The 144179-nt window shown below is 33.6% G+C and overlaps 6 protein-coding genes, 1 long non-coding RNA gene and 2 pseudogenes across 17 annotated transcripts; 4 read left to right on the forward strand and 5 right to left on the reverse strand.

The window, feature by feature from the left end:
• The first annotated feature begins 23893 nt into the window (after window positions 1-23893).
• Window positions 23894-52127, forward strand: DMS11 (Histidine kinase-, DNA gyrase B-, and HSP90-like ATPase family protein). 3 transcript variants are annotated; one of them, XM_028048442.2, is made up of 20 exons: window positions 23894-24007; window positions 31839-32168; window positions 32359-32433; window positions 32537-32571; window positions 32834-32912; window positions 33062-33151; window positions 33228-33303; window positions 33779-33857; window positions 35952-36080; window positions 36949-37047; window positions 37143-37244; window positions 37326-37472; window positions 39705-39803; window positions 46210-46261; window positions 46371-46482; window positions 47353-47540; window positions 47618-47727; window positions 51266-51345; window positions 51533-51575; window positions 51769-52127. In XM_028048442.2, the coding sequence occupies exons 2-20, from the start codon at window positions 31847-31849 to the stop codon at window positions 51859-51861; spliced, it is 2010 nt and encodes a 669-aa protein (XP_027904243.1). In that variant the 5' UTR covers window positions 23894-24007; window positions 31839-31846; the 3' UTR covers window positions 51862-52127. The 3 variants fall into 3 exon arrangements, with proteins under 3 accessions (XP_027904243.1, XP_027904242.1, XP_027904240.1); XM_028048441.2 differs by lacking the exon at window positions 23894-24007 and adding an exon at window positions 31036-31156; XM_028048439.2 differs by lacking the exon at window positions 23894-24007 and adding an exon at window positions 31078-31309.
• Window positions 52128-57178: 5051 nt separating this feature from the next.
• LOC146883536 (uncharacterized) lies at window positions 57179-62077 on the forward strand (annotated as a pseudogene).
• Window positions 62078-72726: 10649 nt separating this feature from the next.
• LOC114163451 (uncharacterized) lies at window positions 72727-73458 on the reverse strand. Its single transcript, XM_028047761.1, has one exon. It carries the CDS (start codon window positions 73456-73458, stop codon window positions 72727-72729), a length of 732 nt encoding a protein of 243 aa, XP_027903562.1.
• An 8320-nt stretch (window positions 73459-81778) lies between these two features.
• On the reverse strand, window positions 81779-85211 carry LOC114162147 (uncharacterized). Its single transcript, XM_028045936.2, has one exon. The coding sequence runs from the start codon at window positions 84856-84858 to the stop codon at window positions 81961-81963; it is 2898 nt and encodes a 965-aa protein (XP_027901737.1). The 5' UTR covers window positions 84859-85211; the 3' UTR covers window positions 81779-81960.
• Window positions 85212-100587: 15376 nt separating this feature from the next.
• On the reverse strand, window positions 100588-105239 carry LOC114196250 (uncharacterized). Its single transcript, XM_028086834.2, has 5 exons — window positions 104988-105239; window positions 103336-103402; window positions 102247-102639; window positions 101261-101604; window positions 100588-100996 (listed from the first exon to the last, which is right to left on the reverse strand). Exons 1-5 carry the CDS (start codon window positions 105072-105074, stop codon window positions 100781-100783), a joined length of 1107 nt encoding a protein of 368 aa, XP_027942635.1. The 5' UTR covers window positions 105075-105239; the 3' UTR covers window positions 100588-100780.
• Window positions 105240-115634: 10395 nt separating this feature from the next.
• LOC146883537 (uncharacterized) lies at window positions 115635-117037 on the forward strand (annotated as a pseudogene).
• A 612-nt stretch (window positions 117038-117649) lies between these two features.
• Window positions 117650-125535, forward strand: LOC114162314 (uncharacterized). Of its 2 annotated transcripts, XR_014984618.1 has the most exons (6): window positions 117650-117835; window positions 117916-117986; window positions 119596-119699; window positions 124598-124724; window positions 124873-124927; window positions 125140-125352. XR_014984618.1 is itself a non-coding variant. In XM_028046159.2 (5 exons), the coding sequence occupies exons 1-5, from the start codon at window positions 117761-117763 to the stop codon at window positions 125267-125269; spliced, it is 435 nt and encodes a 144-aa protein (XP_027901960.1). In that variant the 5' UTR covers window positions 117676-117760; the 3' UTR covers window positions 125270-125535. The 2 variants fall into 2 exon arrangements, 1 of the variants encoding a protein (XP_027901960.1); XM_028046159.2 differs by lacking the exon at window positions 124598-124724 and having other exon boundaries at window positions 117676-117835; window positions 125140-125535.
• A 960-nt stretch (window positions 125536-126495) lies between these two features.
• Window positions 126496-129479, reverse strand: LOC114196127 (uncharacterized). The gene is made up of 5 exons (XM_028086659.2): window positions 129279-129479; window positions 129014-129083; window positions 128377-128510; window positions 127456-127878; window positions 126496-127186 (listed from the first exon to the last, which is right to left on the reverse strand). Exons 2-5 carry the CDS (start codon window positions 129038-129040, stop codon window positions 126772-126774), a joined length of 999 nt encoding a protein of 332 aa, XP_027942460.1. The 5' UTR covers window positions 129041-129083; window positions 129279-129479; the 3' UTR covers window positions 126496-126771.
• An 8397-nt stretch (window positions 129480-137876) lies between these two features.
• Window positions 137877-140642, reverse strand: LOC114162949 (uncharacterized). Of its 8 annotated transcripts, none has more exons than XR_014984472.1 (4): window positions 140081-140640; window positions 139040-139873; window positions 138702-138939; window positions 137877-138594 (listed from the first exon to the last, which is right to left on the reverse strand). It is a non-coding gene; the product is annotated as an uncharacterized LOC114162949 (long non-coding RNA). The 8 variants fall into 8 exon arrangements; XR_003599326.2 differs by having other exon boundaries at window positions 139040-139880; XR_014984473.1 differs by having other exon boundaries at window positions 139040-139696; window positions 139832-140635.
• Window positions 140643-144179: the final 3537 nt, after the last annotated feature.

Genomic DNA, 144179 nt, shown 5'->3' on the forward strand with positions numbered 1-144179 from the left:
AGAAGTACATAGTTTACAACTTGAAGGTAAATTAATGTAAAATAACACAATTTAGGTGAAAGTAGGAAACATTACAACATCTTTGTTCACAATCATAAAATTAGACAAAATGAAGATCAGATAACATTCTTCAATCATGGATCTTCATGTTGATCATTTGTTTCTGCATTAGGAACATTTTCTTCATCAGGTACCTAATATATAAAAAATAATAATAATTACTAGCATTCAAATTATGATATAAAAAATATTAACATAATAAGATTTAAATATTACTTGCACTTGAGATTAAAGTAAAGAAGATTTAGAGTAAATTTGAGAAAGTGTGTTTGAACCCCTCTCAAGAGCTTCATATTTATAATATCTTGAGATCATCAGATATAATGAACATAAGAGAATTCTAGAGACATTTTTAGGAACTAGTTTCAACATAAAGCCCATATAGCATATGAGAATAAATCCTATTAAAGATCGTTTATTTTAACACTCTCCCTCAAGTTGGAGCATACAAATTGTATATACAAAGCTTGGAATAAATAAATTCAATTTAGGGACCTTTTAATGATTTTGTTAATACATCTACAAGTTGATCATTTGACCCAACAAACTTTGTATAGATTTCTTTGGACAACAACTTTTCTCGGATAAAATGGCAATTTATTTTAATGTGTGTTTTTATCACAGTACATTTACATTGTTTGCAAAAATCTAATTCTTATAAGAATTGTTTTACCCATATGAGCTCATAGGCAAGAGATTCCATTTCTCTATCCTCAGCTTTAGTAGATGATCGGACAACAACATTTTACTTTTTACTTTTCCAAGAGACAATCTTTCCTCCAAGCAAAACACAATATTTGTAGTAGAGCATCCATCCATAAGATCCCAATCAGCGTCACAATAGCAAAACTTTTAGCATTCCCTTTATCTTCATAAAGTAGTTCTTGTCTTGAAGCCTTTTTAAGGTATCTTAGAATACGAACGATATCATTCCAATGATCAATGCATGAATTGACTCACAACACCAACTACAAAGGACAAATATACTCTAGTAATAGTGAGATAAATAAGTTTTCCAACTAGTTTTCCATATCTTTCTGGATCAGAGAAAGTTTCTCCCTGTTCTGCCATTAATTTTAGGTTTGGATCCATGGGGCAATCTGCTATTTTACAATCCATCATACTTGTTTCTTTGAGGATGTCAAGAACATAATTCCTTTGAGAAATTACCACTTTGTCCTTTTTATTGAGCTATTTATATACCTAGAAAATATTTTAGATTTCCATGATCTTTGGTCTGGACATGATTGCATAGATGCTCCTTTAACTGGGAGATTTTAAAATGATCATTTCTTATGATAACTACATCATCAACATACACTATTAAGTATACACATTTTCAGAAGAGGTAACGCAATAGAAAACAAAATGGTCAACCTCGATGCGTTTCAGCCCAAAGGATTGAAAATTGTAGTTGAATTTCCTGAACCAAGCACGTAGAGATTGCTTGAGATCGTAAAGAGAGTGAAGCAACTTACAAACCCAACCAGACTCCCCCTGAGCAACAAACTCAGGATTTTGCTTCATGTAGACTCCTCTTCAAGATCACCATGCAAAAAAGCATTTTTAATGTCTAGTTAATGAAGGGGCCAATGAAAAATGGTTGCCATTACAAGGAAGAGTCTGACAATAGTCATTTTAATTATAGGAGAAAAAGTATCATTGTAGTCAAGGCCATAGATGTGAGTCAATAACCCATGGATTTGACCCTTTATAGATTGTGAAACGCATGTTATAGATGATTGAGTTAGGTTGTTAGATTTCATTCTCAAATATTCTTAATATTCTTCATCAGATAATTTTGACTCACAACTCTCAACTTTGGAAATATTGGTTGTCATTTCAGGAAATCCATGAAGTGAATAACAGTTCTCTTGAGTGTGGCCTATTCTTTTACAATATGCGCATTAAGGATGACCTCTACCACTACTTCCTTTTTCATGGGATGAAATCATGGCAAAAGACTCAATAGTCTCTTGGACATTTCTATGCTTAAGGGATGGAACACGGAGGAGGCGTGTTGACATGTTTTCCATGGAACAGACTTCTTGACTAGTTAGAATTTGATCTCTAATATGATCAAATTTTGGATCCATTGCTCAAAGAACCATAACCATGTAAAACTTATCAACCTTTCTTTTTTATTTCTTCTAATGAGTCCACTTATAAGAACATCTTTAATTCCTCAATGGTTGATTGAGCATTAGCCATAAAAGTCACCATGTAACTATTAGATTGCTTTAAAGAAGATAGTTGATTAGCTGAATCGTAGAGGCGTTGTATATCATTTGTAAATATATTTTGAGCCCTTTTCAAAAAAATGACATGTTTTAAAAGTCCTAAGAGTACTAAAAATATTGTGCTCTATTGATGGCTAAAATAGAGCACAAAGCTAAAAATCATTTTTTTTCATTAATAATTGATATTGTCGTCTTTTCTATTATGTTATTTTTTTTATTAGTATTTTTATTTTTATCTTTTTAAATAATTAAGAGTGTATTTAATAATTTTAGAAAATATAAGTATTTTATCTTTTATTAGATAATTTTATAAAATATAAGTATTTTATTTTTATTAGATAATTAAGATTTTATTACAAAATTTTGGAAAATATGATTATTTGGATTTTATTATTGAAATATTTTGTAGATAAATGAAAATCTCATAAGGTTGAAGAATACAACAAAGATATAAAATCGCAGAAGACTAACTAATATATATATATATATATATATATATATATATATATATATATATATATATATATATATTATCGTAATATATGTTAACTTAACATTAATAAATATCACCCTACTTCCCCATCAGGCTCTAATACCAGAGGGGATGTGCAAGAGTAGAAGGGAAAAAATGTAAAGGATCACAAAGAGCAGTAAGGCACTATTCGGAATAGTAAAGCAAGATATTAATGAAAAATAATTAATGCGGAAATGTAAAAGAAGACCAGATTTACATGGCGGTAGTCCGCACAATACTAGTCGAAGGGAGAGGAGAAAAGCATATAAATAAAATCAGACAGATTAACGGAAATAAAAGAAAACCAGAATGGCGGTAGTTCGCACTGAACTGGCTAGGGGGAGAGAGAGAAAAATAGGAAAAACATTGAAAACCTTTATTGTTTTGAGAAATACAAACAGATTTTGGAGAAAGGAAGAAAGAAAAAGCTTACAAACTCATAGGCCTTCTCTCTCTAATGTTTGAGTAAATAAAAGGTTGTCTCACAACATGGTCGAACACTCCTTTTATAACCATAAATTTTATTGTTTCAACAGTACCGGTATCATGACTGGAACTGTGGCTATAGTGTCGGTTATTAATCTTCTGCTAGATTGATTCTGAAACAGTCATCTTCATTCTGAAACATGTCATCTAAAGAGGCTGCCGAGGCTGAAGAGCTTGGTAATGATTTCTTCGAGGAGTTTCCTTCATCATCTTTTAATAGCTTGAGAATATTCTGCAGATTTTCTGCAAAACTTTCTTTAGATTTTGAAGTTGCTAAGGTAGCAGTAATTTGTGTTTTCTGGTTGAGGAACTGAGAAGTTTCTGGATCTACTAATTTCAGAAATTCTGAATGTGCTATAAACCATTTACGAACTTCTTCTGGACTTGCCTTAGAAGCATCAAATTGAACCCACCACTTTACATAGGAATTCCTTTGTAATATTGGTAGTCTGTTTGGATGTTCTTTCTTTCTAAACTTATATTGCCATGAGAATACCCATGCTAAGGAAAATTCGGAGTAGAACTTCAAATCTGCAGGAGTCATTGAATCCTGGTCGTATTTGGTTTTAAATAATTTAAATCCTTCTTTTGCTGGGGAGGGAAGGATTTCTTCGATTGGTCCACAAAAGTCCCATCATTGGAGGAACCAATTTGGAAAATTATACTTGTTATTTCTTTTGAAATAAATTAGCCATGGATGGCGATAGGTTTTATTTTGATACCAGAACACCCTGGTCCAAGCATCAATATAATCCCAATAGTTATACCCAATGGGGTCAAAATTTTCAAAATTTTTTTTTAAAAACATTTGGGTTTTTGCCATATTGGCTAGGAGTTAAAACCTTTAAAATTTGAAATGTTGAATGAGTAAAATTTGAGGAATCCTTTGGATCCTTATAATGTTTGATTGCTACAGAATTTGTATCAACCAAAACAAACTCATAAAATTGTCTGGTTTTATTGCAAACTGATGGTCTGAAATGAAAACCTTCAGGAAAGATTTTGGCAGTTATTTTGTTTGGGTTGTTATCCCAATACTCTGGTTCCAATTGGACAATTGATAAAAACTTGTTTTTTTGCTATATAATGTGTTTGATCTTTTGAAACAAGTTTTTAGGTTGATTAGGTTTGGAGTTCTTGACTCATTCTTGGGTTGCAGATTGTTTTATGGTTTTTTAGGTTTTTAATAAGGAAAGCTAGGTCAAGATTCTCTCCTTCTTGTTCTTCATCTGAGACAATGTCTGCCCAAGTTTTCTTGGGAAGTGTAGTTAGTCCTTGATCTTGAAGAGCTAACAACGTTTGGATTGTGATGGCATAATCTAGTTTGGTTTGTTTGGCTGTTTGGTTGGAAGAGGTTGGTTGGGTTGATGACCCAATGACTTCTTTTGATTTTTTTTGGATTGATGACCCAGATTGGTACACTTGCCAATATCCATAACAAGCTTTTGTTTCAATTGTTGAATTTGATCTTGTGGCATTGAGCTTTCGTTTCCTTCCAAGTGATAATGAAATCCTTGGCCAAGGAACCAAAGTAAAGGCATGCAGAGACCAAGGAAGTAATTTTTCCATTTAATTTTTCAAGTTATGGAAGCAGTTCCCAAAAAAATGGTATAGTCCCTGAAGACATGATAAGTGCAAAGTAGCAAGTGGACAATTCAAAAAGTTGTAGAACAAATAAAAAATGAAAACCACCAAGGTGTTCTAGAGAATGAAACTTAGGGTTTTATAAGAGAAAACCCTAGGAGACCCACCAAAAGAGTGTGAAACTAGAAACGAAGGATAGATATGGACTCCTGGTGCTCCGACGAGCCAGACGAAGGTTGTTTGGAAGAGGTTCGACAACTGGACGACGACAAATAGACTAACACGCCTAGGATAGCATTGACGGTGAACGACACATGGCAATGCGTGTCACAAAGAATGGAGGCGCGAACACAAGGATTGAATTGTACTCCTCAAGGCACCTTAAACCCAAGTGTTGCATGAAAAAAGTCCAACAAACGGTGGTTGGAAGAAGAACAATGATAATTTCTTTGACATAGACAAGCAAGAGTAGGATCAGCCCACTTTGATACCAACTTGAGATTAAATTAAAGAAGATTTATAGTGAATTTGAGAGTGTTTAAACCTCTCTCAAGAGTTTCATATTTATAATATCTTGAAATACATAAGATACAATGAACATAAGAGAAATCTAGAAGATAATCCTAGGAACTAAGTTATGCCAAAGCTCATAGCACCTAGGAATAAATCTTATTAACGATAATTTATTTTAACACTAGTGATGGTTGAAACATAACAATGTTAGAAGGCAAGTCTCCTTGGTAATTTTGTAACAAAAAAATAATAATTGACTTCATTTCATTGAATTGTGATGTTAATGTAGAAACCATTTTAAAATACAAAATTAATTAGTTAAATTAAATGATATATAAAAATCATGTTATTAAATAGAGAGACCATGCATTATGTAGCAATTAAGATGTGTCATTCATTTATTGTCCTCCAATACCAATATTAGCTAGTGTTCAACAAAAGTGGTCGGTCTATAACAAGATAAGACTTACATGTAACCAACCATTGACTACAAGTCTCAGTTTTAAATTAAAAAAGCTAAGGCAATATGGTCAAAACTAAAACATTTTTTTATCAGCAAAGAATATAATTATATATACAAGAGACATAATTAGGGTGCCTCAATCTACAGAAGATCCAAATTTTGTAAGCTAAAACATTTTTAACTTAGTTTTGTAATTATGAATAAGAAAGAGAACTTGAAGATACCCCCACCATAGCATTCAAGCCAACACTTTTGATGGACAAGGACCCAAACCTAGACTCCTAACACATCTACAATGTTTTTGGCTTTCGAAAGCATAAGCTAAGGGACCTTCCTTTATTAAACCAAAATTTTAAACTCACGTAACCATCTCTACTAATACATCATGGGCTCGGCAATCCCACTTTTTCTCTATAATTCTCTTTCCTCTCCTTATTACTCGGGTCCCACCTTTATTCATCCATAAAAAGTAAAATTGACCTTAACGCCAACCTTCACTTGCCATTTATTACATAAGGGACCCACATTTACTAAACTAAAATTTTAAAGTCATGTAACCTTGTGATAGCCTCCTCCTCAAGCTAGTTGGACCAAAGCTCGAATGGTGACTATGGTAGATGGTGGATTCACGAAAGCTTGGTGTTAAGAGAAAATGCCTCTTGTTTTGGTGATTTAATGGTAGGATGAAGGTTGTTTGTGGAGCTCTAAGAGAGGTTAGGCCAACTCTAGAGAAAGGGGTGCTAGAGGGACCACTTTGGATGCTCTAGCAAGTGACTAAGAGAAGACGTATGGTTTAAAAATAATTTTGGCAACATAACATTATCATTCTCAAAGTGAGAAATACATGTGGGAGACACCTCTATTTATAGAGTAAGGTGCCTCCAAAATTGACAATTGACAAAATACTCAACTCGTACGTAACTAAGGAGTCAGGAATTCCTATGTGGGAAGTTAAGTTGAACATTATGTTTCCCAGTTGCAGATATTTTTAAAACTAATTTAAATATTGTATTGAGATCTCACAATTCACCCACTTAAACAAATTTTTCATTTTTCAATCTCAATTGACTGACGTGGGTGCTTTCATACTTGACAATTGCCAAAATACTCATATCACACGTAAGCGAGGAGTGAAGCATTAATATGTGGGGAGTTAAGTAGGACATTATGTTTGGAGGTTGCAGATTTTTTGAAAACTAATTTAAATATCGTATTGGGATCACACAATTCACCTGCTTAAACAAATTTTCTATCATCCAATCTCCATTCACTAACGTGGGTGTTTTCTTACTTCACAATTGACAAAATATTCAAGTCCTACGTAAGTGGGGAGTCAGGAATTAATATGTGGGGAGTTAAGTTGAACATTATATTTTGAGGTTGCAGATTTTTATAAAACTAATTTAAATATCGTATTAGGATCACACAATTCACCGACTTAAACAAATTTTTAATCATCCAATTTCCATTCACTGATGTGGGTGCTTTCTTACTTCAAAAATGACAAAATACTCAAGTCATACGTAAGTAGGGAGTCAGAAATTAATATGTGGGGAGTTAAGTTGAACATTATGTTTCAAGGTTGTAGATTTTTATAAAACTAATTTAAATATCGTATTGAGATCACACAATTCATCGACTTAAACAAATTTTTCATCATCCAATTTCCATTCACTGACGTGGGTGCTTTCTTACTTCACAATTGACAAAATACTCAAGTCATACGTAAGTGGGGAGTCAAGTTTTAATATGTGGGGAGTTAAGTTGAACATTATGTTTCGAGGTTGTAGATTTTTATAAAACTAATTTAAATATTGTATTGAGATCACATAATTCACCAACTTAAACAAATTTTCCATCATCCAATTTCCATTCACTAACGTAGGTGTTTTCTTACTTTAGAATTGACAAAATACTCAAGTCATACGTAAGTGGGGAGTCAAGCATTAATATGTGAGGAGTTAAGTTGAACATTATGTTTTGAGGTTGCAGATTTTTATAAACCTAATTTAAATATCATATTGAGATCACACAATTCACCGACTTAGACAAATTTTCATTTATCCAATTTCCATTCACTGACGTGAATGTTTTTTACTTGACAATTGGCAAAATACTCAAGTCATACTTAAGTGGGGAGTTAGGAATTAATATGTGGGGAGTTAAATTGGACATTATGTTTCGAGGTTGCAGATTTTTTTAAAGTAAGTTAAATATTGTATTGGGATCACACAATTCACCCACTTTAAGAAATTTTTCATCATCCAATTTTCATTCATTGACGTGGTACTGGTCTTACTTGACTGTTGCCAAAATGTTGAACTCATCCATAACTGGGGAGTCAAGCTTCAATATATGGGGAGTGTTGTTGTAAATTCTGAACTACACTTGCATCTTAAAAAAATATTTTAATATGGTATTTGGATCACATAATTAACTCACTTTAACAAATTTTTCATCATCCAATTTTCATTTACTAACGTCGATGCTTGTCTTACTTGACAATTTTCAAAATCATCAACTCAACCCGTAAGTAGGGAGTTAACCATTAATATATGGGGAACAGTGTTGCAAATTTCTAATTGCTCTTACAGGTGGTTAAAAAATTAAAATATTGTAACACACATTGCATTGTCCTTCATACAATTTCAATAACCGAAATACTGCATATCCACCATAGTCTATGCTTATGTTGCTTGAAAATTGTAAAAATCCTCAACTCATCAATTAGTGGGAAGTTAAGAATTATTATGTGGGGACTAGTGTTGAAAATTTTGGACTACAATTGCATCTTTTAAAAAACTTTCAATATGGTTTTGTGATCACACAATGCATTCACTTACACACATTTTACATCATACAACTTCCATAACCTGAACATGTACATTGACTAACGTGGGTGCTTTTGGTCCATCAAAATTATAAATTACGTCAAAGCTTAAATAAGTGGGGCCTCAAGCATTAAAATGTGGGGAGTATTGTTGCAATTTCTACACTGCAGTTGCAGATTTATAAAAACTGTCAACATATAAATGAACAACAGAGTTCCAAATTAATATTCAGTAGAACTTCAACAACACCTATGTCCTTCATGTGGGCACCAATTACAATACCATATGTTTTTACTCAACAAAACAAATAACTTTACCAAAATATCACACTTCGCTCAAATTAATTGAGACCACTACAAGCACCCAAATACGGATATCCCCAAATGTGCTTTCTTCATATATTCCAAAGAGCCACAACTCTAGAAAATCATTGTAGTCTCCACAAACCCACACAGACAGTTGGAAAATCACAACGAAGTCACATTGCAGCGGTCTCGATGAATGTTATTGAATGGGAATAGTGGAAGTGGCCTCCCTGTGGACTATCAAATAGTTGTCGGCGAGCACTTCAGGTGGTCGTTGTCTCCTGTTACCCAAAGAGATGGCTGCAATGCTTCTTCCTTTGCAGCAATTCCTTCTCTCTCTCCACCACTTCCTTCTTTCTTTGTATTTCATTCTCTCTCTCTTTCATTGTGCCTGAGAAATGTTCCCGCACGTGTAAGGGTTTGTCTCATTAATGCATTTACAATAAAAAAAATGTAAATCCCTTACCACGTCAGTATTGTCAAAAACGAGTCAAAAAGTTTTGTTGAAATATCATTTTCGTAAAATCATATAGTAAAATCAGCACATGTACATAAAACTCCCATGATGCATAGTCTATGACATACTTGGGCTATTAAAATATAATAATATGAAAACAGGCTCATGTCATACTTTTTATGAAGTCAATTTGTAGTAAGAATGTTGATGTTTCTGAGACGTTGAAAATGCAAACTATCTTTGCTACTTGCTATAAAGTAAACATTTACAACTAAGTGAAACTCATCAGTGAAATATATACCAAGTAACACTTTGTAAATATGCTAAGGAATTGTTATAAATCATATACTTAGTAACTCTTCAAATCCATTTCAAATTCTTTGTTTTCCTGAATTAACAATTGGACTGACTTGATCAAAAGAGTAAAATTACACCACCAAAAAGAACCAATAAATGTCATAGCTCCTATAAATAAAGAAAATAGTTCAAGGGAAGTCACAGAAGCCTAAACTTGATATTTGATGCCTTTGAAATATGGAATACTCTTGTTGATTATGCCAGCCTCAAATCTATTAAATAACTATATAAATCTTCAATACAACCCTTTTCTATATCTATGAATAAATTCACATGCCCTCTTGTTTTTTTCTTTGGATCAATTACGAAAACCCTACCTCCTGGATCAGCTATGATTGCAACCAAAACACAATATCGTGTAGATAAATATACACTTGAAAGAGTTGATACCTACAATCATACAACAAATACATACTTCTGGGAATAAGCTCTTCACCCCTTACCCAATTGCTTACTTCTACCACCTAATCGACCAAATTATCATACTGAATGCAAGGAAATAATGGATCATGGCACTTCTCCTTGTGCAGATAAAATGCTATCAAATTGGAAAGTCTTTATTAACCTTTGAAAGTTCAAACACAATATCTTCAAGTCAAAGAACACTACAAATAATAATAATAATAATATGTTTTAAGCAAATCATAGCATAAATCACCTTCAATAAATTAATGATTTCAATTTTAACCATATAATTATACCTCATTTTCAATCCACCCAAGAACCTCTATCTCCACCAAACATGATATTTCTCATGAATACCTGTTTGGATTGTAGTTATCAAGTAAATGACTCACTAAAGAGAATACTTACCATGTTTTTTATGCACTTTCGTGAGGTTGTAAATGGCTTTGATTAAGGAACCATATTCATAGATTTCAATGATCTCATGTGTCTGTAATAAACACAAAATTCAGTCAGAAGAATATATCAAAAGGAAGAAAAAAATGTCAAACTACAAAAATATAGCAAGAAATCAACATAAAGGAGAGAAAAAATGTCAAACTACAAAAATGTAGCAAGAAATCAACATAACTGCAATTAGAGTCCCAAACTTAAACCAAAATTAACTACTGTATTCAAAACTGATATTCAACATATTAGTGTTAGTTCATTTTTAAACTCCACAATTCGTTGTCCAGAAGTTTGTGAAAGTCTTTTTACAACAATCTAATTGACACGTGCTTGTTAATGCATATAACTTCACTAGTTTCAAGTCACCTTATAAAAATGTTTTTTTAGTAATGCACTACACTGATGTTTAGTAATGCACCTTACCACATGATGAATAGTTGGACAGCACAATTATATGAGTAGGATGCACACCTCACTACATACCAGAGGGTTGCTGCTATTGAAGGCCAAATAGGGGTTGTATTTCAGTAAATTTTCCTACTCCATATAGATTTTTTAATGCAATAGAGATGCATGTTTTAAATCTTACAGTGTTGCATCTTACTTGACATCACTTCATCAACAACCTTATTTCCAATACTTAAAATATAGGTTTGTAAATATTGAAATAAGAAAAGACTATATTTAATGGTTATAGGAAGATTCATATCAGCTTCATTAAGTTTAAACTTTAAATACCAAAAATATGAAGTAAAACAACAAATACATATATATATATATATATATATATATATATATATATATATATATATACCAAGTTCACATCAATAAGAAGCTTTTTTTCTGAAAATATCGATGCCAATTTTGTGTACCTCAAAGTCATCAGAGAGCTCATACTCAAGGCATTTGATGAAATCCTCTGCAACATTTCTTGTTAGTTTTGAAATGGTGGTTTTAGCCAAGAAGGGGGATTGAATTGGCTTTATAAAACCTTTTTGAAAGCTTAAACCTCTTTTCAACTGAATCTAATAGACTGGAAAGTTTGGATGTAAATGTTGCAGTCGATTAAAAAGACAAATCAGTCGACTAAAATACTAGAGATTTATGCAGAATGCAGAATCCGCAAATTCAACTCAAACAACAATCTTTTACATAGAAGACTTGTTCCAAACAATATTTATAACAAGTACAAAACCTCATATTACACAAGAACGCATTAAATCACACCAAAGAACCAATTGCTTGGTTTTCTTGAGTTTTTAAAGAGATTCAAAGTGAGTGAGATGAGGGAGAGAGAATTGCACAATTTTTTTTATACTGGTTCACTCAATCATAGAGCTACATTGTAACATCCCGTCAGGATATTACTGATTTATAAATAAATAAAATAAATAATTTAAAACCTTGCGCATTTAATAATACCTCACTTTCCCAAAATGCGGGAAAATTTAAATCTTCATTAAACCATCGAATAAAGTCTATGAATACCAACACCATGACGTTATAAAATTACCCATCTGGGTTTACAACTATTTTCAAAAGCAATAAAGTAAACATAAGCAATTTCCCAAGTATAACCCCTCTCCACGGCTAAGCGTCACCTGAGCCACCTGCATCAACAGAATCTGCTCCCGTGTACCGCGTACACGATCATCGCCACGCACACGCAGATAGGGTGAGCTTAACAATTTAATCACATATGTAAAGTTACAGAAATATAATCATATCAACACAAGATATCGTACATAACATAAACATATCACAACACCCAGTTCTTTAATTCCTACCATCTGACCCCCAATTAGATTATTCGTGTTCTACAACGTCTAAGGATTTCTTTAAGGTGACTTGCTGTCATACCTATCGGCCACAACCGATAGAGCATGTGCGGGAAAACATGCTACGGATCATACACCGCAACGCCAGGTAGAGTTCCCATATACGAACATAGTCCGTATTCGTCCCAAGACTACCAAACTCGTCAGCCAACAACTGAGGAGGGCAATCTATCTGGACCCATCCGTACTGGCCACAACCAGCACACTCACACCGGCAACACTCGTAAACCCGAGCCACAACTCAAGGGTTCCTCGTGTTCATCCGCCATCCCGAGCCACAACTCAAGAGATGCTATTCCGAGCCACAACTCAAGGAATACCACGTGCTTAACCCCTATCTCGAGCCACAACTCAAGGGATACGTTCCGAGCCACAACTCAAGGAACACCAGCAATCTCACCCTTAAGGCATCACTAGACGCACTTTAGATCACAAATTCATAATTAAAACTCAAAGCTGCAGCAGTATAAGTCGCCTGGCGGGGGACACGTGCCGCCAGGCGCTGCCAGCTCCCAGACCGCCTGGCGGGTGTCGCGTACTGCCAGGCGCACAGCACCTCAAAATCCATCTCGCAGCAGGTACCGCCTGGCGGTATTACCCTCACCGCCAGGCGCCAGTCCCTCAGTTGCCCTCTGTTACCAGGCTATCGCCTAGCGGACCCATTCCCGCCGCCAGGCGCTGTATCAGTACAGCAGCACTCCAATTGAGTTCCCTGTCATGAGTTTTCATGGTTCACAACTTCTAGCTCCCAATGCTATTCTCACTAACTGAATCGTAACAAGTCCCTTAGACTCAACTAGTCGCAATGCCCTTGCATCAATGGAAGTACCTTACTTGAAACCATTTTCCTAATCTAGATTCACATACTCTTTTTATAATTTTAGTATAACTCACCCTTTTCTCCAAACAGTACTCATGCTCCTACCATACTTATCCTCTTTTCTTCCCCCTTTTTATAACCTACTTAAATATACAAGTTCATCTCACTATATTTTATACTTATTTCTACTACACTCGGATTATAGTACCACCGTCCAACAAGACCTCTTGAGGTCCAATATTGCCCTCACATAGTTTTATGACTCATACCAAAACCTCAATTACAATTATCCCTCGTTACTCTAATATACTCGTCCTCGCATACCCTATCCACCATTTATGTCATTTCATTCCATCAACTCCTATCCCTATGACTCCGAACTTCAACCAAGTGCACTCATTTTTTCACCAAGCTCCCACTGACACTCAACACTCGCTCAATCACGACAAGCACTCCCTCTGCACTGTCACCGACGTCGCCTGGCAGCCAGCTTCACGCCGCCAGGCGGTGCATCAGTTCTGGGTCTTCCCAGATTTTCCCAGCACACGTAGCCCAACTAGTTTTCTTCCTTTATGAACTCTCATCACACGTGATTCCAATACAATCACAGTCCCAACAATTCAATATTTAATTACAATGATCCACTATTCCTATATCCAAATTCACAGTATCCCCTTTCAAACCATAAATACCGATCTCACACATTCAACCCTAAACTCATATGCACTGTTCCATTCGTTTAAGCCCTCGATTTTGTGATTATATCCACCACTAATCATCAATATTGTTCCATAATAATTATGGTTGACCCTTATCCCAACCAGATTCAACCCAAAATGCCAAAAAACCCAAAACGAGTCAAATTGCCCCGCGCCGCCTGGCGGTTTAACCAGTCCCGCCAGGCGCTTCATCAGCAAACCCAGTAATTGGTTAAGACGCCTTGCGTCGCCTGGCGGCCGGGAATGTGCTGCCAGGCGGTTCCTCTTCCAGGAACCCAGAACACACCAATTCGCATGAGTCGCCTGGCGGTGGTTCATCACCCGCCAGGCGGTTTCTGGAAAATTCCAGAAACCTAGAATTATGAAGGCTTTAACAGTACACAAACAACCAATATACCATACAGTTACACACTTATAATCATATGCATAAAATTACGGAGTCCAGCTCCCCTAACCTGGAATTTCCTTTGCTTAAATTGAGTTGTTTGAGATATTCCAATGATCACGTCTTCCCCTTTTTGATGTGGTCACTCAAACCTCACTAGAACCTCACTCAAACCTCACCAATCTCTTTGATTTTCATGCTCTAATTTAGGTTGCTATTCCAGCTTGCCAAAACCTTCCCTATGGCCACTTTTTACCCTTTTAAACTTGGCTTTTAGTAGGGTTTAATTACCTAAAACGGAATTTACCTATTGGTACTGTTAATTATCATTTAATTGACCTTTATGATCTATTTTCCAGCTACCCAAGGCTACCTCTCAACTATCTAGGGTTCTTCCCAACCTTTCATATTCAATTCAAGGCCAAAATGCCAAAAATATAGTTTAATGTAAGTTCTCCAAGGTTCGAACCCACAACCATGTAATCACCAAGTCTATATCAAACCACTTAACCAATTCATATTTCTTGCTAGGAGTCACAATTCAATTATCATAATATACAAGAACATGTTTTCATAAATTTAAATAACAAAATCATAACATCAAAAGTTAGCATACATAAGACTCGAACCCAAGTCCTCTCGCACAATCAAAGTGCTCTCAACCACATGAGCTAGCACTTTTCCACGTCATACCAACCATAATTTAATGTCATAATTATTACCCCTCCCGTATTTATTAATTAATTATTTATTTAATTAATTAAATTCTACGGGTCTTACATACATCCAGTTTACCAGGACAACCTAAGTCTGATTTCCACTATATTCAAAAGTTTTACAAATCACACACCAAGATTACACTTTTGAACAAAGAAACTCACAAAATTCTTGACTCATACAAAAATCTAGACACACACCCTGCAATAATCACACTTATAGACCTGAAATTACATCAGGCAAACCAACCAGAGGCACAAGAACATTCAAACCTGATGGTGGTTGTCCCTAGCCAACCATACATGTGTTCTTCAAGCTACTCACAAGCCAAAATGCCTCCAAGATCAACCAAGATCTTCAAACCACGAGTTGCAACTGTGTATTGCAGAGAGAGAGTTTTCAAAAACTTAGATTCGCATCTCTGCTCTCGAAAACACAGCTTATATAGTCTGATTTAAGTGAAAATAGTTGATTGAATTTTCTGTACAGTCAACTGATTTTACTTGACTTAAGTGAAATTAGTCAATTGAAAAATAATTCAACTGATCGAATGCATTCATACCAAAAACTATATACAACAAGCCTTTTAACCCATTTTAACAAATTAAAAGAGACACACTAAGGCACATAAGACATCTAACCTATGTTATATAGCCTACCAACATGATATAACACTAAAACATTACATTTAACATGTTATTTTCATATTTAACACGCTAAAATTTAATCTTCAAGTGCATCTTCATCAATCTTATTCAAACACCTATGATCTTCATGCACAGGGCTTTATCAATTTTTTGCTTCAAGCTTGCTTGTGCCAACATTTCTATGGCCTAATATTGATATAATTTGTAACTTTTCTAAGTCATTCTTCACAACAATTACTCTAGCCCCCATTGACATTGATCCTATGTTCAACTTTAACTATGTTGAAATGGGTACTACAGGTGCACCATTTGCAACAGTTTTCTCATCAGTAAAAAAAATAGAACAATTATCATGTAGGTATTTGAAAAGGAATCAACTTGTGTAAAAGAAATCTCTTTAAAGAAATTTACTTGTATAAAATTTGAAATTACTTCATGCTGATTGATTGCCACATGTTCCTTAATCAAGTCAACTTGTTCTAAAGGATTATTATATGTTGTACACGCATAATTTCCATAGTAGCTAAATGCTTAGAGGTTTGTGGTTGTGGGCAGCTTTCATCAATAGCTGAGTAGTAAAGCTCCATCCATGATAAATGTTCCATTAAGCATAATAGCCATTAGAATATCATGTCCCTACAAAAATTGGTAAAGTTAAAATAAATATCCCACTTGTGAAAACAAACCATGCATTATATTCATTATACATAATAAAAAGTAGCCCTAAATAATAATGCAAAGTTTAAGTTTCCTTGGAAGATGGATAGAAATTCCCAAAACATAAAATTCAGATATAGGGAAATTGTGCAAAGTTTAAGTTCAAAAGGAAGATTTAAGAGGAATATGCATAAAATTTAGGAGAAATAAGTTCTCAGAACATAAATCGAAAAAAAAAATTAGGAAAAAAGGCATGTAACCTTTATACATTGAGATACTCATGAAAAATGACATTTGTCCACACTTTGAAATAAAAATAACGTAATCATTGAACTAAAGAGAAGCTAGTTTTAAAATTTTGAGTAGAAGACATTTCAATAGGCAAGAAAAAACAATAACAAAGAATACAATTATAATAAAGCATGGTAACTATAAAATGAAAATCTTAACAAACTAAATACAAATAAAAAGAACTTTAGAACCCAAATAGCTCTAAAAAGTTTAAATGCGTACAAAATTTTGGATAAATAGACTAAACCGCATACAAAATTTTTGATAAATAAACTAAACCATGTACAAATATACAGATGGATTTTGTTCTGATTATTTAAAAATATATATATATAAGATGTACAACTTAAATGGACAAAAATTAAATGATGTGATGATGAAATATGTAAGATGAAAACTTAAATTGTAAAATGAAAAAAACTAATTATAGGTCTGCAATTAAACCTACTATTTTCACAGATAAAAAACTTTAACTGGTTTTGACTTATATTAAGAGTTAATTAAACACTGACAACATAAACTAACTTGTAGATGTGTTGTCTAAATATAAGGACAAAAGATAAACTACACATAACTGCCTTTTTCAAACAACTAATATGAATCTTAAATGTTCAATCTTTACATCAACTACTTGAAAACTCGGTTTTTTTCTTTTTCAATGTGCATTTACAATTAACCTCATTCTTTAGTCTCCATCTAAAGAATCAACAATAATCACTTGTTGCTTTACATAATAATAGCCCTTCAACATCAAATCTTATAGCATATGAGAACTGAGAAATTTACCAATTAATAGTTCTTTGTGGTTTGAAGATAAAAGTATTACATCCATCCTTAATTTTTCTTATAATATATACCATAATAAACCAACCTAAAAAGTAAAAGTAAACACCATTAGATGATCTATGAATGTATGAGTTTAGCGGCTACGAGTCTTTTCAACCTTCTGTCTAGTTCACTAACCTGTTGGGAGAACATCTAGCATTAGTTGGAATAATAAGATAAAAAATTCAAAGCCAATTAATAATTTTAAATTTGATGATGAAATTGCACCAATCTTCAAAGTATCAACTTTGCCAAAGGATCACAAAATACATAACCACAATTTTCTTTATCCATCCCCTTAATAACAAAAGTTCCATCTTGTTCATATGAATTTACATCTCGTGATGCAAAACATTTGCTCTTTTTGCAGTTACTGCTTCAAGTCCTCCACAATCCTAGTAGTAGCTCTCAATTCTTCAAGTACATTAAGAGTTTTAAGTTCTTCTACAATCAAATCCTTTTCTAACATTGCTTCCTGTTCCTCCACTTGCTTTATGTCAACATCTTCAATGTTGTTCTGCTAATAATAATCTTCTTCTATATCAAAATCAGAAAGTATACTAACACACGAGACAGTTATCAAGAATGTACAAAGAACTATCCTACTTAAACCACATTATTAATCCACTAACCACACTACCAAATTTATCTACCAACTAAATAAATAAAACATTTCTTTGTTTTCTAAATTTGAGAAAAAAAAAGAATATAACTTACATGCAAAATCCTTATAAGGTTTTTTTTTCTTGTACTAAAAGCCAATTTTGGTATTCCGCATAATAAAAACTTGTTAAAACAAATACTACAATGTCCCACTATTTACTCCAAAATTTGAATCTGCATTGTAGTGTAATTATAGGTGAACTCTAACTCTGATTATTACATTCAAAAACATTCCCAAAAGTGTATTCATTATGACATTCAAGAAGAAAGAAAAATCTCACCTTTTTATTACTTTGGAAGTGACAATCTTAATAGGAAATACTAAAACTTAAATTTTTTGCATCTTGTCCTGCACCATAAAAAATCCTCATCAGAAGACTAAAACCCTTCAGAAAAGCATAAGTTTAAGAAGACCCTCCTAAAGGCATAAAATACCATAATAAACATATTAGTGGTCCAATAAAAAAGGTAAAACCCAAATCTAAAAGACACTCATGCATACATCACAGTTACATATTAGAATAAATACTTACTTGATCATGATATTTCCCATAAATATTGTTGAAAGCTTCAAATGTTGATTGAGTTGTGATAAAGCTTTTGGAGACATCTTTCAAAGAAACAAACAAAAGCCAACTCAGAAATCTTACTTGATCAAGACAAAGTAAATAAGTAACTTAACAGAACAACAAATTTTTGTCACCTAGGTTTCAGGTCTCCGGAGAAACAAATCTTCAAATAGGTAGAGCTTCATGTATGCAGCAAAATGAAACCCATGGAGATATTTTCCAAACTACTTTTCTGCAAATGAGAGACATTTGAAAGCAAAGTCCAATCATGACATGTAACGGGAAAAGCAAAATAACCAAAACCCAAGCATCAACCAAACATTTAACAAATAAAAAAAGGACAATACTATAAAATCAAGAGCATGGAAAAGGGAGACAGAAAGAAGTTAAATAGAGGGATAATTTTACAAAAAAACCTTTCAAAAGGATAAGTGTCGATAATTTAAATTGGGTTATTTGGGTAATATCTAGAGGTGTTTGTTTTCATATATTTTAGATATATATAAATGTTATAAACAAAATTAAGAAAATATAATAAAATTTTTTAAACAAAGTGGTGGGCCAAGGGTTGGGCGGTCTAAAATGGGCTAGGGTGGCCCGTTTTGCCACTTCTAGTCTTATAGGAATATATATTTTATTTATACTATATTTACCAATGTAATTTATTTGAGTTTATTGTTTAGAAATGTTAATTTTATTTGTACTAATATTTTATAATGGAATTTTATTTCAATTATATTTTAAGATTATTATTTTTTATTTGAATTCAAATTATATTTTAAAATTATTTTTTTATTTGAATCCATTTTAGGTTATATTTGTATCCCACACAAACCTCTTGATTCATTGTAACCAGATTACCTACCTTCCTTCGTTTTTTCAACCTATATCTAACTTTTTCCCATTGAATGAAAATTAATAACACTTTTATAGATATATCTTTGGTTCTTGTCTTGAGTTAATTATTGAAATGGTGAATCTATGTATCCTTTCCAATATGGAGGACAAATAGAAAAAGATTTGAAACTTTAAAAAAGAAGCATAAACTTTCATTATTTATTTCATTTGTTAAAAAATATTGTATCAAAATCTTTTCTAGGTCTACAAATGATCTTATTTTGAGTGATTATAAAACTAAGGAGGAAGATAATACTAAGGATGATGGCCTTCCAATTGAGCTTGTTCCTTGCACGGTTGAAGAGATGGATGGAATGAGCGGAACCATAAAGCTAGGATGAGTGAATGGTGGTGTTTTAGTTTGACTATGAGTGTTTTCCTAGAGGGAGGTAAGGCTAACTCCTAAGGAAGGAAGCCTAGAGTAGTCTAGAATGAGGGGACTAATCTAGAGAGACTTCATGACAAGTGACGCAAATTTGTTACCATCTCATTACTAACCTCAAAGTGCTTTTAGAAGAGGTGAAGACCTTTATTTATACACCAAGAAATCCTAGAACATGTCTAGAAAAGGAGAGGGGAAATTTGAATTTGAGCTCTAAAATTTGGAGCCATAAGATTCATGCTTCTAGGGTGACTTGCCAAGCGGCAAGGTCATGTTGTCCTTACGCACAGGCGCACAAAGGAAATGCATGTCTCTCCCTTGGGGAACAGGCTAACAAGTTTAAGGTTACTTGAGGTCCAAACTAGCCTAAGGAAACCCTAATTCGCACTTCACACAAAAATTCCAGCCCTTAGGCCCAAAACTACAAAGCCTAAAATAAGGCCCACAAACCCTACACTACTTGGCCCAAAATACAAGGCCCAAAAGAAACCTACTTTACTTATTTACAAATAACATTGACAAGTGAAAATAAGAGTTTGGGCCCACTCAGCTTAGATGAAGCCCATTCTTCTTGTATACGCTTAACCATAACTCTTGTGGTTGGTCCCTTGACTAGGGATTTGCCATCAAAGGAGGAAGCTAGATAAAGAGAAAGAATGACTTATCATAATTGATTTTTGGTAGGGGTTTCAATCCTTATTAAGAGTTCTTTTTATTTTAATTTTCTTTCAATGACTTGGTAAGGATTGATAGTTTGTAATAAGGATTGATAGTTTAAAATAAGGATTGATAGTTTGGAACAATGATTGATAGCTGGAAATATTTTTAGGAGCTTGATTGAATTTTTGGATTTGTGTGTGTATGTGCTTGTGTGTTTGTATGTCATTGTCTTTATTTTTTATTTTTTTGTCTATGAGTGTGTGTATTTCTCTATGTCTCTATATATATGTCTTTGTGTCTTTAAGTTTGTTTGTTTGTGTGTGTGTGTATGTGTGTATTTGTGTTTATGTGTGTGTGTGTGTGTGAGAGAGAGTAAAAAAATAAAATTACACAATAAGATAGGGTTGAATTGTATTTTAAAATTTTTGTAGTTTTCATTTGTATTGTTTAATGATGTATGGTCAAACAATATCTGAATGAAAATTAAAAAAAAAATATCAAACATTTTACAATGAGTTTTAACTATTTTTTGTCTTTTTGTTAATTTAACAATTCTAGCATGCAGTATAACAAATGAATGCAAGAATAAACACTCAATACTTTTACACTAGTTCATCTTATCATACAAGCTAAGTACAATTTTTCACCAATCAGTCAAGTTCCACTAAGCAGGCTAACATTATAAAGTACAATCCAATATTCTTTTAGCTCTCAACTACTTTTGGCTAACCTTGTTCAAGTATTCTTTCAACAAGTTAATCCTCACTCAACTCGAGTATTATTTCAGCTCTCAACCATAACTCATTCAAGTATTATTTTTATAAGTTAATTTTGACTAAACTAAGTATTCTTTTAGTAAATCACTTTTGACTCGAGATAAATAGAAATTTTATGTGATCTAAATATCAATATTTTTCCCTATAGAGGATAATGTCCTTTAACTTATATAAGATTTAGGATCTTCGTACTATTTTGTTAGGATAAACACAAACAATATTCTTATAAAACTTTTTTGAGTAAGGAGAAAATTTAACATAGTTTTGACACTTAAAAATGATAATTGTTATACTTCTTTTCCTTCTTCAAATAATATCTTTATATAGGTTATATGACTGATGCAATTTTTTATTTTTTGTTAGGTAACTTTGAACTCAATCATGGACATTGAAAAATATTGAATGTTCTTCATACAACTATCAATACCCAATTTCATTTGGATAATTAAAATTTATTTCTAGAAGACTTTTGTCAACACCCAATTTCGTCCGGGTGAATAAATTTATTTTAAAAAAATGATAAAAATGTTTTTTAGATGATGGTAAATAAAAAAGGGTGAAATAAAGTTTTCTTCGAAGATTTTCAAACTTTAATTTTATTAAATAAAAGAAAAAAAAAGTGAATGAAAATAAAAAAAGGAAAAAAGAATGAAGAACCCAATTTGTTATTAATTATTGCACTTCTTTTCATGAGCCCAACAACTCAACATATTTTCTACCATTTTTGTTCCTAAAAGAGAAAGTAGTGATATGGTTCTAATAATTAGAAGAAAAATTTCTTCAGATGTTCATAATCAATATTACTAATTGAGATTGATTTTTTGCTCTGATTTGTTAATGGTTAGAATCAATATTACTGATCTTGATTGATATTATGCTCTGACTTGTTGCGATTTGATTCACATAAAGTGTTGCTATCATGACCAATTTCTTCCTTCTATTGTTCATTACAATTAAGGCTGAGATTGCATTGATATTCTAAGGTGTGAGTATAAATACGCACTCTGTCATATGAAATGGGGGCGAATTGAAAAAGAAAAATTCTCCACACTTCTCTAATTCTTTCCCATCATCACTCCCACATACACATCTCCTTTTTTATCTCTCTTTAAAAATAACATATTGGAGGAGGTAGGAAAAATAAGAAGATAGTTATAATGTAGGGAACAAAAGAAGGAGATTGATAAAGAAGAGGAGGAATTGGAAAGTTTAACAGGTATGTCAGTGCCAAATTTTTTCATTTATTCATTCCCAAATTTTCACTATATTTTGTTTTAATATTATACGTTTTTTTTTTACCTACTTTGGGGCTGCTTTTTTTTTTATCTTATTCTAAAAATCATAACAAAAAATAGTTTTCCTCATTTTTTTAGAGTTTATGTAACACCAATTTTCAAAATTATTTTTTTCTTTAGAAAATAAAAAATATATATATAAAAAACTAAAATAAAAAAAATGTTTTCTTTGTTTAATTTTTAGTGTTTGTCCAACCGCTCGCGTCGCATGATACCTATTCCCAAATAATTCAAAATTCCAAAAACAAATATAAAAAAAAAGTTTTTAAAATTATAAAAAAATCAAATAAAAAAGTTTCTCAAATAGTTTTTCATAAAGAACTACGTAACTCTGATTCTCCATTCACATGGAGATACGTATGAGCGATAATTAATCCTCGTCGGGCCCTAAAAAATCAAAAAATTATATTTGTTTTTTTGTACATTCTTTTATTACTATTTTTGGGGAAAATTAAATATTTTGAAAACCATATAACTTTTGCACATTTAATTAAAGGTATCGTCTTATGACGGACGATGTGGGGTGTTAATATCTTCCCCACGCGTAACCGACTCTTGGATCCAAAATATTTTTTTTTGCATATCTTGTCTTATCTTTTTGTTTTTTTCGTAGTTTTTCAGAATAAAGTATGGTGGCGACTCCAATCTCTGTTTTTACAAATTTAATTTAGTTCGTCGTCCATCGCGATTTTAGTTGCGACAACTTTGATTAAATAAAATAACATTAATTTGAAAAAAAGCAAGAGAATTAAAATAATGAAAATTAATAAAAGAAATGTGAAAAAAATCCTTTTATATGAAAAAATAAATATTTAGTATTTAGTTTTTTATAAAAATAATTATGAAATATAAAAAGTAGTTTTCTTTATCTTAAATATATCTTTTTAAATAACATTAAAGATGATAGTATATTTATATATTGTTATATTTTAAATATAAGACAAAGTGAAAAAGGAATTTCTTGATTCGGATAAGTTTTATTTTTCTCTAGTTTTTATGTTAATATAATAAAATTGGTCTATAAAAAAAAAAAAGGTCCAGCCCATTTTAAAGGGGTAGAAGATTCTAACCTAATAGCAAGAGAGGCCACTTAAAAAGAGAAGAGGAGAAGGCAAAGAAAGAAAACAAAAGGGGAGAAGGAAGAAAGGAAGCCAAAACGCTAGAAGGAAGAAGGACCTTTTCAAGGCAAAGAAAAGCTAAGGTATTGTCCTCTGCTTTCAACACTGATCTTAGTTCATGTTTCCAAATAATTGAATACTTAATGTTGAACATCATTTTGGGTCCCGTGTAGACATTCTGCATTTTTAGTGAATGAAAATATATGGAAACTCGGTTAGTTTACTTTCAAAAGGATTCTTAAAAATAAAATCCCACGTACATAAATCAATAGTACTAAGCAAATTAATGGAGTTCTTTTCTCTAAAATACATGTGGGGAGAACTTAGGGGAAGACAAAGAGAAACAAAATCTTATGGCCATACATAAATAATGGGAGACCACTTAATCACGTGGATAAGAGATATCAATTTGAAACATGAAACATGCATTCTCAATTCACTTATAAATAAGTTTCACTACTTTTATCCACTCACTAAATGAGTGGGTTGAAAAAATCCTAACCTATTAAAGGTGAGTTAGGTTAGGGTTAAGGTGGTTTCATCCTACTACAAGACTTTAATTAATTTTTAATAACTATTCAGTAAGAGTTGAAGGTCGAGTCGATTTGGTCCAGATTAATGATTTGTGATAGCTCTTGACTCCAAATATTATATTTCATATATCCAAATTCTCAAGAACATTGAATATATATATATATATATATATATATATATATATATATATATATATATATATATATATATATATATATATATATATATATATATATCCTTCTAGACAATTTTTTAAAATAAAAATAAAATATACATAATTAAAGTCTAATAAATGCATAATTATAATAAATAAGAATAATGTCAGAAATTTTCTAAAATATGTGAACACTTCCCCTCAAGTTGGTGAATAAATGTTTTCCATTCCTAGTTTGAATATAATTATTCAAAAATTATTGTTGTTCAACCCTTTGGTGAGTATATATGCAAGTTGTCCTTGAGAAGAAGTGTAGGGTGCACAAATCATGTCATTGTCAAGCTTTTCTTTAATAAAATGTTTGTCCACTTCATTATGTTTGGTTCTATCATGTTGTACTAGATGATGGGCTATGCTAATTGTTGATTTGTTATCACAATATAGCTTTAGGGATCCATCCCTTTTTATCTTCAACTCTTCCAGTATAATTTTTTGTCACAATAGCACACATATCCCTTGAGCCATTACTATAAAACTGGATTTGGCTACCACACTTTGCTTTTTACTCTTCCAAGTTACCAAGTTTCCACCAAGGGAAGTGCAATAGCCAATAGTTGATCTTCTATCAATAATTGAACCCGCATAATCAACATCAATATATGCTTCAAGACTGACATTCTTGTTTCTTATGAACAAAATTCCTTTTCCTAAGAGCAATGCTAATAGTAGTTTGGAAATGGGCTTCCTTGGGTTATACATAAATTGACTTACTAAACTCATAACAAAAATAATATCAATTATAGTGTGAGATGAATAAATAAGTTTTCCAGCCTTTGATACATTTCATTATAAAAAATCACACCATACTTTTCATTTCTCAACTTTACATTTGGATCAACATGTGTGCATGTAGGTGTGCTTGTTGGTTTGCATGCCATTTACTTGTTTCTTACAACAAATCAATACTATACTTTTGTTGAGATATAAAAAAAACTTTTTTCTTGAATTAAACAACTTCAATTCCAAGGAAATGTTTTAATTTTCCCAAGGTCTAAATTTCAAATTTTCTAGCCAGACATTGACTCAGTCTTTGTTGTTCACGTTCCATTACAAGTCACAAAAATATCATCTACATAGACTAACAAAATTGTTACCCCTTGAATAAGAATTCTTACTAAACAAGGTGTGATCTCCTTGACTCTATCTATATTTGAGATTTATCATGACTTCAATGAACCTTTCAAACCATGCTCTAGGTGACTGTTTCAGTCATACAATGCCTTTTTAAGTTTGCATATTATGTTTTCCTCAATTTTGTCTCGTATATCCAGGTGGTACCTCCATGTATATTTCTTCTTCAAGATCTCTGTGTAGAAAAAAAAACATTTTTCACATCAATCTACAACAAATTCTAGTCATGGTTTGCTGCTAAGGATAATATAACTCTAACCGTGTTTATTTTTGCAACTAGTGTAAAAGTCTCCAAGTAATCTATTCCATATGTTTGAGTGAATCCTTTTGCCACTAGTCTAGCCTTGTACCTCGCAATGGTTCCATCAGCCTTGTATTTTAATGTATAAACTCATTTGCACCCAACATGTTTTTTTCCAAGTGGTAGAGTAACTAGCTTCCAAGTATTATTCTTCTCCAATGCCTCCATTTCCAAATCCATGGTTTGTTTCCATTTTTTGTCAATGAATGCCTTATATACAAAAGAAGGTATAGTTGTAGTTTTTAGGCTTGTGATAAGGTTTTATGTGTAGGAGAGAATTTTTCAAAGGATGGATAATTTGCTAAAGGATAAGAAGGTTTAGTCATGACTCTAGTTCCTTTTCTAAGGGCAATTGGAATATCTAAATTCTCCATAACATATCATCACAAAGTGATTCATCATTGTTAGTGGAATTGGGATTTACATGTTCAAATATATTTACCTCTTGTAATGGTAATGGATTCAACTCATAAATACGAGCAAATCTTGGAATAGCCTTTTTTTGTATGTGTGAACTTTTGACATGATTCAACTTCAGGAAGATTTTGATTTATCACTCCTTCTCAACATGTTCAATTTTCAGTTGTATTATTTTTCTTTTGAAAAACAAATTTGGAAATATAAACTCATTCATAGGCTCATCATTTTCCCTAAAATCCCTCCTTAAAGATGAAGACAGTCAAAATAGCTAACTTGCTCATTGAAAGTGACATCCCTTGAGACAAAATGTTTCTTAGAAGAATGAAAACACTTATACTCTATTTGTGTGAAATAGTACCCTAATAAAGTACATTTAGGTGCCCTTGGATAAAGTTTTCCCTTTTATTGTTCATGAATATGGACAAAAGAAACACAACCAAATATTGTAGAAGGAAGGCTATGAGAATGATTTATATTCGAGTGAAAAGAATAAAATACCTCCATAGGAGTTTTTAATTGTAAAACAATATAGGGTAACCTATTCATTAAATAAGTGACATCGAGAATGACTTCCCTCCAAAATCGTTTTGGAACATTGTTTTGAAAGAGGAGTGCTTTCGTTTATTCTAAAATATGTCTATTTTTTTGTTCAACCACCATTTTGTTGATGTGTATAAACACAAGAAGATTCATGAATAATCTTTAACATTATTAGACCTAAATTTCTTAAGAACCACCCCAAATTGATTTTTAATCAGTGCTACAAATTTCATAACATAACTAACCTCAGATTTGTTTTTAAGGAGAAAAAGCCATATTACCCTTATACAATCATTAATAAAAGTAATAGACCATTTAAGTCCTAAAATATTTAAAACATTAAAGGGACCTCACACATTAATATGGGCCTGATAAAAACATTAGAACTTATTTTATTGCAAGTCGGAGGAAATATAACAGGTTTGTTTTTTGTCAATTCACACACCTCACATTGAAGATTATGCATATTCAAATTCAAATCCTTAAACAAATAAGGAAACAAAAGTTTTCTAACACAAAATGAGGGATGTCCAAGATGATAATGATACAATTGATTTTTTTCCTGGTCGTGTATTGAAGATTTGATCATCAAAGAGTGACTCATAATAGTTGGTTCAAGTCTCCCAAATAGTAAGATCATTCCATTCTCTAAAATGTCCAACCGTCCTCTCTAGTTTCTTGTCCTGCAATATACAAGAATAACTATGAAAAAATCACATTATAAGAGAGGTCATTAGTAAGTTTTTTATTGAAATATCACAAAACAGACTGATGGGTTGAAACCTTCAACCTGACTCGTCCCTTTTAACACAGGCTGAGGGGATTGGGCCCAACCTGTTTTTCCACCCCTAATATCCAACATAGGCTCGCCCACAAGTCCACCACAGACCCAACCATAGGCTCCACCGTAAATTCCACCACAGGCTCCAAAACAAGTTCCACAATAGGCTCCAAAATAGGCTCCACAACGAACAACAACCGCCAAGACTTTAAAATCAAACATTGAGACCCTTATTCCCATCCTAGGCACCAACCACCTTAGGAGATAAAGTTGTATTTTTTTGCCAACTTTTTTCTCTCCACCAGTAATTACATTGGAATCTTGTTATAACCATTTACAATTAGATAAATCATGACTAATTATTTTACATTTAAAACAAAAAGGAGACAATGTCTCATACTCTACGTCAACAATAAACGTAAATCCTAACCTTTCCACCAAAATTTGATTAGGCGAATAAGATAACAAATCAACATCAACTAAGACATGTGCAAAGAAACCTCGAGACTTATTCTTGGTATGCTCATTTAAAGATAAGGGTTGCCAATACCAGTGTAGTTAAAAAAATCGCCTTTGACTGCCAATATTCCAAAGGAAAGCCATGTATGCACACCTAATATTGGGTTTTCGTGAGCTTCATAGAAGTTGGACTTGGACCAAAATCTTTAGTCCAAACAAAAACACAAAGGATTTCGAAAAATAAGTTCCAAACTCCAACCACCAAAACCCTTCTCATATCCTCAAGTGTAGACAAAGCAAATTCATAGAACCTTTCACCAAGACAATCCACTTTTCATCGATCCAAATATTTGCAGGTCACATCAAACTTCTTACAAAGATCTAAATGTATGAGAAATTTATCCCCTTTTATTCACAAAATACGTTTATGCAAATGACTTTTGCACTTCTCCAAACCAATAAGATAAGTAATTAAGTAATTGTGATAAAAAATATTACCAACATTATCAAGAACTCGGACAAATATATACTTTTGTGCCTACACCTTATTATTTAGGATATTGTAAATGATAATGCACTTATGTTACTAGTAACGGTGTTCCAAGTTAGTGTTCCAATTAGCCAACTTGTACATTACTCAAAAATTAAAACATAAATTAATATGTTCAATTAGAGGTATTGATCAATTAATTAAAACTTTTATAAAATATTTAGATAACTAAGTTGATTATATATATATATATATATATATATATATATATATATATATATATATATATATATATATATATATATATATATATATATATATATAACTTAAATGGTTAGTGGTTACATATTAAAAATTTATCAAATATTTAGATAACTAATTTGGTAGACTAGCTTGATAATTTATCCTTTGACTGGGAGAATAAAGATTTTTAACCTAATTTATCATAGTAGGTGAGGCCCTCCCAATATATTTTTGATGATGTAAAGACTATTCTCAACAAAATGATTTAGGTAGACCTTGTTTGTTTCTCTAATCAATAGTGTATTTGTCTATATATGTTAATTAACATTTTGATAAAATGTGATATATATGCATGCATAAGGTAAATAATGTCTTGGTACTTTACTTTCAAAATAATTTTTCTTTAAAATATTAGAGCTAAAATATTAATTGTTTAATATTTTATGTGTAACCACTAACCATTATCATTAATTGTCTACAACTTTATTCCAATTAATTTTATTTGTGCCTTGCATCCTTTTTAGAATTTTTTTTTTAATTTCAATATTTTTATAAGAATTCAAGCAGTAATGTAATAAACCATAGATATAACTTTATTCCGTGAAAAAATAATTTGTAATTGGAGATTAGTTGGTTTATAAATAATAAATAATAATAATTTATAATCTATACACCATATATATACCATATAAAAATATAATATTTTTTTTAGTGTCCACGATTTCTTTCCAGTTTTAATTTTTAAATATTTTTTTAAATTAAAATAATTATTTTATCAATTTTATTCATGATATAACTATTTCTTAAAAATTTAATTGTTGTTTTTAATTTGACTAGTTTTTTTAAAGTTAATATTTTTTAATTAAATTTTTTTATACAAAATAAATAAAATCTCTTTATAATTAAATTATGAAATAAATAGTTTTATTTTATTAATTTACTTTTCTGATGTTGATTTTTTTTAATTTAATAATTATCTAAAAATAAAATACTGCTTATAATAAAAATGATTTATTTTATATTTTTACATTTTCTTTTGTAAATTTAATAAAAAAAATTAATTTTTACTTTTTTATTATGGTGAGAGATAATTAAAAATCCATGCACTTAAGGGATTGTTTTAAAATTTCACAGGACATCAAGATTCCGACAAGAGATTCATTGGAATTTACATTTAAAATGCATTGAATTCAAAAAAAATACATTTGAAATGCATTGAATCCCAAAATAAGGAAAGTGCAGACATGTAAAAATATCAAATATTTAACCTCCACTGGAAAAATAAAATCAAAAGTTTATCCACACACAACACAACTTAAAAAAAGTTATATGTATATATATTTTAAAATTCCCATAATTTACATATATATTTTTCTAAGATTCACATAATTTACACATATATATTTTCTTAAAATTCACCATATACTATTATATAAAAGAGATTATTTGGTCTACATAATTTTTGTTTTTACTTTCATCCTTTAAATAACTATTTTTATAAATTTAATAATTACTTTACCAAATTTATCTTTTAAATAATTACTTTTCAAATGTAATATTTTTTTATATTTGACCTATTTTTTAATTTAATATTTTTAAACTAAAATAATTATAGAAATACAACTATTAAAAGCATTTGTATTTATTTTTATAATTATGATAATAATATTATTAAGAAATAGATACATGTTTGCTGGTATATAATTTTTTTTTTGTATTGTACTTATAACTTATAAAGAGAATTATTTTTAATAACTGTTTGATCATAATATTTTTAGTGTACATATTTTACTACCAATTTTTTTTATTAATATAAATTATTTTTTTCATCATGTTACTCTTAAAATTTTATATCTATTAAGAATATATTTTTATAAATTGAATAACATTTTTATTTTAATAATAATTAGAATAATTATATTTTATAAAATAACATAAAAGTTTGGTATTATTTCCCACCAGTGTAAATTAAAAATTGAACACGGTCACAAGAGGTTAGGTGTTTTTGTTAATGAATGTCTATTGGAAAGATGATAAGTAGTATTATGCATCTATGAACGCGGGAGAGACGTAATAGAAAAACAAAATCACGAAAAGGAGATCGAAATCGGAGAGAGAGGTTGGTTACTTTAATCTTGCGGCGTCGACACCCGTCGAACACTAGTTAACTTCTTTTTCCCTCTCTTCTCCTCTCACACTATTCCTTTCTGTGATAACAATCTCAATCTCCAATCTCTGTAATCCTTCCGCATTCTCCTTTTTTCTATTTCTGGTAAGCATTTGTTTGAGTTCTTTTATCAAAACGAAAACCCTAACCCCTACTCACTATATTTTCTTTTCTTCTTCTATAATTTATGGAATCGCCCTTGTTTGTGATTTTGTTCCCTGCTTTGTTTCGTTTTTCATTTTTCGTTATCTGATAATGTGTTTCAGTTTGTTACTATTGTTGCCTATTTGTTTTTTCTTTGGGAAGTAATTTTCTGTTTTCATAGTTTGATTTCTTTGACTACACTTTCTCTCCTTGAAGTTCAAATGTAACTATTGTTACAACTGAAGCTAAACCTCGAATGAAAATGACCTATGGGTTTTATAAACTTATTGTCATGCTATGTGTGGGGATTTGAGATGGTCATGATTGGTACAATGAGTTTAATTTTTTCAAGGGGTTTTTGGGAGAAACTTTTCAACTTTAATATTTAAGTGTTATTTATTGAATCTGAGCCTGCACACTTTAGTTACTTTACGTTACATTGTTGTTTTGTCATCTTAACCTGTTTTCTTATAATTTACTGTGATTATAGGGATAAATATGGGCCCTGCAGAAATTGTGGATTTATCTAGTGATGATGAAAGTGAAACAGTTGGTTTGAAAGCTGTTAAGTTGGAGGGAGATTTTGTTAAGGATAAGAGATATCAAAGTCATATAACTGGACAAGATTCTGAAGAAAACCTAAGTTCTAATGGTCCAAGTACAGGTCATAGTAACTCCAGTGTATTGGAGCAGGGACCATCACCAGTTGATGACACAGGCATTTCTTACGTGTCACCCATTGGTGCAGCACCCCTGTGCAGGCAGTTTTGGAAAGCTGGAAACTATGATGATGGGATTGGTTCTAAAGTCACAGTTCAAAGTAATCCAATATATTATTTTGGTCAGATTGATATATGTTTCAAATTTGGTTCTATGAATGTGACCCCTACACAATGTTCTGTCTACAAGTCCATATAAATATATATATTTAATTGTTGCCAAATTTCTTCCTGCCTGACTTACATGGGGACTGCAGTTCTTACCCCTTTGTTATGCTCTTTGGGTTGCAGATGCTAAAAGTTATCTACACGTGCACCCCATGTTCCTCCACTCAAATGCAACTTCCCATAAGTGGGCATTTGGTGGTATGTTCTTACCATCACTTGTGTCTTATTATAACCATTTTAATAGACCACCTTCGTTGATATTTTTCCAGGATCTGATCTTTTTCTTTTTTTCTGTTTGCAGCCATAGCGGAGCTTCTTGATAATGCAGTTGATGAGGTTATTATTCCTAATGTTTGAACTATTGAACTGCATGATATTTTAAATGTCATATTACATGTCATTTTCTTTTGTCATCTGCAGCATACTAAGCTATTGTCTATGCCTAGGGATAGTTCATTGCATGTATTATTCGTGAACATAAATGTCTGTTGCTATTATTGTTTTATGCCTTTTCCATCTTTTAAGCCTTCAATACATATTTTTATTTGATTTTTGTTCCTATTTTGTTTTGCATTGTTAACATTTATTCTTAGGATAGATCCAAAATGGGGCTACCTTTGTCATTGTAGATAAAACTTCAAATCCAAGGGATGGGAGTCCAGCGTTGTTGATTCAAGGTATATTGCTTTTGGAATTCTTTATATAGGAACGTATGTTTTTTCGTCTTTATTGTGGCTTTAAACTTGTAGCCTGAGTCTTTCATATTTGCACTGTATACTGTGATTCTAATTGTTTTTATATGATCCTAATAACACTTGGCAATTAGATGATGGTGGTGGAATGGATCCAGAGGCAATGCGGCGTTGCATGAGTTTTGGATTTTCAGATAAGAAGTCACAGTTTGCTATTGGACGATGTATGGATTTTGACTTATTTTTCTGCTATTATTTTCATATTCCCTTTCATATTTATTTTTCAATTGGGTCTTTTAGATGGAAATGGCTTCAAGACCAGTACTATGAGGCTTGGTGCAGATGTCATAGTCTTCAGTTGCCATCTAAACAATAGGTATGCATCTACTAGTGAACGTAACATTACACTAAAGTTGGTGAAGGCAATGAGTCGCCTGCTGTATTTGCAGTCACCTTATTATCTTGAAGAAAGTATAAGTATTATTATTATTTATATTTTGAAGGCCATACTCACTCAGATGTATTTGTTCATATATTTTTTAGTTGATTTTTGTTTACAGAAAAAAAAATGAATGAATTTGCCTTTATTTTCCTTTTCTTTTTATAACCTCAGAGAAATGTGAAATATAAGGTTTTTCCAAAATTGAAATAATCTGCTCTCTAATGTTAATCAATTCTATTTACGTTCATTATTATTATTGATCTTTACCTGATTCCCCTTGGCCTTTTTGACTAATTGCTGCACTTAATTTCTTGGCTGGAAGATAAGGAGGCTTTTCAGCAAGCCAACAATGTATGAGGTTAGAGGGGTAACAAATTATTATTTTTCTTACTGTTTCTGTCTTGAACAGGATTTTGACTCAAAGCATTGGACTTCTGTCATATACATATTTGACACAAACACAGCTTGACAGAATTGTAGTGCCCATGGTAATTGGTATTTTTCATTTTTAACTAGTTGAAGGTTTTGGTTTAAATGCTACTTCTACATACAATTGCAATGCAATAATGGAAGGCAACCATAAAATTAATATTAATAACTAGTCTAGAAATATAAATAACAATTAAATCAAGGGTAAAATATGCTTTCAGTACAATAAGTATTGAGACATTTCCTTTTTAGTACAATAAACAAAAGATCTTAATACAATAAGTTTAATTCCTTTAGTAGTCTGACTTGAGGACTTGATTGAGTGGAATCATGTTGCATGATGGTTGAGTCACCGGAGAAGCACCAGGAAACAAAGCAAAATTATGTATTTACATCAAACCACAAGTATATTCCTCTTTTGTCTTGTGCTGTTATCTTCCATGAACATTTCAAGTCACCATTAATAGCTTCCATGAATTATTACGATGACCTTCATTTTTCTTCAATCCTTACTTGAATGTAAACATTAGCTTCCACTAAACAATACTTAATTTGATTCGAATTTGCAAAATAAATATATAATAGTCATATACGTTAATCTTTATGTAACAAAATCATATGTATGTTGGTAAAGCAGTTTCATGTGCACATTTAACAGAATCCTTAATGGAGTTGAAAAAAACTAACAAAATTAAACTTGTATTAAATTTGTTCTTTTTTTTTTTCTTATTGTACTAAAAGGAAATGTTCCAATACTCGCTATATTGAAAGCATATTTTACTCTTAGACAAAGCAAACCCCATTATGTTCAATTTCAAGACTTCCACAAAACATATTTATCGAGTAGAAATGGAGAAAAAGGGGGATGGTGGTGCTGCAAACAAAAGATGTAAAAGAAGACTAGGGTCCTGGCTGTCTGTGTCAGGGGGACTGCGTCAGGGAAAGTGATCCATGTGTAATGAACAAACATAAAATTAACAAAATTAGGGTTCCACTATCCTTGGGTTGGATCAGGTTGCATTGACCCAGCTTTTTCTTCCTCAAGATGAGGTGCTGATCAACAATGTGATTTCTGCTATGCTGTTCCACGACGCCATGTGTGATGTCTGAAGTGGTAATGATTTGCTGCCATAAATGCCTGGTTTGCATTGCCATTGTGTGATGTCAGTTTTTAGAAAACACCGGGTGCATCCCCATTTCTCCCTATCTTTTTTATATTTCTCTAGACCTTTATGGATGTTATCACCCATTTCTTCTATAAAAGAAATCCACGTCTCTTGATAGCTAGGAGTCCTGAAACCCCTACTATATTCTCTTACAACCTTCAACACAGTGTGACAAAAAATGGATTTCTTACAGACTGAAATGGTAATGCGTTATCATTTGTGCAATTACAAATTTCTTGAATCACAACATCTCTATCTTTACAGACTGCATTCATTGTGTTTGACAGTGTTAGGTGTTCCCACCTTTCCTTTTGTTACTTCTTCCTAAGAGTTGCCATCTTTCCTCTTCTTCTTTATCCTTGAATGGCTTAACAACTATTTCCATAACATCATCTAGAACATTTACACAATCATTCACATTGCCTTTGTTCCAGCAAGATGTGTGTCATTCTCGCAACTCCACCCAACACACATTGAAGCAAAATATTCAAGATGTGTGGGGAAATACTTTCACATTACTGTCAAGTAGTGTCAACATTTTTCATTTTAGCTTGACCCATTCTTCAACATAACACAGTAGCATACAACAAACAAAGAGCAGCCAGTATTACTGACAACAACACAAATAGTAGAACATCAAAACAGCAATACAGCATCAAAAACTGGGGACCTGCTACAACAAGGGTCCAGACCTGCTCAGCCAACATCAACACCCAACATAGAAAAAGAGAGGAGACAATGGTTTAGTCACTCTTTTTACCTGACGTGCTTTGGTGTGATCTGCGTAAACTCAGATTTGCATGATCAACATTTGGATTGTGGTTCATGCAAATCTTCTACCTCATCATATCGAGTTGTGGGAATTATATTGTACATTGTCACCATGATGATTTGATGCACTGTTTATTCTATCCATCTCCTGATAAATTTTCTATGGTAAAAAGCTTCTATTAGTTGCAACTTACTCCACTAACCTATCTTTTTCAGGTGAATTATGAATTTAATACATCCACTGGATCATTGAAAGTATTAAATGGCAATGAGCATTTTATGTCTAATTTATCCTTGCTGTTGCGTTGGTCACCATATTCATCAGAGGCAGATCTGCTGAAACAAGTTAGTTTCTACATTTTCCCTTTCGCCCTGATAATTGTCTAATTTCATAGTGATTTGCTTTGTAACTTATATTGTTTGTACGAGAATGATCCCTTTGAATGTGGCTCAACTTTATACACCCTTTTGGAGTAGTATTTACATGCGATGTAGATAGTTACAACCATTAAGTTGATAAGAACCCACCAAATTTAGAAAGTTATTAGGGCTCAAAGTGATTATTTTCTCTACTTCCATGAAGAGTACATGTGGACAATGGGTGATGAACAACACCATATCGACAGTGTGTGATGAATGTAACCACAAAGTATGCATGATAAATTGTGTCGCAATGAACAATCACAATATATTAAGCAATGAAAATCCAGCTCCTGAGATTGGGTGCTTTAGTACTAAGTTGAAAGAAACAAAATTTGTATCTTAGTTGTATTTGATGTACAATCATTAATATGACTTTTTGAAATGTAAAATCGATGAAGAAAAAACAAAAAATAGGAAACAAACATCTCATAATATCCTAAAGATAAACTATATGATATCCTAAAATAAACTATCTTGTGATGTCCAAAAGATTAGTCAAAGTGAAAGGAAATTTTTTGAACGTGCTCGTTACTACTCAACACATGGATTTCTTTAAAACAAGAATGATCACGAAAGTGCTAAATATAAGGTTAGTGGGTTCAACTCCCCCCACTAACACTACATTGAAGTATGCTAATCATTAACTGAACTACTTGAAAGATAACGAAGATTAAATGTCCCTATTTCCGATTGTTCAACACATTGCATGATATTCACGACAATAACGTACTAATTTTTTTTCATGATATTAGTTGCTATCTTGATGATATTATTTTCATCTCTCTTGTAGTTTGATGACATTGGATCTCATGGTACTAAAGTTATTATCTACAATTTGTGGTGCAACGATGATGGGAATTTGGAGCTAGACTTTGATACAGATCCTAAGGTTGTATTTGTTATTTTATTGGTTTTATTTTTTCTTGCTTTATTCAGTTTTTGTAATCTTGTTTTGTTGCTAATGGGCGTACTTCTTATATGCAGGATATTCGTATTGCTGGGGATATCAAGCGTATTGATACACTTAAAGCTTGGAAGAGTATAAATGAGGATCACATTGCTAATCGGTTTCGTTACTCCTTACATGTATGCTTGATTTAGCAAATTATGGTGTAGTGGAAATTTAAGGTTGAATTTTCTTGAGTCTAATATTCTCATGTTACCCAGGTATATTTGTCCATATTGTACTTGAAGATCCCAGAATGTTTTCAAATTATTTTGCGAGGGCAAGTTGTGAAGCCGCACAACATTGCTGATGATCTTAAATATCCTCAATTTGTTAAATATGCACCATTTATTGGTGGATCTGCAAAGGTTATTGCCTAACTTTTCAGAATATTTTTAATTATATATATCAATTGAGAGGTATTTGAGTGTACACATTGCTTGACTATATCTCCTTTTTTGTTTAGGATTGGTTAAAACTCTTAGTTTGTTATAGTTTATTAGCTTACCTAAACTAAGTTAGTTGGAATTTGTTATCCTTACTCTAGTTAGTTTCTCTGCTATAGTTAGTCTACTAGCATAGTTTGCTCATCTCTATATAATTATAAATAGTTGAAGCTTTAGTAGTAAAATCAATTTCTTTCCCTACTATGTAAATTCTATTATGGTATACAGACCTCAAAAAATCCATATCTAAATCTTTACAAGATTTTTTCTCTTCCTCCACCTCTGCTCCTCCAACACTATTGTTGGCAACTAATTTTTCACTCAATCATGAAAAGCTTGATTTCAAAATCCTATAAAGGTTGAATCTATTATTAAGGGACTCAATTTTCATCTTCTCCTTGTTAATCCTTAAATTCGTAAGAACTGTGCCAATTGAGGATTGTGATCCCAATTGTGTGACTGTTTAGTATCTTGTGTGGAAACAAGATTAACTTCTCTTCGTGCTCCAATCTCCATGTCACAAGAAATGCCCACTTGTGCTATAGGAGGCAATTTATGGTGGCAACTTTGGGATGAGATTCCATTCACATACTAATGTGAAAGCTCGCCAATGATACAACTTGTGATAACTGCTGATTCTGAATGTCTTCTCCATATTCAAGCACAGGTTGATGTGTTAACCACTAACAATGATTGTTGTTTTTACCAAAGAACAATTTGATGTTATCATTGAAGGATTAATCAATAGCAAATTTCTTCCACTCACAATTGATGAGTGGAGATTCTCCTTTTACATGAAGCGTGATTTAAAAAGTTGGAGAAGCAATCTATTGCCTCAATCAATCCAATTGAAGCGACAATCCTGCTAGCTACTTTGCCAATTTCTTTGCAAGCTAACATAAGATTTTGAGATATCAACGCTTCCTTTGATTCTAAATGTGGAAATTGCACCTTCAAAGGTTTTGTTGATCAAGGTAGTGGTTGTGGTTATTGTGGCCCATGTAGTGGTTGTGGGCATGACCACTATTCTAACATTTAGTGTTAAGTTTGTCACTGTTATGGTCACTAAATATTTGTGTTCATAGGACTATATTCAAAAGATGTAGTATTCCTTGTTTACTGAAATGTCACTTAGCATTTTTCCTCGTCTATGCAAAGTTCATTGTCTTACTTTCTTGTACTACTTATTTGCAAACCTTTTGGTTAATCTAAAGTGACTTGTGGGTCCATGTGCCATTACCATCTAATTGTAGTTTCTCTTACTACACTTCATTTGTTGATGCTCACACCTATTTTAGTTGGATATGCTTGCAAACATGGTTATCAAACTCGCGAGTTAACTCGTCCGAGTTTACATTTCCACTCACCCTTGGTGAGTTGACTCGGAAGCAAACTCCATTTTGGAGCAAAGTCGATGGACTCACTGTGAGTCTGCAACCGAATTGGTGAGTCAAGAGGGTTTTTTGGGCATTGTGGAGTGGTGGTTAGGAGTGTTCATGGCGGTTCAGAGCATCCTCTCTTTTATTAACAACAACATCCTCTTTTTTTGCAACTCATCAATCTCAAGACGCTAGTCCACAACTAAGGCAATCCCATCATCTTCTAGCACAAACCACTCAAACTCACCAATGCAAAGTCATTTCAAGTGTGGCATAATACTACCTATAATTCTCCCTACTCTTTTCATTAATATGCAGTCATAATCTATATAAACAAGAATTCTCATCCTATTAGGATTGAAGCCTTGATGTTTGAGATTAGTGCTCCACTCTAAGATACTTGGTCCCTTATTTCCCTTTGACAAGATTACAAATTCTTTGGATGCAAGTAGTTTTTCAAGTCAAAGAGAATCTATGGTTTTTGTGGTTAAGGGGTTTTATTAATAATTTTGTAATGGCTATAATGCAACTTTTTCTCTTGTCACAAACACGTTTGTTTAGTTTTCTCCCATGTTGGTACATGTCAATGGCCTCTTAAGCAAAATGAATTATGTAATGCCTCTCAATCATGCTTTGTTTGACAAATCCTTAGTCAAGCGTCTTCACTAGGATGTATGTGGAAAGCACACCCCACAAGCCTAGTTTGACTTAATATTCTGCTAGTTGTATTTCCTTACACATTGTTTAAGTATTGTTATTTGGATTTTCTTTGTAGGGAACAGCTTTGACAATCACAACAATTGGATTTCTTAAGGAAGCTCCTCAAGTCAATATCCACGGTTTCAATGTATATCACAAAAATCGGCTTATACTGGTAAGTTTAACCCAAAATATTCTAATATATATATATATATATATATATATATATATATTAAGTCATATGTATATAAGTTTGTGATTGATTTACTGGTAAATTCTTTATGACCTTTAGTATTTGATTGGGAAAAATTTTATGTTTCGTGTAAAGCACATGCTTTTCCTCTTTACTTTTCCAGGGGTGGGAGGGAAGAGAGAAGGGGTCTAGGATTCAAGCATGTATATAGTTGCTATTTACATTGTTTGTTGTGTTGTGTTTGGGGGGAGTTCCCTAAACATGCTTGCAAATGATAGCCTTGACTATAAGTTTCTTCATGCTTTGTTTGGCAGAATAGAGGAAAATAAGTTAGATGGAAATAGGTGAAAAACAAAGAGGAAGTAAGGTGTTTTTTCGTTTCAAAATTGTTTAACTTATTTGAGTCGGTTAACATGTTAGAATAAGTTAACATATATGCTTTGCATTACCAATCTGACCTTTGTGTAGATTAATCATTACTTCTCTATACCTCTTTGTGGTAAGGATCCTTATAAATGAAGGAATTCTTTATTCCACACTGTCATGTGTAGTTAGTGCCATAAATCTATATTCAACTTTTGCACTAGATCACACAACACTTTGTTTCTTACCTTTCTAATATATAAGATTCCGTTCAAGGAATAAACACTATCCTATGGTTGATCTTTTATCAATGAGACAACCAACCCAATTTGCATCACAATACCCTAAGACTTGAGTATTTTCCCATGCTCGCATACAACAATGTTTATCTTGGGTTCCCTTTTACATATATGAGAACATGAATCACAACATTCTAGTGATCAATGTGAGGTTAGGTCCATTTACAACCCGTAGTCTTCTTACCAAGAGGAAGGGGGAAAGCTCCCAAGTACCAATGTGTTCATGTGTATGGCTTTCATCATTCATGGCTTGGTGCTATTCAGGTGACCAAGAGCCTTGTAAGGATTGTTAGTGTTAGATATAGTTTGATATTATTAAGATATTGTTAGATATTGATAACCACAATATCAAACAATATCTTCTATTTAATCTTTTTATTTTCAGTTACTCTTTTTACTTGTACCTCTCTCTATTATAAATAGATTACCCTATGTGTGGTTTATACACAAGGGAGATTAATCTCAATCCCTATCTTCTTTATTCTCAACATGGTATCTAGAGCTTAAGTTTTTTTTTTTTTTTTTTTTTCCGCTATTGCTGCCTCTGTCTCTGCTGCCTCCGCCTCTGCCGCCACCGCCGCTGCTGCCACCGGAGCCGCCAGTGCCGTCGCCGGAGTAGTCGCCGGAGTAGTCGACAGAGCCGCTGCCGGAGCCGTCGCCGAAGTCGCCACCACCGTTGTTGTCGCCGGAGTGTTAGTTCCAACCGGCGACCATACAGTTTTGATCATCCCTCACGCGCCATTCGAAACCGCATTCGAAGCCGCGTGTCTTCCAGTTCCTCTATGGCGTCTTCCGCTACCTCTTTCAGTTCTGAACTCTCTTCTGTTTCATCCGATATACTTGTTATGTACAACAAATTTCTCAAATGGTATAAGGATCAACAATTTTCTAGTTCCACTGCATCTGTTGCTCACACAGGTACATCTTTTGTTGGTCTGACTCAATCTTCTTCTCCTGGTCCTTGGGTTTTTGATTCAGGAGCCACTGATCATATTACTGGTAACAAATCTTTGTTCTCTTCTTTATCCTCTACTAATCCTTTACCTTCTGTTACACTGGCTGATGGTTTTAGAGTCTCATCTCATGGTGTTGGCACTGTTAAACTTTTTCCTTCTTTAACCATTGATAATGTTCTTTATGTCCCTGGGTCTCTTTTTAACCTGTTGTCCATCAGTCGCCTAACTCGTTCTCTTGATTGTGTTGTTTCTTTTACCAACAATTCTGTCTGTTTACAGGATCGGAGTTCGAAACAGGTGATTGGCACAGGATATGAGTCTCATGGTCTTTATCATCTCCGTCCCTCTACACACATTGGTGCAGTTATGGAGTCTCCTTCTCTTATTCATGCTCAGTTTGGTCATCCAAGCCTTGCCAAGTTACAACAGCTTGTCCCTGCCTTGTCCAAGTTGTCTCGTTTGGATTGTGAGTCGTGTCAATTAGGCAAGTATACTCGTACTTCTTTTCCTCGTAGTGTCACACGTGATGCTTCGTCCCCTTTTGCCTTGGTTCACTCTGACATTTGGGGTCCTAGCCGCGTTAAGTCTACTTTAGGTTTTCAATACTTTGTTACTTTCATTGATGATTACTCCAGATGCACTTGGTTATTTCTAATGAAACATCGTTCGGAATTATTTCATATCTTTCAATCTTTTTTTAATGAAATTAAAACTCAGTTCGGTGTTTCTATTAGAGTTTTGCGTAGTGATAATGGCCGTGAATATCTTTCTCATTCTTTCAAACAATTTATGGCTTCTCACGGCATTCTGCATCAAACTTCTTGTGCTTATACCCCTCAACAAAATGGTGTAGCTGAACGTAAAAATAGACATCTTATGGAAACCACTCGCACTCTTTTAATTCATGGCGAGGTTCCTGAACATTTCTGGGGTGATGCCATTCTTACTGCCTGTTATCTCATTAATCGTATGCCTACTTCGGTTTTAAAGAATAACATACCTCACTCCATTTTATTCCCTCATGAACCTCTTCATTCCTTACCTTTAAGAGTTTTCGGGGTCTACATGTTTTGTTCATAATTTTAGTCCTGGTCTTGACAAGCTTTCTCCTAGATCACATAAGTGTGTTTTCTTAGGGTTTACAAGATCACAAAGAGGATACAAATGTTTTTCTCCTTTTCTTAACCGTTATTTTGTGTCTGCAGATGTCACCTTTAATGAGTTCTCCCTTTATTTTAAGAGTCAATCTTCACCTCTGACTCCATCCAATCCTGACAACTCTTCTAATACCTTTAATGTTCCTATTGTTTGTGACCCTCTTACTGTGTCTTCTTCACCCTCGGTTCCTGCTCCACAGTCACCTGCTCCTCCACCACCTCTTCAGGTTTATAGTCGCCGTAATCGATCACAACCACCACCATGTGACTCCACTCCAGTGCCAACTACTCTGTCTCCTCCGGCTCTGACACCTGAGTCTGACCTTTCCATTGCCCTCCGAAAAGGTATGCGTTCTACCCGTAATCCCTCTCCCCATTATATTGCTTTGAGTTATCATCGCTTGTCATTACCTTTTTATACATGTCTTTCCTCTCTTTCTTCTGTGACCATTCCAAAAACTGTCCGTGACGCTTTAGCCCATCCTGGTTGGCGTCAGGCCATGGCAGATGAATTAAGTGCTCTTCATAATAGTGGAACTTGGGAACTGGTCCCGTTGTCGTATGAGAAATCTGTTGTTGGTTGCAGGTGGGTGTTTGCTATCAAAGTTGGACCTGATGGTACTATTGATCGCCTCAAAGCTCGTCTTGTAGCCAAAGGTTATACTCAAATTTTTGGGTTGGATTATGGAGATACTTTTTCCCCCGTGGCAAAGATGGCTTCTGTTCGTTTATTTATCGCCATGGCTGCTCTTAAACAATGGCCTCTTTATCAACTGGATGTTAAGAATGCTTTCCTCAATGGTGATTTGCAAGAGGAAATCTATATGGAGCAACCTCCTGGGTTTGTTGCTCAGGGGGAGTTTTCTGGGATGGTATGTCGTCTCTGCAAATCACTATATGGCCTAAAACAATCTCCTAGGGCCTGGTTTGGAAAGTTTAGCAATGTTGTTCAACAATTTGGTATGACTCGGTGTGAAACAGATCATTCTGTTTTTTATCAACACTCGAGTGCTGGATGTGTTTACTTGATAGTATATGTTGATGACATCATTCTTACAGGGAGTAACAACCATGGCATCTCTCAGTTGAAACAACATATCTGTCACCATTTTCAGACCAAAGATCTTGGCAAACTCAGATATTTCTTGGGTATTGAGGTGGCACAGTCCAATGATGGTATTGTTATATCTCAAAGAAAGTATGCCATGGATATTCTGGAGGAAACTGGATTGATGAGTTCAAAGTCTGTTGATACACCCATGGATCCCAATACTAAACTTCTACCAAATCAGGGGGAGCCTATATCTGATCCTGAGCAGTATAGACGATTGGTTGGGAAATTGAATTATCTTACCGTTACTCGTCCTGACATTTCCTTTGCAGTCAGTGTGGTAAGCCAATTTCTTAATTCTCCATGTGAAGATCATTGGAATGCAGTCATTCGCATCTTGAAGTATATTAAAAAATCTCCTGGAAAAGGATTGTTATATGGTTCTAATAACCATACAAGAGTTGTTTGCTATTCAGATGCTGATTGGGCAGGATCTCCTTCTGATAGAAGATCTACATCTGGGTATTGTGTCTCCATTGGTGGTAACTTGATCTCGTGGGAAAGTAAGAAACAGAGTGTTGTAGCAAGATCTAGTGCAGAAGCAGAATATAGAGCTATAGCCTCAGCTGCCTGTGAACTTGTTTGGCTCAAGCAATTGCTTCAAGAGTTACAATTTGGAGATATTACTCAAATGACACTTGTGTGTGACAATCAGGCTGCCCTTCATATTAGCTCAATCCTGTCTTTCATGAGAGGACTAAACACATTTAGATTGATTGTCATTTCGTTCGGGAAAAGGTTATGTCTGGAGACATCAAGACTGAGTTTGTTAACTCAAGTGATCAGTTAGCAGATATTTTTACGAAGTCTTTACGGGGGCCTAGAATTGATTATATTTGTAACAAGCTTGGCACATACGATTTGTATGCTCCAGCTTGAGGGGGAGTGTTAGATATAGTTTGATATTATTAAGATATTGTTAGATATTGATAACCACAATATCAAACAATATCTTCTATTTAATCTTTTTATTTTCAGTTACTCTTTTTACTTGTACCTCTCTCTATTATAAATAGATTACCCTATGTGTGGTTTATACACAAGGGAGATTAATCTCAATCCCTATCTTCTTTATTCTCAACAGTTAGGAATAGTAATGGTGGACAAGGAGAAAGCAAAGAATGAATATGAAGAAGACAGACAATAGTAACATAAATTATCAACATGAAATGGATTACAAGTAGATCAAATACGTTTTCTACATTTTCTAGGAGCTACAGGCCAAGCATGACCAGAGATAGGAGAAGGGAAGGAGGATGAATGATCCATGGTATGAGAATCTTACAGTCATGGACCTGTTCACCATATGAATAATGTTCCATGGAGGACAAGAAAAAATGTGTGTTTGTGTAGAAGCTGTGAAGCCATAAACTTTGCCTAGTAGTCAGCTGTACAGTTACTGGGTGTCATGGTACTAGAATCCTAAGCTTGTTCCCAAACAGCATCACAGGTTTCATAAGCAGGAAAAATTTGCTTTAAGGAAGGATGATTGATCTATTTGGTTGTGACACGAAATTGGGCATCCATCTTTTTATCATTGTGAGCAGTTAGTGAGAGAAGAGTCTGTGGTGAAATTGAAATGGTCTTCTTAATCTTGACTGAAGCTAAGGTTTGATATCAGAAGCCCAGTAGTTTCCTTCCATCAAATTGTTGAAAGATTTGGGCACTTGGTGAAAACAAGGGGGTCAACCGTGTGTATGAGAGTGTGAATTAGCCATAGTTAAGCTGGGACGAGAGAGAATCAGTGTCAAGAACACTGGAAAGGGAGCTAAAGGGGAAGAAGGGCCAGCAAGTGCTGAGCAAAGAAATCTGGGATGTTGGAGGAACAACAATGCCACTGATGGAAAGAGCTGATGGAATAGATTCATGAACATAAGTAAATGGAGGATTGTGCCGTGTCTGTCAAAGCTTAATTTTGCTGGTGAATGTTTAGTAAAGGGACAACGAGAGAAAAATATAGTATTAGCAAATGAATATGTTAAAAGAGTGTGTGGCTATACAAGAAAGGGTAAGGATACAATATAATATATTATATTAAGTTAGTTTGGACACATGAAGAAAAGGTTACTTGAGTGTAGGCAGACACTAGTATGGAGAGTCCGGAGGCAATAGACTTGTATATATGGATAGAGAGCCCATGAAGGATACTATAGCCATTTTTATAAGGGATTTACTGCTGAATAAAATATCCTTGAGAACTTAGCTTTCAACCCAAGTTTAGCGACATTGTGTGACCCCATGTAGCCAACCTCACTTAGTGGGAGAAGGCTATTCTTGGCATTGTCATATGTTTTACTTTTCCAAAGGATTCCTTGTCCTATTCATAGTTTCCCCTCTTCTCATTTTGAATACATTCTACTAAAAATATTGTAAAATAATAGTATTAGACATTTTAACTCATTTTGTTCTTGTTTTTGTTTTTTGTTTTTGCTTTAACATTGATTTATCATTTTGTATTATGTTTTTACTTTCTAATACTGTTGTTACCTTTCCATATACTAGCCATTTTGGCAGGTTGTAAGCTATTATGACAGTAGAGGTAGAGGAGTTGTTGGTGAGTAATATGTTACTACGCACTTTCAAGTTTTATCTGATGTTTCCAGACGTATTGCATCTGCAGTGTATGGGTTCATAACTATGTTAATTAATCTCGGTAATTTCAGGTATCCTACAGGCAGATTTTATTGAGCCAACACATAACAAACAAGATTTTGAGAGAACTTCCCTGTTTCAAAAGCTTGAAGTGCGATTGAAGGATATGACATGGGAATACTGGTATAGTGTTTTGTAGTGATCTCTGGTCTTGTCCTGCTCTACTTTGTAGCATTTTAAGCATTTGGTTTGTGTAATTTAAGTTTGTGTGCCAAGCAATACACATGTATGTTTAAATATTTTTTAGATTATTTAAGAATTAATATCTAAGAGGGTGAGTCCTGGTGCAACGGTAAAGTTGCACCTTAGCACTGGTTGGTTGTTTGAATCCGGAAACTACCTCTTTGCTCAGCGTGACAAAATAGCTCTAAACCATAAAAGATGCCATGCTGAGTTAGGTTGTTCAACCCACAGTTTACCCTGCCAATCCTGGTTGGCCAGTCCACCTTTTTTTGAGAAAATGAAAATTTTCTCAGAAAAGCGTTTTTTTTTTTCTTAATAATTTTTTTAGTACTTTTAGGAAATCAAAAAGCATGTTTGTTATTGTTACTTTGTTTTGTAGACTCAATTTCTCTAGGGCTAATATCAAAATTTATATTTAAATAGGATTTAGGCTAAGTTTTTAATATACTTTTGGTTTTTTAACTAAATTTGTCAAGTTGGAACCTTTTTTCCTACTTTTGATGGGCTCGTCTTCTAGCCATCCAACCCACCCCCGCATGTAGGGTGAGCCATGATTTCCAGCCAGCCATTAGTTGGTGGGTCAACCTGCCCTAACCTGTTTTTGGCATGCTGGTGGTGGGCAGGTTAAAATGGATTGGGCTTGCCTGATTTGCCACCTATACTCTTTACATAGACAAGGGTAAGACTGTGTGTACTATACTCTTCCACTCCTATGCCTTTGCACAAATGAAGAGCCTTCTGTCAGTGCAATTGTAGTTTAGTTTAGCATTAATATCTGACATATCCAGTACTCTATTTAAACTTCTGCAGGGATACACATTGTACATTGTTTGGATACAAAGAAAAGAGGAAGCTTAAACCTGGGATTACATCAATGCATAAACCACTGGCTGTAGAAAAACCAGTTATATTGAACAAAAGTTCCTCCTCTCTTGTCAATGCAAAAGCATACGGGAATTCCTTACAGTGTTCCAAAAATCTGCAAAGACCGGAACAAGGTAACGACTTTTATGAGAAACAAAACCTTATACCATTAGCTTAACCAACTTTATCTAGCTAATGTTTCTTCATTCAGGTTCTCAGAATAAGAGGAAGAACACACATGAACTGGTAGATCTTTTGAATACACAAAAGCATGCAAGGACAGATATTGTTACCAGTGTTGGGTTCAGTCAGAATAAACAGGTCTGCATTTGCTTCATCATTATGTTGAAATTTGTTAGTGCATATCATTTAGTGGCATATTTTCAGTGATATTGTTTGTAATTTACTTAGGGAACATGTAGTGTATTAGAGATCCCACATCGACTGGAGATAAAGTGAGTTTATAGTATATAAGTGAGTGCAAACCTCACTTTACAGGCCGGTTTTGTGAGGGTGATTTATATTTAAGTCCACTTTTTAACATGGTAGAGCCCGTCTTAGCAAGATTTGTAGTTTGTTGGTCTTATTGAACCACCTACTATCGGGAGATTTTTTTATTTGTTGGGCCTATCGTTTTACCCGTTATCGGGTTGCTATAAGATCATCCATTAATGTCAAATTTCACGCCCGAGATGTATATGTCTCGACGTGAAGAAGTGTGTTTAAGATGATTTTGTAGTATATCGGTGGGTGCAAATCTCACCTTACAAGTAAGTTGTGTAAGGTTGCATTAGACTTCAAATCCATTTCTTAACATAGTGTACAAAACAATGGTAACGGTCAAATTTGTTTCCATTATTGATACACCTTAGCTCCATTTTTTCCTCTTGTTCTTTATCAGAATTCCATGATTTATGTTGTAGTTAATAATTCCTTGTATTGTTTTAATTACATAATTAAGATATTTAATTAAATTTCATAATTAGGAGGCTTAATAGGTTGACAATATATTTTATATTTGCATATCACGATTCTTCTTCTCAATCACACCATAGGTGTTATGGGAGTAGAAAAGTCATGATTAATACCAAGGTTTTCAAAAAGAGCTAGTTTTCATTACCACTAGTAGACTCCGTACTTGTATTAGTTCAAGAGGTCTTTGGATAGAAATATCATTTACATTTTTAAAAGAACTTTTAATATGCTTTCCTTTTTTGCATGAGAAAATTGTCTTTGAATGACATCATTGGCAAACCCCTTATAAGACTATGTTTTTGTAATTTTGAGAGTAATCTCGAGCTTGCACGTCCACATTCTCTATACCACAACACCAATGGTCTTCTTTGATTGTCATGAGACAAGAAATCTTGAGCTAATAACTCTTCCATAACAATTTGGCTCCATCACTGTTGTTGACTATACATTGGTCAGTGTTAAACAAAACACTATATCCACTGTCACACAATTGGCTTATGCTAAGCAGGGTTGTGTTTTAGACCATCAACTAAAAGAACTTTATTAATATACGATGAAGGTTCCAAACTTACTTGACCAATACTAATTATCCTTCCATTATGGTCTCCTCCAAAAGATACCTTCCTCTTTTCTTCATTTTCAGGTCTCGGAATATAGACCTTTCTCCTATCATGTGACAGGAATAGCCACTATCCTGCTACCTAGACACATGTCTTCTTTGCTAGGTTGAAAGTGTTTGCTAGAGGAGCTATTTTATTTTTAGGTACACATACTTTTCTGGGTCCTTTGGGAATGTCTTCCAATGCAATTTCCTTTTCAAGGAACGACTACATGATACAAGTCATCTCACTAGCTAACCTCCAGTCTTTCAATCCCAAATTTTCAACATGGGACAAGGCAGATGCGGTTGTACTATCATGATTGTTGAATGCCATGACACTAGAGGTGAGTGATGCTTACATGTTTATGAAGACAACCAAGGAGGTATGAGATAGCTATAAAGCAAATTATTCCAAAGTTGGTGATGCTGCCCAAATCTGAGATTAAAATGAGATCTCTAATGCAAAACAAAGGGAATTACCTAGTCAATTAGTTAATATGCCCATACACTACAAAATGTGTGGCAGTACTTCGACCATTTTGAGCAATTTGAAGCAAAATGTAATGAAGATATTGGACCTACTCAAATACTACAAGGAGAAGGACGGGATATGCAAGTTCTTGACATGATTAAATAAGGAGTTTAATCCTGATAGAGTTCAAGTGCCAGGGAAGGACCTATCCTCACTGAATGAGACAATGATTGTATTTGGGCAGAAGAAGCCCATAAAGAAGCCCATATGGCCCAACTAGGCCCAGCTGTAGGCTCATAAGTAATTGCTCCTTAGCATTTGTAGGAAATATTTCTTACTCCTATGCAGTCCATGCCTTAAATTCCTCTAAAGGTGGTTGGGTAGTTGATTCTGGAGCCATAGACCCGTTGACAAAATCATCTACTAGGTTTATATCTTATAGATCTTGTCCAAGCAACAAAGAAATTGCACTTGCAGATGGAACTTTCCTTACAATTGAAGGATGTTATGATAAACCAAAATCTAATTTTGAAGGATGTTTTGCATGTGCCCAGATTATGTCAATGTGATTTCTATTCACTAGCTTATGTTGGATTTACATTGTTTAGTGTTGTTGGAAGTCCCATATCGACTAGAGATAAGGCCAATGTACAATATATAAGTGGGATGCAAACCTCACCTTACAAGCCGGTTTTGTGGGGTTGAGTTAGACTTGAAGCTCACTTCTAACGTGGTATCAGAGCCTGGGTTCGTGTGGTGACCGGCTCAGACGAGGCCTTGTATCGAAAGTCTTTCTGATAGTGGGTTAGGTAAGTGAGTCCCATTAAGAAGAACGACGGTACAGACAAAGGGGTACTCTCGAGAGGGAAGTACCTATGTGAAGGGACTCACACTTGAGGGGGAGATCGTTGAGAATCCAAGTGAGTCTAGATCCCATATTGAGTAAAAATGAGAAAGCTGAGCACCATATAAGGATCAAGGCCCATAAACCCATTGTCTTAAGGTTTTGGGTTAAGAGTGGTGTCAATCCCTTATGTAGTTGGGCTCATGCTCATTGGTGTTAAATCTTCCTAGCGATCCTCTCTCGAAAGACCTAACAATGGTATCAAAGCCATTGTTTAAAAAAAGCCTATCCTAGCGAGATTTCTTGGACATTCTGTTCCACCCGCTATCGGGCCGCTAACGGATCACCCACTAATTTCTAGTTCCATGCACGAGATGTATATATACTTCGGTGTGAAGGGGTGTGTTGGAAGTCCTACATCGACTAGAGATAAAACAATTTCATAGTATATAAGTGAGGTGCAAACCTCATCTTACAAGCCGGTTTTGTGGAGTTGAATTAGGCTTAAAGTCCATTTCTAACAAGTGTTTTTTAATCCTACAACCTGCCTATTTTTGGATTAGAGAATAGGTAAAGATGATTGGACTTGTCAAGGAAGACAATGGGCTCTACCTTCTAGAGGATGCTAACAAAATACGTAGCACCAAGGGTCCATTTTCTTTGTCTTTGCTGTCAGAAATGTTTCTTAACTTATTTAAAAAAGTTGACATAAAAAATCTTTCATTGTGATACTTGCAAATTTGGAAAGTACAAGCGTGTTGATTTTTCCTCTAGTAATAAAAGAATAGTTGTTCCCTTTGCATTAATACTTAGTGATGTATGGAGACCCTCTAGTATTCCTAACCTAGGAGAAACTCCTCATTTATTGATTGTAGTTATTTACTTGCTTTCTTTGGACTTCATACTCTGCCACTATAAATATTTGAAAAGGTTTTTTATGCCAACTTTACTCTTTCATTTTATGTAGACCACTGCAACTCCAGCTGGCCAGGTGGAAGACCCGAAGAATTTACATTTAATTCAACAAAATAAGCAACTGCGTGCAAAGTGAGTATATTTTTAATTGCAGTAACTTTGATATGCTTTATTTGTATGAAATACTATTCAGCAAGTTGGATCGGCTTCGAATGTTGCTCACTTTTGCTGGCAAACAGCAGCTATGTTCAATTATCTTCATTTTGATTCTACCAATATTTGCCAAACTTAGTTATGGCCTCCAATCTTTTCCCTGCAGATGTCTAGAATTTGAAAAGACAGGAGAAGAACTTAATCTCAAGGTAATTTTTACAAAGTAACGAAGTTTGGTGAAGTTACTTTGCATATTCTGGTTGCCTAATTCACATTGAACAACTTTATTCACAAAGAATGAAATGCGTAGCGTAGAGTTCTTTTTTCTTTCTGGCTTTTGAAGTTTGTTAAAATTGAGAGAATGAACATCCATTTGAAGGAAAAATGGTTATGATTGTACAGGTGGCGAATCTTAAAAGTAAAATACAAGAAGCGGAAGATGAGTACCAACGGCTTTTGGCAGAAATAAAGTCCGTGGACGTGAAAGAAGAGTAGTTGTGCAGTGCAGATGTAAGTTTTTGTTTAATTCTTGGTTTGTAGAATGTTGTATGTATAGGCTAATCCTTTTTGATGTCTGGGGCTCACTAGGTTTTGAGGAATTTGAAAATGATGATAGGGTCTGAGTCTTTGTTTTTCAGGCTTCCTATTCCTGTATCATATGTACATGGAATGGAAGTGAGCCACAGCAATCGGAACTTCCACCTCTTGTAAAGTACTTTTCAAACTTTAACTATAACCAATTCATCTTTTCTTCTCATTCATTTTTTCGATTCATTCCGCCAAATTCTATTACTCTCATATTCAATATTACTTATTTTATTTGTATTATTAGAAAATAACAAAAGTTAAAAAATATCCCCCTTTTACATAATAGTTAAGATACATGGTAAAGATATAAAGTGACTCACAATCTAAACTAAGCAATATCATGTATCAAATCAGAGTCATTAAATGACATAATTTTTTAAAAATTTATTATTTTAATAAAATTGAATCAATGCGCGAAATTTTCTAAAAATGTAAGAGAACAGACTATGTTAAGAACCACAATGTAACATCGCGAATGATTTGTTTATTTAGCAATAGAAAAGTAAAATACTTACCGTAATAATTTGTCCCTAAAGTTTTGTTTGTTCAGTTATTAATAATTTTTTAAATTATATAGTAATTATTAATTAAACTTGTAAATATATTTAAACTTGTAAATATTCAGTTATTATATTTAAACTTGTAAATATTAATTATTAAATTGTTATTATTTAATTATTAATTAATAGATAGTGTTAATTTTATAATTATTTAATTAATAAAAATTTCACGATTAGTACATGTTAATAATTAAATTTTAATTGCTAATTGTTATTGAATTCGTAAACTTAGTAAACTTCTAAAGTTAATAAATAATTTTAATTTTACTAATTATTAGTAAATATTTTACTTAATTTATTGTAATTAAAATTGTAAGCAATAAGTAAATAATATAATAAATGATATTAAATATTTAATTAATATCAATCTAACAAAGATTAAATAATTTTAATATAATTATTAAAATATGTATTTGATAACTAAAAATTAAACAGGTACAGGACAATATAATTTAACTTTTTAAAACTAAATTAAAGAAAAAAAAAATAAACATGTCTTGTGAATTGGGTTCTCCAAACAAAACCAGTTCACACTGCTACAGTATCTGTTAGAAAATAAAACATTAAGAAAAGCTTTTACTTCTGGAATATTTTTTTATTGTTTAATAATAAAAAAATCTCGTGAAATCCACATATTTATTGTTAAAAATCTCTTATTGTAGCATCAACCAGCACATTTTTTGTTTCTTTATTTATTTTATTAACGATATAAAAATATGATATTTCAATTAGATTGACGACTCATATATTAATAATTAATAATATTATACATTTTATAAAATAAAATTATATTTAAAAATTATACAAATATATGACAAAATCAGAAAAAAATAACAATCAATCAAGCTTATATTATTTGAAAGAAGTTTGTATTACATAAACCTCCTTTTCCCACTGGATACTTATTCAAGAACAATAAAATATTAAATAATAAAAATGCAAAAATAATTAAAGATGAATCAACCAAAATAAATAAAATTAAAAGGTAAATTTATTTTCCATATGAAAATGAAACCTGTTCTCCATGTTCACTGTCTTGAAACTTACCCTTCTGAACACCAACCTGCCCGCTGCCCGTAACCTAAATGTGAAGTGTTTGCCCTAAAACCACACTTTGGCTCTATAAAAGTCTCACTTTCTCTCCAAATTTTCTCCCACCTCTGCTTTCTCCTTTTGTACATCTATCTTCTTCTGCTTTCACTTCATTGCATATTCTCCTTCTATATGTCAACAAATAAACACTTTGGTCTCTGAAACCTTTTTCATTTCTTAATTTGATTTCGGCTTCATATCTATGGCTAATTTCTTTTGTTTATGTTCTTTCATTAATACCCTTTTCACTCCTCTTTTCAAGTGGTGCAAAACACTTCCATCCGCATGTGACACGTGATGAACATGACGGCCATATTTTGCACAAATTGAATTTTCACAGTTTGATGCACAAATTCAGTGCTTCAAGCTGCTTCTAATAAGAGGTTCATGTGATTCTTTCAAAGTTTGCATAACCCTCTTTCAACTTTGAAGCATACACTTTTTTTTTAACCACCAAACTCTTTTGTTCATCTGCTTTCTCTTCTATGACTATCAAAGATGGAAACTTTAATCTAACAACCTTTGACTTGAAGAGAAAAATAATGGAATATGGATAAATAAAAAGTGTAGTTGCTTTGGTTGATACCTTTTCTTAGCAAGTAAAAGGGCATGTAGATCTGCCCTTTGAGAAAGACCTAAAAAAGGAATAAAAAGCATATTCTTTAGCAAATATTCTTTTTCTAATAAAGATAACTTATCTGGTCTAACTGTTTTGATTGAGTAATTGGTATGATATTTGATCAATTTTTACAAATATTTTTCTTACCAATCATTCTTATTACATTTTATTTTCTTGAGTTCTTGCATTTTAATGTTTTGGAAAACCCTATTTTTAGTTTTGTAAAATTAAAACTAAAGTAGAGACCATCTATTGTAGTGAATCAACTTTTGCAAGAGTAAAATCTCATTTTGATATTGACATATTCTAAATCCCTAAATTAATTGGACTCAATTCCATTTTTGTCAAAAATTACATGGATCTCAACTTGTAGCAGTTTGTCATCTTTATCTGTATTTGGATTAAAAATAGAATAATGTTTGTAGGTCATAACTCAGATGAATTGATTCTTTCTAGTTTTTATGGGTATGAAAAGATGTTTTTATATTTCATTTATGTAAATAACTATAACATTTCCAAAAAAAATCAAAGACAAAAGAAACATTCACATTATAATTCAAAATAATAATATTATATATATATATATTAATCTAAATTCTAATATGTATTATTATATTATTAAAAGATATACTGGCTATTGTTTTTTGAGGTGTGTTTTTTGATTTTGTTTAAAAAAGAGGACTAAACTATAAAGAATTTACTGTTGAGACTAAAATTCTATTTTATCTTACTTGGAGAGATTAAAATACACTTAATTCTTAAAACGTTTTACACCGACTTTGAGATCATTCTAGGACAGTTTGCAATACACAATTGCATTAGCTATGAACAACACTATGTATATGGCAAAGAAATATTTTAAAAAATATATAAAACAAACTAAAATGAAATTAAACTTAATATGTATGATTGTTTGATAGAGGTAAGTTGTTTTTAAAAAATACACAATTTTTATTACATAGATAAGGTTTATATATTGTTTACCCAAGACCTGTCTACTGAATACAGTATTAAGAAAATGTGTGTCAAATGTCTTTTACAATAAAGTGAAGGGTAAAAGGTCATTTGCTTTTTTAATTTAATTTTAATCTATTTTTTCATACAATTAAGCTGGTTTTTTGTTACATAACTAATAACTTAAATAAACTATCTTAAAGAATTTAAATGTCGATTCTAATTGATAAGCGCGTAAAGAATTTAAAATTGAAATGAAGTTTTTTTATGCAGTAAAAATCAAGTCAAAGATAAGGATATAATTAGCTACTATAATGTCAGATATTATTAAAAAGACAAATAAATGGAAATATATTTTTTCTTTTGTTAAAACATAAATAAATAATAAAAAGAAACTGAAAAAATTGTAATGATTTAGAGGAGCTGCAATGATAATTTATGAAGATAACTTTCCCCCAACAAATCAATTCAAATGAATGATCATGTGATGATGTAGAGAGAACATTTTATAAAAAAAATGTTAATTTAGAGAAGGAAATGGTTATAATATAAGATAGTTTTTTTTTTTAGGCTACATTGTTGTCATTTGCCACATTTAATAATACTGCATTCACAAAATGTTCAAAAGGAAAGAAAAACTTATTTAACCTATTTTTTTTATCTAGATAGTTGCGTAGCTGATTAAATTATACTATACTTAAGTTTTAGTTTTATAAACTTTTTTGCCTCTTTTAATGATGATGAAAGTTTAAACATAATTTTTATTCTAATAAATTATTAGCTTTTCATTAGAAACATTACAAAAAAATTGGGATTAACTACAGGTCAAATTCGTAAAAAATACTTAAAATTTGTAAGCAAAATTTAGTTACTTACGATCAAAGAAAATCCATAGGTAAAAAGTTTTAGAATAATAATTACATGCAAATTTTTAAACTCGTAGATATATTTATACAAAATAATCTATAGGTAACGAGTGTATGTGATTATCTATGGATTCATATAGGTAATTAGACATGAATGGTATTCATAAGTAATTATGTATAAATGAGATGCGTAGATAATTAAGTATTAATTATATTCATGGTTAATTCTTGTTCTAAATCAAAGTTTAAATAAAATATTACAAAAATATTAGTACATTGAAATTCATTCGTGTTTCTTTAACAAAAATTTATTTTCGTCAAAAATATCAAAATAGCTCTGTTTGACTTGTTTAGACTTGACCTATTTTAGACTTGTAAAAATTGAGTTGGTCTATCATATAAAAACGAGTTGAGATGTTGAACTCGACCTGCCGAATAGCAGTTGTGAGCTGATCCACCTAATCTACCTTTTTCCACATTTATTTTGTTAAATGAACTTGCAATTTTTGTATGCATCCCAATCGTTAAATGGGTCTGCTAAATTGATTTATGTGGAATGTGAAATATATACTAACTTTAATAAAAGGGAAGTAAAGACGTAGAGTATTAAAGTCGAAGAAAAATAAGCCATTTTTTTAGCTTTGGCTTGTAACGTATCTCCCATGCGAGGGAGCAAACAAAACAACTCCAACCAAGTAAAAGGCCTCAATCATAGTGATGTCAAAAAAAATTCGTACCTATAAGTATTCGCTGATAAAACTCGCAACAGGTAGAAAATGTTATATATAATCAATATTGCAAAAGCCGTCCATTGCACCAACGAGAACGTGATTTTCAGATGCAAATATGGTGCACTGTTGCAACCATATATTTTAAATGTTGGATTTCATTCTTTCTAATTCTCTCCTCCTTTCTCTCTTATATTTCTTCTCTCATTCTGGATTTATTTATTTACTCTTTTAAGTGTTATCTTGCTAGTTTTGAGATCCTCGAAAATTCCGAGAAGTTCTTGTTGTATCCTGGGGGGCTTGCGCAATACACGCGGGTAAGTCCTTAAGGGTAGTGAATCCACACGCCTCGGAAATTCTTTTGGTTCGTGATTTTGTTAGTTATTACAACAATCTTAAGGACTTATGGCTAACAACAACAACAACAATAACACATCCTCTACGGATAATCCAAATACTGTTTCCGGAGCTCAGATAGTCTTTGCGAAACCTTTTCCGGATGTGTCAAAAATTGAGGTATTCTCTAGACAAAACTTCCAGAGTTGGCAAGAACGTGTGTCTACCCTTTTAGACATGTATGGAGTTGCTACTGCTCTCACATCCTCAAAGCCCAACTCCAATATCCCTTCAAAACAAGTTGAAGATTGGATTCATGCAAATAACGTATGCCGACACACTTTACTTAGTGCATTGTCTAATGATCTGTTCGATGTGTATTGTTCATAAAAGGAAGCGAAAGAAATTTGGAATTCGTTGATCCTCAAATATACTACTGAAGACGTAGTTAGACAAAGATTCATCATAGGAAACTACTACCACTGGGAGATGATTGAAGATAAGGACATTAAAATCCAAATCAACGAATATCACGCTGCTTGAAGATATCAAAGCAGAAAACATAATCCTTCCTGATGAGTTTGTTTCAGAACTCCTGATTGAGAAACTACCGTCATCTTGGATTGACTATAAACAACAGCTGAAACACAAGCACAAGAAGATGTCGCTTCAAGAGCTCATCACACACATCATAGTCAAAGATACCAACAGGCAGGAATGTGCTACTGCAAGGGCCAACACATTATCTACAAAAGCTAACATTGTAGAAGAAAAGGTACGAGAATAAACCTGATCACAATAATAAAAGTAATTTTCGAAATTCCCGTCCTAAAGGATCTAACCCCACCTTTAAGAAAAAGGGAAATTGCTTCGTATGTGGGAAGCCTGGCCATCATCCACCTCAGTGCAGGCGTAGAGCAAGAAATGACAATCCTCCTAGAGCAAATATAGCTCAAGGGGAAGATACTATATTTGCGGTCGTTTCACAAGTAAATTTGATGACCAATGTGAGTAAGTGGGTGGTAGACTCTTGTGCTACCAGGCACATCTGTGCAAACAGAAGTGCTTTTACCTCCTATACCAGTATAGGGGAAGGAGAAGAACACGTCTATCTTGGTGACTCTAGGACAACTCCTATCCTTGGGAAAGGAAAGGTTCTTTTGAAACTCACATCAGGGAAGACTTTGGCCTTGAGTGATGTGCTGCATGTGCCCTCTATTAGAATTAATCTAATATCTGTAGCACTACTGGGAAAAGTTGGGGTTAAAGTGTCATTTGAATATGACAAGATTGTAATGACAAAAAATAATGTTTTCGTGGGAAAGGGATATTGTGATCAAGGTCTCTTTGTACTCAATATTTCAAAAATTATTAATGAATCTTCTTCTGCTTATATCGTTGACTTGTATGATATGTGGCATGCTAGATTAGGACATGTGAATTCTTCATATGTTATGAAATTGCAACGACTATGATTAATTAATATGCATGATAAACAAAGTGGTAAATGTGATATATGTGTAGAATCTAAAATAACAAAGAAAACTTGTTATCGTGTAGAACGTCAATCTGAATTATTAGGGTTAATTCATTCTGATCTAGCCAACTTAAAACAGACTATGTCTAGAGGTGGTAAACATTATTTTGTAACCTTTATAGATGATTATTCTAGATACACTAAAGTGTACTTAATTAAGCATAAAGATGAAGCTTTCGATGTGTTTTTAAAATATAAGGCAGAAGTAGAAAATCAATTGAATAAGAAAATTAAAAGGATTAGATCAGATAGAGGTGGTGAATATGTTCTGTTTAATGAATATTGTGTTAGAGAAGATATCATCCATGAAGTAACCCCACCATATTCACCCGAGTCTAATGGAGTAGCTGAGAGAAAGAATAGAACTCTTAAGAAAATGATGAATGCCATGCTTATTAGTTCTAGTGCACCTGATAACCTTTGGGGAGAAACCCTTCTTACTGCATGTTTTTTACAAAATAGGATACCTCATAATAAAACTGGTAAAACACCTTATGAGTTGTGGAGAGGTTATCAACCTAATCTTAAATATCTAAGAGTGTGGGGGGTGCCTAGCTAAGGTAATGTTACCCGATCCTAAGAAAAGAAAAATAGGCTCTAAAACCTCTGATTATATGTTTTTAGGTTATGCCGAACATAGTGTTGCCTATAGGTTTCTTGTTGTTAAAAGTGATGTAATTGAGCATAATACTATTGTGGAGACAAAAAATGTTGAGTTCTTTGAACATATATTTCCTTTAAAGGTTAGTGGGACACTTGAACAATCTATAGATAATAATAAGGATGCCATGTGTGAGGTTTTAAGAAGAAGTAAAAGACAAAGGAAGGAAACTTCTTTTGGAGATGACTTTTATACCTATATGGTTGAAAATGATCCAACAAGCTTTCTAGAGTCTACTAGAATTTCTGATTCAAAACAGTGGGATAAAGCCATTACGACTGAAATTGAATCAATTCAAAAAAATAATAATTGGACCTTAGTAGATTTGCCTAAAGGAGCAAAACCCATTGGTTGTAAATGGATATTTAAGAAAAAGTATCACCCAGATGGATCCATAGATAAGTATAAATCAAGGTTAGTAGCAAAAGGTTTTACTTAAAAGTCCAACATAGATTACTTTAACACCTTTGCCCCTGTGACTAGGATTTCCTCAATTCAAGTTTTGTTAGCCTTAACAGCTACCCATAAGCTAGTGATACATCAAATGGATGTTAAGACTACTTTTCTAAATGGTGATTTAGAGGAGGAAATCTATATGACTCAACCTGAGGGGTGTGTTGTCCCTGGTCAAGAAAATAAGGTATGCAAGCTTTTAAAGTCTTTGTATGGGTTAAAACAAGCACCTAAACAGTGGCATGAACAACTAGATAATGTCTTACTATGTGATGGTTTATTACCTAATGATGCCGATAAATGTGTGTATTATAAATCTGAAAATGGTGAATGTGTCATTATATGTTTATATGTGGATGACATGTTAATATTTGGTACATGCATTGATATATATTCTAGAATTAAATTGTTTCTAGGATCTAATTTTGAAATGAAAGACATGGGTGAAGCCAATGTGATTTTAGGTATTAGAATCATAAGGATGAGAGATAGTATATTACTATCCCAAGAACGATATATTGAGAAACTTCTTAGGAAGTTTGGATATTATGAGTTCAAACCAGTGAGTACCCCTTATGATGTTAACTCTAAATTAATGAAAAATAGAGGAGAATCTATTTCTCAACCTCAATATGCCCAGATAATTGGGAGCTTACTACACTTAATGAGCTTTTCAAGACCTGATATTGCTTATGCAGTAGGTAGACTAAGTAGGTACACTCAATGTCCTAATCAAGAACATTGGGATGCACTTGCAAGACATTTGAAATACTTACGAGGTTCAATGGTATAGTGATGCTAACTGGATCTCTGATTCAGATGAGATAAAATCCACTAGTGGTTATGTATTCACACTTGGGCGTGGTGCGATTACATGGAGATTAGCCAGGCAAACAATTATTGCAAGATCAATAATGGAATCTGAGTTTGGTGCTCTCGAAATGGCTGGTAGTGAGGCTGAGTGGTTGAAAAACTTCTTAGCCAACATTCCTCTAGGAATGAAACCAACCCCATTTGTTTTAGTTCATTGTGATTGCCAATCAACAATAGCTATAGCTAAAAACAAGAACTACAATGGGAAGAACAAACATATTCAATTTAGACATAATTTGGTTAAACAACTGCTAAAGAGTGGAATTATTTCCATTGATTATGTGAGGTTAGAACAAAATCTAGTAGATCCTTTCACTTAACCCATGGGAAGAAACATGGTATTAGAAACATCGAGGGGAATGGAACTTAAGTCACTTGCAAACAAACAAGTGATGACAACCCAACCTTTGTGATTGGAGATCCCATGAATAATGTTCATATAGGTAAAAACAAGTCACTTGTTAGTTCTGATAGCACTAAATTGATTTTAAATCAATTATGTCCATTCCTATGGTGTGTGTGTGTGTGTGTGAAAGTGCTAGAGACTGCAATATTGAGAGGTTAAACTTTGCAATTAAAATTCTATGTGATGTGAGAATTTTAATTTAAGCAAATTTTTAGTGATTTTCATATCCCTTATGGGTGGTGTATGATTTGCAGCATACACTTGATGAAATCACCTATATGAGTGTCAAGTGGGGCCGCTTGTATGAGATCTTGGCATGATCTCTAGAGCACTCATGAACACCGGGCACACGCATGGCCTAGTAAGCGCAACACAACGATAACAACAAAGAATTGTGGGGGTGTATTGTGATTGATGAACCGCTAACACATCAAGTGTCCTTGGTTCATATAGCTTGCTATACCAACTACATTGTGTGTTAAGTTTCCTAATCTATGACTGGTTCATATAGCTTGCTATGCCACCTCTAATGCATTACATCCTATGTGAAACCCAGAATTTTCTCTTTTCTTCTTTCTTTCTCTTTTCTTTTGTAATATGTGGGGGATTGTTAATATAATATCAATATTCCAAAAGCCGTCCATATATCTTTTCGGATGCAAATATGGTGCACTGTTGCAACCATATATCTTAAACGTTGGATTTGTTATGGATATTTTCTCCTTCGCAGGCCATGGATTTTGGCCCATTTATGTCCCCATCCACCATCTATAAATAGAGCATCATTCTCCTTCCTCAAACACACACTTCCATACTCTCATTCATTCTTTCTAGTTCTCTCCTCCTTTTTCTCTTATATTTCTTCTCTCATTCTGGGTTTATTTATTTACTCTTTTTAAGAGTTATCTTGCTAGTTTTGAGATCCTCGGAAATTCCGAGAAGTTCTTGTTGTATCCTGGGGAGTTTGTGCAATACATCGCAAATAAGTCCTTAAGGGTAGTGAATCCACATGCCTCGGGAATTCTTTTTGATTCGTGATTTTGTCAGTTATTACAACATGAAATGGGTATTGTAAATGGACACCCGCGGGTAACGGGTACGTGTACAGATATCATAGTATCCATACCCGTGGATACCCGTACCCGCTATGTTTTAATTTAAATAAAAAAAGTAAAAAATATGATTAAAACATTAACACTTTGAAATTGAACGGGTTAGTTTTTATCAATTGGTTATAAAAAATTTATATTTCTAAACTGTCATTCAACACTATTTAAATGAGTTATTTGCATTTTGTTTGAAATTTATAAATATTATGCATTGTATTTTTATTTGAATTTATGATTAAAATATATTGTTTAATATTAAATTTTTCTTTTGTAAATACCCGTAGGTACCGTGGATATTAAAAAAATATATGGGTACTTGCATAACGGATACTTGCACGGATATGGGTACGGGTACGAGGCAGATATTTTTCCAGTAGCTAGGGTTCTTCCACTTTAATACTCTGCATCTTGACTTCCCTTTCATTAAAGTTAGTATATATTCCATATTCCACATAAATCAATTTAGTAGACCCATTTAACAATTGAGATGCATAAAAAACAATGCGACAGGTTTTTAAGCCCTATCCACTGCATAAAAAACTATGCATACATGTTGTGAGCCCAATGAGCTGGCAGGCTGGGCCGACGGGTTCAAATATGTGTCTTGACCTACCTTTTTATGGCGAGCTGGCTGGTTGGCATGTTTTGTCGTCATGACTTCTTCAATTATGGCAACAATTATGCAGCAAAATTCATGCGATGTAAGTATGTTACAACATATCATGATCTTTATCTCCAAAAGGGTCCAAATCCTTTGTTGAGCTTAAGCCGCAAGTTGTGGTTCCTATGCCGCAAGTAAAGGGATGAGTTACTAGTTCCATAACTGATTGAGGAATGCTGGCGTGGGAGGTTGAATTTTCTAAACCCATCTACCACTAGTTAGGATCTTGTTCATTTTCTTGTACTTGTTGGTTATCTTCTTAATGTTATTTGTCGAAGCTAGTAGGTATTGTAGAATCACTTGAAGAAATGTTTCGATGGATTGGAATTGAGAACTCATTTCGTGAATATGCTTCTCACTAGTTGCTAGTTGTTGTTTCGGTTGGTTAATCTATTGTGAATCATTTTACTGACTAGAACATGCTCGTGTTAAAACATTCATCCTGTGGAGCAATATATCCCACTCCATCACATACACTCGTCCCTTATACCTTCTACCTACAACTTCTAATCAACATCAGTTCCTAAGTGAATTCAGTAGGGTCTTTCATAAACTTGAATTGAGATATTCTTTTTCATAAACTTGAATTGTATGTTTAAGTTAGTTAAGATATAAGTGATGTAATAAACGAGTCTAGTAATGATAAGACTAAAGTCTTAAGTCTAAAATTCATGCTCAATATACCCATGTTTTGATAATAATATAATAGACAATAAATTTTTGACATATCTAAACAAGTTACCTAGTGAGAAACATGTACTAGAAGAAACATAAGACAATAAAGTATCTTTCTATTCATAAAGGCATCATCAATTAAGAACATTATCGTGTTTACTCTCAAGAATCACTCTACTAATAGAGAAATAAGATAAAAATAAGGAACACAAGAATATAACATGGAAACTCCAAAATCGAAAAAAAACCACGACCGTTGTATAAAGACAACCAGAGAATAATAATATGTGAAAATTTGTACAAGAAATAGACTACCCTCCCATGCTATTTAACCCCCAAGTGCACCCACACTCTGCAAAGCAATAATTTAACCCAAACCTCAACACTCTACTATAAAAGTATAAGAAAAGTCAAATACAAGTTTAAAGTGTTTTTTACTAGGGAGTGTTTTTACTAGGGCAAGAAACACCAAGGCCTGACACACCCCTAGCCAAGGGTCCTATCACAAGGAATATGGCCAAACAAATTCAAGAAGAGTTAGAATCCTCTCAACAAGGTGAAGCTAAGCTCCTCTTCACTTGGTTCATCATGAATTTAGACCTTGTATTAAGGGTCTTGTAGTGTAGGATTTCCTTTGAAGGCCTTGTATTAAGGGTCAAGTAGTAAAGGGTTTTAAAAAAAATCTTGCTTAAGTAGGGAGCCTCATATACGCCTACTTAAGAAATTTATTGAGGTTTAATTATGTTAATCTAGCTAGCTTAGGAAGGGCATCCCACACATGCCGCATGGCAAGCCCTTAGTGGAGAGTTCTTTTACAAAGATAGTGGCCATGTGTCCTTGTCCTATTGGAGAAGTTTTTCATAGATTTATTTGACATAATTAATGATTCGATTTTAGAAGAAACTCATATACTTGAAAATGTTGAAAATAATGAGATCTCAATAAATTATGTCATGAATAAGATAATATGGAACAAAAAACGAAGTCGACATTGACGAGACTTTTGCATATAACATAACGATAAATGTTATGAGTGACAATTATGATCAAGACCCAATGATCATTGACGATTGTCGACAAAGAAATGATTGACCAAAATGAAAATATGCAATAGAAGCATATTTAGATTTGCTTGCTAAATAAAATGTTTTTGGATATATAGTTCACACACTTGAGGGTGTAAAACCCGTTGGGTACAAATGGATTTTTGCCCAAAAAATAAAAATAAGAATGATGAAATTATTAGATACAAAGCATGGTTAGTTGCTTTCACCAAACCTGGTATTGATATATGAAGAGACATATTCACTAGTATTGGATGCAACAATATTTCAATATTTGATTATCCTAGTTGCAAAAGAAGGTATGCATTTACATGGATGATGTTACAACCTATTTGTACAGTTCTCTTGAGAATGATATTTATATGAAAATTCCTCAACGATTTAATTTGCTTAACAAGGAAAATTATAAGGAGGATTATTCAATAAAATTGAACAAGTCCCTTTATTTGATTAAAGCAATAAGGATGTATGTGGTATAATCGTCTTAGTGAATACTCTTTAAAATAAAGATATAGAAATGATCATATTTGTTCTTGTATTTATATGAAAATATTAGAAAATGAATTTGCTATAATTGGTTTTTATGTAGATGACATAAATATTGTTGGAATTTCTAATGAACTCACAAAGACAATTGATTACTTAAAGAAAGAATTTGAGATGAAGAACTTTGGAAGGACAAAATTTTCTTTGGAATTACACATTATGTATTTAAATAAAGATATTTTTGTACATCAAGAAGCTTATATAACGAAGGTACTTAAAAGGTTCTATATGGACAAGTCACATTTATTATGCACTCCAATGGTTTTAAGGTTGTTAGATGTTCATAAAGACCCTTTTAGACCTCTAGAAAAGGATAAAAAACTTATTGGTCCGGAAGTACCATATCTTAGTGCTATAGGAGCACTAATGTATCTTGTCAATTATAATCGACTTGATATAACATTTATTGTAAATTTGTTAGCAAGATATAGTTTTTCACTTACAAGAAGATATTGGTCTGAAATAAAACATATACTTTGTTATCTTAAGGGCACTATGAATATGGACTTATTTTGTCGAAATGATTCAAAATTATATCTAATGGGTTAAACATATGTAGGTTATTTATCAGATCCTCACAATGGTCGATAACAAACAAAATATTTATTCACATGCGGTGACACAATAATTTCATGGCGGTTCGTGAAATAAATCATAACAACTACATCATCAAATCATGCATAAATTTTAGCATTACATGAGACAAGTCGTGAATGCGTTTGGTTAAGGTCTATAATTCAACATGTGTAACAAGCTTGTGGTCTATCATCGGGAAAAATTGAATCACCCATATGTGAAAACAATAGTGCATGTATTTCTCAATTGAAATAATGATATATTAAAGGTGATAAAACAAAACATATTCTTCCAAAATTCTTTTTCACTTATGATTTTCGGAGAAATGGTGATATAGAGATCCCAAAAGATTCGTTCATGTGAAAACCTAGCAGATTTATTTACAAAGTCTTTGCCAAAAAGAGCATTTGAGCGATTGATTCACAAGATTGCACTCTATCATCTTAATGATGTAATTTTACATGATGAAGAGAAATAGAAGATGTGATGAATAATATTATATCGAAGAATAAACAGTGATGTACTTTTTTTTTATATCTTGAAGGTATTTTGAGAAAGTTTTACTCAATAAAATTCTTATAGAGATATTTTTATATAAATGATAGCACTTTTAAGAATTGTTAATTGTAGTATTATCTTAATATTATGCTCTGAAATTTTATTTTTAATTTTAATTATCTTTTTTTTATTATTTTAATTTTAATTAATATTAGTAACTAGTTTAATAATTATTTTACAAATCCTCTCAAGCTATTTCCCTTTGAAATCTATTTGTTTACTTATTTTGCTTTTATTTCAATTTATCATATTCATTTTTATTTTAAAATTAGCTCTCACTGAAATTTTAAGAATGTTCTTAACGGTCTAATGTTATATCATAGTATAAATTCCTTAACATAATATATATATATATATATATATATATATATATATATTTATATTAGTATAAATGTATTTTAACATGTGTATGAGTGCGTTAAAAGACTTGTTTGAACAAATTTGATTATAAAAGTTCCTAGGAAATGGAAAAATAAAATAAAATTGTCAATTAATTATTTTTAATTATATATCATAAAAATATTCTACTCATACAAACATTTCACAATTTAACTTATATATGTAAGATCCATTTTCTTTTTGTCTTAAACGTTTAGGGCTTGGCCTTCTTAGCTAGGCCCAATGTCAGCCTACTTAGTACCTCCAGGACCCCTTTCAGTCACTTAACTTCCCATTCCGTTTTCTTTTTCGCAAAGACAATTCCTTTCCCTTCTCCATCTTCTAAGCAGAAGCTCTGCTAGGGCACAACAAGAACCTCCTTGGAGCTACTCGAACTCTTCCTCTGTGTAAGTTGAGCTCGAACTTCCTCTTCTCTTTTCCATTCCAATTGTTTTGGCTCCATCTTAAGTTGTCTTTGGAGCCTTATCCTAGTCATTGTGTACCTGTTTTTTAGCTTCTTAAACTGTGTTGGAGTTGTCGTGCTCCTTTCCTCATAGGGCTCATCTGGTCAAGAGTTATAACATCTGTCATAGGTAAGGGAAGCTAGGGTTTAAAAGCTTTTTATAAATATTTCATTTTTTAGTTCTATTTCATGGTTGAGATGCGTGTTTGATGTCTGTGTGGGTATGAAAATAAACTGAATGTTGCTTGGTATTATTTGAATCTGGCTTGCATGTGCGAACAGTGATGGAACCTGATATTCTCGCCCAAGCAAGCAAGCCTCACCTAAGCGAGAGTGACAGAAACTCACTTCAGGTTTCTGCTTGATTTGTTGTTCAAGCGGTGAGCTTCTATTTTGGGCGACGAGTAATCTTGCTCAAGCGAGAAGGTCTCGCTTAAGCGAGAACTCTTAGAAACATGTAGTGCTCATTGTTCGAGCTCTCGCTCAAGTGAGCACGCCTAGCTTAAGCGAGATCACTTTGTCGCTTGAGCAAAGGCTCCTAACTTGACCAGGAATGGTGCATGAACGTGCTCTAGTGTTGCCCTTTTCTCTGAATTGGGTGTTGTCTCCATGATTGATTTGTTTCTTTTTTTTAGTATGAAGTATGATGTCACATATGTTTTATGCAATGTGATAATACTGTTATATGTTGTGCTTGGCATGAAATGAGATATGGATATGGTTGGTTGGTTGTTCATTGGCATGAGAACATAATGCTTGAGATTACATGTGGATATAGTGTGAGAACATGGATGTGGTACGAGCTAGACGTAATTCCATGAATCTCTCAGCGAGACTACATGATGGTGTTGTAGTGTATATAATTAGATAAGGATTCAAGTAAGGTTGCATTCTAAAACTCTAAAGAATTAGTCAGTCTCACATAGAGCAGACTGATTCAAGTGGTGAGAGTAGTAGGAGGTCCTAGTCTTTGGCAGGATAATGACCCTAGATGATCATAGGCTAACCTTGTGCGTGGTAGGGTGAAACCCATTGGCAATGACTCTATAGAGCAATAGAGACCACCACAAGTGCAAGCATCCAGACAATCTGATCTCTTTATATATATCCGGATAATTGAGTCATAGAGCCTTATTGTGTGCTTATATATATATAAACTAGTGTAAACACATCCGCTCCCGCGTTTGTGTGTAACATTTAAAAAAAATGGAATAAATGGAGAAAAGAAGAGAAAATAATTGTTAATTAGTGAAAGAAAAAAAACTATTAGAATAGTTTAATAAAAAAAAATATAAAAATAACTGTTAGTTTTTAAAATATAAATAGATGTGGGGAATTCTCTCTACATATACTAGCATAAACATAGGAGCCATAGCGCCTATGTGTACGCATTTTTTAAATATGTATGATATTATATTCGTAGTAGATGATGATATTGTAATATTATTAAGTTAATATACAAAATAAAATTATGTTTATTAAAAATAAAGTGAAATGAATAAAAAAAATGAAAAATAATTGTTGATGAATAAGAAAAAAAGAAGCAAAAGAAAATATAGACAATTTTATAGAAAACGTGTAAAAGTAACTATTAAGGATAAAATTTGAATTATGAAATGTAAACGCAAAAGAGAAAATCTTCTTTATATAGTTATAGATATATAAATATACATTAAGAAATTTTAATTCATGAAAATTCGCGTAGTTTTTTCTTATTTTATATAAAAAGATTTATAAAAACAGTTTATACAAACGTACGTACTTACATTTATCTTATAAACCTCACAAAACACATTACCGTGGACAGCATTAAATGGTGATGACCATAGTCGTTTTTTTGATGATGTTAACGATGAATCAGACCAACATTACAACTTAGAGCTTTGTAAAGGTAATAACATGAAATCATACATTTCCACAAAAGCCGTGGCAGCCACAAAAAAGCTGCGAATATTCAACGGTCTTAGATTTCGAAGATTTAGTCACTGAATTTTAAAAAATCATAAAGACATTCTTATTAGTTTTGATTAAACCAAAAGTTTGGTTAAATTTGTAAACAATCTCCTGAATTTTGTCGTCACATCAATTTAAGAAGAACAAAGTAGTGACAACCGAATCACTCTAAGATTGGCTTCAACAAGGGAACTTTGGTATATCTTCTACCCCTTTCGGAATTCAACCAATTGGTGATGATTTGGAATTGCATGACTCAAATTTTGTTGTGAAAAAAATGGTGTGAAGATGAGTAGGATTCCTCTTATGTGAAGAGTGGTTTCAACATTGGCAAACACATTCAACCATGCTCCAAAGTGGGTTGTTTCATAGATAACACATGTTTTGAAATATGATATGTTAAAGAGTGAAATATTTTGTGTATGTTGTCAAGAGAAGCAAGTAAATTTTTTTGATTGTGAAATTGATCACAAGATATGAGAGAAGTGTGTGTCTAGCTGTATTCCAACAATTGAATGGTTACCTCACTACTAAAGAAAACACCTCTATTCCGTACGTGATTGCATCATTTTGTTTCCTTTCATATCTTTTTTATTGATTATTTGAGCTGGGTAAGCCAAATGGGGAAAAACAAAATAAGAGTTTTAAAAACTATGGTGGTTAGTTTGGATGATGAAATGACTTTCAAATAAGTATTGTTGTCATTTTTGAACTACAAATAAGCCTTGAATGATAGCATATGGCTCATTCTTAGGTCGCCAAGTATCATACATTGAAGAAAAAGAGTGTATGCCTTTGTTTTTTTATGAGGGGTGAATCGGTTTTAAAGCTTTTTCGAAAAAAAAAATCACTTTCTTTAAGTTTCTTTTTTTAAAATTGTTTTAGTTTGAAAGCCATAATGTATTTAGTTTGATATCCCAATTGATACAAAGATAAAAAAGCAATACAAAGTGTGAGAAACCTAAGCGATGGTTGTATAGGCGTTGAACCAAAACGATGTAAGCTTCCCAAAATAATCATTGACTAATTTTTCATCTTTATCAATTCGATTTTTCTCTTCAATGAGAGAAACCTAGTAGATTTGACTACGTTTCTACCATCAAATTCTTATTGGATTTTGTGTTTAGGTTTTTCAAAGTTCGTAGTTTCGGTAAAAGTGTGATAACGAAGCCTTTAATGCAAGCAAGTATAATGACTTTTTCTATTTCTTGTGTTTCTCCTTCTTGTGAGCTTTAATAAGAGAGCTAATAGTATTGTCTCTTAATGATTATGGATTGACTTAAGAGATCACAACATTCTATATATCTTCGGATCTTAAATACAAGCATCATCTTCGATATCCAAATATGATAGTTTTCACTTTTAAAAATTGGAATGACAAGTGACCAATTTTTGGAAGATATATTTACAACATGCTTGCTCAAAAAATAAATCACTTTATACTATATGCATTCAACCTCACTAAGCTTAGTCCTCCGTGTAAAGTTTGCTTCACAATCGGAAGGATGTAATATGATAAAAATATAAAGCTAGTGAAACTTGGACAGAAAAAAGATAGACTAAAAATAGAGAATAAGAATTAATAAAACTCATAAACGAAAATGTCTATCTATAGACTTACAACCAATTTGAAATTTCTAAAATGTCTAACTTTGATAAATTTGAAATTTAAACTAACTTACCAAAATAAACAATAGAAAAGACAAAATATTCAATGATAACTATTGTAACGTCCCAATTAAATAAATAAATCCAATTTAATAAAATGCCCCATACATAAATATCCAGAGTACAGAAATTGGGATATGAAGGTACACAGTACCCCAAACATATTCATAACAAAAGAAAAGAGGCATCACACTGCCTAACGTAAGTATAATAGATCAAAAGTAGCACAAGCTCTTGTCCAGGACAAGAGAAATCTAACTAATAACATTTCTTCAGTGGAGGGCTCCATAGAGAGCCCAATACCAGTCCATAATCATCAAGTTGCAGCATCCCTATTGTCATTACCACTGCCACGGGCTCTCACATCTGCTCACATCAATAGAATCGATGATCATCGCAAAGGAGAAACACCCACACACAAACATACAAGCAAACAAAAGGGTAAGCTAGTGTAAAAGATTCTTATATCATATCATTCAATATTCAATCACATAGTAAAGCATAAATAACGGGAAACCACACAAGGGATACTGAACCATTTAAGACTCCAAGGCTAGACTATCTGGATACGCGTATTGAGGCACCACCACGAGACCGTGGAATTACGTTCTGGCAGTGAGGCATCACCACGAGGCCTTCGCAGAATTACATCCTTACATGAGGCACCACCACGAGGCCTTCGTGGAATTACGTCCTGGCCTTGAGGCACCACCACGTTACCCTCGTGGAATTACGTTCTGATGTTGAGGCACCACCATGAACTCTCACCTCGAGGTTCATGGAATTAAGTCTAATAGTTGAGGCACTCTACACCTAATGGACTAAGATTCCATCTCCACCTACAGCTTCATATCCCTGAATTTCTCTAATAGTTCCACCTCCTTGATTATAAGGTGTGCAGTATGCACAGTCTTTCTACTCAAGGCATCTGCTACCATATTTGCCTTCCCCGGATGATATAGCAGTTCGAAGTCATAGTCCTTCAGGAATTCCATCCATTGTCTCTGTCTCATGTTTAACTCATTCTGATCAAATAAGTACTTGAGACTCTTGTGATCGTTGAATACACAGAACTGGGCACCGTAGAGATAGTGCCTCTAGATCTTCAAGGCAAACACAATAGCCGCCAACTCCAAGTCATGAGTGGGGTAGTTTCTCTCATGCATCTTGAGTTGCCTTGAAGCGTAGGCCACTACCTTCTTCTCCTGCATCAACACACAACCCAATCCTATATGAGAGGCATGACAATAAACCTCAAAGGGTTTTCCAACATCGGGGATCACTAGGATTGGAGCACTCGTCAACCTTCGCTTAAGCTCTAGGAACCTTTCCTTACACTTATCCGTCCAAGTGAAAGGTTGGTCCTTCCGGGTAAGTTGTGTCAGAGGCGCCACTATCTTGGAGAATCCCTCTATGAACCTCCTATAGTAACCAGCTAAACCCACGAAGCTCCTTATCTTCGTCGTTGACTTGGGACTTTCCCACTTTACCATTGCCTCCACCTTTGCTAGGTCCACCGTTATCCCCTGGGCAGATATCAAATGCCCCAAGAACTGCACTTCATCCATCCAGAATTCACACTTGGGCAGTTTAACATATAGTTGCTTCTCCCTCAGAATACCAAGCACTAACCTCAGGTGCTCGACATGCTCCTTTTGAGTTCTGAAATAGATAAGGATGTCGTCTATGAAGACCACGACGAACTGATCCAAGAATGGTCTGAAGATCCTGTTCATGTAGTCCATAAACACTATCAGAGCATTGGTCTCACCAAAAGGCATAACCACGTACTCATAGTGTCCATATCTGGACCTAAATGCGGTCTTCTGCACATCATCTGCCTTCACTAAAATCTGATGGTATCCCGACCACAAATCTATCTTCGAGAATACCGATGCTCCATGCAATTGGTCCATCAAATCGTCTATCTTTGGGAGGGGATACTTGTCCTTTATAGTCATCTTGTTTAGCTGTCTGTAGTCCACACACAGGCGTGAACTCTCATCCTTCTTCTTCACCAATAACATTGATGCTCCTCATGGTAACGTACTAGGTCGTATGAACTGTTTCCCCAACAATTCCTCAATCTGACTCTTGAGTTCCACCAACTCTGCTGGAGCCATACGATACGGAGCCATCGATACTGGACCGGTTCCTGGCACCAGATCGATAGAGAACTCCACCTCTCTATTGGGAGGCAACCCTGGCACCTCCCTTGGGAACACATCCTCAAACTCGAGCACCACCGGAATATCATATGTCTTTTCTTCCTTCTCCACCTCTAGATTTGTGAGAATCATGTAGCATTGAGCGCCCCCTTGGATCTCCTTCATAACCCCTTGGGATGACAACAACTCAGGCTCCTTTGAGTTGGGAAACAATAACTTCTTCTTTCGGCAATCTATAAGAATGTGATTGGCAGAGAGCCAATCCATTCCCAAGATCACCTCTAACTCTTGTAGAGGTAGCCATATCAGATTCACCTTGTACACACGACCTTCTACCTCCACGAGACACCTAACGCACAAGGACGACGTCCTAACCAAACCGGACGCCGAAGTGGACACCACAAGGTCACATTGTAGCTCACAAACTGGCAGACCTAACCTTTGCACACAAGTTTCAAACGAAAAAGAGTGTGTCGCTCCAGAGTCATACAATACACATGTAGATTTACCAACAATCACACAATGACCCATGACGAGATTACATGAGCCTGCTGCCTCCGCTCCAGTCATGGCGTACACTCTGCCTGATGCCTGAGGCATGTTGCCTCCCCTCCTCTGTTGGTTCTAGGCTAGGACCGGAACTGGGGTACGTGTCCCTGTTCTCGTAAGGGTGGGGCAATCCCTGCCAAAGTGGCCTTCCTTGCCACAATTGTTGCACCTCTTGAAGTTTGCAAGCTGGGGGCAAACATTCCTCTTGTGCAGTCCCTCACACTGGTAGCACTAAATCCTACTCTGTTGGGAAGGAGGCTCCCTAGACCCATGAGACTGGGAATGGGGCCTAATATAGGGTTTCCTCCTCTCTTTGTGCCTATGCCTGGACCCAGATGGTCCTCCCACTCTCTTCTGGTATGGGTGTTGGGTTTCCACCTCCACCTTCATCTTCTCCATGACCCTAGCCTTCTCCATCAAGGCTGCAAAGTCCTTGATGGATAGCAGGGCCACCATCAAACGAAGATCTCCACGAAGGTCGTTCTTGAACTTCCAGCATTGCCACTCTTCATCCAACGGCATTGTGTAGAAACGACTGAGATGCTTGAACTTTTCCGCATACTCAGCCACAGATTTGCTGCCTTGAGTTAACTGCAAAAATTCCACCTCTTTAGCATATTTGACGCTGTCAGGGAAGTACTCGGAGAGAAACTTTCTCCTAAAGACATCTCAAGTAACTGGTTCCCAAGTAACTGGTTCCTGCCTCTCCTCCATGATGGACTTCATACTGATCCACCCGTGCTTAGCCTCACTCGTGAGCATGTACACCGCGAAGGCCAACCTACTCTCCTCAGGGCACATCTTAGCATCGAATATTCTCTCAATGTCCTTCAGCCACTGATTTACGACATCCGGACTGGTCTTTCCATTGAACTTGACTGGATGGTGCTTCAGGAAGTCTTCCAGACTCCATTCCCGGTAGAGAGGTCTTGGTTCAGGGCCGTGGACAGGGGCGACAACCCTATTCTCCTTCAACTAGCGGAGGGCCTACATGTGCTGCTTGTGGGCGTCCTCAGCAGCTAACCTTGCAGCCTCCATCTACTGCATCACACACTATTGCGGCTCTAAAGATGTTGCCTAGCGCTGCATCAACGCTTCATGTTGTTGCATGATATTAGTGCTCTGTTGAGTTAAGGCGGCCACCATAGCTTCTATCGCCCTGGCGATATCTGGTGCGTCGTCCTGAGAAAACTGAGAGTTCCTACGCGGAGTGTAACATCCCTAGGGATTGTTACTTAAAAATAAATATTAAAATAAATAAGTGCTTTAATGGCCATCTCGATAAAAATTCCAATGCGGGAAAATTTCAATTTATTAAGATAGCGCGCCAAAACTCATAAATAAATTCATAAAAAGTTACAAGTTCCCAAAATTTGCATTTAAAAAATATAAATTACAATTTATAAAAACCCTAGCACTCCTCCCATGCTAGCCCTCACTCCGCCATCTGCGCATCCTCAGCACCACCTGTATCAACATCTGCTCCCGTGTAACGAATTACACGATCATCGCCACACACAAACAGAAAGGGTGAGCTGAGAAAATAAAATAACAAGAATATAAACACAAGATAGATCATTTACCCATCTTAATCATTATCTATAAATCTTGGCCAAGACCCTAACCCCAAGACTTAACAGTCTTCAAATCATACAATTGGTTAGCCTTGGACTCGGAAATCTGATGCTCACACGAACCTGCCCGCTCGTGGTCCTGCCTCTACGAACCTCCCTGCTCGTAGTCCTGCTCTACGGACCTACCCGCCCGTAGTCCAACACATGTGATCCACCAGCCCCCGTACCTCCCCGCACGTGGCATCTCTCAACGTGAGCACGGAACATACGAACCTCCCCGCTCGTATCCCCACGTGAGAGTAACTTGATATGAACCTCCCCGCTCATATCATCACATGTCACACCATCCATGAACCTACCCGCTCATGGCACAGCATCTCCCGATCCAAGCAAAGCATCATTGTCAGTCAAACAACACACCAGGAAGCAAAGAACAACAGCGTCTCCGCCTGGCTCGGCCCACACGTCGCCAGGCGAAAATGCTCCAGAACGCCTGGCGGTATTCACTCACCGCCAGGCGCCAGCGCCTCCCCAGACCCACTATTTTCTCGTTACCGCTTGGCGGAGCACACCGTGCCGCCAGGCGCCCAACAATACAGAGACCCCTGACGCTAGTCTCACCGCCTGGCGCACCTACCCGTGCCGCCAGGCGCCGTATCAGTAGCAGAACCCCCTCTGGTTTTTAAAGTCTCAATCAATCTAATTTACTACGTGACTCGATTCCAAGTACCCAAATAAAGACCCCTCTATAGAATACTCATTATGGTTAGTCTACCACTATCACAAGTATCAAGCACCCAAACCGTACCCTGTCCAAACCATCGATTCAAGTCTTCACAATACCGGAGCATTAACCTCTTAAACAACTTCATTCATATCTACAAACACAGTCAACAGTTCAATATCTTCACTCACGCTATCAAGCATCCTACACTGTCATAACCAAAACTCTGCTGCCATTACTCTTAGAGTACTTCCCCCATACTTTCTCATGCATAATCATATCCATCCATATTTCCTCCAGTACCTATGACATTAATCCCAAACAATTTACAACATGACTAATTTTCATCCCATAGTGCATATATCCTCAATTATTACCTAATATCAGTACGTCATATCCGGTACCTATCCAGTCACACGTAAACAAATATTATGCTTTCCCTACCGGATCTCTTACTACAATTTCCCTTCTCCCTTTCTACCTTTGATAACCCATCCAACATCATAAACTACTCTCCTTACAGTTGATCATCATAGTACTTCGTCCCTTTTCAAATTATCGTAAACCTCACACACTCCAAATCCTCCCTCAGTTTCTATTTCCAAAAAGCTCGTAGCACTGCCCCTGACCACGCTATCGCCTGGCGGCGTTTTGCTTGCCGCCAGGCGGAGCATCAGTACCTGCACAAACCAGGCTTATTCATACCTACTACAGTGTCCACCCTCTTTCTAGTACTCATTCCCATCACTTACATTCACTGAGATACAACGATTTCAATCAATTTCAGACCCTCAAGTTCTCCAATAAAAGTTATACAAATCAATTTCAGAATCCATAATGGTTCTCATACATACATTCACAAAATCACGAAAATAGAACGCGAACAGTGTCGCGTCGCCTGGCAGAAATTCATAGCCGCCAGGCGGATCATACCAAAACAAGAATAACACAGCAAACCTGATGTGCCGCCTGGCGGTAGGGAATGAACCGCCAGGCGATTTCTGGAAAAATCCAGAAACCTCAATACAACAGTGCAGAAATGACGCAGTGATCATGCTATGAGTCAAAGCATCGCGCAGTTATTCAATTACAATCAAAAAGGCAAGAAAACAACTCCCCTAACCTGGAATTTGCTTCACTTTACGAATCAATGTGTGTGCGCTCCAATCGAAATTTCCTTGCCCTTACTCACACTCCCACGTTAGTTCTTCTCCTTACTTTCCCTTTGTTTTCAATCCTAAACCCACCAAAACTTCTGTCCAAAGTCCCCCCATGTACCACAGCACCTCTCCTTTCACTAATTCCCTCTCTCTCTTGGCTTATGGGTAACCTATTCACTCATTCACTTTCCAAAACGAAAATTATTTAAAAAGGGTTTAATAACCATTGGGTAGATCATTCAATCTGATTTTTCAGCCCCTTAAACGACTAGGTTACGCTGCCCCTTTCAAATTCCATGCAGAAATACAATTTGGCAAAAAGAAATCATTTAGTTCTCACCAAGGTTTGAACCCACTCTCATGCACATACCAAACCAAGGCAAAACCATTCAACCAATCGAAATTTCATGATGACTCCCACAATTTTAAGGATTTATCATCATCCATACGCATTCAATATATAAACACACAAAAATGCATAATTTAAATAACACCCAAGTGGCACACATAGGACTTGAACCCAAGTCCTCACACACAATAAAGTACTTTCAACCACTTGAGCTGGTACTTTTCCATGTCATAGTTCTCCACATTTATTACTTTGAATATTCTCATTACCCGTCCTAATTAAATAATTAATTAAATAACTATTTAATTTTTCCCGGGTCTTACACGGAGGTGCCATGTCACTGGCACACAAGAAAAACAGGAGTTAAACTTGGTTAGATGAGAACTTAGCTAGCAACACACAAGCCACAATGGTAGCTAAGCAGGCACACTAGACCATAGATCCTAAGGAACGACCTCTCTATTACCATAAATGTAACGTCCCAATTAAATAGATAAATCCAATTTAATAAAACGCCCCATACATAAATATCCAAAGAGTGCGAAAATTGGGATATGAAGGTAGACAGTACCCCAAACATACTCATAACAAAAGAAAAAAGGCATCACACTGCCTAACGTACGTATAATAAATTAAAAGTAGCACAAGCTCTTGTCCAGGACAAGAGAAATCTAACTAATAACATTTCTTCAACGAAGGGCTCCATAGAGAGCCCAAAATCAGTCCATAACCATCAAGCTGCAGCATCCTTATTGTCATTACCACTGCCACGGGCTCTCACATCTGCTCACATCAATAGAATTGATGATCATCGCAAAGGAGAAACACCCACACATAAACATACAAGCAAATAGAAGGGTAAGCTAGTGTAAAAGATTCTTATATCATAGCACTCAATATTCAATCACATAGTCAAGCATAAATAACGGGAAACCACACAAGGGATACCGAACCATTTAAGACTCCAAGGCTAGACTATCCGGATACGCGTATTGAGGCACCACCACGAGACCGTGGAATTATGTCCTGGCAGTGAGGCATCACCACGAGGCCTTCATGGAATTACATCCTTACATGAGGCACCACCACGAGGCCTTCGTGGAATTACATCTTAGTCTTGAGGCACCACAACATTACCCTCGTGGAATTACGTCCTGATGTTGAGGCACCACCATGAACTCTCACCTCGAGGTTCATGGAATTAACTCCCCCTAGAAGGGCCCACGAAATTATGTCCATATGATGAGGTACCACCACGAGCCCCCGCTACAAGGGTCATGGGATTACGTCCTACTCAAACCTTACTCATACCTTATCAACCAATCATGAAGTTCCTATGCATACCATTAACATTTCATTTCGTATAATTAACCAACCATCAATCATATCTCATGCCAAGTTCATTACCAACTCATTAGTTCCCATCCATAACATACATAGTACATGCATATCCATTCCCTTTATATAATAAATCAGTGAATCAGCCAATCAAATAACCAACAACATTCATGAAATGAAGAACAACAAGAACTCAAGCTAGGTCTCGTTCAAGCTGGGAGCCCTCGCTTAGGCGAGAGGAGTGCTCTCACTCAAGCTGCAGACTCTCGCTTAGGCGAGACTGCGACAGTGCCCCTGGAAGATTTTGCAAGCTCTCGCTTAGGCAAGGCTGTCTCGCCTGAGCGAGACAGTTCGTCGCTCAAAAATACAGCCCCTCGCCTGGGCGAGCACTCGAGCAGAAAACTAGGCGAGTTCTTGCTATTCTCGCCTAGGCGAGATGAGCTCGCTTAGGCGAGAATATCAGTTCTCCCCCACTGTTCCACGCATATTCAACCAGGAACTCATTCACAACAACACCCAAAGCATTTTCACACTATCATGAGCAACATACTATCACCAGAAACACGAAGCAGAACCAAGGCATGCAAAAAGTGAATTAAAAACATGAATCCTAGCTTCCCTTACCTCGAGTGGAGTTAAAAATGCTAGCACAGAAGTCCACTGAGAATAGGGGAGTACGGCAACACAAACCAGTGCAGTAAAACTGGAAAACAAACGCACACTACTAAAGTATAAGGTTTTAGATTCGACTCTAAACAAAGACTAACGCCCTGGAATGAAAAGGGAAGGGTAAAGTCTAAGTTCAACTTACCCGGATGAGACTTTAGAGTGAAGCAGCGGTTGCTCTGGTGGTGCCCTAGCAGAGCTCTACGTTTCCAACTGCAAGAGTGTAGGGGAACAATTTTCTCTAAAAATTGGCAGAATAGGGTGTAAGGGTTGGTTTAGGTGGTTTTGGGCACCTCATGGGCCGGCCTTAGGCCCAACAGATTGGAGCAGCCCCTTAATTATTAGGACAGAAAATAAATGGACTTTACAACTATCACTATCTAGAAATTATTTAAAATTTAAATAAAAAATCTCATAATTCCAATATTATATACTAAATCACTACAAAAAAAATTATATTTACCGATAAATTTTATTGATAGGTAAAAATCCATTAATAAAATAAATTTATTGACGAAATTACAAATGAATTTCAGAATTTTTATTATCGATAGATATTTAATCGATAACTTTAATTATTAATATGTGATCAATAATTTTAATATTATAGGATGTTCAGACTTCAAGAATAGAAGACGTTCAATCAAGTGTTTAAGAGTTTGGTTCTTCTTAATAAGCCAACGTCCACTTGGATATTCTTAATACAGGATAGGGGTTAATTTAGCAGATTTTTATGAAAGATATAAATAAATGAAGCTTTGAGTTGTTTTATGAATAATACTTGGATAAAGTTGCTTATATGTAGTGCTGTAATTGATGAGAGATTAAATGTTCGGTTTTACGTCCACTTCTAATAAAAAGAATTATTACACGTATTATTACGACACACTACAGTACGGACAAAATCCATACGTAAAGCTTTAAATGTGTATGTAATTAAATAATTTTGACAGATTACATACGAACAAAAATCCATATATAAAACAAACATCGATAAATTTACGTACAAAAATATTTTTGTGTGTAATGTTACATACGGAATACATCCGTATATAATTGATAAAAACATTATTCACGAAATAAATTCGTATGTAATATGTGTTTATAAGAATTTTTTTATATTCCATTAACTCAATTACAATAGAATTAAAATCAAATAAATATTAATGGAAAAAAGGAAATATGATTGAATGCATAACAAATAATATTCTTAAATATATATTTCAATAGTATATTTCAAACTACATGATAAAAAAATTATCTTAAAAGTCATAATAATAAGCATAAATCTATCAAAATTAAAACTAAACTTATTTACAAACATGATGTTTAGAATTATTTCTTAACTAAAAAAATATATTATTCTTTTGGAAGATTGTCTTCAACATACAAATAATACAAAATATATAAACTCAAAAATTATAAACATCTTATAAATCTTTATGAAAACTAATTTATGAAAATCACACAAATTTTAGCAAATATCGATATATAACTTATATAAATCGAACTATTTCAATCAATTCTTTTATTTAATGTTATTGTTTTTCAAGTATCTGGATTTGAATCATTCAAAGTCATAAGATTATATATATATATATATATATATATATATATATATATATATATATATATTTATATTTATATTCTTCCATCTTATTAAGAATCCATCCATCATGATAGTTTTCGCATTCGAGGACCAAAACCACTTCTCCTATGCAACTATAAAAATGCAATTATATGATATAAAAATGCAACCCATGCATAGAGAGAGAGCAAAATTGCAATTTTCTTGTAGTGACCCTTCAATTCTTATATTATTTTGATAGTAATAGACTTCAACTTTAATCATATATTTCATAACTAAATTTTGACAACTAATAAAAAATATTATTATACGCACGGTTTCTACTTCTACACGTATTTTTATTTGTAGAACATAGATATTTTGACAATTAAATTATGATAACTTTCACTTTCGATCTAACGTGTCATTTATCAAGTAGTTTTAGAATATAAAAAAATAAAAAATAAGAAAATGAAAAAATTATTTAAAATATGTATTTTTATATTGTAATAGAAAATTATCAAAATTTAATTATTAAAAAATATTTTCTTAGGAGAAAACGTGTGAATGGGTAACAAGTATCTATCTCACTGTTACAGCACAGTGCATGCAATTTCAAAGGTGGATGAGAAAAACCAATCACTCAAACTTGATCAACTCATTGTCAAATTGAGTGACAAGTGGTGGTGAAAACAAGAATGAGATAAGCATACCAAGTCTTGCTGAATGAGAGCACAACAATGAAATGACATAGTTTTTGTTCAACATCTTTTGTGCCTAACTACTTCCTTTGAAGTTGACAGATGAGATGAAGGACTTTGTTGAAGGACAGCATAACGACAACACCTTTCCTATGCACTCAACTGTGTTTATTCAATTCTTTCGAAGACACATCAAATATTCACATACAAATTTTCTTATGTTAGCGAATGTTAGGAATCCAAATTTGAGTTTAATTTTTTTGGTTGAAGATAATGAGACTACATAGTAAGATACTGTTCCAAAGTGATTTGTCAACATTATTTTGTAAATGTATAAAATTTGAAACTATGCATGATTGGGTGCTATACATTATGAAAACAGCAGCATATAGCCATCTATTACATCTTTCAAATGAAAAAAGAGAAAACTATACGAGAACTAAGAAAAAACAAAACTACTATCAGAAGTAGGTTTTATCTAACCAAGGTATTGTCCCTGGCTGATGCATCAATTTTGAGATTACAAATGCAAGGTGCAGCTGAAATTTGTATATCTGGTGAAGAAAACAGCTCGGGGGAATTCATGTTCCAGTACTCTCCATTTCTTGTCTTCTGTTCCACCATGCCACTATCTTCACTTGAAACGGCTACCTTTTTCCAGTTACACCAGATTCTCAACATTATATACAATAATACTAAGCATATCACAGTTGAAGTAAGGACAATGGCAACTATGATTGCTGCTACTTGTGAGTTTGAGAGCTTCATTCGCGTAGCTTCCGAGCACAATGCTAGTGGAGGGCCACACAAGTGGTCGTTATTCAGGAAAGAGCTTGGTGGGAACCCGGAAAAGGTTGATGGAATGAGGCCATGAAGATGGTTATTTGAGAGATTTAGCACATGAAGGCTGGTAAGTTGACCAAGTGAAGGAGGAACTTGTCCTTGAAGATGGTTAAAAGAAAGATCAAGTCTTTCTAGCTTCATGAGATTTCCCAGAGATGAAGGAATCTCACCAGAAAAGAGGTTTCTACTGAGGTCCAATATGACTTGCAACTCAGTCACTGCTCCTAGTCCAACTGGTATAATACCTGAGAGGAAGTTCTCTGAGAGCCTTAGCTCATACAGCTTAGAGCATTGCTGAATTGTTGATGGAATGTGGCCAGAAAGACTATTCCTTTGCAAGTTGAAGACATTGAGTGAAGTGAGGTTTCCAATCTCAAGAGGGATTTCTCCAGAGAGATTGTTGTGATGGAGAGAAAGCTTGAGCAACTTTGAGCATCCTCCAAGCTCAGCAGGAACTCTTCCATGGAAGTTGTTGAATGAGAGATCCAACTCACCAAGTTCTTGCAAGCTTCCTAGCCATGGCAACATTTGGCCACTCAATCTGTTATTGTTCAGGAGAAGGTGTTCAATTTTCTTGCAGTTGGAGAGTTGAGGTGGCACATGCCCTGATAAGTTGTTGAATGATAAATCAAGGAAGTTCAGCTTAGTGAGGAGGCCAAGTTCAGAAGGAATGGTTCCTGTGAGATAATTGTTTGCAAGTCTGAGACGGGTGAGATCTCCAGAGTTGGCTAGAATAGAAGGGATGGAACCTGAGAAGCTGTTGTTTGTCAGGTCCAAAACAGTGAGAGAATTTGAACCGGTCAAAGGGAAGATATTACCACTGAACTTGTTATTGGAAAAGTTTATGATTTTAAGGTTTCTAAGAAGAGAGAGGGAATCAGGTAGTGGTCCTTGAAAGGAGTTGTTGTAAAGGGTAATGGTTCTAAGTTGTGAAAGGTAACTGAATGTGGGGGGTATGGAACCTGACAACTTGTTATCTGCTAAAGCCAATAACTGAAGCCTTTTGCAGTACCCCATGCTTGGTGGGATTGGACCTGAAAGATCATTTTGCCTTAAATGGAGAACAGTTAAGTCCTTTAGCTTACCTATAGTCTCTGGAATGGGGCCATAAAAATGGTTTCCAAAGAAGTCAATTCCAGTTAAGCTTGTGCAGTTTGTTAACTCTCTTGGAATAGGTCCAGACATCTGGTTATCATAGAGGTAAATGGTGTTCAACCTCTTTAGCCTTCCAATCTCAACTGGGATTTTTCCTGTGAAAGAGTTTCCAAACAAGAAAAGACTTCTCAAGCTACTGATATTTCCAATTGATGAAGGTAAAGATCCAATGAAGCTGTTGTTGTTGAGCATGAGATCTGTGAGATTCTGCAGTTTGTCCAGGTTGGATGGAAGTTCACCTTCAAAACTGTTGTCAGAAAGGTCAACCTGTTGGATTGAGGAACAGTTGAGTATCCCCAGGGGAAATCTTCCAGAAAGCTTATTCCTAGCCAAGAACAGTTGCTGAAGTTTAGAACCTCTGAGGCAGAAGTTATATGGAATACCTGTTAAAGCATTATCAGACAGAACCATAGTTTCAAGATTCTGTAAGTTGACACTGAGGAGGGTCAGTGATCCAGAAAGGTTGTTTCTGGATAAGTCAAGCTTCTGTAGCTGGCTCAAACTGTTAAGCTCTGAAGGAATTTCACCATTTAGTTTGTTTCCAAGCAAATTAAGGTATGTCAGATTGGAGAGAAGACTCAAAGAGGTAGGAATTGATCCAGATAGAGTGTTATTAGCCAGGTTCAAAATTCTCAATGATATCAGAGACCCCATTGAGGAGGGTATTTCTCCTTCAAGCATGTTGTTTGATGCTGCAAAATTCTGCAGCTCTTGACAGCCTTGAATCTCTTTAGGTATGAATCCACTTAGATTGTTCATTTGTAGATCAAGAGACACAAGATTCTTCAAGTTGCCAACCTCAACAGGTATGCTGCCACTTAAGTTGCAGTTGGCTACACCTAGCACTGTCAAATCATTCAAGTTGCCAATGCTAGGTGGAATTTCACCTGCCAAACTGTTATCTCCTAGTCTAAGAATCTGCAACTTACTCAAACTACCTATCTCTCCAGGAATATTGCTGGAGAGATAATTTGAGTACAGAAGCAGTGTTCTTAGACTTTGAAGCTGTCCAAGTTCAGAAGGGATTGAGCCTGTGAGGTTATTTGAAGACAAATCAAGTGCTTGAAGATAAATTAGGTGACTGAACTCACCTGGAATGGAACCTGATATTCCTGAGCCAGACAAATTAAGGCCTACCACATGTGCCTGATCAACTTCACATGTTATTCCATTCCAGCTACAAAAATGAGTTGTTGGAGACCAGTTTCTCAGAGCTCCTAATGGATCAACCAGTTCTGATTTGATTTTCAGAAGCCAGTAGGATTCTGCTGTGTTGTCTCCTAGAGTTGCAACAACAGCAATGGTGAGTGGTAGAATAAAATGGCACATGCAAATGGAACCCATGGCTGAACGTTTGATCATGAACTTCATCATAAATAACTAGACACCAGATAAAATGGTCCAAAGGGTATGTATGCTTTGGGAGGCTAATTCCATATAAAAGAATGCAGAAAAATGCTGAGAGAGGCCAAGTTTTGCAGGGTATAAATACAAGAACTAGGAAGTGGTGGAAGAAATGATGAACAACAATTGTACAAGTTCAAGTGCTGAGATATAAAATCCGACTATAAATTGTTCCAATAAGCTACTCTGTTCAAAATGTCAGACGACAATCGTGCAGTTACACGTGGAAAATTAAGAATTTCGCATCAGAAGAAAATATTCGGCAACATTTACTTTTTGGACAACACCACAGGAAAACACATACTCTTGTTTATTAATATTTTTCTCAAACATGGAAAGTGTGATGATAATAGAATTTTTTGTGGGTTTGTTTAAACAGATATTGGGTAAGCACACCTTTCTACTTTTCTCAGTTTTACCAGAGATTTGGTAACAATGGTGCTTCTTCACCAACTCTCAGCAACAGAAAGAGTATTTTATGATTCTTTTAAAAGAAATTATTAACTTGTTTGAGTTCTAACTTTTAGCAAAGTCAAAACAAACTTCATAGCATAAGAGAATGCTTACAGAATATCTATCAGCAAAATTTTCTTAACAATTATAAAATTTGAACTGAGTTTTTTATAAGATGCAAGTTTCATCTTGAGCAAGTGAACTACCTTTTCCTATAGTATTTTAGAATTCTTTTGTAGTTGGTATAATTGGAAACTAGTTATGCAGAGATAAGGGTAATGATGGTTTTTTCTTGTGTTTTTTTTTGGTGTTAGAGTTAAAGGGCAATAAGCTAATAAAGATATCCACTAATCCCATAGATAAAAAGGTGACAGAAGAAGTGGGTCACTTTCTGTAACCTTTTGTCTATCCTGAATTTATATTCACACTGCCACTATGCAAATTCATCGAATATTCACTGAGATCAGAGAGAAAAAGAAACATAGTATGATTTGACTTTGCAAGAGTGTGGTGAATTGAAGTTCAAAATTTGTCAACGAAACGGGTATAAAGCCATTTTGACATGAGAAAACAGATGATCTTCTGGCTTCACACACGCGCACTGGCATGGCTGGCCATTACTGTCTGCCAAGAGTGACAAAATGGTTCAAGTTATCTCAGGAAAGGACAAGAACAACCTTATGCTTCCAAATCTGCATTATGATATCTGAGAAAGTGAGTTATTCATCATGATACGCGAGAAAGTTGACCAGCAATGCAATGATATCCACACGTAAGAGCTATCATGTTTTTTTTTTTTTCTATAAAGGTTAAAATACAGAGTGATTATATATCCTAGACTTGAACCTGATATTATTTTTAATAAAAAAATTTATGAGTTTTATTTTATCGTTTAACTTTGTTATTTTTACCTTATTCAACTCACTTATATTATTTTCAACAAATTAATATATAATTTCACTTTTATAAAGATTTGATGAATGCTTCGAGAAAAAAATCTACTAAATAAATACAAAGAACAATGAAATTTGAATTCAATAGTTTGACATCAGTTTTAACATTAAATACGAAGATCTATCATACACATACGAGTATCGGATATGACAAGTATTCGATGTCCAGATACATTTATTTTAAAAATAATAGGATATGATACGTGATATTTGCATATTGAAAAGTGTACAATAATTTTTAAAAACATGATAAAAATGTTATTGTTATCGCGTGCATCAAAATCAAAATCATAGGTATTAAAGTTGTCAATATAAAAAATTATAAATTATTGTCATCATAAAATTATTGTTCCTTTATAAATTAGATACTTTACTGATAAGTATCGGTAAAATATATTAAAGTAACAAATACAGACACGTGTCTGATACGGATACGTAACATAAATTGAAGTATCGGTATTTCATAGATAAAGATAATAGATTTACCTCTTTTTCTACCCCCAACGAAATCAATATCATTCAAAATACCATATTCGAAGTTTATAATAAACTTTATGTCAAAGATAAGATGAGAGAAAATTGTATATTATTTGAGAGAAACAAGAATACAAAAGGTTGTATGTGGAAGCCAAAAGTAAGAATGAAAAACATGTCACTGAGAAAATAGAGAAGAAGTTATATATATACACACACATTCTAAAAGGAGTGGAGGGAGAAGAAAAGCTAAGAAATCGAAAAAAACTCAAAAGAGGAACCTTTACAAAGGAAAGAGTCTCTCAGAGACAAAAGATCAAACACTTGGAAACGGCTGAGCGAACGCCCAGCATCAGGCAAAAGAAAGTTTATCTGTTTAACTTTAAACAAGTCCATACCATATTCAAAGTTTGGCATTAAACAATCTATGAAAGAATGGTTTATTTATTCAGAAACTGTACAATTATATAAATTGATATTTATTAAAACCATCATGTAGTTAAGTTTAGCTTTGAATATTATCATGAAAGAGTAATTTATACCCCAAAGTTTCATAATAAAATTATTCAAGTTCTGACTTTGAAACATCAAATAATATAAATATATATATATATATATATATATATATATATATATATATATATTCTAAAATTCATTGCTAGAATTAATTTATATATATATATATATATATATATATATATATATATCGATAATTAATAATTTTTTTATTTGGGAAATCTCAATGAATTATGGGTAATTAATTCCCTTCAAAGTGGAAAAATCAATGGACTAAGTTTTGTTGTAACATCCCGTCAGGATATTACAGATTTTTAATATAATAAAGAAATATAAAATTTATAATATCTCGCATGAAAAATTCTCATTTCCCGAAACAGGAAATTTAAAACTTTATTAATTTACTAAATATCCATAATTACAAAACTAAAAGTTTAGTCAAAATAGGCCATGAGCCTTTACAACTTATTTCAAATCGAAGATAGAAACATAAACATAAAAATCCCATGATATCCCCGCTCCGCGGCTAGGCCTCACCATCACCACCTGCATCCACAACATCTGCTCACGTGTATCGTGTACACGATCATCGTCAAACACAAGTAGATAGGGTGAGCTTAACAATTAAAACATACAAAATTTGTACACACATATACATCAAATATATATATATATATATATATATATATATATATATATATATAAACAACACAATCATCCCAGAGAGTTTCCATTCTTTTAATTCTCATCACCTGGCTACTACTAGATCATTCGTGTTCTACCTCTTTTAGAGATTACCCAAAGGTAATTTGCTGCCAAACCTATCGGCCACAACCGACAGAGCACGTGCGGGAAACCATTGCTACGGATCATACACTGCAACGCCAGGTGGAGTTCCTAAATACAACATAAGTCGTATTGTCCCAAGACTACCAAACTCGTCAGTTATTTACTGAGGAGGGCAATCTACTTGGACCCATCCGTACTGGCCACAACCAGCACACTCACACCAACAACATTCGCCAACCCGAGCTCAACTCAAGGGTTCCTCGTGTTCATCCGCCATCCCGAGCTCAACTCGAGGGATGCCATTCTAAGATCAACTTGAGGAATGCTATGTGCTTAAACCCTATCCCGAGCTCAACTCAAGGAACCCAACAATCTTACCTTTGAAGCATCACTACAAGCCTTGTAGATCACGCCTGCAGATCCTAACCACCAGGACTCACAGCAGCCAAATCGCCTAGCGGGCGACACGTACCGCTAGGCACTATCAACTTCCAGGCTGCCTGGCGGGGGACACGTACCGCCAGGCGCCAAACGCCTCAAAAAAATACCAATACTGCAGTTACTTTCCTGGCGGACTACCCCTACCGCCAGGCGCACGAGTTCCAGATGTCACTGTTGTAGCGGATATCGCCTGGCGGACACTCTCTATCGCTAGGCACCTTAAGTCTAATCACCCCATTGGATCAACGCTATCGCTTGGTGGTTCGCACATCACCTCCAGGCACCATGACAGTGTTTGCGAAAATTCTGGTTTCTACTACAGTCCAGGCACATTTGCTTACATCACATTAATCTGATTATCTTCCCATCATCTTATACTTCGTGGCTACCAACAATAGTGAGGCTCAATCATCACTCCCTAACTTTACAACCGTACCTAATCAATTGCAAAATTAAGCTTCTTCCTTCTCATCTTATGATTGCTCTTTGATTCCTTATCAGTAAGTTGTTGCCAAGCCTATTACCACTATTATAGAGTCCTCTTCATAGTCTAGTACTAACATTACTAATCATGTGTCTCAATGCCTTGTTATTTTCCATAACTAACAACCCAAATTTGCCTTAGTAACTTGCACATAAACATGCGCTGAAATACCTAATACCCATCTCAACAATCCTTTACAATTTAGTGTCTAATACTATATATTTAACTATCCTTCCACAATACTATTTTACCATCACTTATCTCCTAATCACTCATATGCAATATTCTAAACTGTATAAACTTTTAACCACGATTTTCTGGCTTAGGCCACTTCCACTCAATTCTCGATCATACCATTTTTTCACATCAGACCTCACATGACTCCCACCACTCATCAAACACTCAATCTTACCCCTCTGATACGATGCCTGGCGACATCCTACGAACCGCAAGATGGTTCTTGAAATCTCCAGGAACTCCCATTCTCGTAAGCTCTGCGACCCTTAAGTCTTATACATAACTATGGTTTTTGTTCCATTACACAGTCCCCCAACATGCGAATCTCGTCTCAACGTATTCGTTCAAGTAATCCCCACAATTTTCCTTAAAATTTCGTCCCTAAATCATTTATTAGCAAAACCCTCAATGTTTCCCAACTTAACACTGTTTCATTCGAATTAACTATCCATAACATGAAATCCGAAGGCAATTCAACATGAAACCATCCTCCAACGAATTACCCTGGTTTTCCCCCGACAAAATCTCCCCAGAAACCCCAAAATAATCAAAATAGAGCCAAAATGATTCGTGTCGCCTGACAAAAATGCATCCCCGCCAGGCAGTTCAAACAGAAAATCCAAAACTGGGCACAATTCATGCGTCGCCTGGCGGTCGGGAATGTACCGTCAGGCGGTTCTTCTTCAGAACCCAAAACCAGCACAAAATCAACGTCTTGCCTGGCGGTGATTCATCACCCGCTAAGCAGTTTCGGGAAAAATTCCAGAAACGCAGAAGTTCATCAATTAACAGAGTACAGTTATCCAATGCACATGCTAAGCCAATGCCAAACCATCATACCAATTCATGTTTCTTGCCAACTAATACAATTCAATCATTATCTCATAAGAAACATGGTTAAACATATTATCAAAACAATAACAATTAAATAACACATATTGGCATACATAAGACTTGAACCCAAGTCCTCTCATACAATAAAGTACTCTCAACCACTTGAGCTAGTACTTTTCCACGTCATACCAATCAAAATTAATGTCAAATGATCTTCCCACCTGTATTTATTAATTAATTATTTAATTAATTAATTAAATTCTGCGGGTCTTACATTTGTCTCTCACAGAAAACATATTTTTCGTGCACATGGTGAAGAGTTGAATTTTCGATAACCACGTTATGATGTATCTTGACCCCAATTTTTTTTATATACTTGATATACTTAAAAAAATGTATACATTTATATAAAGATTTTGACACTTTTAATATACGAAATGATATTTGAACACCAAAAGTTTACTCATTTTTTACACCGGCCCACGTGGCATTTAAACTTTAATTGAAAATTTAATTAAAACCAAAAGGAGAACTTGACGCACTTGTGGTTTGAGCCAAAAATTAAAAGAGAGAAAATTGGTTTCCCAAATCCAAACACACTTGAAGCTTCCATCACCATAGCATGCTCCTTTTTCATTCGTTAGAGAAAAGTGCAAGGTTGATTAAAAAAACTTCACCATTCTAGAGAGAGTGGCCACCATCACCACCAAAGCAGTGTTCGACAAGTGGGTTGCCTTTGTCACAGAGCAAAATGAGAAGGTACGAAAAACAGAAATTTGTGACCCTTCCTCTGTTCGGTGATATGATGTAAAAAAGGTTTCGTGTTGGTAGCTTGAGTTTGTTTCCTTTGGCTGAAAGAAGGAGAAGGTTGATGTAGAAAAGGTCTCGACTTGGTTTCATTGTGGTAGGACCAGATTTGGTTTTGTTCTGCATGTAAGTATAGTGTTTGTGTTTGGTTGTTTCATGTGTTGGCGTACTTTTTTGTGTATTTTGTGAATTTATTTACTTTCCTTGGGCATAGGAGTGCAAAATGGGAAGTAAAGTAGGAGAAATTGGTTAATGCAACGAGGATAACAAGGTATAAACGTTTTTGTATCTGGATTTAATTTGTCTCATTTGATCTCCTTACTTTGTTATTGTATTTGCATATATGTTTTCGTCATTCCTACAAGTTGAGATTTATTGGTGCTGTGAATGAAAGACTAAGTGAGGAACAACGGCGGTGTATTAAAGGTACACCCTTTTGGTGGTTTACGGTGTTAAAGGATTTAGTGAAGATAAGTAGGAACCTCTTAGCGTTGCTATGTGGTAAATGGGTTGAAAGGAGAGGTGGATTTGATCTTGGCAAAGAGGTAGTTGAATTTAATTTATTAGATGTCTGTTTAGGATTAGGGCTAAGAGTAATGGTATTAAAATTTAATTTGTATGATGAGGTGGTAGACAGTTCGTGTAGAAAGTTTTTTCCCCATGGAAAAGTTATTCTTAAAATGATATATGACATTGTTTTGAAATTTGATGAAGATGTGGGTGGTATAGAAGACTTTTGTAGGCTTTACCTATTGTTAGGAATCTTTGAGTTCTTGTTTCCAAATAGAAATGGAACTGTCTTCCCCATTATTTTTCGCATTGTTGATGATTTACACAATATAGGAAAATATAATTGGGGTGGATTAGTTTATGAATATTTGGTGGGTAGCTTGTGCAATGGTTCAATGTCATTGAAGAATGAAGGAAGTACAAGTCACTTCCATGTTGATGAATGTGTTTATTTGTTGCAGGTGAAGTTTTTGTTTGTCTAACTGTTGTTTTTTTTTCTTATATTCACATGGACAATACAAATAACATAAATAAGCCTTTGGTGGCATAGTTAGAAGAGAAAATGGAGTTAGGGCACAAGAATGAGGACTCCGATTTGCAACAAGCAATCACACAAATTCACAACGCAAATCAAAGGAAGAAGGCAACAATACAAAGTAAGGAAAAAGAATCCGAAAATGGCTTTAACCGAGGCAAGCAAAAATAAGCTATATGTGATCGAGGAAACTTAAATCCTATGGTGCTCTTTAAGGAAACATCTTTGAACACGAAATCATTCCAAAAAAGAAGGCAATTTTGGGTAGGAGAAACAAGCACCAAACCAAAAGGGAACTCGACAATGCAAATAGAAAAGGGGAACGAAGCACTACAATATCGAAAAACTAGGTTAGCCATACATGCTTTAAGCAAAACAATGTTTGATACTACGATTAAGAATTTTAATAGAATATACTAGCTAATGAATAGAAATACAGGGGCATGTAAAATATAGGAAATTAGTGAACAAATAGGAATTACTTTTTTCCGGTGATGAAGATAACATAATAATGAAAAAAAAATACAAGACTTAGAGCAAAGGGATGTTGTACTGAAAAAAAAAAGATAGGGGGAGGGCCTGAATAACCATATATGAAAATCCTAAGTCTAAATATAAGGGGATTATGAGGACTAGTGAAGTAGAGGTACCTACAACAAGAAATAACTAATGAAGGAATAGAAATGGTGTGCCTACAAGAAACAAAATTATAATTGGTAAATAAAGACAAGTGTTATGCAATATAGGGGGATAGAGACATAGAATGGATTAATAACAAATTGGAAAATGGGGTGAAAACTTTAGGGCAGTTGTGTGAGGAACCAAAGGTTGTTAAAGAAGTAGTTAGGGAGCTATTTTAGAGAAGACTGACAGAAACAACAAACAAGGATGTTATGATCGATTATATTGATTTCCAACTACATCTTTAGAGGATAATATGATTTTGACATGTATTATTACAAAGGATAAAATAAAAAAGGTTGTATGTCAATGTGAAAGCACAAAGAGTCTTAAACCAAACGGTTATAATTTTGATTCATTAAACAACATTAGGAGCTCATTATAAACGACATTATACATGTTGTTAATGATTTCCAAAAATAGGAATTTAGACCAAAGGGATAGGGATGGCAATTCGGGGCAAGCCAGGCAAGCTGGCTCGTAGGTCCACACAAAAAAATACGGGTCGGACTAAGATATTGAACCCGCTAGCCCGCAATGGCCCGCCCCACATAGGTTCACAGCCCGAGTGGGCTAAAGGCGAGGCAGGGCGGGCTGGCCCGCTGGCCTGCTTACAAAATTATGTGTTCTAATTTTTTTAGTTCTCACATCATTCATCACGTTGTTTCTTTAATTTCCTTTTATTTTATTTTTTATTATTGTTATTATTACATTTATGTATAATCATTGTATATAAGATAATGATTTTAGTTATTGAATATAAAATATCTTTTTATGCATTTTTAGGTACATGTCTTGTAAGGTGACATGTTACTATTGTACTTTAGCTATAATCTTCGTTGTTCTTTTTCTTATCTTTGATAAAGTAAACTAATTGAAATTATTTCGATAGAAAATTAATATCAATTATTATGAAAAAATAAAAAAAAAATTTATTTGCTCAACACAAGAAAAAGATATTTCTCTCATCACAAATGTGGGTCAACCTACGAGACGGGGCGAGCCAAAAAAGTGAACCTGATATTAAACTGCGGGGCGGACCAAAACGGGTCGGGCTGGCCCGCTTTGCCATCCTTACAAAGGGATGTAATGCATCTTTTATAACTCTAATACCTAAAATTGATAATCTTGTGGCCTTAGACATTAATGGAGTGAAAACTTTAGGGCAATTGTGTGAGGAACCAAAGGTTGTTAAAGAAGTAGTTAGGAAGTTTTTTTAGGGAAGACTGACAGAAACAACAAACAAGGATGTTAGGGTAGATAATATTGATTTCCAAGTATATCTTTAGAGGATAAAATGATTTTGACATGTAGTATTACAAAGGATGAAATAAAAGGGGTTGTATGGCAATGTGAAAGCACAAAGAGTCCCGAACCGAACGGTTTTAATTTTGGATTCATTAAACAACATTAGAAGCTCATTAAAAACAACATTATACATGTTGTTAGTGATTTCCAAAAATAGGAATGTATACCAAAGGGATGCAATGCATCTTTTATAGCTCTAATACCTAAAATTGATAATCATGTGGCCCCACTCAAGAATTTAGACCAACAAGAGGACTTAGACAAGGAGACCCATTGACACCCTCCCTATTCATCATAGTTGTAAAAGGTCTAGCTGCGATAGTTACACAAGTAGTGAAAAAACAATTGCTAGATGGAATACAAGTAGGGAAACAAGATATTACTATGAATATGCTACAGTTTGCAGATGATACCTTATTCACTTAGAAACCAAATACTATAAATATAATGGTAATTAAAAGTATCCTCATAAATTTTGAATTAACATCAGGATTGAGAGTAAATTTCCACAAGAGTAAAATTTGTGGAATAGGGATGGATAATAGTGAAATAACAAGGTTATCACAATCTTAAAATGTGGAGTTATGATCATACCGTTTGAATGTGGGAGGAAACCCAAGGAAACAACCTTTTTGGCAACCAGTGGTAAACAAAATCAAAAGAAGACTAACAAAATGGAAAGGTACGCACTTATTGTTAAAAAATGATGACTCAAATAATACTAATAATAATATAAATATGAAATAATATAATAATTATTATTAAATAAATAATAATACTAGGACAATATATAAAACAATGAATATTAATCAGAGATCAACAATTATAATAACAATAATAAATAAAAGATAAAAGGTAAAAAGTAGAAATATCCTGGGTTGAGGCACGCATAGCGCTATCTTAGAGAGAAAACGCCCCTACTGCACAAGGCTAAACAAATATACAATCATATGTGTTTCAAATCATATGCGTTTCTCTCCCAAGATACAACAACCCGTCAGATCGATCGAGTGCAGCGAAGGATCTCCGAACCTTATGAACATCATTGTCTTAAAGATAATATAGAGAAGAAAAGAAGAACATTTCAGAGAAAAACTCTAATGTTTGTTGTCTTTTTTGTTGTTTTTTCCCATGCACCTAGGTGGTATTTATAGGTAGCAAAAGGAGACAAAGCAGTAAAGTTTAATAAGAATATAGCCGTTAGCCATAAAACACATTAACCCATAAATTAAAGGTCTATAAAAACATGAGTAATAGTAGAATTTTTATTTTAATTATTTATTTTTTAAATTATATTAAAATATTTCTAACACTTATCCTATTTTGGGAGAGTCTGTCCAATTAAATCAGTTTTAACAGCGTTGCTCTTGTACTACATGTCTATGTTCAAGATGTCATCCTGTGTGTGAAAAGATTAGGAAACTACAAAGCAAATTATTGTGAAGATGGGGAGCGAAGGGCAGAAAAATAGCTTGGGCAATGGGAAAAATTATATCAAAAATAAGGAAGAAGGTGCATTGGGGAATAAAGATATAAATATGTTTAATACTACTCTATTAGGTAAATGGAAGTGGAGATTAGGAACAAAAAAATAAGGTTGTGAAAGGATATATTAGAGTCAAAGTATGGTCTTGGAAAAGTTTAAATGGTATCAAAAATCATAATAATGAATCTTGGTGGTGGAAAGATCTAAGAAAAAGTTGCAACTCTAGAGAAGAAACATGGTTTGATAATAATGTGCAATGGAAAATTGGTTCAGGAACTAAGATAAATGGCTTGATGATATGTCACTCATGTATTCATACCCTAGACTATACGCCAACTTAAATAGCAAACATGTCAACTTATGGGAGGTAGCATAATGGAGGAAAAACAAGTGGGAGTGGCACATGACTTTGATGCGACAATGGTTTAAGCGGGAAAAACCATAAGTGTTTACATTCATGTAACAAATCTCAAGAATTACTCTAAATTTAGAAATGGAAGACATTTGGGTGTGGGGAGGTGAAAAGGAAGAAGTATACATGATTAAATATTCCTATAGGAAGTTGAACGATAGTTGTAGTAGGGAAGATATTGTTTTGTTTGCAACATTATGGAGTGAGAAGGTATTAACATTTGCACAACACTTTGCTTGGAAAGTAATGCTTAATAGAGTGGCCACTAAAGAAAATCTAAAAAAGAGAGGTTGTAATTTGGAAAATGATCTATATCTTATGTATGGGGAAAGTGTGGAAAAAACTAATCACTTATTTTTTGAGTGTAAGATAGCTAGGACAGTATGGAATATGTGTGATGTTTAGGTAGGAGTCAGTAATATATACCATAATTAGGTGAGGATTCACTTCAAACAATTCTACCTAACAAAATTAAGTTAGAAAGGGAACATGATTTGGAGGGGGATGTGGATAGCCATTTTATGGTGTATATGGAATCAAAGAAATGGCATTATATTTAGAAATGGGAGGGCTGACGTAGAGGAAATATTATGTATAGGCCATATCAGTTTTTGGGCATGGATAAGGAGTAAAATTCAAAAAGTTATATTCTCATACTCCGATTGGTACTTTGACCTCATATAATGGATCAAAACACTAATGTGAAGTGCAAAATTATAGTGGCCACAAAGAGAAAAACATTACACATATATAGTTGTATATGGTTTTCGGACGAATACTCTATCTTCATCTTTGCTACAATAACAGGAACATCAAATGTAAGATAAAGCCATTGAATAGAAGACAAGGTGATAAAAAAACTAACCCCCAACTTGGGCTATTTAGCCTAGAGGTTTATTTGTTTCTGTAGATGAAAACTAAGTGCGAGGAAAAAGTGATAAGGAGAGGATCCTGGGAAAGTAAAGTTGTTGGCTACTGGTATAAAATAGAATCAAAGGAAATATCTTCAAGTTCTAATGTTGCATCAAAATCTAGCTACAACTGACAATAGGTTGTTGTAGTGCACAACAAGAGAGCTCTTAATGGGATTCACATTTTTTAAAGCTATCACACTCATCTTTGTTTTCATGTATGTATCAAGAATTGACTAGATAGGTATAGGATAGGGATATTTTGATAAAAATGTAGAAGTTCTAATCATGCTTATGAAGACATAAAGTAGGGAACAATGTAAATATCTTTTGTATAAGGGTTGGAGCACCCTAATAGAGGTGAAAATTTTGAATTACATATGAAAAAAAACATTTAAGGTTGTAGAGAATATGCTTATAATTCAATAGGGTTGAATCTATATGGGAATTATTTACTCTAATGTTTAGTGTCATTTGCTTTGTCCTTGTATGAAACACATTACAACCATAAGTTATACACATTTTTATTGAGCAATCAAGTTGCCAAAGCAGGATGCATGTGTGTTCCTTTTATCTAGTTTCATGTTATAGATGGTGCGAAAATGAAAGCGGAAACCTATGCCAAACTATGGTCACCTTCACAATTTCATAATAGAGAGGTTCACCTTCAGTATTGAAGTTAAAATTAGTTTAGAAAATAGAATTCTTAATGTGTTCATTGGGTCATGCGATGATTCAATTTGATTTAATCTAATTCAATTAGATTAAATTAGGTTTTATTTATGATTGGGTTAAATTCAATCTAGCAGCAATACAAAGCAATGCAAAGTTGACAAAAACCCAATTCAATTATGTTTTCTTATAAACCTTTTGCTCTCAACAATGCAATTTATTAGTACTTTTTTTGTGCAAAGCATTATTAGTATTAGGTTATTATTTTCAATTCGGTTTTGAATGGAGACCCCATTATCCACAGGAAGAGTACCAACTTTGCCACTTTCAAGAACCCTTTTACTTAAAGTTGAAGAGGAATTTGAGGTTACCAAATTCACGCTTGAAACCTCAAAACGTCTTCTACCCATGCCCGTGATGTGTCTCAAACTCGGAATATTTCTAGCTTGGCTTTAGTCACTCCTTTAGAATGGTTTTAAGACCTAACATATTGTGTTTGAAAAGGTTGCCAACCCAAAAAGGGAAACACTTGCACTTTTATGATGATGAAGAAGAGAAGGGAAAATTTAGTTTGTGGTTCTTGGATGAACATTTTGGCATATTGGTGAAATTCTACAATGTGGATGACATTTATAGGAGGAAGAGAAACTTTTGTTTTGGTTCTTCTTGTTTTGATGTTGAGTGACCACACTTTAATGGTAAAAACCAAAAGCTCATGTAAATTATGTCATTTTACTGAATGATTTTGTTATAACCTTAAGAAAAACATAGAAATTTTTCCAAAGATATCAACAAATATGACATTTCTAAATTAAGAATCGGGAATGAAGAATAATTTCATGATCAGTTGCAATTAAAATTTATACAAATGTCAAATTAATTTTTGATATTTTATACGTTGGAAATATTTAATATAATTTAAAAAATAAATAATTAAAATAAAAATCCTACAATTACTCATATTGTGGTTTACAATGTTTTGGCACAGAAAGAAATTTTGTAGCAAAGGCTGACAATGACATAACTTAAAACAGGTTGACATTTGAGTTGTATTGTTTTCGTGATGACACTCAAATAATATTATTTTTATATGGTAAAATTTTATATTTTGTTTGTTATATTCTAAATAGAATTATTTGTAAATATTGTGACAAAATTCCTTGAGTTATGAAAAAAAATAGAACCACATTTAAAATATTTCAAATTGTGAGTATGTTTTGCAAATGTTAATATACCTCTTATTGAGAATAGAAAAAATCCTTAGTTATTTAGATTGATAACTTTCTAGAGATGTTTTCTTCAAATGATAGATTGACTAAATGTGTCTATGATACCTCTAGTATTATTTTACCATATAGTGATAATATTATTTGTGTTTCTTCTAGTTATAGCATTCAATATGTGCAATTTCTTGAGATTATTGAAAGATATATTAATGCAAATCGGATTTTTATTTTGGTGACACAAAATGGAGGTGCAATATCATGAAAATCTACTAAACAAAATGTTTTTTCATGATATACCATGGAAGCAAAGATTCTTGTTGTAAATAATAGTGTTGCTCAAGCAAATATTTATTATCTAGATTATTTTTATCATTATTAAATAAACATATACATCCAATTACATTGCATTGTGACACTTGAGTTGCTATATATAAAACTTATAGCAAAAATTTTATTGAAAAAAAAAATGCATAAGAGAGTGAGACATTAATTTAGTAGAAAGTTATCACCCATGGTATTAATCTTCTTGACTTTGTTAGGTCAGAAAAAAATTGCGGATTCGCTGACCAAAGAATTGATGCATCAATAAGTACTTGAGTCCTTGGGCAGAATGAGACTATAACCCATAAATTAGTTGCAACAATGGACACTCATCTCCACATGAATGACAATCTCATAGAATGAAGTTCAATGGGTTGTTGTTGACTAAAGTACACCAACTAATTTGATTAAATTTTACGTCTCATTCCTATAGCGAGATGTACTATAAATTGAGACAATAATAATTTTGTAAAATACTTTTTAATAAACTCAATGACAATTTTTGTAAGGATGTAAGTCATAAACCATCCTTTAAAGGTTTACCTAGTGAATTTGAGGGTGGGGTCACCATTGTGAAACATGGACTTCCTTATATTTTTTTTTTACTTAAATTAACTTTTAAGAAATCTTTCAAATTTTAAAAAATATCTTTTACATAAAGATAAAAGTATATATATTTATTATTTACATTAAAAAAATTAGCTAATATTTGATATTTTATAACATATCCAAGAGTTTTTTTTGCATAGACGAGTGAAAATGCTTATGAATAATTTAATTAATAAAATAAAATAAGGTATATTAATTTTGTAATTTACAAAATGTATTTCATGTTAAACATGAAATACGATTAAATCTGATGTCTTTACAAAGGTAAACATGTCGATATACTTCATCTGGTTGACCTTCTTTACAAATTTAATATATTTTCCAAAGAATTTGAACCATGCAAATTTCGTTATGTTTTTTTTTTTTATAGTTTCACACAAATATCTTTGCAAATCCATCCTCTTCCTTCTTTTTGTACAACGCGACTCTAAAACACAAAAATCGGGATCTTCAAATTTGAGAATTTTTGTTTTTCACATAATTTTGACAAGGTTTTCTTAACTGCTTAATATAATTATACTCAAAAATTCGTATTTGAAATTATTTCAACATTTATAAAAATCTTCCCTGTTTAAGTATTCACTACAAACTTTTTAACATAAAAAAAAAAGAGATAAAAAAAATGTTATTGTGATACTTTTCAAACAATTAAAAAGTTGTTAGATTAAAAAAAGTGAGGTTTGTGTAAGTTTATACAACTTCAAAATTTACAAGAAAATAACTAAAAATGATAGTATTTTAACTCTTTCCTTCTTTTATTCATAATCAACCTACATGTTTAATTTGTTATTTCTTTTATTTAGAACTTATTTGATTATGTATGAATCAATCATATCTGTCATTAATTTTATTGTCAGATTTGAGTAAAAAACCGAATGCAGAGCAAAATAATGTTATTTTCTATCTTAATTTAGTACAATTGCCAATTTTTTTCTTCACTTTGTGCAGTTACCCTTTCTCTAACAGAAATACTTCGTTTCAAACTTTACTAAAGTAGAGCTGTGACTATGTCTCTGCTTCATCTGTATCAAAATCCTCAATTACAAATTCCTGTAACCATTTTTTATTCTAGACAGAGTCAGAGGATTAGTATCCAAATCTTCAATTAGACTGAACAGTTTTACACCGCCAAAAAATAAACCCAAGTGTATCTACATATTCTGCATGAAGATGAACTGGGGTGTGTGTTTTTGATGCATGAGATGACATTTAACAAACTTTACAAGAGATTCTTTACTGCATAGTTGTTGAAGCATAAGGGATAAATCTCATGAGGAAGCTAGACAAGGACCAAATGCAAATCACACCAAGGAATTGTAGGACATTTAGAAGGGTACCCAAAGAGCTGTTTATAGCCATGTTGTGTGAGGTCATTTCAGCTCCTCTAACTGTAAATGATAAAGCTGTCACCAGTTGTGCTGCTCTATTTAGTTGGTGAAGCCTGTACACCTGTTAATAACACTTCATTAGTATTATGAATAACAAATCAATTGAGAAAGTTGGTTATAAGAATATAAGAAATTTTTAAGTTGATTCAATCCACTAAGGAGAGCAAAGCTAAATCAAAATCTAATCATTTATAGGACCCAGAAAACCAAAATATAAATTACACTATGGAAGCATCAATCAGGCAAAAGCAAAGAAATGTACTTGACACAAGCTAGCATCACAAAATATAGAAAGTAAATTAACAGGGAAATGGATTGTCCTTACTTGAAAGATTAATGGAATGGCAGAACGTGACGGTGACTTTCGATATCTGGCATACTGCTCAAATGCAAATTGGACAACTATACCAACAAGGTATGGAGCAAGAGTTGCAGAGGCTGCAGGGCCAGTCCATGGCCAGACAAAACCCATAGTTACCATTGGAATTACTAGACTAAGCACAAGAGTAGCAACAGAAGAGACTCTCTGTCCCAACTGTGGGGGTGGAGTATCACTATTGTTTGTAGCAGTATCCAGTAGCATGGGTCTTCTTAAATGGTCCAGTAGGAAAAGAAATACCGCAACACCACAGTAGAAAATTGCCTCTGTGAAGAATAAGATGAGGAAATCTGGAGATGAAGAAAGAAGATATTTCAGAGTTTAGAATTTGAAGAAAAAAGAACCATTCAAAGCAAAGAAGAAAATAAAAAAGAAATAGAAAAGAAGAATTAAAACAAGCAATTTAACGATGTAAAGTTTGAGACCATCTACCATAGTTGCAGCACATAATACACAAGAATTACAACCTGTAACTCTACTTTTCCCAGTCACAAACATTTTGGATTTCTAAACCAATTCCAAGTTTAGGAATGATTTATTGATCATTGATATCAAAGATTCAAATTTTTTTTCATCCATGTGTCCGTATAGTTTACTCTCCCCTTCGGTCCAATCATCCAATGAATGATGTCATTTATTTTATTAAGAAACAAATAATTCCAAGTCAAGCAATGAGCACCACATCCAATTTACGAACATCCATAATGTTTTCCCTAGCATCAACAAACCAAAATACAAGTAATTACTCCTTTCTCTACAGTTTTCATTACCAGATAGTTATCCATATTGATTGACTCAAGGAGATTTTACTAGCCTACTGTGAATTACAACCAAATTATAGAAAATGCTCTACATAAAAATAGTAAGCTATGCAAAATACTGCAGACAAACCAATATAGCACAACAGAGTCTTTCTTAAAAGCAGAAGTTACCTGTCAACAAAGAGTCCTCAAAAACGATGGAAAGCACTTTGCGTAAATAGAGTGAAGGAAAAATGAAGGAAGCAACAAGAACTGCAGGGCCCAGAAACCACAATATGCTGTTTTGACTTCTCTCTGGATTTGATAAAAGTATCTTACTATCTCTTCTGTAAGGCCGGTTATAAAATGATATTAAACCTGACTTTCCATCACTCCCTGATAAATGAAAATACAAGTTGCTTGCAGGAGAGACGCCTTCTACAACAATATCATTGTTTTCTGGCACTAAAGTAGTTGTTTCAAGCTCACGATCCTCAGAGACAACAAAAAGAGCATTATGCTGTTTCTGTAACCTTCCCTTAAAGTTCAGCATTCCATGCATAAACTTAAGCTGGCATGATTTTTCTAGTCATGATACAAATACAAAAACAAAAAGAATGTTAACGGATATATATTTAAAGTAGTTCATACAAAATAAATTATAAATTGCAGCTCACATCCTTCAACTTTGGTCCATGTGTAGATTAGACCTAAACGTTAGAATTGCACAAGTGACACTTTGGAACATCACAGTTCGTGCAAAAATTAGCCTTCATTAAACAAACTGTTAACCATCTCATGGAACTATTACATGACAAAAAAAAAACTATGTTGGAAAAACTGCAACACGGTCCTAATGAAGTATCCTTTCCATTTCTCAATCTTAAAATGTAATATTGAGATCTTACTTTGACTCCAGAATATAGATATGGAAGAAGTAGAGGTTAGTTGGACAATCCTTACCTCATGAGCTAGCTTCCAGAGTTGAGTTAAACAACTTTCAAATTCAAGATATATCATAATTAATGGATGTCTTGATAGAGGGTTTTCCTTAGTGTGAGATTCAGTGATTATTTGCACCTTTACAGAATCCTAAGGTCTAATCCACACATGAACCTTAGTTCAAGGATTGGCTGCAATCTACACTACAGTTACACATTTCTACAACAAATGTATTCAAGAAATATGCTTGTAATCTTTAAAGGATGAAAAGGCAATTGAGTTGGACACTTTAAGCAGAATGTAGAAATTCAGGAATCAACCAATAAAGAAAAAAGCTACCTTTAGTGTACATTTGTAGCTGAGCACCAGTTAGCTGGTTGACAAACAACCCTTGTGATAAGCTCAACTAAATATTAAATGAAAAGAAACTAGGTAAGAATAAATAAAGCAATACTCAAAGAAATAGCAGTTATCAATTTCGAATTAGCATTATAATGAAACGGATTTAATCCAAAAGAGAGAATTACTCAAATATCATATCAAAGAATTGCTCAGTTGATAGTTTAAATATTAAGCAGAAAATGGAAAGTGTAAAGTCACGTCTCATGACCCTGTCATCATTAATTTCCATAAAAAACTATCTCTATAGTCATTAATCTATAGCATGAATTATTTATATGTGAAAATTAATTGACTAATAATAATTAAATGCATAAACCATACGATACATTAATTTACATGGAACAAGACTTGTGAATCCCAAACAGAACGGAGTTTGCAATATAGGTCCAAGACATTTATTTATGGATTTGAGTAAGTGACTATAAAATGAATTCTTAATTATTTTTTCTTCACTCGACATTCATATTAAACATTATTCATTAATCAAATTAATAGACAAAAAAGTATTAGAATGTACATATCCATTTGATCATGTTTCCAGTAATTAAAATTAGCAAACACCCATTTGACACATATTGAAGCAATTTGTTGCACAACTTGTATCTAACACGAAACTTAAACCATTAACCACCTTAAGAAACTTGACAGAATGAGCAAGGAAGACAGAGAAAGAAAAAAGACAAGAAAGCAGCAGTTTTACAAGCCAATTTCAGCTAGGAAACTCACCAAACCAATTGCTAAGTTAGCAATGATTTAACTAACTACTGAACTTTCAGTTGTCACCAAATCAATACCATTTAGTTCTACCTCTTATAACCACCTTAAAACTAATGTCTATGCCTCGCATATCTTCTAGCAGAGCACGCCATTGGTTATTATATTTCACCTGTCAGCTGGTTATTGATAATTTTCAGTGGGCAATTACATAACAATCGGTAACCAAGTTCATGGTGTCGATTTATCTTATTTGAGGAAAGATCCAACTTCCAACTGTATATTCAACAGTCTCCTTAATAATCCTCTTACTTTTCCAATTCAAACGCCTCTGAAATATAAAGCTGGCGTCATTGTTCAAATAAAATTCACTAAATGAAGAATTAACATCAATCTTCACAGTGCCAAAGTGTGAACAGAATGCCAAGGATTTTCTTCACACGGCTTCTTCATTAAGCTACCTTTTCCAAATAACACCGTGAAGGAATCAAGTGTCAGCATTTCCACTAATGACTATTTCCAGTCAAACCCTACCGATGAAGTAAAATTCAGCAGCAAACCCTACCTTAGCTAAGTTTAATAGTAGGATATACATTCTCCCAAACTCACAAAAAAAATGAAACAAAATGAACTTTCAATTCTTAAGGTTTAACAAATGAAGTTCTATCATCCCAGTTCCACAAAATTCAAAAACACGAGCCTAACGCCACCGATGAAACACATAACAACTGGTCAATCTAGGTCAACCCATGTAGACAAGTACTAAAAATAAACTATTAAAACCAACGAAACTAAAATTGAAAAGAAAAATCATTGTGAAATTGGGAAACGGAATAAATTGATAAAGGATTCCATAAATTCATTGGCATAAGTACCTGAGCACTTCTCGTGCGTTGTAAAGGAGAAGAAGAAAGAGAAGCCGCGGAACAAGAAAAGGAAGAACCGAACTTGGCATTTGCCATGATAACATGCGAATGAAGGAAGCAACGAAAAGGGTCGAAGAGGGTCGCGTTGAATCACCGAACCATCTTAAATAAATAAAGATTCAAGAAATGCTAAGAACCCAAAGTGGAACACAAAACAGAGTATGAGTCATACACCGTGCGTCACTACCCTCAGCCGTAGGTTTCTGGGTGTAAGATTGAACCGAAAATACTTTCATTTAAAACCCCATCCACATAGGAACAATTTTACGAATTGCATTTTTTTTTTTAATTAAGTTTGAAATTCTTAATGAGATTATGTCATTTAATTCTGTTATTTTGTGGTTAATTACAAAATAAAATTATTTTATATAAATTAAAAAACATTAACACGCAGAGAAAAACAACAAGATCATAGAATTAGAACATAATAATCCACGTCATTAACTAACGAAAAAGTTAAACCCCAAAAATTTAATTAAAAATTAAAAAAAATTAATACAGTTATTTTTTAAAATAAAAATTCAATTAAAAATATGCAAAATTATAAGAGACTTGAAATTTAATTAAATTTATATTCTTCTATATTATTTATGTCCACTCTTTCATTTTTAAAATTTTAAGTTTAAATTTACTTTTTATTCATGGTAATTTCGTGGATGTGGAATTTTGATTTCCCATTCAAATTTAATTACACATTTATTTTGTTGGCTCTTAAAAATATTTTAGTTCACTCTAATTGCTGGTATTCATGTATATTAGTTAGCCTCTTGGGGACTTTAATTTTTAAGTGAAGAATAAATTTTGTGATAATAGATTTTGAAAATGACATGAAAATTTTAAATCATTTTGAATTGTGTCCACGATGTTGAGATAAGAAGAAATTGTTTGACAACTACATGTTAATGTAAGCTAATTTTTCATCTTCCTTTTAAAATTGTTGCTCGGAAATTTTTGGCAATATGTGTTGACGTGGTGTGGTTACTATGAATTTACAAGTAGGGTTAAGTTTCACCATAGTTAATGTTTATTTTTTTTTTATGTATATTGTGACTTCTGTTTTTTTTAGGTTTTAAGGTGTACACATGGTTAACCATTAATTATCATAAACTTACCTTTTGTAATGCACTTTTTCAAATAAGTAGCCTTTGATTCCATAGCATCAGAAAATCATGATATCTTTACTCAGTTTATATATGAACACATAAAAAAGAGTTTTAATGTTAATTGACTATAAACAAATTAGGAAGTTTGAGATTCTTTTAAATGTGTCAAGTATTTGATGTATTTTAGTATTTATCAAATGTTCTATGTGAATAAGTTAATTTGTCATTTCGTTAAAATCTGATGAGTTCGGTTGAAGTTTTCAACTCGTCAATCTATTTTATCCCATCTCGCTTAATTTGTTAAATTAGAGTAGAGGTGGAGTTGTGCATGCCGCCCGCTAGCCATTTGTTCCTAAACAAAAATTAAAATAAAAAATAATTATATTGTATTACTTGAATGATGCAAACATATAATAATATCGTAACTTAAATCATAAACACTTGCAAATTAAGTTTCAATTATTAATTATAATGGAATCATTTAACATGTAAATATAATAATTATTTTAATAAATTTCATTAAAACATTAATTAATTATTAAAAACTAAAAAAATTCTTACAATTTACTTTTAATATATATATATATATATATATACATATATAAAAAATTAAAAATTAAGAAAAAATGGCGGGTTGGGATAGGATTTTCAACCCACTCTTCTTTAGTGGATCAACCTGCTCTCTTTCAGCGAATCAGCACACCCCACCAATTTTTAACGAACTAACAACAAGACAACCAAAATGAGACTAACTAGTCCTTTTTACCACCTATAATTGTCAAGTTGATGTTGGATGCCTCAATTGGAGGCATGATCAAATCCAAGACACCAGTTGAAGTAAAGCATTGATAGAGAACATGGCTTCAAATGATTACGAAGTGTAGAATAAGCTTACCTAACTTCAGAAGAAGGGAGTGCTAGAAGTTCAAACTCACGATGTGTTGTTAGCTCAAAATAAGCTAATGACACAACAAATGGAGTTGCTCATGAAGAAGTTGTCATCATTACCACAGGAAATCCATAATGCTTCTTAAGTACAACACCAAGAACAAGTGCAAAGTTGTGTGTTGTGCGGAGAAGATGATGCTAATGGGCAATGTGCTGTGTAAAGTTAGTCGTAGGAGGAAGTGAACTGTATGGGAAATCAAGACCACCAAGGCAACTACGGGAATTTTAATCAAGGATGGAAGTCTCATCCAAGCATGGGACATGTTGGACCATCAAATAGGCAGCAACAACAACAACCCTTCTTGCACGAAAGGAAAACAAAACTTGAAGAGACATTTCAATAATTCATGCAAGTGTCTATTTCAAATCACAAGAGCATAAAAGCCTTTATTCGCAATTTGGAAACCCAATTGGGTCAATTGGTGAAGAAGGTGAAGGAGAAATTCGAAAAAGAAATTTATAACCAATACTGAGAGGTAAACCCAAAAGAGCATTGTAATGTTATTATAACTTAGAGTAGGAAAGTGTATGAAGAAAGAGAGAAAAAACAAAGGAAGAGAAGGATAATGGAGAAAATGAGGATAGAAAGCAAAAAAATACAAAATAAAAAAGGAGGAGAAAATCGAGAGAAGAAAAGAAAACAAGAAAATGTGGAGAAAATTCTTCCATATCCTTTAGTACCATCCAAGAAAGGTAAGCAGAAGTAGTTTGCTCGACTCATGAAGATTTTCAAAAAAGTTGAAAATCAATATTCCTTTCTTTGAAGCAATACAACAAGTCTGTGTATGCAAAGTTCTTGAAAGATTGCTTAACAAGAAGAGAAAGTACATAGAGGAAGACATCAGTGAGGTCTAAGGTAATTGTAGTGCAATCATTCAGAAGACTCTCCTTCCAAAGTTCAAAGATCGTGGTAGTTTTACTATTCCTTGCACAATTAGAAATTTTTCTATAGGGAAGGTGTTGATTGACTTGGGAGCTAACATCAATTAGACGTCCTTAACTATGCTCAAGAAAATTGAGGGTCTTGAAGTCAAACTAACAAGGATGAATTTACAACTAGTGGATTCATAAATGAAATGCCCTTATGGAGCCATGGAGGATGTACTTGTGAAGGTGAAGAAGTTCACTTTTCTAGTGAATTTTGTCATACTTGATATGGAGAAAGATATGGAGGTTCCTCTCATCCTTGAAATACCATTCTTGAAAATTGCCAAAGTCATCATAGATGTTAATGACAACAAGCTAAAAATTAGAGATCAAGACAAGGACGTAAACTTCGATGCGTTTAAAGCAATACACAATCACAAATCGAACCAAAGGATATTAGTGCTATAAATGAAGTCCTATTTTTTACAAGTAAACTAGGGCATGTTTCAAGGATGCTAAAAAAAATTTCTAGTTGTTTTTCTCCACAAAGGGCAAAAGAAAAAAGAAAAGTATCCTACTCCAAATAAGAAAAAGAAGTTCTAGTTAATAACAACACTTTGTTGGAAGGGAATGAACTCAAACTAGGCTAGTCTATTATGTTAAGGAAATTTAAGTGGAAATTTTTTTTCTACAAAAATGAAGAAAAAGTGGCCAAGTCTATGCGTTATCAAAGAGATCAAAGCGAATGGGAAAGTAGATATTGAAAAGTCATATTATGGAATGACAAAGATAGTGATCCGTAAAAATCTTAAACCATATAGGTGTGAATGGAAGAATCACACCAGAAGAAATAATCATAAGTTGTGAATATCAGGTGTCGAGGTATCAAACATTAAATTAGCGCTTACTGGGAGGCAACCCAACATTTAATTTTTGAGTTTGAAAAAAAAAATGCATCCTTACTTGCTAGGCGAGTACATTCACCTAACGACCACTGGTCCTCACATTTTTCACTCGTCCAATGAAGAACGCTCACCAAACGACCATGAAGCCTCACAATTTTCACTCCTCCAATGAAGGAAGTCGTCCAACGAGCAGCTGCTCGCGTAAATTTCAATTTGCGCAGTGACCAGTTTCACCTAGCATACACTTGCTCTTGCAATTTCCACTCATTAGGCGAGTCAGCTCGCCCAGCGAGAAGTTGGCCTTGCAATTTATTCGCCCAGCGAATAGACATAGACTCGTCCAACAAAGGAAGTCAAGAGTTTTAGGCATGAAATTTTGAACAGCTCGTCTAGCGAATGACATGAACTCACCCAACGACGAACACTTGGTGTAGATATTTTCTGCTTTGGAAAGATTTGTGACAACTTCCACAACGATTAGTGTTTACTCGCCCAACGAAGGACAAGTGTCAGAAAGCTATTATGGTTTTTAAAAGACTCAAGTTGGCTGGCCTAGTGAGTGATGTTTGCTCACCCAACGAGTGCTCGAAAATGTTTTCAAAAGATCAATTGTGATTTTTCACTTTCCTAGTTTTATCTTTTTGAAAAACTATTGCACCTCACGAAGCTCTCTCTTGCTAGCCATTATCTCGCTGCTACCTTCTCGCTTGTTGTTTGTTTGCTTCACTTGTCATCATCTCGTGAGGTACTATTCACCTGTGCATTTTCATTTTTTCTCTTTCCATTTTGCAAGAGTATGGCTCCTCCACGTATTACACAAAGATCTTTAAGGAAAAGGAGAACTATTGAAGATTCTTCCTTTCAAGCCCCGACCAATGAAGTGTCAAGCTTCATAGTGTTGTTTGATCAATATCAATTTGCTTCTAAAGAGGCTTTAGACAAGTTTGAGTTGAACAGAAGGAGGCCCCTCATTGTAGAAAGAAACGTCAAGTTTTATCCCGAAGAGTGTGATGATTTCAGAATGGAATTGGAAAGGCGCGAGTAGCATCGTGTCTTGGTAAATTTTCCTGATGATATTGATGAAGTGTTGGTCCAAGAATTATATGCCAGTGTCTATGATCCAAAATCGTAGGGGTGATTTCCTCAACAAGCAAAGGTTCATGAGCACTTTGAAAGGCGTGTCATCAATGAATGTCTACGATTGCCAACTCTAGCAAAGTCAACCGCCTTCAGCACATTTTTTAGTGAACAGAAGAATTATGATGAAATAACTATTGTTTTGTGCATTCCTATGGTAGGATTTGAATTGGGAGAAAATGGTCAACCTATACGGATTACAAGAACGAATTTGAATCCTTCGGCAAAGATGTGGAGTGTGTTTTCCATCAGCAATTTAAAGCCAAACATCCACACCTTTGATGCAAATCTGGATAGAGCTTATCTCATCTATGGGATAGTGATTGGCATGTAGATTGATTTTGAGGCATACATATGCCTGGAGATTGCCACCATAGCCTCCAATTCAAAGGGCAATTTAGGGTTTTCTGCTCTGATTACTACTTTATATAGAGCAAGAGGGCTTGACTCCATCATTGTGATGTTGCATCATCTCCAATTGGACATTCACAAGACCTTCATCAGGACACACTACTTTCCAAGAGAAGGGCAACAACCAAGGGTTGCACCAAACTCTCCAATTCCTAATGAAGGAACTTCAAGGCGTCCAAGAAGATTATCTTAGAGGGCACTACCGCCATCCTCATCATCTGCTTCACCACACCAAATTGAGGAGACATTTAATGCAATTATAACATTGAGGACTGCTAAAGAAGAAGCCAACAGGCAAGAGCAATTGAACATTATTGAAGGGTTGCCTGACTTATACTTGCAACCTCCTAGGGAGCCAATGAGCTGGAAAATGTTTGAAGTAACTGTACCTTGGCCAAAAGTGCCATATTCTGAGTTATGTGGTGGTGGTGGGAACCAAAATCTAAAGTCCAGGAGTAGAATACTGGCTAGAGGCAAGACTTCGAACATGGTGTTTTCTTATTGTGTCTTTGTTACTTTGAGTCATTTTCCTTATTGTAGCGTGTTTTTGCATTGTAGTTTGTTTGAGTTGTGTCTACCATTATCTTAAGCCTCATCTATGCCAATCATGTTCTCAATGTGCATTTTAACTGATGTAAGGATCAACTAAACTAAAATATATTTGAGCATTGACTTTCTTGATTGTACATACAATTAGAATATTTTGTGGCATACTTTGAGTGAGAGATAGCTTGGTATAATTATATAAATATAGTCTTTTTTTAACACGAGAGTGAGACCAGACTTTTAAAAAAAATTTAGTATTGTGAGCTTGTGTGTGTAAGACTTGAGAAAATCTTAGAGTATGTAGGTGAAGTGAGAAAGTGGTTAATGTTTTATAAGAAATTTTGTTAGAGTGATGGTCACATGGTTTAATAAAGAGAAACACGTGGAAAAAAAATTAATTATTTAAGTAATTTAAGTTGTTGTTTGTTTAATTTAATTAATATTTGTGGAAAATGAGTAGGGGTGACAATGCGGGCTGGCCCGCTCCGCCCCGCATACTTTATGCGGGCTGAAAACACTGGCCCGCCCCGCATACTTCTTGGCCCGCGGGCCCGTGGGCCGGCCCGCTTTTTTATTTTTTTTTTATTTTTTTTTTAATTTTTATGATAAAACTTTCAATGTTTAAAAATTGGGAAACTTTAAGAAGTTCACAAAATTAAGTAAAGACTTTAGGGAATTAGATGATAAATTGATAATTCAACATTTTCATCATATTCATACTATGACATACACAATGTATTCTTTAAATTTTAGCACATTAAAAATTACATAATACTTTTCTTTTCCAGTTATACAAGAATTTGAAACGTTAATGCAAGAGTCCATAAAAGAAGTAATTAATATACACAAGTGCAAGTTTTTTTTTTTAATTTTATGCGAGCTTGCGGGGCGGCCCGCGTGGGCCGCGGGCCTATGCGGGCCGAGCCCGTGCGGGCCTGCGAGCTCACTATCCTGGCCTACCCCGCATTTTTTTACGGGCCTGCGTGTCGGGCTCGCGGGCCAGGCCCTAATTGCCATCCCTAAAAATGAGTGTTTTTAAATAAATGATGTGCATATTATTATGAGAAAGCATGTGGCTTAGTAGTTGGTACATGTGTTTGGTGTGTGAGTGGACAAGGGTCCAATTCTTGGCCATCCTAGGGATAGACTAGATTTAATATTTTTTTTCTTTTGTTCTCTTTCTTCTTTTATTTTCTTCTGAAGCCCACACAAATTCTTTAACTTTCTCTCTTTTTCATTTAGTTTTTCTCTCTTAAATTTCGGTCATGTAATGTTTATTCCATTTTTATTCACCACTTTTGAATGTCGTTGCCACAAATATTGAAAAGATAAACATGATTTTATTTTGTGAAGAGAATTTCAACTGAATCGGAGAGTAAATAGTTGAAGGGGACAATTGTTAGAGTATCCTACATAAGCAAATAGGGTTTGTTTAAGGGTGGAGAAAGAACCATGAAGGCTACAAGTAGAGAGAAAAATGAAAGATTGAAAACCGAGGCATATGGTAGGTGTACTATAGGGGTCGAGCAGGCCACCAACCTAACCCCCACAAACATAACACGCCAGATACATACCGATATATTAAAAATAAATGCTCAGGAAACTAATAGAGCTAGGAACTTCTCAGATTATTAGAAGGACAAGACACTCATTGAGTATTCCGTATATACCATCGGCCGCCTACGTCACGAAAAATTCGGCCAACCACTTGGAACCATCAACCAAAAGGAAAGGGGACACGAATGTCATTCCAGTTACATTAGCAGACGACAAGTAATTGGATAGTGAGTGGCAAAACGGTGTGCTAGTATGTTTGCGAACCTCCCCTAACGTAGACAAATACATAATCAAGTATAGCATGACCAAAAGGGATTGGGCCTACAACACAAGCCCAATTACACCCAGTCAAGCCCAATTAAACCTAGTCAAAATTTGTAAGATCTGGTCAAACCCAATTAAACATGATTGAAGGCCCAAAGCTTGGGTCCACGAAAAACGAGTATGATATTTAACTTTTGAGAGTCTTTACTAACTTAATCGTTGGAGTCCTTTTTTACGGGTACCATCATGTTCCATGACCTACATAGGGCAACATATAATAGACACTTGACAGACAAGATTGTGGATCATCAACTTGAGAAATCCCAAGACTGTGGTAAAATAAAGTTTGAGTCTCATAATATAACCTAATATTGTCCATGAAGAAACATAACCTAAAGAAGTCCAAAACACAAAAAGAATGATATTCTTATCATAATTCAAGCAAAACAAATCTTCCAAACAGAAAAAAGAAAGAAAAAGTTGAATTTTTAACTTACGAGGATTAATGAATTGTTTTAACATATTCAAAGAAGACTCATAATAATAATATATATATATATATATATATATATATATATTTGAGTACAAAATTTTTAAATATTTATCAATAAAGTATAAAAGAATAAGAATGTGAACACATTATAACTTTAAACTACGTATGAAATGCTTTTTTTTTTCTCTCACTAATATATTGAAACAAATATACATATTATTCGTTTATTGATAAAAAAAAATCATTTATTTATTTTATTTAAAAATGCTATAATAACAAAACGAAATAAAAGCCACATTTCAAAATACAAAATAAAGGCTTTATTTATAGTAAAGATAATAAAATGAGTGAGTGTTAGATAATCATCATTTATTAAAAGTATAATAAAGATATATACCTATTTTAAAAAAAAAGTATAACATTATGAAAATTATTTTATTAAAGTTATATAAAAAAATATTTATTGAAATTAAGAAGAGTGTAATTTTCAATGATACACGGACACGTCTTCAAACGCTCAAAATTCGTAACTGAGTACTGCAGCACCATAAATCCTTATTTCAGGCGAAAAATCTGAAACAAAACTGATTTCATTCGAATTCAGTTTTTATATTATTATTTTTGTTACATTCATTATAGTAACAAACTAACAAATAAATCTAATCACCTAACAAATGTAAATATATATTTAAATAAATTCAATAATCACGTTTCTGTTAATTTAATTTATTAACAAACTTTTATTTATCCTTTTAAATACTTCTTTCTTTAATATTAACCACTATAATAAAAATAGATTTCAGTGATTTTTTACATTTATTAATTATTATTCAATATTTCTTTAAATTAAATTTTTAAATAATGATTACAATAAATTAAAATAAGATACAAGTTCAATTTTAAATATTAATAACAAAATGTCTACAACTAAAAAATATTTCAGTAGTTTAAAAAATATAAAGTTAACAAATTTGGTTACCCATGTAATTTAAAAATAAATGAAAATTTTAAAATCAAAATGTATAACTTGTTGAAATAGATCTCTCTAAAAATCTTAACCAAGAAGGGAATCTGAATTGGTTAATGAGTCTTTCACTTGGTTGAGTTGAATCTTGAAAGAATCTTTAAGTCTTATAACCCAATTAATCAATTTCGCAGTTCTGTGTTAATGGACTGTTTAAGGCAATTAAGAAAGATTGTAAGAGAAGAGATAGATCAAGACACAATAGTTTATACTAGTTCGATTCAAAAAGAATCTACGTCCCGTCTTCTCCTAAGTAAACCCACTTAGGAGGATTCCTCTAATACAATTAGGATCCAAGAATTACAAGAACACCTATATAATTTTAGAACCTAAAACCCAAGAACTTGATCTACCAATCAAGAACTCCCCCTAGGAGCAATGCATCCACGCAATTGCACCTAGGCCTACACTTCACACAATGAAGCAACTGTAATCAGAGATACAATCAAAATAAACAAGAAACGAATACACCTATAGTTGTGCATATTTGTCAATTTGCTCCTTGATTCAAGCTAGACCCATCAAGGTAGAATCAACCATCAATCTCCTTGAATCTTCACTTGAATGATCTTCCAGAATGCTCAAGAACTTTGTGTCTCTCACAGGGTTGTTTCTCATAATGAATTTCAGTGATATGTAAATTTTCTCTCTAACTGAAACAGATTTCAGAAAACAGATTTTATACTAAGTTTTCTGCTATCATTAATGGATTAGGAATTTACCTAATCGATTATCGTGAGTGTATTTTCACTGCCTTAGTGCAGCACTCACAGCTAATCCATTAGTTAAACAGCTAATACATTCATGATTGCACAAGCAAAAGTGTGATGGTTAATTACAACTTAATACAGGCTTGATTTACATATGATAATTTCATACAAACAGCCTAATGCACAGCCTAACTAAAACATGACTAATTCTAAACTAGTAATGCATATGAAGTGTAGCCTTGGACATCATCAAAACCATCTTCATATGAGTTGAAGTAGCTCCCCCTTTCAACATAACTATTTTGTTTTAAGTTTATATTTTCTTATTTTCTTTAGATAATAGACAAATGAATAATAACAATTTATATATTTATATATGTTTTATGTTATTAAAAGAGTACGAAGGAAAGTTATTTGAAGTGGATTTCAATTATTTTATTCTTGTTATTTTGGAGGTATTTGACGGATTGCATTTTATAAGTTCTTTGATCGACTTTCTAAGGTATTTTTCTTTTTAAAGTATTCTTTCTTCTTTTAAAGATTGTTTTTTTCACTATTGTTTGCTTTGTATTGATTTATTTACTTCTAAAGCAAATGTAATATTTTATTTATGGTTAGGCGAGTAGAAAAAATGTCAACACCATTACCAAATTCTTCTAGCTCTAATTTTATTTCAAAAGATGTTCAACAAGTTGATTATGCACCTTTATGGGCATATGTCACTTTATTAGACAAAGGAGCGGAAGGAGAGGGAACAATAGATAGGCTTGCAATTTTTGTAAAAAAACTTTTAAAAGTTCTTATTCATGAGTAAAAGCTCATTTATTGAAAAATCATGGGTCTGGAATTAGTGTGTGCTCAAAGGTCAATGAAGAATATTTGGTTGAATTGAAATCAGTTGTTGAATTGGCAGAAAATAGAGTAAAACCTAAGCATGTTCCCTTGCCCACTGAAAATAGACATGAAAATAGTTCATTAAAAAGAAGGAATAATGGTCCCTTAGAGAGGGCATTCAACATGGAGGATAGAGACAATATAAATGCTCTCATAGCTAGAATGTTTTATTCTTCGGGATTGCCTTTTAACCTCACAAGAAACCCATATTACGTCAATTCATATTTGTTTGCTACAAATCATAATATTAGTGGTTTTGTTCCTCCTGGATACAATGCATTAAGGACAACCTTATTACAACAAGAGAGAGCCCACGTTGAGAGGTTACTCAACCCAATTAAATCAACTTGGAACAAAAAAGGGGTTAGCATAGTCTATGATGGATGGACGGATTCCCAAAGGAGGCCTTTAATTAATTTTATGGCCACGAGTGAGGGGGCTCCTATTCTTTTAAAAGTGGTTGATGCTTCTGATGAAATAAAGAATAAGTAGTACATAGCGGACAAGATGGTCGATGTTATTAACGAAGTAGGGGAAGAAAATGTTGTGCAAATTATTACAGATAATGCTCCTGTATGCAAAGCTGCTAGAATGATCATTAAAGGTTTATTTCCTAAACTTTTTTGGACACCTTGTGTTGTGCATACATTGAATCTTGCTTTGAAGAACATATGTGCAACAAAGAATGTTGAAGGGAATGATGTTGTTTATGGTGAGTGTAGTTGGATTATAAAAATTATCGATGATGTTTCTTTTATTAGGAATTTTATCATGAATCACTCCACAAGATTGGCAATTTTCAATCATTTCTCACATTTGAAGTTACTTACTGTTGCAAATACACGCTTTGCATCTGCTATAGTGATGATGAAAAGGTTTAAATATTTGAAACCTTCATTGTAATCCATGGTCATTAGCGAAGAATGGAGTTCTTATAGAGCAAATGATATAGGCAAAGCCCAAGCTATTAAAGAATTTGTTTTGAATGATGTATGGTGGGACAAAATTATGTATATTTTGGCTTTCACTCAGCCTATATATAACATGCTTAGAGCTTGTGATACAGGTAGTCCCACTCTCCTTCAATCTTGGTGGATGATGCATGGTTCTTCTGCCTCTCTCCTTCAAAAGCTAGCATAGAAACTTCTTGTGCAACCTTGCTCATCATTTTGTTGTGAAAGAAATTGGAGTACATATTCATTTATTCACTTATTAAAAAGAAATAAGTTGGATCCTAAAAGAGCAGAAGACTTGGTTTATGTGCATAATAATTTGTGACTTTTGGCTAGGAAGAATGAAGAGTACAATCAAGGGAGTAGTAAGATGTGGGACATTTGCGGAGATACATGGGATGGCTTCGATGACGATGAAAATCTCAGAGTGACAACATTATCTCTTGATGAACTAGATATGGAAGTTGCCTTATTTACAAATGATACTCAAGGAGAAGATGAAATTGACACCATTTTTATTTTTAGACAGTAAACAATAAATTATGATTTACAATTTTTATTTGTATTATTTAAAATTATAGTTTATTTTTTAAATTCATATATTGAGTTTAATAAATTTAGCATATTTAATTTAGATAATATTTATTAATAAAATTTACATTTGTGGTATGATTTAAAACAAATTATAGTAATAAAAATGTGTTGTATCCTGTATATTTTAAGGTAAGACGAATCGCCGTATCAAATATGCTCATCATAGTTAATTTTTTGGAATTTGTGATAATAACTTTGTTAAAGATAAAGACAAAAAAGTATATTTGTGATGTTGTATGATACGGAGTGAAACAGAAGCTCAATCATAGCAATTTACAAATGCAAAAGAACTGAGTTCCGAGGAAGAGAAAGTAAAATGGCGACCGTGCCTCCACCCTCTCCTCCTCCGCGCTCCGCCTCCGGTTCCGGCAACACCTCTCCCACCGGCAAGGTGAGTCAATTCACGCTCCTCAACTTCACGCATGCACACGCGCCTCTATGCTGATTATTCCCACGCTTTTCTCTTCTAAGGTGGAAGCTGCTACGAACAATGGGAATTGTGACGTCGACGATAAAAAACCTAACTTCACCGATGGGCTTGAGTAAGTCCTCCCATCCGGTGCTTATGTTCTGTGTATAGAGTTATCTTTTTTTTATTTTTTTTTTGGAATTTCTTGAGATCTTGAAGTGATTGGCTTGCTAGTTTAACGTTTTTGTAAATTTCAAGCGGTAATAGTTGCTATTATTTTCTTGCCATGGCAATGTCATTGATGATTATGAGCGGGCTCTGATCACAGTCTATGTTTTTTGTGGATGGGTCTGTATCTTTAGGTCTTGTGACTCATTTCTGTGTTTGAACTTAAAGTTAATATTTATAGGAAAGATAAAGACAGATGGATGAGGAAAAAAAGATAATAACAAGGGATGGAGATTGAAATCATGCAGATGAAATGGTCATAGAAAATGTTAACAGGAATTTAGGACAATATTGCATACCTTCTGTATCTAGGCTTTTTTCTTGTTGAGATAGAATTTCTTTTTGGTCAAGTAGTTTAGCGGTCTTGACTTGCTCACCTTCTGTAGCTGGGCTTTTTTTATTCTCTCATGAGGTGTTTCCTCACCCTTTAGATATGAGTCTAGCCCCCACTTAAATTTCTAATGCAATGGCTGTGACCATAGGTGCTTCCTGCTAGACTAAAACACCTGCAATGTGAGTAAATGTTGCTCAGATAAAACATCGCTTGTCGACTATGTCAAATAGAAGAAGTACCAAGTTTCAAGCTTAAGTGGCAGCAAGATGTTTGAATTTATCTCGCATTTGGAAATAAATGTGATCAATAGTAGAACTATTTCAAGCCATTTTTGAGATATTGATGACGGACTGCAATGTTGTTTTTTGTGTTGAAATTACTTTGTTATCTGCATTCTAAAGCAGAGTCTTCTGTATATTTAATATATTTTGCTCTGAATGAGAATCTCCTTTGAACCCATTACTTTCTTGTCATAGCAATATGCAATTTTAGTTGAAAGCATAAATCTCTCTGTTTGTTCAAATTACTACCTAGCTGTGTCACCTTCTATATTGTGGTCATAATTTAGTGACATCTTTTGGCATATGTGAGGTCGCCACAATAAAATTTATTGTAATGTTCTCTCAGTTGATTTTGCATAATAATATAATTGCTGATTCTGTCCTTTTCCATTGTGTATGGGTTGGGAAGCTAGGGAAGGCTTAAGAGTTTACTTCTCTTTTAATATCTTCTTGTTTTGTGTATGTTGTCTATCCAAATTCCTTCTCACCATAGTGGTTTAGGAAGATCAGAGCCATATCAGTATCTCATGGTGCTGACTGAAAATTTTCATGGATGTTTGTAAATAAATTAAACTGCACATCTGGTCTCTTTAGTCATAATTTCATCGTCAGTTACACAGTCATCAATTTTCCCCTTACATAGTCATTAGTTTCCTCCAATATGCACATCACGTCCACATTCCAAGTGAGTGATATTTCCCTGACACACCTCTGTTATTATCAGATTTTCCCCTTTATTTCATTCTGTTTTTTGACAAGAAAATCCAGTTTAGAATGCTGTAAAGTTTGGGTCTTGTATTCTAATTGACACAAATCTAAAATCGGTGGATTGAAAAGTGTTATTAGCTGCAAGTAATTTGTCCAACCTGAAATAATTTATCATATTCTTCAATTTACAGTCACTTGGACAGTCCACAGTGCATTGAGAGATTCAGAAAATATGACAATGATTACGCTCATCGATTGGTGGGAAAATATTTCTCTAACAAAAACCTTTATGGAGGTATGCAAAACATTAGCTATTTAAGAAGGAATCTGCAGATAACTTACTATGCATTATAACATGTTTGCTTTCTCCGCTACTATTATTACATTTTCCTTTGATTTTTTGTGTGAAGAGCCCATACTGCGTACCTTTTTGAACATTTTTTGGTGCTGTTTGTGCGTATTGCTTTAATTTATTACCTTGAATTTTTTTTTACCTACAAGAGCCCATTTGATTGCTTTTTCATTGCAAAAAACTTATTATTTTTGTATTTGTAAATTTATAAGATGTACTCAAACAATGATAATAGAGGGAGATATCAATTTTAAATGGACAAATGAATATCAAAAAAATATACGTGAGCTTCAAATCAAGTTCATTCGGAAGAGGGTGTGTTTATTGTCAGTGGAAAGAGATCAATCAACATTTTGAAGCTATCGTTAAGCAATATGTATACAAAACTCTGAAAGATAATAGTGGTTTAATGAAGAAAGAATATGTATTACTAAATGAAATAAGTAGCACTTATTAAAGAGAGATTTATATAAGAAAATCATGTGAACATTCCATTATATTCTATGATCTCAATTTAACTAATAATAATATTTTGAAATAAAAGAAAATTCAAAAGTTAATATTTTAGTTTCAGAGTGCTAGCAACACACTCTAAGTATTAGTTAACATATATTAAATATCACAATTTTTTATAGTTCCCCCTTATATAAGGAGTCCTATTCTCTACCTTTCTATAACTTCTAACCAAACAATTGGGTTGTGCTAGAGAGAATATTATTAGCATGGTAGTTGATTCGAGATACAAATTATGTATCAAAGAACTTATATTTTAAATTGTGAGTCGGTTTGTACTATGAATCATAAGATTCATAAACATTAAAAAATGTAACATATATTTAAATTTAAAAGATATGTAAAATGCAAAGATACAATTAATAACAAAATAACCTCAGTCAAAAAGAGTGGTTGATTCTTTCTATTTACTACACAATTTCAGTAACACAACCTTCGAAAAAATATTGTGGTTGTTGCATAAGATAAGATTCCTATAACCATAGATATATGATACCAAACAAATTTTGCATTATGGCCATTCAAAAAATAAGTGTTGTTGTTTTTGCTACTAAACAATTACTAAATACTATGGTTGTTGATTATACATACTAAACTATAGTGCATGAGATTAGATATTTGTGAGTGGTTCGATAGCGGTCCCATAGGGAGGACACAATAGATCTAATAAACCTCACTAGGATAGGATCTTATACCATATTAAGAAGTGAGTTTAAGTTTAACTCATCAGTACAAACCGGCTTGTAAAGTGAGTATTGCCCTCACTTATATATTCTAATTTGCCGCTATAACTAGTAGATGTGAGATCTACAACAGATCCAAGAGTATTCTTTTGTTGCTTAATACAATTTAATGTAAGATAAGAATTAGCAAAACATGTGACGGCTTGTTTTGCTAATGCATTTCCATTAGAGTGCTTTCTACACAAATTAAGAATCCATGTGAACCTATATATGTAAGTAGTGATTTTCTTTGCATTGCCAATATATTTAAAATATTGGAAGCTCTTCAATATCATCAAGAACTAGATCAAGACAATGAGCTACACAAGGGAACCAAAATAATTTGGCTCTCTTTTCCATTAACATTCTCCTTGTCACAAGGTTAGAAGCTCCATTTGTAACAAATTGGACAACATGTTCGTCTCCAATTTCATCCACTATGTTGTTGTTTCTCGAGAATTTGGTTTGATGCTTGTTCAAGTAATTTTAATGAACCAAATATACTCGATGTGGATTATTGTAATAGGATTAGCAAACAATTTTTTTTAAAATCTAAGTTGAATTGTCCTCTTATGTGAATGTTAATTAAGAACTCTTGCATTTCTTTCCAATAAGCAGACTTCTAGAAAGCCTTAGATAATCTTGAAATTTTAATACTTGAAATCTGAACTTTCTTTCAATAACGTAAATGAAAATGTTGAAGATGAAGGCGAATTCAAGTAGTATGTGCTTGAAAACACTAGAAACGTAAATTGGCGAGGAAATAAATGAACTAGAAAAGTAAATGCTAGAAACGTAAAATGCAAGAAAATAAATTACATAAAAACAAGAACGGGTAAAAGAAATCAACTAAAGCAGTGACCCAAATTGCTACAATCATCATCACTGGAGTTGCCACTATCTTGTTCGCGGTGGTTTTAGAGTGTTTGTGTTGTAAATACAATTTGTCACACCATTATAAACACAAATAACCTATTTATATTTCCCTACCCATTTTGACAGTTAAGCCAAAATAAAAACAAAAACAAAATTGCATAATAATAAGATAAACCGTCTAAAACTGCTCACGTTGCATCAGTTATGCCTACTAAGCCCATCCTTGAAGCAATTACTTTTACTCAGTGTCTCCTTCGATCTTCATGTAACTTCTCCTTCGATTTTGTCTTATGAGTGCCTTTTTCGATATATTTTGAGTTTTCCTCTTCCTCGATCATCCCCTGACTCCTCCACTAAACCTTTCTCGATATTTTATATGATCATATATTTATTGATCTTTCCTTCGATTCTTTTGTTTCCTTTGATTTTTTTTACATCAATATCCTCGACAAAATGCCCCCAAGAGAATATTAATTCATGACCCTTATGAAAAATATTTTCCCAATCCTTGTAGAAATCTTCACAATTAGCCAACGTTTTGCATTCTTTAGCCTACACACCTATGCATTGATTAAACAGAAACGTCACATGGACCTGTCTTTTCACTAGCCCCTCATTAAATTGCATTTAACATGACTTACCACAAAGCTATCGAGTATCTCCCCTAAAAAGCGTCTTCAATTCTTTCCTATTCATTTGAAAATAATTATTTTTGCACCGTTAGATTTTTCGAGTGGTGGACTCGATGGTTTTGAACCAACCACAAATCATATAAAGTGGTGACAATCAAGGGTTTAAGTTGAGCAATGGGAGGTTATACTATCAGGACAAGTTGGCTATTCCCAAAGACTCAAAAAATCAACTCAATTTTGAAGGAATTTCATGATACTACGGTGGGAGGGCACTCGGGATATTTCTGAACTTACAAAAGGATTACTAGCTTGTTCTTTTGGGAAGCAATGAGGAAGAACATTCAAGAGTATGAGTAGAAATGTGATGTGTGTCAGAAAAAGAAGTATTAAACATTGAGTCTAGTAAGACTGTTGCAACCCTTACCTATTCCCAAACAGATTTGAACTGACCTTTCTATGGATTTCATTGGGGTCTAGCAAATGCAGGAGGAACGGATACAATATTGGTTGTGGTTGATAGACTTACAAAATATGCTCACTTTATTGCTTTGGCACATCCTTATAATGCCAAAGATGTTGCTGATTTATTTTTGAAGGAATTGGTAAAACTTCATGAATTTTCAGAATCCATTGTTTCCGATAAAGATAGGGTCTTTATGAGTTCTTTCTGGACAAAATTGTTTAAGTTAGCTGGGACTAGGTTGAAGTTCAGTTTTGTGTATCATCCGCAGACAAATGGGCAAACTGAAATAGTTAACTGATGCTTGGAGACTTATTTGAGATGGATGACATGCACTAAACCCACTGGCATAAATGGCATAGTTGGGTTGAATATTGGTATAATACCAACTATCATGATGCCACTAAGATAACACCTTTCAAGGCATTGTATGGAAGAGATCCTCCTCCCATGATTAGAGGAGATGTTTCAGCAACTCCTATGAACGAAGTAGCTGTGGTGATACAAGACAAAAATGAAGTGCTAGAGATTATGAGAGACCACCTAGTACATGCCCATAATCTTATGAGACAACAAGTTGACAAAACATAGAAGAGAAGTGGAGTATAAGGTTGGAGATGTGGTATACTTGAAGATTCAACAATACAAGTTGAAGAAATTGGCTAAGAGAATTAACCAAAAACTTAGCCCTATATAACGTGGTCCTTATGAAATTATTGAGAAGGTTGCAGAAGTGGCTTTAGATTGAAAATGCCTGAGGATAGCTAGGTGCATCCAGTTTTTCATGTGTTTCTATTGAGGCTCATCGTGACTGCTGAAGTTGTTATCCTCAATTACCTCATTACGTGATTGAAGAATTTGAGTTACAAGTTCAACCCGAAGATGTTTTAGCGGTGAGAGGAGATAGTGACCAATCTTTGGAAGTCTTAGTGAAGTGGAAGAACATGCCAAATTGTGAGAATTCATAGGAATCACTGAGTAACATGATGGAAGCATTTCCTGAACTTCACCTTGAGGACAAGGTGAATTTTAAAGGGGAAGGTGTTGAAACGAACAAAGAATTGGTAGGGCATATTAGGAAGATTCAAAATGTTTGAGAGGAAGAAGTGGAAACCCATTTCTTGGGGACCACAGGCACACGCACACTGATTTTCCTAATAACAGAATTGTCTGTGTGGCAGGAGGAGATAATGTACGGAGTTTTGGAGAGAGAATAGGGAGTGTAAGGGTAGTAGTACATGATCTTTTGAGGAGGCTGGTTTTGGGTGGGGAGAAAATGAATTTTGGGTTGGGATTTGGCAATAGGACCGACGTTGTCGTAGTTACTTTGTTTTTTGGTTCAAGAAATAATACTAGGGATTTCCTTTCATTACTTTTCTGTATTTTTTGATACCTATCAGAGTTTCATGAAGTCATCGCCGAATGGTGAAGACTTTATCTTTGTATATGAGTTTTTCTTCAAGGAACTCAATGTCCCATTTCCTTCATCTCCCTTTGAATGTACAATGCTAACGGCCATTAATGTGCCAACTTCGCCCAGGGCTTTCTTAAAGGCTTTTCAAATACTTAGTTATTATCTCCAAATACACCCAACTAATAACAAATTTATGTTTTTTCACCTACTGAAACATGAACTAGAGAGAGGTTGGTCGGGTGTATCTAACGGGTGCTCAACATGGACCAGACTCGCTTTTATTGTGGGTTCCAGACTATTGTGTCTGGCAGTGTTTACCATAACGTCATGATCATTTGCATCTGAAAGCAGGTTAGAAGTAAATTTGAGGACTTCATTCTTAGTTTCTTGTGAACGTTGTATTATGAGTTTGATATTTAATTTTTATGTTGAAATATAAGTTTTAACTTCCACAAAAACAATCTAGTGTCAATTAATAGTAAATATATTTTTTTTGCAGGAAACGTATTTGATGTGCAACTAAGAGTAAAGGATGAAATGATAAATTCAAGCGGGTAAGCATGTGTTATGCGTCTCGCGCGTTCCATGTTAGAAAAAAATAAAGAGAAGAATACAAGTAAAGAATTCCTCTATCAATATTGTTAGCCTCTTTGTACAAAATAATAAAGTTCAATGCAAGAAAATTGGCTCAGCCCCGTATAAAAGTAGTGCATAATAGACCTTTAATATTCCCGTTACTAATTCCTGCTCGTTCATTTTTGTCTAGCTTGACTTGTTACAGGTCATATGCAGATCCTGTAGTAGGTTTTGAAGATCAATCCAGCAATGGATCAACACCACCAGCAGATTCCCAAGCTAGCATCCCCAATGGGAAGCATGTGGTGAAGAAGAACTGAATTAATATGCCTTGAGAAGTATCAATGCATGTCATCATAGAAATCTTAATGCAATTCAATGCACTTAGAAATTGTGGAACTTATGACTGAAGATGTTCATGGCCTCAACCATCAATTTCCTTGCCTGAGATTTTTCGATCATGATCTGCTCTGGGGTTACAACTATGTGTTAAGGGGTCATTATTTCTATGATGTTTCAGCCCGCTAAGTGAATAATTGTCACCATCTAATTCTCCATTTCATAACCATTTTCTAGTTTGCCTTAACTAGTTCGTAGTCTGGTACATTGAAAGTCCATAATATATAATATAGGAAAATATAGGTTAACAAAGTGGTTTTTTATAAATTTTGATAAACTATCTATTTAGGTAAAAAAAACATACTATTTTATTATTACTTCATTTTAATTAAAAAATAAAAAATTAATCTATTTTAATTTTATTCGTAGAAACTTTGAAACTTTGTCAAGTTTGTCAAAGAAAATGTCAAAAAATAGTTTTTCTATAATGCAATATAATTGGTACTTTGCTCCATGATGCTCTTTTTTTTTTTTATTTCGATGCATCCTAGCATCAGTTTGCATTAATGAAAAAAATGTCTCATTTTGTTTGTCTAAATATTGCTTCTATCAAAATTTAACGAGTGGAAACTGAGGAAAGTAATTGTAATAAAATAAGAAGCCTTTCGGGTGGAGACGGTGTACAACAAAATCATAGTTGTTTCACGAATACTAAAACACAAACTGTCGTGGAGGCTTTGCAAAATCTGCAAACGAGTCCATACAAGAAGAACCAAGGTAGATACACCAGATTAAGCAGACCAAGAATATTGTTGGCAATATAATGAGTTAAGAACCAAATAGGAAAAAAATCTCAGGTGACATCATACTGCTTAAACGATAAATTGAATACCAAAAGTCCTATTTAATGAGTTTATTAATAGACTAATATGTAACTAATTTCTGAACAGACTAACTAATGATCTTCTGACAGAAACTTTACCTCTGCTTTCATCACGCGGGGTCATTCTACAACCGACGTATTCTCCAGATCCTGGCTGACAAATGTTACAACCAGTGGGGCAAAGAAGCCTAAACAATCATCAATTCAGCCAGAAAAACGTTAATACTAGTTTCCTGTGTTCAACAACACTACGGTTGATGATACAACGGAAAAGACGGGTTTTTGGTAAACTACCAAATGACCAGCTGCAGAACAGAATCAATATCGCTTAAAACCTCGAAACACGAGAAGTGATTCAACAAAAATAAACAATTACAACCTAATCTAACAATAATGTAACGTTTTCAATATAACATGAATAGGAACTTAACTTCCTCAAGACCATTAACTAGGCTCAAAATACCAAAACCCCAACAGAAAACGGGATTGGCCAATCTCATTCAAAAAAAAGTCAACGCTACGGAGTATTCTCTCCTTCACCACTCTTTTAGCATTCCAGGAGACTACCCCTAAGAATATTTTCAATGTTCAAATTCAAACCTAAATAAGATTAGCCCTCTTCAGAAATCTGATTGTTCGACAATAATAGGGCCATATTGATTCCACATAATCAAGATACATCTCCAGTACCCATTCCTGCAATTCTTTCAACTTTTTTCTTGTTAGTTGTCTGTAGTCTCTATTTTTTGCGCTCAATATAGGCTGCAAAACATTAGTTGAGATATCCTCTTTGAGCTTGCCGCGAAAAATGTAGCTATAGGCAGAAATGCAGTAAGTGGGAGAATTCTTGAATAATTTCACAGTCTGTTTGAAGCTGAAGGCGTAGAGTGCACAAAGCCAACGTATTATCATGACTTGCATAGCCACAATTAGTGGCCCCAAAATCCATAAAGGAGTTAACTCCTTGGAAACTTCAGCACCATATTTTACATTAACAGCCAGGTAGAGAGGAACGCTGCAGATAAAAGATAAGGTTAGAAGACAGAAGCATTGTTGTGCCATCAAATGCTGTGAACATTGTCTAAAAGGGAAGAAAGTCGAAGAATGATGCAGAACCTAATAGTATGTTGACAAAGCAGTAACGTTGAACAAAATGTGACAAACTGAAAATTAACTTGAAGATGACAGAACAAAACTTGCATATGATACAACAAAAAAGCCAAACAAGTCCTCCTTTCACAAAGACTGCATAACTTGTAGAGAGTTAAAGACCATCGTACTTACAATATCAACAAAGGAATCTTTATTGTCACATCCAGGGCCAGAAAATGGGACCATGCTACCTTCAAAACTTCACCTCTTTCCTTAATTTGAGTCCCTTGAAGAGTTTTTGGTAAATCCCCAGCTGATGTGGGTTGTTCAAAAATCTTTTCCACTTCTTGACTTGCTGGCTGCGTGCGCAACATTTTCAGCCATTTATTGAAAAGCTTATGAATAGAGGATGATGTTGGAAGGCTATTATTTGTTTCAGATGCATAAGATAGTGGAACATTGTGAGCTTCCTCACTCTCTCCTAGTCTAACAGATGTCTTGGGTGCCTTCAATCTACTAGCCCTGGTTCCGGAATCATCATTTCGGGTGCTGCCTCTGAAGGCAGAAATCTTCAAAGGTTTGAGCTTACTTAGACAAAAGCAAGGAGGTCCTACGCTGGAAACAATAAACCCTTCCATGAGAAGCAGAACAACGAGGTCATGCACATTCAGTTACAGGACATGTTTGAGTGTGGAACAACAAGGGTATGCATATTCAAAGATTAATTGAAATATTGAAATCAATAAATATGAATACATATACAATATTGGTACTAGAAACAGAGAGAAGAGCATAATAAATGCATCAAACAAATTGTGTAAGTAATGTTTAAAAGTACAGATTGGTTTTTCTCCTCCGGAAATCATTTTCTTTGCCCTAATTCTACTAGCAGAAGAAAATTGTTAAAGATGAAAAAAAATTGCCCTAGTGTAATGTAAATATAATTGGTAGACAAGACTTGTATTATTTTTTAATCTTATTTCAAGGAAGTCACCTCAGAGTGAAATGGACGTTTGATTATGCTAATTAACTCTTTATCAAACAGCCACCTCTTACACTAGTTCTAAACTTCTTAAAGTGACCCAGACAACAAAGACCCTATTTAATTTCTACCTTAGACAAATATTCCGCTTTACTAGGCAATGCCAGTCAGTTCTTCCATTCATGTGATGCTTTGTTAAACACTCCTTCAACTTCAGCCTTTTGCTCCATGGCAAATGCCTCGAGGAAGATGTTACGTACAAACCCTACAAAAAGAAAGCAAATCATCAATAAAGTTCATAATCCATATACCCAACCATTTGAAATGTGAACATGAAAATTTGCTGACACCACCCTATAACAAGACTTATTAAACTTTTTTAAATGAGAAAAAGAGATATGTAATCTCAAATTTCAAAAACACATTGATCTTCCGATCTTCAGACCCCAGGACATTTCAAAACTAAACGGTGAAACCATGCGCTCCAATTATTAATTGGATACGAAAGTTATACCTTGCCACCAGAAATTGCATCCACCAAAACTAAATAAGCGTTTTTCAACAGTGAAAAGCTAGAAAGTACATATATCCCTTGGACACAAGCATCGACGACAATAAATCACATCGTTTGACATTTTTTCATTTCATAACCACTAATTTGACTAACAAGCATAAAACTAGATAGTAAAAAAGGAAAATAAAACTGAAAGTAAATTGCAAACACAATACAGTATTGTGAGGATATAAATAAACTCATAATCCAAATACCTGAGGCTGATGTGCTACGAAGGCCATTCTCCACTTTTATTCTTTATCCAATCCACTTAACAAACAGGACCTATTTAACAATGGAGTTAAAGATATATATAAGAAAAAGATAAAAAACAAAAAATAGAAGCCAAATTGCACAAAAGTATAACAGTTTTACATTTGAAATTTGAGAAATGAATGTAAACTAACTTTACAGAAAAGATATTGAGAGAAGGTTGTGGATAAAGCGAAATTTGGAGAAACGCGATAAGAAAAACGGTACCTATCGAAAAACGACGATGCAGTTTCGGTGGGGAAATGAATTGAAATTGCAGAAGAGTGTGGGTGAAGGAAATTGCAAGCGTAGAACCCTAATCCAAAGATGAAAGAGCAAAACAGAAAGAATATACGATATGATATGATATCTGTAACACAGTGCCACCACCCCTATCCCTTCTTCCCCTAATTCTTCAGTTTTTGTTTTGTTTTACTTTTATACAAGAAATGCAAACAAATAATGGCAATAATTTTTTAAGAAAAATGTTTTTTTTAAATAATTAAATTTAAATTTTACTTTTTAAGAAAAAATATTTTAGAGGTTACTGTGCTTTTGCTAAAGTCTTTTAAAGTGCATAATTTAAGAAAAAAATGTATTAGTTTGGGATACTTCTTCTTTAGAAAAGATTTTTTTTTAGTTTAAATTAATTTTTGACTCTTTCAAACATTTATATTTTGAATCATGATTCTATCAATCTTTTAAGAACTCGATTGAATTTCTCTATCTGCAAATGAGACTCGGCTCCTTTTGTTAAATCGGTATTAATGTCGTTTAGAAGTTTCACGTTTCAATATATAAGTATGTTATATAATAAGGTCTTATAAATAACTTTGACAAAGATAATCTCTTAGTTGTTATAGAGGATATGTAGAAGTAATTCCTTATCCAATTCGTTTTGAATTAAAGTAATAAAAGTCATTTTTCTTATTATATGAACCACGACCTTTTATGTTAAACACAAAGGTGAGACTAGATACTATTCACACCATCCAACTAACACAAAACGACATATATTCAATTAAAAAATATAAAAATCTTGAATATTCAATATTTCAAGAAAATTTAACTAACAATCAATCAGAAACACTTAGTAATGTGGGTTGATCCACCATGCATTTGGCATGTCCAAAGAAAATCTTTAAAAAAAATTATACAATGTTATAACAATTATCTTATTTTAATATTGTATATCCTATGAGTTTATCATTGACAATAAAATTGACATAAACTAAGTACACATAAGATTAAGATTCACATAAAATAAATATGTTAAAGTTATATCTTTTATAAAAGAAAAATATAAAAAAAAATTGTCTAAGCTACAAAAAAACTATAGCAATTAATCAATGTTAAATTTAGTCAAGAGAACTAGTACATGGATTCAAACATGGAGTTAAAGAATAACAAAACAAAAATAAAAAAGAGTTATACATGGCTTACAAATTAAAATATGGTAAAAATATCTTTCAGAGTTATGTAGGTCAACTCACTTCACCCTGTTATTGCCTCCACGCAAGTTGCGAGTTGTGCAAAACAAACCTAAGTGAGTCAACAGACTAAAATAATCAACTCGTCCCACTATTTTTCTTGTAAGATAGCGAACCGACCTATATGATCTTGCTCCACATTACAATCCCTAAAAACACCCAAAAATTTATCACCAACTTCAAACTTAATTAAGTCCTTTCTTTTTCATTGCAATTAAATGATTTATAGCTTTCACTTTATATGAAATCTTTTAAAAAAAACGTAAAAGGTTATATATGTTTGTAGTCCCTAACCTTAGACACAAAATTTGAATTCGTCTATGTTTTAAACCTTGATATCCCCTGTTACAACAAAAGAAATGAAAGTATTATTGGATCATATAAGAGAATACACAAGTCTTGTATTCTAACACTTTACACGCAAACCCATATAAAGGCAGCAATAGAAAATGAAAAAAAGAGGAAAATGAGCCTTAAACAAACAAAGAAAGCCTAAAAGACTTATAAAGCCCAATATCTCCAAACTTTGAAAATAAATGGATATATTATATTTAACCTAATGGTGTTCATTTGTTTTTTTGTGTTAAACGACATTTCAGGTTGACATTTGAGTTATAACGTGTTGTTAAATAATGTAAACAATTCAATCGCCAACCTAAAATATTGGACACATTAAAAAATGTAATACATTTGGGTTAGGAAAACTATTATCAATTCATTTTTAAAGTTTGAAAACTAAATTATATCAAAGTTTAAGATAAAGACAAATTTTAATTTTAAGTTAAAATTTAGGAACTTAAAAGATATTTAACCTAAAAATAAAATTATTTTGTTGTATACAGTAGACTCAAAGGTTTTTTTTTTTTTTCAGAAAGTTAATCAAATACACCCTAAATTAGTATGAATAAGTTATTAATTCCTTAAAGTAAGTTCATTCATTACGTACTTAATGCTTAAATAAAATGTTTTTTTTTTTCGGAAGTGATAGTATTTCATAAATTAAGGAATGAGTTATAACGCAATAATCAAGGAATGATAATCGTTAGATCTCATCTAAAGTTCATTAAATAATTAAAAGTATATTTAGAAGTATGCATAAAAGAAAAATATGCTATACATGTTTAGTTTGCCTGATTTTCTGAAAGATTTTTTTTGAAGAGCTTTAAAAAATTGTAAAGCCCAGTTCTAATCTATTGTTATTGCCATAGTTTCATTCTAAACTAAAACATCTTTCAAAAAAACAAAAAAAGCTTTCTAAGAAAATTTATAAAATATATATCTTATTGTTCTTTAATTTTTCTATGTAATATCTATTAAACATGGCATTTTGAATCTGATTATCACCATACAATTTAATTTCTACCTTTAAAGATGAAAATGTTTTATTTTCACATTCACATTATTTTTCATTGCCAAACAATAATGTATTCTCATCTAACAAACACACGACAAACTTTTTTGTCAGACAACTTTTTAGAACATTATTTTTGTTGACAGACCAAATACTCTTGTTTCTGAGAAAAGTCCAAATAATTGGAGTTTCGTTCTATTTGTGTGTTTTTGCTTCTTCTTCTTTTCTTTTGGTTTCTCGAAAATATAATGTGTTTAGTATAGACCAAAAATTACCGATCAACTAATCTAAAAAAAAAAAATTATGGATTTTTTTTTTAAATTTGAAAAGACCTTTTCGATGATACAATTCAAAATTAAAAAAATTAACAATTTTTACTATTTACTGGTGTAATTCAAAAAAATATTTCACATCCCGAAATTTCAAATAAGTTTTTTGAATTGTATAGTTCATAATTAAATTATTTTTTAATGTTGTTCTTCAACAATTTAAATAATAGAATCTAAATTACATTGTGCAATTTTCGAATGTGCTTATTGATAACTCAATCATTACATATTTTCTTTTTTTATAACCTTCAACTTAAGGTAATTTGAATGTGACAAAAGTATTTGAAAAGTATTACAATCGAATGTGACAATTATTTTTTCTAACATGGAGGTTCATGAAGGTTGCAGATGGTTATAAAATAAGGTGAGCAAACTAGACATTTAAAATAAAATGGGGTGCAAAAGGAAATTAAGAATTTGCCTAGAGCGAAGAGGGTAGAAGCCCATCACGCTAAAACACTCTATAAATTACAGTCTCTTTTTGTACCTCCATATTTGTTTTTCATGTATTCACATAAAAACATTATAAAACAAAAAATGATTTTTAGAGTATATGATTTAAAAGTTATTTTAAGAAAATAATTTTCTAATTTTAAATTGTGTAATTTAAAACTTAATTTTTGTTAATATTTTTCAATTTCTCAAAATTACTTTCTGTTTATAAATTTTTATAACTTAAAAATTATTTTAAACTTTTACGTTACATCGTCCAAAAGTTATTTTTTTATTTTAAAAATTCATAATTTAAAAATGACAAAATAAGAATTTTTTTTTACGAGGTGAAAATCCTTTCATATATATATATATATATATATATATATATATATATATATATTTAATGAGCTCACCTTATCTGTGTGTGTTTGATGATGATCATGTAACTTGTTACATTGGAGCAGATGTCGATGCAGGTGAGCAGACGGATGCTTGAGACGGAGTGGGGATATTCTCTGGGATTTTATTTCTCGTACTATGTTGCAGTATGGAATAAATTGTAAAAGTTTTAGACATTTTGTTTATGATATGAACGATGCGACCCATTTTCATTATTTTGTAATGGCGCGTTGAATTACTAAATTTAGATTTTCCCGCGTTTTGGGAATCAGTGATAAATAAATGAGGTTGTTAAATTATTTATATTCTTATTTGTTTTAATAAGTAATTTTCGACTAGGACGTTACATTGTCTCACTGTTTCTTTCCCATAAGTTGTTTAATCGCAGGAAGTTCAGAAACTTTAAACATATATTTGATCATCATAAAAAAGGGGGAGATTGTTGACAAAGATTGATTAAAAGATTTTGATGATGATAAAGATGCTGAAGAAAACACTTGAAGATATTGAAGACAATATAGTTCATGTTTAAAGATTCTTATTGTAATAGACTTAAACTTTTTCTAGTTAGGTGCTTTTTCTAGTTAGGTGCAAAATTGTTAGAACAACAGCCAGCTCGCAACTCCTCTGAGAGAAACTCATTTTTTCGCAAAAATCAGTATGGTAATTGATTACCAACTTATAATAATCGATTACCAACTCAAAAAATTCTATTTTTCAAAACCCACTTAAGATAATCGATTACCACGAATGGTAATCGATTATCACTGGTAGTTATAACTTGGCTCTTGAAAAACGACTTGAAATAATCGATTACCATTTTGGGTAATCGATTAACACTGCAAAACTTTGTTTTCAAAAATCACTGGAATAATCGATTATCTTAAATGGTAATCAATTTTCCTTGGCAGTTTCAGCTAAACTCTTCATTTCTAACTCAGCCTGCGAAAATCTCTTTAAATAGAACTCAATTTCCAAACTTCAAACTACCTTTTTAAGATTCAGAGTTCTTGTGCTATGACCGCAAAGTGTTGCTCTATGAGATTCTTAAAGAAAGCTTTGAAAAACCTAGTGTGAGTGAGTGATAACTTTTTCTAAGTGAGTTCTTAGAAGATTGAGTGTTGTGCTGTTGCTAGGAAAGCTGGTCATTCTCTGTGTGATTCAGGGGGAGTTTTATTCATCTCTTGTGGTTGTTCAAGAGAGGTGTTTTCTAATCCTTACTCTTATATAATCTGTTGTATTCTGTTTATTATAGTGATTGAGTTAATCTCTTTGTTTAAGATATTAACAACTGGACGTAGGGTCTTTTGATCTGAACCAGTATAAATATCAGTGTGCATCTTCCTCCCTTTAAACTCTTTATTTATCTGCACTTGCATTCAAAGTAACTGTGATTTTAAGTTAATCATCTAAATTTTGAAAAAAAAATTAAAACCTGTTAAGACTTATAAAAATCCAATTCACCCTCCTCTTTGTTTTTGACCAAAGATTAAATATTCCGCTGCACGATACCAACACTATGTTTGCTACTTAAGTTCCCATAAGGATTCATACCATCTGTAGCAAGTCCAAGTCTTAAGTTTCTTGGCTCTGCACCAAATTCTGGAAATGTTTCATCAATCTTCTTCCATTGTGGAGAATTAGCTAGGTATTGAAGAAGATTATCATACTTTCTTCCATCAACGTGCCATTTTAGGTTTTTTACATCTTCTTTAATGGAAAATAGTCGTTTGAATCTAGGTATTATAGAAAGGTACCACATCACCTTAGCAGGTGGACCATCTTTGTCTTCATCGCCACTATTTTCATCAATTTTCTTTTTAAACCGCGATAAACGACATGTTGGACATGTCTTCAGTGAAGCAAACTCGTCTTTGTATAAAACACAACCATTTGGGCATGCATGTATCTTTTGATATTCCAAACCCATTGTACATAAAAATTTCTTCACCTCGTAATTACAGATAGGTAACGTGTTATTTTCTGGAAGCATCTCCTTTAACAATTCCAACACAATTCTGTGAAACTTGTATCCATCCATCCATGCCTTACTTTTAAACTGAATAATTTCAAAGTTGCTGACAGTCACGTAAAGTTAGTGCATCCTGGGTACAATTCTTCCTTTGAATCGGACTTAGAAAATCATATAGATGAACTTTTCCAAAATTCTCCTCCCCAACATCACGTACCATATCTTCTAAATGATCATTCATCCAGTCGTCTACATAATTTGTTCCTCGTGACGTCGTAGGCTTGTCTAATACTTCTCCATGCCAAGTCCAAAGTGTATAACTTCTCATTATACCAAAGATGAATAGATGATCACGCATTGTTCCCAAGTCATGACGTATTTGATTAAGACAACGAACACAAGGACAAAAATATGTCCCGTTACTTGAGATTGCGTGTTCTTGAACATCTTGCAAAAACTCAAAAACCCCCTTTTCATACGATTCACTGATGCGACGCTCATTCATCCAGCTTCGATCCATACTATGTTCATAAAAAACTCAATCAATCTCAAACTTTTAACTCTCACAAGGTGAGACCGTACCCATTCGAAAAAATTATTTTTCATAATTTGCTAACACGTATACAAAGAATTCAAACATCATAAACTTCACAAAATTTCGACATCATTTCGCATTGGTCTCTGAAGTACACGAAATGAAAGTGATCGGTCATGATCACAATCAAGTATGCATTCAAAGAACAACACAAATTAGCCTCAATCGAAATTTTATGAAATTTATGCATAAACCTCAATGTACACATTGTAGCAAATTATGAAAAATAATTTTTTCAAACCGCCTAATTGGACAATTCAAGATTTAATACAAACGATTAAAAATTTAATCATTTGTACTAAATCTCAAACATGAACTAAGTTTCGCTCACTGTATACTATTAGTATAATAAATCTACATATATAAAATAACACTGCAAAAATAATATTAAAAAATAAAATGTAATTAGAATTATTTAAACATGCATATATCTAATAATAAATATAATTTTATTTAGTAATTTTACAAATATTATTATAAAATTTTAAATAAAAAAAGAAACAGGCCAAAAAAATTAACAAAAAAAAATAGTCTAAGACTAAAACTATAATGACAATTATAAAAAATACAAGCAATTATATACATACAACGAACAATTATATACATACAATGAAAAACTAACCTCTTCTAATTGAAAGACGAACTTTGAGAGGGAGTCTAGGGTCTCCGCACACTGTTGGCCAAATGGGAACGAAGAGCAAGTGGGACGAATCTCAAAACGCTACAAATGGGGATGAAAACGTAAAATAATCGGTTCAAAACGCGTAAAATCAACCCATAGTCAAATCCCAACAAGTTTGATGGCGAAAAACTTTCGAAACTCACCTAGAGGAGGTCAGAAATGGGGTTGCCGACAAAAAATCTCGCGGAAACAATGAACAGCGTTAGGTTTCTGCGTTTTGCACAGAGATAAACAAAACTTAACGTCTGTGTTGTGGTGATCCGACGTTAAGTGACGTCAGGGGTTGGGTAGTCCGACGTTAAAGGACGTCTAGCGTGAGGGGGTCTGACGTCCTTTTTTTAAATGACGTCGGAGTTTTTTTAAACGGAAGTTAAGTGACGTTTAACCTGGAGCGGGCAAACGTTAAAAAAGTCCCATTTTTTACAAAAATGCCACCAATCATTTTTAACGTTGGGCTTTTTTTAGGCAGACGTTATTGGGGTGACGTTATAAGGCTTTTTTGTGTTAGTGAGCACATCCTGAATTTGAAACAAAGCTTCAATTTATTAAAAATCTTAAGAATTTATTACAGGTTTAAATACTATTTTGGTCCCTGTATTTGTTCAGTTTGGTTTTCTTTTTTGCGCGTTCAATTTGGTCCTGATTTACTAAATTATGTCCAATTTTGTCCTTTTTGTTGATACCGTTTAAATTGATAATGACAGAGTGTACACGCTGACAATGTTAACATGACGTGGCACTGTTCACATTATGACTGATTATGTTTTGTTCAAATAAGTCCCTATTTTAGTTAAATTTTTTCAATTTAGTCTCACCTTCCATTTCATGACTCTTCACCACTATCACCACCACCACTGTTTCTACCACCACCACCACCACCACACTAAAATCACTACAACCACCAAACTAAACCCACAACCATACTACTAAAATTTTAATTTTTAACGTCAGTTAAATATATGGTTTAGTGGCGGTTAAAACCGCCACTATTTTTTTTACCATCAGTTAATGCACCGACTTAGAATTTGGCGCCACAATAGTATTTTAACGTCGGTTTATTCAATCGCCGGAATGACCATCACTATTGTCTTTAGCATCCGTTTTAACCGCCTTTAAATTTATTTAAAAATTTTCTCTAATATTTAGCGACGGTCACAACTGGCTCTAAATTAATTTAAAAAAAATTATATTTAATATTTGGCGGCGGTTACAACCGCCAGTAAAATTATGAATTTTTAAAATAAAAAAATATAAAAAACTTAAAAATTAACTGGAAAGAAATAAAAAAAGGTATCCAAATATATATAATTCTTTAAATGTAAAATAAAAATGGGTGACCCATGTTTATCTTTCATATAGATGATGAACATATATAGATGATGAACAGGGGTGGGTCACACAAGTCTAATCCAAACCTATGAGAGAGAACGCCAATTATTTATTGGTGGAAGCTTAGCTTTAGTGGAATATAATTTGACCAAGGAAGAAGGTGCTGCATTTGGTACCCCAAAACTTCTAGTACTCCAATAAAAGTTCGCGTTTTGGTATATGTGCAAGCATTATAATGTAGATATCATGAAAAAATGAAAAATTTAAATGACACCCTTTTTCAGGTTATTGCACAATCACATTGTTTACATATTTCCATTCTTTCTATTCTATTTGACTTGATACACCTGCTGTAACTGGGAAGCACATTAGATATACTAAATATGGATAATAACATACTGAATAAAGACAAACAAAAATGAAATCACTATTAATTCAAGTCTTGACATCTAATGAAAATCTACATTTATATTGTGCCGAATTTAATCAAATTATACACAACTTCAGTACACAAGATGTGGTTCAAACTCGGCCAAATCTATAGACCCTGATTCAATTGGTGGCATTAAATATGCAGCCAAAATTTCAAGTCCTTCACCAACTGTATGTCATCACTCTCACCAATAGCAAAAATCTTTTGGTTTATCTCCACCATCCTGTCCAACTTCCTCTTGAATTCTGGGTTTTCAACATCAAGAATAGTTGGGAAAATAATGGTTTATCTCCATTATTTTCATCTTATCATACCATGTTACTAAATTCATATTGGGACTGAATAGAAAGAAATTGTCATAGTAACAAAGAGTACTGGAAGGTGAAACAAGAGCAATAGTGATCTTAACACGTATGCAGACAAAAGTTAACCTCAATGATGACATGCATGTCAAACTCATTTGTGTTAAGTCCAATGCCTTCATAGAAAGTTGTATGTTGGCAATCATTAAGATAATAGTGACATAAACCTGCAAGACAATTTGAAAATAAGTTTTAAGCAAGTGAAGAAGCATAATGACCACAATCTTATAAAAAAAGACATTCAAATATGATAACAAGTTTCGTTGACACATACATTACCATTTAAGGTGTGTAGGATTCTGTATACCAACTTTCACTTGTAATCTCTACTATATTCTTGTGCTGCCTTGAGATGTCTGTAAATGGTTATGTATCTTCAGTACCCAATTTTCTCTAACAAGTATGTAGCATAAAAGATAAATTTAGGCTTGAAAAACGTGTATTTTCTAGCTTTGGTCAAGAAACTCAAGTCTTGAGCCAAACTGAAATCACATAAACCCTTGTTCAAAAACCTGCCCATAATGAAAATGAGGCCATGCACAATTACAAACAAGACATCAAATAGAAAATGAAAGGACAATTAAGAGATAAAGGCCAAAAATGTGGTCGTACCCAACATGTCTGGCTTCATCCCTGGACATCAGAGAAAAAATCTCAGCCACCATAGGGTTGGTTTTTTTGTAACATCAACATCGCAAGCAATAAATCAGTTCAAGAATGAGAGACCAAAATTGCATAATGACCATAATTTTTTTTCTCAATATGAAGTAGCTACATTAATGATCAAAATATGGTTTTACTTACGCCAATAACCATCTGATCTATCTCACATATATCAATATGTGCTACAGAGTTGTGGCGGGATACTTCCCTAAGTATTCCACCATCTCCACCACAAACTATTAAAACTTGAATGAACATAAAAAGTCATTACACGATTATGAAAACAGATAGAAAGAGAAAAAGAAAAACATGAAAAAGTAGAGTAAATTCAATAAATCATATTTTTTAATATATATCAACACTTTCTCAAGACAAATGAGAGGATAAAAAAAAGGAACAATAATCACAACAAGGCTATCAAGATTATAATGTTATTGTTAGACATTCATGATATGCTCAGAACCATAATCATTAGATCAAATGACTTTACGATTTAGGGGATGGAATTGAATAGAGGGGGAGATGACCAATCATCTCCTGATAAGCACACTCATCCTTTTTAGTTAATTGAACAATTCCATCAAGTATTGTCCCGTATGTTGATGACTGCAAAAATAATTGGATTAGTATTGATCCCTCCAATGTAAAATTTGGTCAAACAATAGGAGATTAATATGCTATACAAACATGACTAACTTGTACCGAAGTTTGAAATTCATTGATTCAGGTCCATAAACAAACCTAATTCTACGCTTTCTTCTCGTTACAGGCCCAACTAAACACCTACCAACTTGCATTCAAGGAAAGTCACAGATTACGAAAAAAAGGAAATGAAACCATGAATTAGTACTAACAATAAATGATTTATCACCAGAACATAAACATTGAAGTTACGGTTAACAAAATTGAAGTGAAGATTAGGGTTTATAACACTCAAAACAACCAATGGGGAGAAGAAAAAAAACTAACATTAAAAGGAAAAACACTTACGAAAGGATTTCCACGGAGAAGAAGATGACTATGGAGAAAACAGAAGACAACTTCAAGAGAGAAGAGAAAACTTCGACCGAAATAAGAGAATGAGGTATTCTATGATAATCACACGGAGAAAATGATCTCCCATTGTATTGTAAATGAAAGGGAAGCATTGTATTGTAAATGAAAGGGAAGCAAAACAACTTGCGATGAGAAGGAAACTAAGCACGGGAAGAAAAAAAAAAGTTAAACAGAACAAATTAAGTTCAAATTTACCGTCAGTTTTAAACTGCCATAAATATAATGTAAATTTACTATTTTTAACAACATAATGTCAGTTTAATAAAATTGACGGGATATACCTGCCACTATCAAATATTTCTCTACTAGTGCCACCATCATCACAACCACTCTGCAACTACCAACATAACCACACTTGTAAGTGATGTTTTCCACTATAGGTGTGCGTTATCTTTGTGATTCTTGTTATAGAAAATTATGGAGAAATATGGTTGTTGTGATTGCAATTACAGTCCAAAAACCTTGACGTGGTGGTGGTGGTGGTGGTTTTAGTTTGGTGGTGGTGATGGTGGTAGCGACAATGGTGGTGGTGGTGGTGGTAGTGGTGAAGGATCATTAAATGGAAGATGAGGCTAAATTGAACAAATTTAACTAAAATAGGGACTAAATTGAACAAATTTAACTAAAATAGGGACCTATTTAAACAAAACACAACTAGTCATAATTTGAGCAGTGTCACGTCATGTCAATAGTTCCAGCGTGTACACTCTGTCGTTATAAATTTAAACAACGTCAACGAAAAGGATGTAATTGAACATAATTTAGCAAATCAAGGACCAAATTGAACGCGCAAAAAAAGGGTCTAAATTAAACAAAATGGACCAAAACAGAGACCAAAATAGTATTTAAACCTTTATTATACTAAATTTCTTTTCAAACAATATAAAAGCTAAAGAATAGTGTGGTTGATCTATCCAACTAATAAGAAGTAGGTTTATTGCATTGATTGGATTAATGTTAGTAGTTTCGAGCAAGATTTAAGATAATTTATAGCTAATAAGGATAGGTGATGTTGAGGAGATGAAGGGATAGGAAATAAATGTCATAATAAGGTAGTTTTCAAAGGGGGAAGGCAAAGAGGTTAGAGGAAAAAGGTTAAAAGTGGATTTGAAATGAGAAAAAGGGGAGAACACACTGAATGCTTATGGCTAATCCGTCTTAGTACTTTTTTACTATAACATTTTGGTGTCTACCGTGGGATAGGTAAAATTTCTCTTGTACCACAAATATAAAGAATAAAATGACCACCAGGTTGAAAGATGATCGAGAGGGAATAATCGAGTACTCCAACAGTTAAGCGATTGACGGAGATGATCAAAGACTTCACGAGGTAGAATTAGGTGGTAGGATGAAACATCCATGCTCTCTATTGTCACGTGCCTCTGATTTATGCTCTGTCTCGTTGTCCTAAAAGCATGCCTACCACCGACTATAGACCCTAAAATGCTTCAGTTCAAGTCTCAATGATAAAAGACATGCCAAGTTTAGCATCGCATGACATCATTTCGTTGATGGGTTTGTAGCAACATAACTCTATTTATCGCAAAGAAAGTTGTGAAGAGGAGGCAGAAAGCTCGGATAAATATGGCATTATATTATTATGTCACCCAAGTAATCTAGATCAAACCCTTGTAGGGTAACTGGTAAATCGTTACAAAAATGGATCCACTCTTATCTAATTTTCACAAGATAAGTCATGCTATTATTGTATAACTATTTCTCCCTATAGAGATCGATTAAATATATATCCAGCCATTTAATATTTATTGTGAAAAAGGCATAGGATTTTATTGTAACCTATCATATCTATGAAGTAATCACATATTTTCATGTAATCAACTCAGATAGCCATCGTGTAATAAAATTCAAACATTAATCAAAAGCAATGCACATGTGGACGAGTATTGATTCTAGTCACTGATGATCTACTTGTTGGTTGAGCAACCAGACTTCAAACCAATTTCGTCAAGCAACCAGTCTCCCAAATGACGATCTACATATTGGTTAAGCAACCAGACTCCTAACCAATTTGGTCAAGCAACCAATCTCCCAAAAAATAAAAAAGGTTGAGCATATGTCTCCCAAATTTGATCAAATGGTTGAGCTTAAAGACTCCCAGAATCTGATCAAATGGTTAAGCTTAAAGACTCCCAAACTCCGATCAATCGTTGAACTTAAAGACTCCAAAAATCCAATCGAATGGTTGAGCTTAAGACTCCCAAAATTTGATCAAATGGTTGGGCTTAAAGACTCCCAAAATTCAATGAAATGGTTGAGCTTAAAGACTCCAAAAAATTCGAGCAAAATGGTTGAGCTTAAAATCTCCCAAAATTTGATCAAAATGGTTGAGCTTAAAGTCTCCCAAAAATCCGAGCAAAATGGTTGAGCTTAAAGTCTCCTAAAAATTCGAGAAAAATGGTTGTGCTTAAAGCCTCCCAAAAATACGAGAAAAATGGTTGATCTTAAAGTCTCCAAAAAAATCCGAGTAAAATGGCTGAGCTTAAAGTCTCCCAAAATCCTATAAAATGATTGAGTTTAAAGTATCCCAAAAATCCGAGCAAAATGATTTAGCTTAAAGTCTTCCAAAATTTGATCAAAATGGTTAAGCTTAAGGTCTCCAAAAAATCGAACAAAATGGTTGAGTCTAAAGTCTCTCAAGAATCCACCAAAGTGATTTGAGTGAGGTTTGAGTTTATAATTATTCAAGATGCGGTTCAAAAATGAAAAAGATGAGATGTGAATCGTACAAGTGTTTCTCCTAGAAAGTCACGGTTAAATACATTCAAGTTGTTCGAAGTCAATTTTAAGCAAGGAACAATCAAATACCGAATCACGAAAATTGGAACATTTAGTTTAATTCAATAACTTTGGTCTCCAAAAGCCTAAAGCTAAGGCTAAAGGGGCTATTGGTGTTAGACCCAATGCCGATTAAGGTAATAAGGCCAATGTCGACTGCGTCAATAATTGATTTTGGTTCGAAGAACTATCAAGTTTCACAATTCTTAAAGCTAAGGCTTAAGGGCTATGTGGTGATAAACCTAATGGCCAATATGTCCACCTAATTGGAAATAGGTCAATCACATTGAATGAGATTAATGTTAGTAGTTGAAGTAAGGTTTAAGACAATTTATGGCTAATAATGATAGGTGACATTGATAAGCCGAAGAAGGGATGGGGAAATAAATGTCATAATAATAAGGTAGTTTTAAAAGGGAGAAGGCAAAAATGTTAGAGGAAAATGATAAAAGGAGATTTGGAACGAGAGAAAGGGGAGAACACACTCAGTGTTTCTGGCTAATCAATCTTAATACTTTTTTACTAGAAAAAAAAATAAAAAATGATTCTATTAAATAAATAATATTTTGTTTCATTATGTCTGGGATTATAAAATATTTTGCTGAGAAAATAAGTTTAAGACTGTGAGAAGAAATAAGTTTGGATATTGAAATCAGATTATAGGTAAAATTAGTTATGAGCAGTACATTAGTCAAGATTAAGTTGATATTAAGTTTTACAATTTCCCACATGAGTGGTACTAACATGTTTACTATTAGGCACTCCGACAACAATAAGATGAAGGTTTAAAAGGAAGGGTGAAATAGGTATGACTTCAACTTCTTCACTAACAAATATTAACAACATTCCCGATAAAAAAAAAACAATAATAAGAACAATAAATTTATAGAAATAAAATTGTCAAAAAGCACAATAAATTATTAATCATTAAGAGTGTGACTATAGATTTACTCCACGAATAATAATTGTTATCATAAAAAGATTAGGAAAAATAATACAGGTTGTTAGATTTTCACTAGGATGCATGTACAAACAACCATGAATAAAAGATGCTTGCTGAAATTCTTCTTCCATAAATACAAAAGAAAACAACAAGAAAGAATAAGAAGAAGGAAAGAAGAACAAGATAGTATAAAGGAAGAAAAATAAAGTATTATTAGTCGAATGTGTATGCATAAAGAGAAGAAGATAATAAATACACAAATGAAAACTAAAACTGATAAAATGATAAATATAT

The sequence above is a fragment of the Vigna unguiculata genome, chromosome 9 (assembly GCF_037176805.1).
Source record: "Vigna unguiculata cultivar grain cowpea cultivar isolate G323 ecotype 2 chromosome 9, ASM3717680v1, whole genome shotgun sequence".
In the NCBI taxonomy this organism is placed as follows: Eukaryota; Viridiplantae; Streptophyta; class Magnoliopsida; order Fabales; family Fabaceae; genus Vigna; species Vigna unguiculata.

What these genes read in the sequence shown, in the direction of transcription:
- LOC114163451 (XM_028047761.1), bottom strand. Translation starts at nt 73,458, where the DNA reads ATGCCTCAGGCATCAGGCAGAGTGTACGCCATGACTGGAGCGGAGGCA.
- LOC114196127 (XM_028086659.2), bottom strand. Translation starts at nt 129,040, where the DNA reads ATGGCCTTCGTAGCACATCAGCCTCAG. An exon ending in AAGCGGAATATTTGTCTAAG is followed by an intron (nt 127,879 to 128,376) that starts GTAGAAATTAAA and finishes TATTGTTTCCAG; the next exon opens with CGTAGGACCTCCTTGCTTTT. An exon ending in AAGATTCCTTTGTTGATATT is followed by an intron (nt 127,187 to 127,455) that starts GTAAGTACGATG and finishes TTTTATCTGCAG; the next exon opens with CGTTCCTCTCTACCTGGCTG.
- LOC114162314 (XM_028046159.2), top strand. Translation starts at nt 117,761, where the DNA reads ATGGCGACCGTGCCTCCACCCTCTCCTCCTCCGCGCTCCGCCTCCGGT. An exon ending in AACTTCACCGATGGGCTTGA is followed by an intron (nt 117,987 to 119,595) that starts GTAAGTCCTCCC and finishes TTCAATTTACAG; the next exon opens with TCACTTGGACAGTCCACAGT. An exon ending in TAACAAAAACCTTTATGGAG is followed by an intron (nt 119,700 to 124,872) that starts GTATGCAAAACA and finishes TTTTTTTTGCAG; the next exon opens with GAAACGTATTTGATGTGCAA.
- DMS11 (XM_028048442.2), top strand. Translation starts at nt 31,847, where the DNA reads ATGGGCCCTGCAGAAATTGTGGATTTATCTAGTGATGATGAAAGTGAA. An exon ending in TTGATAATGCAGTTGATGAG is followed by an intron (nt 32,572 to 32,833) that starts GTTATTATTCCT and finishes TTCTTAGGATAG; the next exon opens with ATCCAAAATGGGGCTACCTT. An exon ending in GGTTCAGTCAGAATAAACAG is followed by an intron (nt 47,728 to 51,265) that starts GTCTGCATTTGC and finishes CATTTTATGTAG; the next exon opens with ACCACTGCAACTCCAGCTGG.
- LOC114162147 (XM_028045936.2), bottom strand. Translation starts at nt 84,858, where the DNA reads ATGATGAAGTTCATGATCAAACGTTCAGCCATGGGTTCCATTTGCATG.
- LOC114196250 (XM_028086834.2), bottom strand. Translation starts at nt 105,074, where the DNA reads ATGGCAAATGCCAAGTTCGGTTCTTCCTTTTCTTGTTCCGCGGCTTCT. An exon ending in TGAGGACTCTTTGTTGACAG is followed by an intron (nt 101,605 to 102,246) that starts GTAACTTCTGCT and finishes CTTCATCTCCAG; the next exon opens with ATTTCCTCATCTTATTCTTC. An exon ending in CCATTCCATTAATCTTTCAA is followed by an intron (nt 100,997 to 101,260) that starts GTAAGGACAATC and finishes TGTTATTAACAG; the next exon opens with GTGTACAGGCTTCACCAACT.